The sequence below is a fragment of the Megalobrama amblycephala genome, linkage group LG21 (assembly GCF_018812025.1).
Source record: "Megalobrama amblycephala isolate DHTTF-2021 linkage group LG21, ASM1881202v1, whole genome shotgun sequence".
NCBI lineage: Eukaryota > Metazoa > Chordata > Actinopteri > Cypriniformes > Xenocyprididae > Megalobrama > Megalobrama amblycephala.
Genome location: NC_063064.1, coordinates 18,627,038 through 18,771,216, shown reverse-complemented (window position 1 = coordinate 18,771,216; position 144,179 = coordinate 18,627,038). Strand labels below are relative to the sequence as shown.

Here is a 144,179-nt window from a genome sequence, read left to right as displayed (position 1 = left end):
AAATTCTTAAGAAGATCTCAAATATTTTCTTAAGAACATCTTTTTTTTTTCTTACGAATAAAATTAAAATAGCTATGGCTACAAAAAATGTATTATCACCACATTTTAATTGTATCACTTTATTATAACCTACTTCTTTAAAGTAGCAATCGCATCCTGACATTAACCGTCAAAAGAGAATACTCTCAGGAAAGCTAACATGGATGAAAAGAAACAATCAGGAAACGATTGATTAGAAATGATCCGGAAGCAAAGAATCGTAGCACAACCATTATCTGCAGTATCACAGGAAGTGGAGAGGACCTTTTTGTTTTCCACTGCAAATTATCTCAGAATATGTGCCAGATAAATTACTGAGTTTCCTGGTAGCCTATAAAGTCTAAGCAGAGCATGATCAGGAAGGGTGAGAGGATCTGCTCGATCTCTAAGAGGCCTTTCTGGCTCTCTCTCCCCATTGACAACCCACAGCACTTCCATCTGGAACACAGACATCTAATTAGCCAAGTACACTGGTTTATATAAGTAAAATATTTAAGTAGTTACACAGTTTAATATAAGTTTTATAATTTTGTAAGGTTTAATATTTGAAAAAAGCATAAATTTCATTAAATATCGTACCTTTTGGGGATTTACGAATAGTATTCAGTTATCCTAACTTTAAGAAGTTATTTAAGATGATTTTTAAGAACATTCTTTTCGAGAATTTGAAGTTTTCTTAAGTTTTGTCTTAAGAACAATCTTAAGAAAAAAGATAAGAACATTCTTAAGAAGATTTTTTTGGGAATACAAAATATTCTTATCTTTTTTCTTAAGTTAAAAAATAAGAAGAAATTGGCAGTTAAGAAGAATTTTATTCTTAAGAATGTTTTGTGAATCCGGCCCCTGGACTCTTTCACCTTTGCTGTAAACAAGGATGCTTATAAAAGCACAAGCACATGGATGACAATGCAATCTCTATTTGAAACCTTTGAAGAGTAGATAACAGTCTTCTCATGATCACTTTAAGAGGTGTAAAGATCAGAAAGAAGCAATAAGGTGTGGCTTAATGGAGGATATTTTCTGCTCAGACTGAATAGTCACTCTTTGTCAATAAGTCGGGCTGTGTCTTTCTGTGGCACACAAATTACTGTAGGTCACTTCTCTTAGATAACACATTTAGCATCGGCACTGACCAAAAATCGATCAGTGTTGGCTTGCCTCACTTTAGAATACGGCCCAGTGCCGTGTCAATAATCCTACAAATTACAGAGTAATCCTCCTGTAGCTGCTGTTCACTTCATTTGAGCGAATCACATATAGATTATGTCCCATTGTGACCAGAATGGGCTTTGTGTCATATAACAGACATCTATCCTTTCAAAGCTATAAATAGCATTTTTAAAGTCTATGCAAATTGCCATATATATATATAGCCATAATTTGATATATTTCTTAGGGAAACGGTATTCAATGAGGGGAAAAATGTAGACTTTGGATCAGGAAAGGTGGGTGTTAAACAACACAATAGACAATGAGTTTGCTAGAACAATATCTAAATAGCTATTTGGCTATTGGTCAACATTTTCCTACAAGCCTGCAGTAAGTGAGCTCAGTGAAAATGGAAAGATACTAACAAAAAGAAGCTAACTACTAGGGGTGGGAATCTCTGGCCACCTCACGATTTGATTACGATTCAGAGGGCTGCGATGCGATTATAGAGCGATTATCGATGCATTTTTTTTTTCTATACAGATTTTCTTTTTTGCCACTGTGTAACTACTTGGTATACTTTTAAAGCAAAGTATTTGTTATGATCCATAATGAGTTACTTCCAATATCTTTTATTAATAAAACAAATGGAAGTGATCTGGCAACTCAACAGGAAGGTTACATTTGCCAGCATATGTCCCAGCATGGCAAAGAACCAACAGGAAAACAAATGTGTGCCTATAGCAGCATACTCTGCATCACTATAATAAAACAATAGACTTCTAACCAACATCCTCCTGTTATGTGCAATAAGCAATAAAACAATATTATATAATATTAACATAGCAATAACATAACTTGCATATAGTGTGGCTTGTCCAGGGTAGTGTTTCCCAAAAGCATGAAGTTGAGCTTCATTCTTGTGCGTGAGCGTAAAGCTCGACTTCCATAAATGAATTAAAAATGCTCGCTCTGTTCCACTCGCTCCATGCCAGTGGACAGGAACAGTTATGTGCACGCCACAGATTTCCAGGCACTGCCCTTTCGCACTTCAGAGTTCCGCCTTTTACCTTTCGTCAACATTATGTTATCAATTAACATTCAAAAAATTTATTTTTGACATTTGTGAATCGATTCAGAATCGTCTGCGTATGCATCGCGATGCATCTAAGAATCTAATTTTTCCCCTACCCCTACTAAATACACATAAGTTATTTCCATTTTTAAGCACATAAAGTTATCATTTTTGCACGACCTGCCCAAGACATCCAAGATCTGTTTTGTGATCCACGTGAAACAGGACAGTGCTACATTTTTATGGAGGAAACTAATGCGGCAAAGTCTGAAATTTTTCCAGCTACACTGGAAAACTCTTTGCTTTTTCTATCAAAGCTAAGAGCACAAGGCATTCCTCAGACAAGCTCTGCCAATCAGCACTAAAGTGAGGTCAAGGTGTCACTTCCCCTCCCATTCCTCATCGGCGGGTGTTTGTGTCACAGCTTTGAATGTAATTCTGTTGGGACAGAATATGTAATTGGGTTTGACTGAGTGTGAGTATTATGTATCTGTCTCCAAATCACTGATGATTAGCCGTTTGTTTGATGTGTGAACATAAGGTTTCACTTAACGCCGAGAAGTCCTTGAAAAACTTCACGTCTAGCCTAGTACGAAAACACAGACCATTCCTGGTGTGATTTTGCGGACGAAGGTTCAATCACTGGGAATGAATGATGGGGACAGGGTTAATCAAGGCTGGTACTATTTGTGAGGTGTGCTGAATTTAAAGGTGGGTTTGGACTTCTTGTACCTCAAAGCTCTGTTCCTTTGAAGTACAAAACAAAAAAAAGAGACTTTCAAATATACTTCCAAGGAAATGGCGAGGGAAAACTCGGCATCTAAAAGAAAAAATGATGATAAAAAAAGAAGAAAAGATCAAACAATCACACTGATTTCTAACCCTAGAGTGTACCGGGCATTTTGTCAAATTCACACTAAATGGACAAAAATATGAATATTATTATAATAGATGTATTAATGTGAATTATATTCACAATAATCTTTACTTCAAACAAATAATCTAGCAGGACATTTTTATTTATTTATTTATTTTTTTGAACCTCCCTTCTCAGCCAACTGAGCACGCCTGGACCATGCGTGCTAACCGCTCAGCCAAAGCTCAGACATGAGGTTGCATCTTCATTAATCACTGCCGTGCATCATAAACTATACTGAGGTGAGAGAGTTGCATCTTCCAGACAACTACAGCTTTCCTCTTCTAGCAGTCTGACAGCACTGACAGCCTCTGAGGCCAGTCCAGGGCAGATGGACCACACTGACAGGGTACAGATGAGCCACGGCAAGACATCAGAGAGGAAGCTAGTCAAGCAGAGAGTCCAATCTCTGAAGCAGGCAGAAATCCAGCAGTAGCTTGACTTACACTGCCCAACAACATCCAATCCATTTAGTGCATGGAACCATCAGTGTCCAAAACAGCTATAATGACTTGAAAAGAGCAGATTAAAAATCTAATTTTCTTTCCAGAGAGCGTCTTACCGTCTGAATCCATGTTTGTACATAAAATGGGGCTGAAATGATCCAGCAGCTCCCCAGCCAATCAATTTAGGACGCTGACATGTGAGTCTCACCATTTTTGAAAATGGGGTCATCGTTCACCTTAATCATCACTTTATAAAAAAAAAAAAACCACTAAGTAAATAATCTGGAAGGACAGACAAAAGATAAAATCCCTGCCTTGGTTATTACATCTATTTCTGTCAATACTTCAAACACTTACTATAAATAGCAACCTAAGCTCTCGCTCCCTCCTCTCAATCAATGGGAAAACAGATCATTGCAACAACAAGGCTGACATATATAATCCTTGTAGGCTAGTATGCCATAGAGCGCTAGTGCTGGATTAGATCCAGCAGAAACATTACCAGCGCTTCAGGCGAAGAGTCAAGTAAGTATAACTCTCCGTCCTGACTGAACTCACTTCTTGGTATCCATTCCACTTTTCCTCTGTAGTATTTTTTTGTGCCAGCTAAGATGTTGAGTGCCAACTAGAGTAAGTTGCCAGAGGTCTAAAATGCACAAAACACTACAACAATGGCCACAACATTCCTTCATACCAGATTTAAAGATTAATGCTCAACCAAGAGAGGATCAAGTGAAGGTGCATGATTAGAAAGTGTGCATGACTGACCTGCATTTATCAGTGAGATGTTGTTAATTCAAACAAATAGCATGATCCTTTGTGAATAAAAAAAAAAAAACAACACATCTGGTTCCAGTTGTCTTGGCTTAGCTAATGTGGAGGTAATATAAAGGTTGGCTACATCTTTGAAGAGTCCATCACTGCTTTTGCCATCCGTCATCAGGCACCGTGGGGGAAGGTTCAGAGAGTATCAGATGCATTCCAACTCCAGTCTTAATTAGAAGACTAGAAATGATTTTCCTGCACACAGCTAATGCTCTGAACATACTCGATCAGTGTAATGCATCGCCCTGCTCCAGTATGCCAAGACAGACCTGAGTAATGAGCATATTAAATGCACTGCTGACAGAGAAAGCAGTTTTGTACGCTTGTGTAGAACTTGTCGCTTTCCAACAAAAATATTTGATTATTGTTTGCAGAGAGTCCCCCCGATTTCCCAGACCAGAGTCCTGCATATACAATCTATCTCGATTCGAACAGCTGCCTCTGAGCCCACAAAATGAGAAAGGCAGGGGTCGAGGTGAACTCGTCATGGACTGGGAGTCTGAGCGACTGAGATGTCCCGTATATAATACGAATACAAAATAAGTTTGTTGTGTTCTGTTTTTCTGCAAAGCATCAAAAAAAAAAAAAAAAAAAAAAATCAAAAGTCAATCTTACATTGATCAACACTGATGCATAACTACTTTGCTCTATACAGCTGTCAATTCATTTAAATTAATTTTTAAATATAGCTGGAGCCTATGTATTACTGTAAAGTCATCTATTAATCACTTATTCTGTTCTGTTAATGCTATATTTATTAAACTAAAGAAAGGCTAATGTGAAAAAAAGTTTGAGTTTTGGCTCAGTGGCTGCAAAATTTGATTGCCAAGAATTTTAATTTTGGTATCACTTAATTTTGCAAACATGCATTAGGAAACACTGTCAGAAAAATGGATAAAACAGATTTAAAAAAATTTTTTGGCTTGCACTCGTACATTGCAAAAAACCTTTTGAGGATAGTTTTAACCTGCCATTAAGGTTCATTTTGTGCAAATGTGTAAAAATTGTGCAATGCACCAGACAAAACATTGTTTTGTACTTCAATAATATGAAACATGAGGACATACTTTCACCCTCACCATGTTAGCACACACTCAAAACACCTGAACAATAACTCAAGCTGCCTCACCTGAGCAAACGCAACTTTCCTTGCAACATGCAAGCAAGCAACAACATAACGAAATTTGTCATGTTAACAAAATGCTGTCATCAAGATCTTACGTTAAAATGCTGTCGTCAAGGTCTTAGGCTAAACACGAGAGGAATTCATTTATAAATATTTTCAAAGGCTTCAAAAGGTTTTTCAAAATGAAGTGGACGAAGAGTGACAAGGACAAATTTTAAGCCCTCAAAAGGTGAAATAAATGGGAAAACTGTATTCTGTTGCCAAAACACATTAGTTGTATGTTTTAAAATGCTTACTGTCTCACTGAAAAATACCAAAGAGCTTTTAGAGTAGATCTCACAAATGAAAACCACCGCCACACATGGAGAAAGTTCTCAATTACTCTTTACAAAAGGAGGTGTGTTTTTCTTTTTCCTTTTTCTTTTTTTTTTTTTTGGACAAGAACCAAAAAGCTGTGAGCATTGTGTTCTAAGAAATTAATCGAGATGCCAATATCCTTTCTGTGCTGAGCTGTATGAATGAGTCAGGGGCTCTCATGCAGTATTCATATCCTCCACAAAAGATTTCCTTGGCTGATAAATCTATTGCTATCTGGACATGGACAGGGTAATGTCTGAGTCTCATTTTCAATGGACAGCAGGGCAAAAGGGAGTTGAGGGTGAGAGAGGAACCTGTTGATTCTGTTTTATGTTATTTTCCTTCTCTGTGTCAAAGGCAGCGAGCCTGAAACAGAAACCAGATGCTGTCTGTGTGTGCCCATCAAAGCCAGACTGACAAAAACTAGACTGCTATTGACTTTTGTCACACACCTGCCATTAGGGTTCATTTTGTGCAAATATATAAAAATTGTGCAATGCACAAGAGAGAGTGCAAAACGCATCGTTTTGTCCTTCAATGATGTGAAATATAAGGACATACTTTCACCGTCACCATGTTCTCATTTCGCCTGACCAATAACTCAAGCTGTACACACAAGAAAGGATTAATCAACAGTATATTTAATTTGGAATTTACTATATATAACATTTTAATTTTATTTTTTTGTGGCAGGGCCAGAGAATATCTGCTATTAAATGCTAAATGAGACATTTATTATAATGGGTTTATGTGAAGATTGTTTTAAGTTAACAAAATAAAAGTTGTTGTATATTTTAAAGCCTATTAATAATGTTAAAAGCGATGGCTTTCAATTACATTGTAATGTTGAATGGCTATAATTAATGCCTAAAATTAAAAAATTAATTTTCATTCATAGGCATTAGCAGTATATCGGTGATACTGGCTTTACATTCATGGAGATTATATATGTATATATTATACTCACACAAATGCACACATGTACATATTTAAATTACGGACAATAATGCAATAGCAGCAATTTACTTCTGATAGAACACTGCCCAGAACTAATGACTTTGCTTTTGAGGTAATGGTTCATTTTCATCTTTCCCATTCATCATAACTTAAAAAAAAGAAAAAGAAAATTTGGTGATAAAGTGCTAGAGTCCTCCAACTCTTCATAAACACGAGGACTGCACTTCACAGACGGATAAATCCTTTGGGCAGTTTCCTCTGGAGACCACGGATGCCTCTGCATTATCTGACATAATGTGGGTTCTTTTGTTCCCCAGAGGAGCGGAGAAACACTATTATGAGTATAGCAGTTGAAAACGTGTTGAATAATGCATGGCGAGTTAATTAATTCACGGAGGTGCTTTGATCGAACAGTGCATGTTCTTACCACCCTTCCCTAGAGCAGGATTTCAACCCTGCGTCTAAACCTTCCCGGCAGGGAGGCCCTCCGCTGTTTTCCCTGACACACACACACAAGGGAGAGCAGACAGGTTTGCCGCGGAGCCTGGATGATTGTCATTCCCCACCTGTAATCCTTCAAGACACACGCGCAAACACAATTCTCTACAGTTACGACTGAGAATGTGGCAACCCCATAGGAAGGACGAGGCCTGCCTTTTTTCCTTTATTTCTTTGGTCCCCTCCTTTTTCCCCTCTCTCTCTCCTTTGTTTTGTGCAATTGCCTCTCTGGTTCATTCGCCTGTCTGGCTGCTTTGACACATGGAAGGTGAGAGGAAACCCGAAGCGCTAAGACTCCCACATCTGGCCCTGGTCCCTCAAAGAGAACACGTGTTCTGTGATGGCCCTGGGCGAAATTGTGTCTAACCGATGTCTTGAGCCAAAGCTCTTAAATCTTTTGGCACTGATGAGGTCTTAATACAAAGCAGAGTGACAAGTAATGTTTCCTGCACATTGATCCAGCCACATTGGCCTATTCCTGTTAATATTTCACTCTTTACATAAGCAGAACGAGAACAAGAAAAAAAAAAAACAGAAGCAAAGAAGCAGTTTCACTTAGATGTGTCTCCTGTTTCTCCTCCCTGGAAGATTGTATGTGAAAGAAACAGAAAGAGAGGGCGGAAGAGAGCTCGATTTCCAAAGAACAGAGAGTGGATAGAGACCCAACAATGGAGAATGAGGTGGCAGCTGAGTGCCCATCTTTGAGTGTAGTGGATTGTGTTGTCTAAGAGGTCACTGAGCATTGCCCTCCAGCTACACAACTCAAGTGAGGCAGCTTAAGACTCTTCTCTTCTCTCGGTTTCAAGGATTTGAAGATGCCGTCTAGAGGGTGCCAGCAACAAACCAAAATAGTCCAGAAAAAAATCTTATGAGTACATGCTTTGTGTCCACACCTGAAGCTGTTTTCACCTCTCGAGTGGAGTGTAAACCAGACGATTAAACAATAGTTTGCTCCCTGAATTTAAAAAAGACCAACCTTATGCTAGCTTCCCTCGGCTGCCAGCTTCCCATCGGAATGTTCTGTTAAAGTGTTTTTAACTTGCCAAAGGATAAAAAGGTTAAACGTGGATCCATTATGAAAAGCAGGGGTGCTGCCAACCAAGGTCTTCATCCATTATTCAAAAAACATGGCCTTCCTGAAAGCAGACATTATTTATGATGTGCAGCAGATCTATGCCAACGACATGTGCTTATCATCAAGCTCTGTAACAACCAGTGGGTGATCTGAACCATGTGATGCTGCAAGAGTTTGAAAAAAAAAATCAATTTGTATTTTGTGTATGTACATGCAAGAGTTTCTGACCAAGGCTAAATTCCTGAGAAACGATTCCAGAAGTTGTATCGAAAAAACAAACTGCTTTTGAGGATGTCCTCAAAGGAAAAACTGTTCATAAAGAGGTTAAATAACATCTTTATTTACTTCTTAAAATGCCTATTGTAATTGTGATTAGCTTAAACAAAACAATAGCAGATGTGTTAGAGTATCATGAAACTTTCACACAACACACATAGCAATTGGCGACTAAAGTGCTAAATACTTCTCTTCCTTAATTCGGCCCCTGATGTGTAAATAATGATCATATCATTCTGGAATCTGTGGCTCATTTAAACAACAGAATCGTTAAATAGGAAAAACTATAACTTTATAGAAATGATGTAAGTTTCTAAAAACATTACCATTTTGCTTCAGAAATTAACTGCTTTTTCTCAACCAATCAACACAATGTGAATTCAATTGATTTGATCTGTACAAAGAGTATTGAGAACAAACATTAGTCTGAAAACGTCTTTATTTAATAGTCTGTTGACTTAGATTGAACAACCTAAATGCAATTTACTCTTGCCAAGAAACAAGTGGCTGATAACAATCGAAAATGACCCAATAAGTGACTCTCCCACTAAAAAGCTTTTTATAGAGCATTGCATTTTGGAAACAGTCTCCAAACTAAGAACATATTTGCTTTTAAAATGTGTACGAGAAGGGCTCATTAGCTTCTAATGATTTTAGAGAGCGGTGTCTGATGCTGTATACTACACATGTTGAGCACATGCAAAATAGTATCTGAATAATAAATCTGACTGATGGGACATGTGTCCAAAGGGCTGCAAACACTACATGACGAGTGATATTTAATTACTTAATTAAAAATGATGGGCAGCTACCATAAGGCATGTTGGCAGGTGAAGTATGCCTGTCAGCTTATCAACGTCAATAAATTTATAGATTCAGCTAATGCTAATATTATAATGGCTGCTCTTAGTCAAAAAAAGCTAGAGTGTAGCTGAAGAGCACTATTATTATTACTACTATTGTTATTTGCAGACCTATATGGTATGTGTTGTGGCTTTCTCATTTCCAGTGTTGCTCCAACAATGATTTTTTTAAAAAGGCAAATGTGGCCTAAAAATTCAGAGCTTTCTCAAGGGAAAAAGTCTGAACATCTAGTTTTAAAGCCAGTTCAAACTGCACCAACAAACACCAAAACATTTTCCAACTTTCTCTCTTTTTGAGAGTAAAAATACACAGTATTTAAATGATCTTCAAAAAGAAAATACTGTGCCAACTTTAATTCAATAATGAGGCATAAAAGCTGCCAACATGTTAGTCAGTTTGCCATTATTATATGTAATTAAAACGCAAATCATTATTTCTGATCTCCAACTGTAACTGCCATTTAACTTTAATGAATTAGCACCAAAAAACAATGAACATTTATGATACTGATAATATCCAAAACCACACATTCTCAAATAAAAAAAAAATTTAAAAAAAATTATTCTAATTAAAGTTACAAAAGTGATTCAGTCAAGAGCTGTAAGAGATTTTTTTTTTCTTTTTTGTTTGATTAACACTGACATAGACGGCAACAGGTATATTAGGCTGCTGTCACTTAAAGACTGAATGCACAGATCCAATACACATGGGTTTTATTCTCAACTGTTTACATTCACTTAAGACATAAATGACTGTGTTTACGAGGATACTTGCAAAGATGGGCATTTTGACATTTATGTATGCTTATTTAACTCTTCAATTTTAGGCAGCAAAAAGAACTCAGTTCAGTACTCACATGCTCTATGAGCAACGGTTTCATGTGCACAAAGAAGTTCTCTCAACCGCAATGCTTAAAAATGCATGCAAATGATAAGCTTTCATGAGACGATAGTCCAAAATCTCTACTCTGACAAATTTCTACAGTTTAATCATGTCTACCATTATATCGCCCACCTCTATTCTCAAACTACATGAACTTGCCTCCACAAGCTCTTACTTTTCAGTCAGCTTCTTTTAAGTTGAACAGTAACACACCAGTGGAGTGTAACAAACATTTATCATTTAGTAGTTGTTTGTTGGGGCAGTGTGAACTCATCTACAGGCTCTAAAAGATAGCAGTTACACTTTAGATTTCATTACTGTAGTTTAAAATCTTTGTAAGCATAAAGTTAATAGAGCAAGACAAGTCTGTGGCTGTACATTAAATATTAAACCAAAAAGAAAGCCTTCTTTTGTCATTTACCTTTCAAAAAGAGGTATTTTACTTAATTGAAAAATTCCTGTGCTAAGTCTTTCAGATTGCTTTGTAAAGCAATAGGTTTAGACCACTGTATCAAATGAGCAGTCTGTATGAGGCAGCAACAAATTGGCAGACCAAAATGACAGATGCACAATCTGTTTGCTACCATTTTAAAAGCTTTGAAAAGCATGGCGGCCATCAGTACGCTAGCCATCTTGGCAAAGCCCTGAGGATACAAATCCAAAAAAAATTAAAGGTGTTAAACGATATCAAAATATAAATGCAATGTCAAAAATATGACATGCCTGGTGCTTGCTATTCAACAATTTTCATATATTAAAATGACCACATCAGGCATTTACTTGACATGTACAGGGAAGCATAATGAGCAATAATGGGTACAATAATTTGAGTCACCTGACCCCATGTTACATACAGTCGAGGTGTGGCCTTGTAGTTCAAAGGTTAGCCATGCCCTTGACCCGGTGTTCACACCTCATGCACTAATCCAACTTCAGGCCTCTCGTTTCCACGCGCTCAGGCAAGACACGGTCTCCCAGCCCGATCCTGCAGGTGCTCCGGCAGCCATATATCACCACGCAACAGCCTGAGCCATATGGTCCCCACAAAGAGCGGACTCGCACGGTATGTATCAGAAGAAGCGTGGGCCCATTCTTCATCTCCGACAGAGGGGTGGGAGTGGGGGGTTGTTGGAATAAGTGGCCTTTCCAACCCCATCACTCAAAAGACCCAAGCAGCATACAGAGAAGTGGTACATTTAGGTAAAACCCCAACATGTTCTGCGCCCAAAATGTGTAATCAAGAACATGTTTTTCCAATCACTCTATGAGCCAGGCCCCTCTGACGAGAGAGAGCCTGTCGAGGGACTCGTACAGTTACCACATGCATGCAATGTGTCTGCCACATATCACCGCAGGCCGCAGAGAGAAAGCGAATGTATCAAGAGGCAGGCCTGCAGGGGGAAGACGCCTTCATGTCACCAACTCCACACACTGTGTTGAGTTTTGGGGGCGGCTCTTAATAATTCACTCTAAGCCCACCAAAAACATCAAATGCAGATTTATGTTCTCTCTTAATCAACAGCTACTGTTTAATTTAGCTAATAATAAAAAATACCCCCAGACTGATTGATATAATACATAGGCGATTTGCCAAAAGGGAGCACAGAGAAAAGCGGCTTCATATAAATGACTAACTTGGACCAGTAAAACGGCACATGGCGAGAAATCAAAGGAATGAGTTTTAAAGGGTGAGAATGATCTTAATGAGAGCCAAAGCTTAAAAGATTTAAACATATGACAGTTGAGCCAGAGTAAGCCTCGTTCATCAAACACAGAGCTGTGTTTTCTCAATGTGTGACCTCAATCAGGTCGCTCAATGTTGTAATTGATATGCCGGGCCACTCCTATGGGGACAGTGTATCTTAAACAGGGGAAATTGGCTGGGTGGTATTGTTTATTTCCCTAGACTGATTAGGCTCACTTGACTCATGATGAACAGCACAGGTGGCAGAGATGTCTACTATGAAAACACAGACAAAATCCACATCCAATTTCAATCCAATTGACACAAAATCTATCCAATTTACAGATTATTCTATATGACCTGATCCTGAGCATTAAATTCATCTCCCTGCAGTGTATTCACACAGTCACTGCGGTTGAGTGTGATGCTGATGGATTGTGGGTAATGCTTGGAACTGACAGCCTAGCTAAACCCATGCACGTGACATCTTGTGTTAGTGTCAGATAAAAACGGCATTCAGCATATGCGGAGTGAAAAATAACATTCTGCGCATTAACTCCATCACTTATTATTCATTTTCATAGAACCACCTCAGTCACATCCTCCGCTTCACATTTATTCCCTCGGGAGGCTGTATAGATTTTCCAGCTGCCTGCCTGGATGATCCATGATGATTATTATCTGAAAGGTAGAGCTGGTGGAAGGTATGGAAAATAGTCATCACTCTTTGATTTACCATATCTTGTGCTCCTGTTTTAGCAAGCAATGTTACTTCATGGCTACAGTTATTCCAGACATTGTTTAACCAATCCCAAAGGACGCATATCTCAGTAACTTTGCTAAAATGAAAAATATTTATTGGAGGGACACATTTTAATATAAAAAATAGCCATGTATTCTGTTTGTCCTTCTTTTTAGTTATGAAGAGCTGATTCCAATTGCTATGAACAAAATGACCTCTCATTAGTGAGACATCACATTTTTCAATGATAATTGCAGTTGCATGAGTTCAAATAATGAGTTGCTTATCATTCCTAATCTTTTATCCATATTTGCTTGAAATGTCAAGTGAACGTCTCTGAATAAATGAATGCCGATGAGGATTCAAAATGATCTTTTTGCTACACCATCCATAGTAAAAGGGTGAACTGAGAAAATGTATGGCCATAAATATTTCTTAAATTCACGCCAAAAAAAATGTTTAGCATAATTTTACAACACTTATAGAATTACAAACGAAATGAGCCACTCTCTCGGTCATGAAACTACATCTGTCACAAAAAAAACACAAAAAACATAATCCTGTGATGACAAAGCTGAATTTTCATTACACTTTAAAGGGTCACATCCTTCAGAAATCATTCTGATGTGCTGATATGGTGCACACGAAAGAATTTCTTATTATCATTATTCCAAAAATTGTGTTACTTAATATTTCTGTGGAAAATGGGTTTTTTTTTTTAGGATTCTTTGATAAATAAAAAATCTTTTGTAACATTATAAATGTCTATACCAGGGATGGGCAACTTCAGTCCTGGAGGGCCAGTGCCCAGCAGAGTTTAGCTCCAACCCTAATCAAACACACCTGAACCAGCTAATCAAGGTCTTTAGGATTAGTAGAAAGTTATAGGCAAGTGAGTTTTTATCAGGGATGGAGATAAACTCTGCAGGACACTGGCCCTCCAGGACCGGAGTTGCCCATCCCTGGTCTACACTGTCACTTTTGATCAATTTAACATGTCAAACTTTAGAACGGTAGAGTATATGTTCTAATTCTAACAATCTGTATGATGAAATGAATGACAATGACATTCCTAATGAGGTTAGTAGCCAAGAGGTAAGTTTTATTTACAATTTTCACTTGCACTCAGTGCTTGGTAAACATTACATTTGGACCTTGACTGCAAGTATTTTTTGACTGTACATAAGACAACTGAAAGCCTACCAAAAGAGAGTTTCAATGTCTAGACACATTTATTAAGAAAAAAAAAGTCTTAATGCCTCACTAATTCTATTGACCATTACACCCAACTGCTGCCCCTTGCTAAGCACAACTCACCCACGGTACTTAACAGAGATAATTCAGAGAATAAGGCAGTCCACCATGTACTAATTGGACTGCAGTTGCTTAACCCATATTACAACATATCTTAACATACCCTTCTGTTTTCTGTTACCCCTGGCTTAAAAAAAATAAAAATAAATATAGCTGCGAGCAGCGATGGCGGGCCCAAGCCCGGTGGCACCGCCACCCCGGTGGCTTCAGGGCAACTGTGCACAGCGGGCAATAGGCATTTAAAACGGTTAAACATCAAAGGACTATGTCAAATTCGCTCCACATTTACTGCACTACAAGGTGCTGCTATAGAGCCCCTCCTCCCTGCCCATTTTCAAAGTATTACATGTGCCAAGTTTTAACATTATTCTGATGAATTTTGAAGCAAATCAGGTAAAAATAAGAGGGTGATCTCAATGTATGCTAAAAGTGACACATTTTCTGCTTCCAGTTGGTGGCGCTATTACTTTGAATCACAATAGTCACATCCATGTGATCAGCCTTGTACAACGAAGACTAAGCCGAAGTTTCATCAAAATCAATTAATGTATGCAGAAGTTATAACACTTTGTTTCCCTTTTCTTGCCATAAATTCGTTGCCTCGCCACGGCCAAACCGTTTGAGATATCCAAAATCCGTTTGCAATTAAACAACTTCAATGTGTTAGCAACAAGTTAAAAAAAGTTTGGTGTAAATTGGATAAACCCTGTAGGAGCAGTAGTATAAAATTCATAGCCTGTTTTTTCAAAAAATTAACATTCAAACCAAAATAGCTGACTTCCTGTTGGTCGGAGCTAATGAATGTAAATTAGAAAATTGTCCGGCTTGATGAGAACAATATGTGTACCGAGTTTGGTGATTGTAGGAAAAACTAACCCCCCCACTTTTGTCAAAAGGTGGCGCTACTGAGCCCCTCCACCACGCCCATTTCTATGGCTTTGTCCATGTCTACTGGTTGACAATATTGATGTGTGTGTCGAGTTTCATGCAATTTGAAGCATGTTAAGAGCCTCAAAAACACTCAAGAATATTATTACAGTTTGACCTGTTGCCATGGCAACAATATTTCAAATATCAAAAATCCTGTCATAGGTCTACATCTGCTGTGTATTGACATTACACTGATGAAGTTTGAAGCAAATCAGGTAAAAATAAGAGGGTGATCTCAAAACATTTCAAAAAGTGATACACTTCCTGCTGCCAGTTGGTGGCGCTATAACTTTGACTCACAATAGTCACATCCATGTGATCAGACTCCTATAACGAACACACTCGTGAAGTTTCATAAAGATCAATATATGTATGCAGACGTTATAACACATTTCCTGTTTCCTTTTTCTCGCCATAAATTCGTTGCCTCGCCACGGCCAAACCGTTCGAGATATCAAAAATCCCCTGGCAATTTTTAATCATCAGTGTCTTGACTTCATGCTGACCGAGTTTGGTGGCGATCGGATTAATCGTCTAGGAGGAGTATATCAAATTCCAGAGCATGCGTTTTTCAAACAACCCTTAATAGCTGACTTCCTGTTGGCGTGGTGTTTAACTTAGAGCACGAAAGTTGTTCGGCCCGATGAGGTCTATATGTGTACTGAGTTTCATACTAATACGTGCAAGCGTGTTTAATATATGGACCAAATTTTCAGACTTTTTTCAAGGGGGCGCTGTCGAGCCCCCCTGCCACGCCCGGGTACCAGCCTCTCCGGCGTCCTAATGGCCGCGGATTCCAATGTGTGTGCCAATTTTCAAGAGTTTTTGAGCATGTTAAGGCCCCCAAAAAGCCCCGGAAGACGGAAAAAAAAAAAAAAAAAAAAAAAAAAAAAATAATAAATATAGCTGCGAGCAGCGATGGCGGGCCCAAGCCCGGTGGCACCGCCACCCCGGTGGCTTCAGGGCAACTGTGCACAGCGGGCAATAGGCACTTAAAACGGTTAAACATCAAAGGACTATGTCAAATTCACTCCACATTTACTGCACTACAAGGTGCCACTATAGAGCCCCTCCTCCCTGCCCATTTTCAAAGGATTACATGTGCCAAGTTTTAACATTATTCTGATGAATTTTGAAGCAAATCAGGTAAAAATAAGAGGGTGATCTCAATGTATGCTGAAAGTGACACATTTTCTGCTTCCAGTTGGTGGCGCTATTACTTTGAATCACAATAGTCACATCCATGTGATCAGCCTTGTACAACGAAGACTAAGCCGAAGTTTCATCAAAATCAATTAATGTATGCAGAAGTTATAACACTTTGTTTCCCTTTTCTTGCCATAAATTCGTTGCCTCGCCACGGCCAAACCGTTTGAGATATCCAAAATCCGTTTGCAATTAAACAACTTCAATGTGTTAGCAACAAGTTAAAAAAAGTTTGGTGTAAATTGGATAAACCCTGTAGGAGCAGTAGTATAAAATTCATAGCCTGTTTTTTCAAAAAATTAACATTCAAACCAAAATAGCTGACTTCCTGTTGGTCGGAGCTAATGAATGTAAATTAGAAAATTGTCCGGCTTGATGAGAACAATATGTGTACCGAGTTTGGTGATTGTAGGAAAAACTAACCCCCCCACTTTTGTCAAAAGGTGGCGCTACTGAGCCCCTCCACCACGCCCATTTCTATGGCTTTGTCCATGTCTACTGGTTGACAATATTGATGTGTGTGTCGAGTTTCATGCAATTTGAAGCATGTTAAGAGCCTCAAAAACACTCAAGAATATTATTACAGTTTGACCTGTTGCCATGGCAACAATATTTCAAATATCAAAAATCCTGTCATAGGTCTACATCTGCTGTGTATTGACATTACACTGATGAAGTTTGAAGCAAATCAGGTAAAAATAAGAGGGTGATCTCAAAACATTTCAAAAAGTGATACACTTCCTGCTGCCAGTTGGTGGCGCTATAACTTTGACTCACAATAGTCACATCCATGTGATCAGACTCCTATAACGAACACACTCGTGAAGTTTCATAAAGATCAATATATGTATGCAGACGTTATAACACATTTCCTGTTTCCTTTTTCTCGCCATAAATTCGTTGCCTCGCCACGGCCAAACCGTTCGAGATATCAAAAATCCCCTGGCAATTTTTAATCATCAGTGTCTTGACTTCATGCTGACCGAGTTTGGTGGCGATCGGATTAATCGTCTAGGAGGAGTATATCAAATTCCAGAGCATGCGTTTTTCAAACAACCCTTAATAGCTGACTTCCTGTTGGCGTGGTGTTTAACTTAGAGCACGAAAGTTGTTCGGCCCGATGAGGTCTATATGTGTACTGAGTTTCATACTAATACGTGCAAGCGTGTTTAATATATGGACCAAATTTTCAGACTTTTTTCAAGGGGGCGCTGTCGAGCCCCCCTGCCACGCCCGGGTACCAGCCTCTCCGGCGTCCTAATGGCCGCGGATTCCAATGTGTGTGCCAATTTTCAAGAGTTTTTGAGCATGTTAAGGCCCCAAAAAGCCCCGGAAGACGGAAAAAAAATAAAAAAAAAAAATAAAAAAAAAATAATAAATATAGCTGCGAGCAGCGATGGCGGGCCCAAGCCCGGTGGCACCGCCACCCCGGTGGCTTCAGGGCAACTGTGCACAGCGGGCAATAGGCACTTAAAACGGTTAAACATCAAAGGACTATGTCAAATTCACTCCACATTTACTGCACTACAAGGTGCCACTATAGAGCCCCTCCTCCCTGCCCATTTTCAAAGGATTACATGTGCCAAGTTTTAACATTATTCTGATGAATTTTGAAGCAAATCAGGTAAAAATAAGAGGGTGATCTCAATGTATGCTGAAAGTGACACATTTTCTGCTTCCAGTTGGTGGCGCTATTACTTTGAATCACAATAGTCACATCCATGTGATCAGCCTTGTACAACGAAGACTAAGCCGAAGTTTCATCAAAATCAATTAATGTATGCAGAAGTTATAACACTTTGTTTCCCTTTTCTTGCCATAAATTCGTTGCCTCGCCACGGCCAAACCGTTTGAGATATCCAAAATCCGTTTGCAATTAAACAACTTCAATGTGTTAGCAACAAGTTAAAAAAAGTTTGGTGTAAATTGGATAAACCCTGTAGGAGCAGTAGTATAAAATTCATAGCCTGTTTTTTCAAAAAATTAACATTCAAACCAAAATAGCTGACTTCCTGTTGGTCGGAGCTAATGAATGTAAATTAGAAAATTGTCCGGCTTGATGAGAACAATATGTGTACCGAGTTTGGTGATTGTAGGAAAAACTAACCCCCCCACTTTTGTCAAAAGGTGGCGCTACTGAGCCCCTCCACCACGCCCATTTCTATGGCTTTGTCCATGTCTACTGGTTGACAATATTGATGTGTGTGTCGAGTTTCATGCAATTTGAAGCATGTTAAGAGCCTCAAAAACACTCAAGAATATTATTACAGTTTGACCTGTTGCCATGGCAACAATATTTCAAATATCAAAAATCCTGTCATAGGTCTACATCTGCTGTGTATTGACATTACACTGATGAAGTTTGAAGCAAATCAGGTAAAAATAAGAGGGTGATCTCAAAACATTTCAAAAAGTGATACACTTCCTGCTGCCAGTTGGTGGCGCTATAACTTTGACTCACAATAGTCACATCCATGTGATCAGACTCCTATAACGAACACACTCGTGAAGTTTCATAAAGATCAATATATGTATGCAGACGTTATAACACATTTCCTGTTTCCTTTTTCTCGCCATAAATTCGTTGCCTCGCCACGGCCAAACCGTTCGAGATATCAAAAATCCCCTGGCAATTTTTAATCATCAGTGTCTTGACTTCATGCTGACCGAGTTTGGTGGCGATCGGATTAATCGTCTAGGAGGAGTATATCAAATTCCAGAGCATGCGTTTTTCAAACAACCCTTAATAGCTGACTTCCTGTTGGCGTGGTGTTTAACTTAGAGCACGAAAGTTGTTCGGCCCGATGAGGTCTATATGTGTACTGAGTTTCATACTAATACGTGCAAGCGTGTTTAATATATGGACCAAATTTTCAGACTTTTTTCAAGGGGGCGCTGTCGAGCCCCCCTGCCACGCCCGGGTACCAGCCTCTCCGGCGTCCTAATGGCCGCGGATTCCAATGTGTGTGCCAATTTTCAAGAGTTTTTGAGCATGTTAAGGCCCCCAAAAAGCCCCGGAAGACGGAAAAAAAATAAAAAAAAAAAAAAAAAAAAAAATAATAATAATCCTTAGAAGAACAAGAGGGCCCTGCGCGAATTTTCGCTTGGGCCCTAATAATCCTTAGAAGAACAAGAGGGCCCTGCGCGAATTTTCGCTTGGGCCCTAATAATCCTTAGAAGAACAAGAGGGCCCTGCGCGAATTTTCGCTTGGGCCCTAATAATTATCTCCCTACCTTCAATTCTTGTTTTGAATTCATTCTGCTTTTATTCTACTCTATTGAAATGGCTGATGTGAAGCTTACTAATGTAAACATACAATTATACATAATTAATTAAATCACCAACAAATCATAAACATTTAATTATGCCTTCTAATATGATGCTGGGATCTCAACTTCGAGTCAGAACAACAAAGACAGACTTTCTGAAGGGTTCAAATTACTTATGAATTAATAGGAATACAACAGAGTATTACCCTGTTCCCGCCCGCCCTTTCTGAGTGCAGTCAAGTCACAGCTATGGGCCAAATCGCTCAATTATCTCTGCTAATTCCCTCGGTGCCAAGCTAATGCAATTATATGCAAACAAATAGCTCCATGGTAACACTTTTTCTCTGTGGCGCACTTCGCCTTTCAGCGACAGGTAATTTTGATTAGCTTGGCCTGTCAAAAACAGCCTGGGCATCCAATAGTGGAGAATTTCTAAACACAAGTGGAAGGAAGTCAAATAGCTGTATTTAATTTCAAATCGCCCTTTATTAAGCAAAGCAGGAAAGTGGCAATTGGACCCCCTACATATTATTTCAACATAATTCTGTCACCAGAGGGACCATAGCATGCAAACTTAGATTAGCCATGAAAAAGTCACAGGTGGCCTGGGAATGGAGTCCGGGTGTTAATCCTGTAAGGAGAAGGCTGACACATAGCCTAAAACTGCGTTTGTTCCAGTTCACATCGCACTGCCAAACCAGTCTGATTCTTGCGGAAAACAACCAAGTGAGAACTGTAATTCAGCACTAGTGTGGAAGGAAAAGGCTTTAACGCAAAAATACTGCGGTAGCAATCAATGAATGTTTATACTTAAGCAAATTAACCCAAGTTGGCTGCTTATTCCCGTGCCCACAGTTCGATTGACCGGAATGCAGAGAATTCACAGTTTGTTTAATTACGAAAATAGCAGGAATTCACCTCTTAACAAGTAGAGTCCACTGAGGGACAAAGACTGCAAGGCATCTGTCACAGTATTCAGGAGTCTAAAGGCAATGAAACAACAAAAAGGCATCCTGTGGCTAACAAAGACCCTTGCACTCCTTTCTGGGAAGAGGAAGCTTTCTGGTTGCGAGTGCATGTTGTGACCCAGCCCTGAGCAAAGGGAGAGTCGGCGTCATAGTGGTCCAAGACCATTGCTGCGTTTGCCATTGACAGGGATGAAAGCAATAACATCAGGCTGAGTTATAACAGGACCATGGGTCACATCCCCAAAGAGATGGTATAAGTCAAGCCGTCAGCCCTCCAGCCTGAGAGAGAGGATGTATGCAGTCAAAGCCTGGCAGACATCATGCGGCGGCGGAAATGCCAGGAGACGTCAAGTGTGCGTGCAGGGTAACAGCAGTTCAGGTGAATGCGGCTTCCCTTTGTGATGCAGATGAGGATGCAATCAGCCTGCCTTTATCTCTGAAGACAGACTGTACTCTGGGAGACACAGAGCAGCGCTGCACCAGTTCAGAGGAATTGTGTTTGTCGAATGCTTTGATGGAAGGCAGATGTTTAATAGTGTGTGCAAACAAGGTCTGACCTCCTGCAAGAACACAACTGTCACTGAGGAAGGATTGATCTTAGAAGGATAATTGAACCAAGAATGAAAATTCTCCTCATGTCATTCCGAACATATAGGACGTTTTCTTCTGTGAAACACAAAAAAAGACATGCCCATTCAATGAGAGTGAAAAACACATTAAATCATATAGACTTAGTTTCACTTTATAAACAAAAAAAATCCAATATATTTCTAAAATATCTGCCTTCGTGTTCCACAGCATAAAGTAATATTTTGTGACCCGTGCTGGCAAAATGAGTCGGAATGTGCACAGGTTAATTTCGAGCTGCAGGCAAAACAAGTGAAAAATATCAATTTTGGTCGAAATTGAGGTTTTTACAAAAATGAGCTCATTAAGCCATCGTTTAGTGATCTCAATGTTCAAAATAGCAATTAAACATCTAAAAGTTTCTTTATTTGTACATTTTCTGAGAGAAGTACCTTTCCTTTGACCATGAAAATTTAAGATTTCTCTGCTCACTTCTCAACTACTGGCGCTTCCCTCAGAACAACCTTGGTATCGTTGTAAAGCGCAGCATTCCAACTTTGTGAATATTCATAGTGAATTCTCAGTGGCATGAGTCTGGACCAATGAAATGTGATTTTCAAACTCATGCTGGTGTAAACGAAACAATCCTACGTTGACTGACAGATCCGAAGCGCATGCACAAAGATGCCTCAAACAGCGCGAAATCCCGATATACACACACAGAATTACAGTATTTCAAAAAAATCTGTCTTGACAAGTATTCAAGCAAACATTATCTGTTATGTCTTGTGAGTGTTTGGTTAACTGTTGGGGAAAAACATCTGATGTGTAACATTATATTAGATCAAACAGGGGTAGCTCAGGCATTTTTTGTCGTATTCTAACAAATCATACATCATTTTGAAGGTTTCTTAATAGAAAATGACAATCTTTTGACAATTTGACAATTGTGACTCATTTTGCCAGCATGTGTCACATATGTTTAAAACGACATGAGGGTAAGTCATGACAAAACTAATTTTTAAATGAACTATTCCTTTAAGATTGACAGAGAAACTGATTTGTTCTTTCAGAAATTACCAACCGCATGATCTAAGTATCATTTGCATTTCTTCACAGATGCGAACAGGATGATTCATTCATTTGTTTGTTTGTTCTGTCAACCTAATTTTATAATTGGCCTCTTGCATTTCCATGTGACACTGATCCAATATTTCAGTATCAACTGTATCAAGTGCATGTGATTAAAACTATCACAAATGTTATTAAAAAGTGGTTAATGTGGATACTAAAAGTGTCACAAAGCTTTCTGATTCCCGAAAATACCAATGGTCTTGTAACAGTGGTTAAGTGGTCTTGCTTGCACAAGGCGAGGGCTGGTTTTATGCAATTAGGCTCCTTTAATTAGGCCCTTAAGACAACCAGCCAACTTAAACTTAATTAGCTAAACTGCTCCCAGTGACACAAGCTCAATGTACAGTAAAAATCATAATCAGGGGTCCATAGATGAACTGAGCAAAAATCAATACTCCAACATCATAAATGTGACATCCAACACACTCCAGGTGATGTTACAGCATGTCTGAGGTCTAGGATCACTTGCAGTATGACGTGCATGACAGATGTTCATCCCCTAAGACCACCTTTTAACTGGGCGTATTATTATGGCTACATAAACATAGAATGAACAATGGGAGCTTACATATGCATGAGTAATCGCATTGCTCACAGCTCTAAGGAGTAAAGGATTGCCTGCATATTTCATTTTCAATGTGTTTTGCAGAATGCTTAGTAAATTGCAGGAGACAGTTTGCTCTGCATCTGGTTACAGTAAAGATAAACGTTCTCGTAAACTAGGCCGATGGGAATGAGAGAGAGCCATTCTGATCCACCAGTAAGCACTTAGACGTGATTAAATAGATTGATTAGGATGCATTAATCTATGCACGAACATAGATTAAATGATCTAATCATGCCATGATTTAAATGTTCTATGTAAAGTCTCTCTAGCTCTGTCCTGAACCATGGCCTGAGCCTTGTCTTGTACTGCAGATTGAAACAATTATCACCTCAAGGTAGAAAAACACAACTATCATTTAGCTGTTTCAAGAAAAACCCACATGACCTTCAACCACACACTCAACCAATCCTCTGTAAGTAGCACAGTATTCTGTAGCATACAGACCCTCATTTGTCCTTTCGCTACACTAATACTAGAGTCAGCGAAGCTCAGGTAATGGCCAAACTGCCACGTTATTGTTATGAGTAAAGAATACGGTCCTTCAGCTTTGAGACCCTGTGTAAATAAGCACAGAATTAGCTAAGTATATGTACAGAACATAATATGAAACAAAGATACAAGCAATTTTAATTGATTGTCAACAGCTGCATTCATGTTTTTGTGCATCTTACAATTGTAATTAAGATTTTGTTTAGGACAAAAAAAAAAGTTAACTTCAATTTGAGAAAAAAGAAAATGTAAAATTGCCAGGAAGGAGAAAACAATTTTTTTTAATCAGCTTTTTTTTAAACAAAAGCAGTTGCCAGATCCAATATAACAACCAACCAGCACACAAGACAGTCAAATTAAAGTCATTAAACAAAGTTAAACAGAGTCATGCTGTACTACACAGAAGCCAAAAACATTCAACTTGTGCAAAGTAGAAAGAAAATTACACTATCAACTAATTCAGATTATTTTTCCCTTTTTTGATATATGACACATATTAGTTACTCTATGTTTTTCTATATATATATAGAGAGAAATTTTACACTAAGGCCATGCGTTTACCAAAGTTTTTTTTCCAAGGCTAGCATATTTTTCCAATTGTTTTTAATGGGAGCACCGTGTTTTTAAAATGCCAGGAGCGTAACTAGGCGCAGAGCATCTATTTCACGCTGAAGTGATGAACTCTCTGCATTTTTCACCGGTCGCTGAGAGCTGAAGAATGTTCATCTATGGGTAAAACACAGTTCTCATCACCATCTCTTTGTACCCAGCCATCCAATCACAGTGGAGGAGGGGCGGGACAAATACAACACCGACTAACTGCCATATTTGGCTTGTACAACGTCAACAGATGACAACAAGCATAATAACGGAAAAACAAAATCATTTAAAACAAGAGCCAGAGCAAATACTTTACATTGTATCAACATTTTTATATAGAAACGGTACAAAAACAAACTATCTGTGAAATGAGATACTAGTAACACTTCCGCAGATATTCCATATCATAGCAGGCAAAGCGTCTCAACTGAGTTTTCAGCAGAGCGCCTAGCATTTTCAGCTGGCTAAAACCGCTTTGGTGGACACACAGCCTAGGAAAAAAAGGGTACTTTTAAGTACAGTTCACTGAAACATTTTTGGGGGAACCTAAAATGGTTCTTGTATGGCATTGCTGCAAATAGCAAATAGAATTTTTTTATTTTAAGAGTGTAATGTCACAGAGCAAACACAAAATGATGTCATATTCAGTAGCCTTCATGTAAAACATTAGTACGTTTCTTCATTGGTAGTCTTTACTAATTACGATTCAGCCTAGTGTGTCTTGGTGGAATATTAATGGAAGAAAAGAAAAAACTTGGTTGTGTCAAAATATCAGATCATTAACATTTCATTGTAAATGCAGACTAAGATGCAAGGTCCAGTCTGAGCTTTGAAGAGAGATATATTTCTATTCCACTGGGTGTGTGAGAGTCTCTCTTTGGAGTGACATCACTCTTCGGACTGATCTAGAGGGGAGGAATGTGGTAGAGAGCGCCTCTGATCCACCTCTGATGCTCACTGGAAACTCCCTTTATACTCCCTTCAGTCATTCTCAAAACACTTGCAGGAAACTGCCTGGACCTGACCAAAGAAACCCTATGTAACAGTCAAATAATTACAGATAGTGTGAGAGCCAGTGCTTGCGGATCACACGGACATGATCAAATGCTCAAGAGAGGAGGAATGAGCATAATAAGTTTGGCAGTCATCACTAAAATTACTTTTCAATTTCTGCTAAATTGCCAGTCATAATTACATAGCACGAAGAGTTAACTCAGACTAGCGTGTTTTGTTTAAGAGATTGCCTTGCGATCGCAAAAACTTCCATGATGATTGTTGACAGATTATGAATTCCTTAAATTGCTGAGTGCACAGCCACTCGTCAAACACAAGAACTGGCTTAAAACACACAGCAAGTGCAGAACTGACACACTTGTGAAACAAAAACTTCCAAGTCCGACACTGTCAAAGATAGCATGCTGTGCTGAAAGCAGCTGTATTTCTACAAAAAAAAGCCCATTTCCCATGAGTCTCTCTGCTATTCCAGACTTTCTGCATGGTCAAGGTAGCCCTCGGCCGTTCCCTCGAAATGTGACACTCGTCTCACTAGAGAAACAACTGGTACCAGCACTAATTGAAATTTTGCATGCAAAGTGACAATAGCCAGGCCCTGGGTAGCATGGATTAGGCTCTGAATGGAGGCGGATTCTTTGTGAACGCCACTGTGGAGGCTGGCGTGCAGACGAGCTCCCTGCATCTGCTCATTCAGCGGACTGAGAAAACACAGGATTGCGAGCAGCCGCTCACTTTACCTTTATCTAATCCCGCTTCTGAACCCCTATCACCACCTCTCTACCCCACACTATGCTTTTTGTTACCTTCCCGAAAAACTGTAATGCTATGAGTCTGCTTACGCTGCAGTGGCTCACACTCTGCGTATAGTTGGAAACGGACGAGACACATTTACATTTGAAAGCAGATTATTCAAACTTGGCAGGCATTTCAAAGTGGAAGTGTTGATATGAGGGCTAAAACGGCTATGTTAACAAACAATAGCTTTAATTATCCCCTCTCTCTGTTGTTTAAGAGTGTTATGGAAATAGATTGTGAAAAGCTTAGCTGAAACAAACTTTGCACTTGTACAAAATGTTAAGCAAAAAATTTTTCGGTAGTATTTATAACTTCTGTAATACTGTATAAATGGAATATTTTGATAGCTTTACAACGATAAGCTGACCAATAAATTCTCGGATGAAACATCTGACATGTTATTAAAAATAATCATCTCTTCAAGCTTATACCACTGTGTATTGCTTGGAAGCAAAAAGTACACAAAGCAGAAACTGAAAGAAATATGGAAAATATTCTTATAGTCATGAAAATAATATTGTGGTAACATTATCACCAAGGCCCTTATTAAAACCAGCTGTACGCTATTTTTACCCTTTACCCAAAAGACAAGCGTCCATCATGTACACGAGCACATCAATATATAATCAGCGATGAGATATTTGTATACAGTATGGGAACAGATGCAGCTGCTTATGGGACGTCTCAAGATGAGAGAGAATTCACATTGTATCATGACATTATGACAGCAAAATAGAATGCATGCTGGGAATACTGAAATAGCGAGGAATCTTTTGTACGACTGGTGTCCTATTTACAATAGATGCCAACTCTGATGTGGTAAAAACAAAATGGCTGTAGCCTTATTCATGGAATATCCTGCTTAATAACATTTTAAAACCATGAAACATGTAATATTTGTGATATGTACAGCACATATAGTGAAAAAAAAATTCTAAATGTAAAATCTGATACGGAATATTGTGTGATTACACTGTAAACCAATTGAGCTAAAAAAGGAAAAGAAAAAAGGCAAAATCAGACAACTTTGAAATAGAATAATGACACAAATTACATTTTTAACTAATCGCTGAAGACGCACAGGTACAAGGACTAACGCTAAATTACACTGCTGCATAATGCAAGGTGACACACACAAAAACTTGTCGCTGAGGAAAAACTTCAAAGTCCCTTAGACTGGCAGCATCATTTTAAAATAAAAACACAATGTAGAGCAGAACCATATTTTATGGTCACCTACTGGGAAAAATCTGTCTAAATCCTACATGGGCTTAAAAAAGGCACTTGAAGTACTTTATTGTTACACTAAAGGAGTCTCAGACTCCAGAGAAACAGAATCTTATATCCTGAATGTCACTACAGCGGCCACACAACCTAATTCAGTTATACTGATAATATTTCACACAAATGAAACACAGGAGAACTATTCCATCCTCGCAGCAAAGTGCATTTCAGTTGCCACATCACAACAAATAAAACATCTAAAATTCCATGAGATAATTTACGGTTAGCGAGGAGGATAAACACTGTTGTATAAGGCTTTAAGATGACGTCAAATCTCACCAACCCATCTCCTCTACTGCCCGCCATCACTTTGTTTTTAAGGTCGAGGCAGCGTTGACCTCTTTTTCAACTCTCTAATTTTTTATGTGTAAGCGTCACGCTTTAACACCATTGGCTGAAAAACTAGAGTGACAGACTGAGGAAAAACGTAAATCGACCAATCATTCCAGGGTTCGTGATTAAGCGATCCGCAAGAAAAAAAATATCTTGATTAGGAGAGAAATAAAATTAAATAATTGAAAAGCATTTTAAAACATTATGACTAATATTTTGTGTGTGTGCGTGTGTGTGTGTGTGTGTGTGTGTGTGTGTGTGTGTGTGTGTGTGTGTGTGTGTGTGTGTGTATGTACACACACACACACACACACACACACACACACAGCCACAATACACAAGTATAGAATCTCAATGTTGGAATCATCATTTATATTTTTCTGAACAGCAAAGATGATACTAAAAATAACATATATATTATAAAAAAGAAAAAGGTCAAACAACTTTTGAGGACCATAAGGCCTCTAAAAGTAATCAGAAAAAGAATTTTAATTCCTTGATTAAACACTCAGTCTTTTTCTAATTTTTGAATTATAATTACTGTACGTATTAGTTATTATTAAATGTGTGCGCACATTTACATTTAAATTAAATTAATTTGGCCCTAGAAAATTTGCTACATTTTAGGCAAGTGTATGGGGGGAAAAATACCCCCAAAATATTAGCCCGTTTGCTCAAGTGACATGATTGGTATAATTAATGGTCAGAACTATCTGAAATTGAAATCCCAGTACAACATAAATTTAAAAAGTTCTAATAATGTTGAAGTAGTTATGGTTTATACTGCTCTCTGAAAATGTTTTAAGAAAGATTTATTAGCAACAGAAAAAAGGCAGTCGTGCAGTACTGTTGAATTAACTCTTATTTAATTAAAATAGAGTTGTGCCTGAGTATGCAAATGTGTTCATTTTATTATGCATATTTAATTATTTTTAACTACACCACTGTTGTTAGCCGTACTGTGTTCTGAGCATACTAAATACTTGATAAACCCTTGCATTAAAAAAAAAAAAAAAAAACTCCTTTTAAAATATCCAGCCTTAAAGTACAAAATTGAGTAGGCCTATATTAATCCATTACATGACAATAAACTCAAGTATCATTAAACTTGGGAAGTAAAGCCACAAGAGGTTCCTGTAATACCAGCAATGCCTACTTAAAATTCATTGAGTATAATTCACTGGACACAGACACTTCAAACTGCCTGGGATTGAATGTGTGGTCAGTAAGTGAGAAAAGGGACTGTATTTGATTGTTTTGTAATTGTAGGCTCACTGAAAACCTGTTTCATTGTCCAACATGCTGAGTCCAGCATCACCGTTTCAGCTCTGAATGCCCGCTGAACACAAGCTTAAAACAACACGTGAATGTGTTACAAGAGAAATAAATATTAATAAAGAAAAATAAATAACATTAATACAGCTATAGAAGCGGTTTGTGTTTTATATTTCACCTCTGAAATGATTGTAAAAATAGGGGCGCGAATCTCGTGCATGGCTCGCGCACGCACACATATCAGCGCGTGGGGATAAAAATAACCGGTTTTATGCTCCTATTGCACATAAAAAGATGATAAATATAATTTTTTCTCAAACCCATTCTGATGCTGGCCAAATAAACGCGTTTCTAAGCCACCTGTGATGTTTTTACTATATTGTTCGCCTGACAGAACAAGCCTTATCAAAGGAATACGTTCTTGTCAGGAGGAATGCAACCGTTAAAAAAAAATGTCACATTTCTCCCAGTATCATTCTACATTCGTTAATTAGCGAAAAATGGTTTCGTATCTTATTTCTTGGATGGCATTCAAAACTAACGTGCCGTGACCGTAAACTCTCAGTCTGTCGGCAAGATGCTGGACTCGCAAAACACGGGGAGAAACATCTTACCTTCAACAGCCAGGACCGAGGGTAGTGTCCATAAAATCCATAGGATATCCATCATTGGTTTCTTAGGGGTGAAATTATATAAAGTCCAGACATTCAAATAAAATGTGCCCTGAAAGCCATTGATATCAGACGCTGGCGCAGACCGGCAGACTTCCACCTTCCGTTGAATGAATACGATGCCATAAACACACAACTAAAATCCTAAGCGAGTATGGACGAGACCAAATGAGTCAGACGAGGGGGGACGGTGGTTAGAAGCACCGCGTGAGATCGACCAGAGGATGAACGCGCATAGGAAACGTTGCTTTGCGAATACGAAAAACAAGTATTAAAGATTAGATCACTGATAAGAATCGATCCGAGCGGTTCCCATCGATTAGACTACAAAAGCGTGACGCCATCCAACCCAAAAGCGCTCAGTTCCTCTGTCCCACCTGTCAATCAAGGCAAGAGCGTAACTATTCAGCCTTATCAGCGGATGCTCGGTTAAAAAATTGTGACAATAGGGAATACAGGGATGTGTGAATTTAGACAGACACTGAGATTATTTTTGAGGATTCATCGAAAGATATGTTTGTTATAGTTGCTCTAATGGTAATGGGATAGTCTGTCGACTTCGTTTTGTTTCTGTTACCCACATTCTTCATAAAAAAAAGTAAAGGTAAGAAGTCTTTTAAAATTACTGTGAAACGAGGGGACACATAAATATAGGAAAGCGTATAAAATAGATATATGCTTACTGTATAATTGTTTCTAAGGTATACAGGGCCTACTTTATTACATTACTTAAAACAATTATGTCAAAATATATAAAAGTAATATGTATGTATGCATTTTAAATGCTCAAAAATTTAATTTTTTCATGCATTGTAGACAATTGTAACTTAGTTTTAGAGACACAGATGTTGTATGTGTACACACTGAAGCTAAATCAATGAGAGCAGAATGAGATACAATGTGTCTGTGTCTGGCAGCTGTGACAAACTCACTAGGCCTCATTTGCAATTTTAACAATGTGTGTCCAGGCCTAACAATATTTTCAATGTGTTTGTGTAGGTGCCTATAACAAAAAAAAGTGCAGTAAAAAGTGCAAAAAAAAAAAAAATCTAATATTCCTCCAAATATTAGTCTAAATTTTTTATTATTTCTAATATTTTGTAATCTGGTTTATGCAACAACAATAAAAAGATAATCTGTCCCTCGGATTACGATAAAAACAAATATTTGAGACACTGTAGTAGCTTTGCTCCATTGTTCAAACAAGACATTTTTAGCATGAATTCAAATTGTCACTATAATTTACACCGTTTCCTTTCAGCTCCCGGGTGATAAAAAAATAACGAACCTTGAAACCTTGTGATGAATGAATCACGTTATTTTCCAATCACTTATTTCAGGGAAAAGTCTCTTGGCAAGAGATGGAGGTTATATATTTTGTTATGTGAATATAACAGGGTCATATAAATTATGCACCTGCTCATTCTTTTCTACTCCTCGCATATAAATTAAAATAATTTGCAATTTAATAATATAAAAGTAGCAGACTTTGTGAAGAAAGAAAGAAAGAAAGAAAGAAAGAAAGAAAGACCATGCGCTCTCGTATGCGAGGCATTTTTTATTCTTGCCTACAGCTCAGTTTGAACTCTTGCTTGAAAATCTCTCGAAAACCTGGACCTAGAATTACCTGATCCCAGCTGGTTGTACTACACATAGCTGTGTGCAACTACACATCTTCAAATCACTATACAGCATGTCCAGCTTTACTAAATAGTTTGTGGAGTCTGTTAAATAAAGTTCCGGGGGAAAAAACTAGGTCACTAGGTACGGTGCAGGTTGTGTTGAATATTTACTATTGGCAAGAGCAATTTTGGATAAATGCATTTGACAAAAGCTTGAAAGAGAAATAAAATGTCTAATTTATTTATGAACTATACTAGATGGTCATCAAGCAAATAATTTCTTTCTCTTGACAAACCATATGTTCTATTATTTCCCACAAATATTTGTTTTTTAGATAAATCACTGAAATAACAAATCTTTGTGGGTTAGAAGACAACAGTAAAATCCAATGCCCACTAGTGTTTCGGTAAATTGATTTTTCAAAAAAGCAACTGTGCAGAAATTGCAACGGCAATTTTGCTTTGTTGTTAAATCTATTTCATGAGTGGATTTACCCTAAAGTAAGAATGTGGCCTGAAAACAAGCTTTGATTAATCACCTCCACTTACTTTAAAGCAACTCTTTAAGTTTCCAACAAGTAGCTTATCGGTGCATTAAGAAATGACAGTCACTGGCGACAGTGGTACCGTTTTTAAAAATTTACATCTCAGACAGCCAGAGAGAAAAAAAAAAATTAGGACAATAAATTCCCTCAAACAGATTGTTAATGGATAAGCTTTTTGACCTGTCATTTGTAGTTTGTAAGAAGTGACAGCTGAATTTATGTACCATTGTGTGCCAAACCACAAACAGAATTTTGAATTTGAAATATTCCTTCAAGCAATATATGACTGATTTCCTGTCTGAGCAGCTGGTAGTGTAATCCAAATAATACTAAAGCATAATAACCAAAAAATGAAGCACTGGCCCACGGGCGGAGGTGGACATGGGCAGAAGGTAAAGTTCGGAGAAGCCCACAAGCTGATTCTCAATACAGATGGAATAAAATGAATGGTTATGAGCGACGGTAGCAGGGTACGGGGGCACGGACCTCAGATTAATGGCAGCTGAGACTGCTTTTACCATTCCCTGCGAGGTCACAGAATTTGACCAAGTAAATCACGGCCGACTTAGAGGATCACAATATATCAGAACGCAGATATAGACCTATAAGGTGTCCGTCTAAATAACCTGAGACTTGCGGGCAATGACGGGATTAAGTTATTCTATTCCCTGTTATTGAATTTGGAATCTGCGTTTTGTTAGTCTATGCTCTCATGGAACAAAGCTGTTATTGTAATATAAAGAACTGGCAGTATTTTACTTGAAAATACCAGTCAGTCTGAGGAGAAATATCAAAGGATATAAAACTAGACTAACCATGGGAGACTGGACTTTAATACTTTGACTTATGTCTGCTGGAATATCAAGTAAGAAATGTTTTAAATTATTTTTATCATTTCCCGTATGGAAAAGAATGTGTATTGTGACTTGATACCATTCTCTAATATCACAGTACATCAAAGGGAAAACTACTGTGTGTGTGAATAGTTTCTGGTGGAGTCATTTGGCCTAAACCAAAACCTTCATATTATAACATTAAAATCAATGACTGATTTTACATTTAAAAAAAAGAGAAAGGGTTTAATTATTATAGTTTCAGCATTGAGTTTTTGGACTGTGTCATGCATAAATATTTTTAACTGCATAATGTTAATGTTAATAGCACCAAACAGATTTTGTGTTGGCTCTACACATTCTTGTTAATTTTTTATGCCACGTATAAAAAAATAAAAGGAACGCACAGGATAAGAGAGCCGTTTGAAAGGTCAACATATGGATTACATTTTGAAGGGATACTATCATTTATACTTTTAGAAATAAAAAATAAAAGAGAGTTATATGTGTTCAACACTAGAGCTAGTACAAAAACTTACACACTAGCAATATTTACTTTGTTTTGCTTTGCAAAATTAGAAGTTCAATCAATAAGCGTAATTCACGTAACTGTCAAAAAAAATTTAACTTTAACTGTAAAACAATCAGTATAGAAACATAATATATACACAATATATAATAATTGAAATTAACACAAAGCAAAACTTACTGATGCTTCCAAACTAAATTCAAACAGTTTTTTTTTTTTTATGTTATGTAATATTTCCGCTAATTACATATCTAAAATTAAATAAATAAAATAATGCTGAAGGTTAGGCCTAAAAGTTAAACACATCACACAAATAAATCTGATTAAATATATGATGTGTGTAACTTCAATTTGACTCTACTGAAGAAATGAAGTACCAAATTGCTTCAACAGTGCCACCTAGAGGTAGGGAGTTGCACTTCTCTCTTCATTCTCATTCATGCCTTTTTGATACATGTAGTATAAAAATCTGTTTCTGTAGTCTTAAAGTATTAATACTTGAACTTTGAACAGAATACTTGAATACTTGAACAGATACTACATAACATTGGTGTCTATTCAAATTGCATTTGATTGAAAAAAATCAATTCATGGGGGAAAAAAATGCATCTCAAGTACTCATGCATCATATCTCATAAATCATCTGTAAATCAGCCCATGAGAGAAACTACATAAGCTACACAAAATCCCACATTTTACAGCATGTCACTCTTCAAAATCAATGTTTTCCCTGTATCCATTCACAAGCAGAGCCATTAAACAACCATTTAGACTGTGTTCAAGTCACCCTTATCTGTATTTTGTTATTGGCAAGGCAGTCTGCAGAACTTAATGAAGGTAGACTTTATAAAGTGCTCTGCTATCTGTTAAGTATGTGTGCTTGATCTCTGACCTTTGTGTCAGATTCTGGCTGCTCTATATAATCTGAGAAGACTCTTCAGATGTGAATTAACCCTCGAGGGACACTGCCTCACGGGTCAGAGAGAAAAGATAAGGCTTTTATAACGGCACTTCACATTCAAGGCTTAAAATTAAACTTGGGCTTGACTCGAGGACGGTATTCCACTTGGGGTTTCTTTTGCTGTTACAATTTTTTTAAGGTGATAAATGAGCCTTTCCGGCGATAAGGGTTGAATATAATGTGAGGATTTGAAAGTTAATGAATTCTATTCTTGAAAGTGAACACAATAATCAAATCCATTGATATACAACGCCAGCTCTCTGTACTTCCACTGCGGTCAGGTTTAGTTACTGCTTATCCTATTCACTTAAGTCATCCTATTAGTGTTTCAGTGACTCGCTGCCAAAACGTGAATTTAACCTCAATTAGGCTGTGCAGATTTAATCAAGAGGCCAGAAGTCCTGTCCCTCTTTAATTAACTTATGGAGGATTATTACCATGCAAAGTGTAACTTATGCGATCGAAGACAAAGGAAAAAATGCAGTAAAGCTGTTCGTATGAGATCAGAGCTTTTAATCGGTAGAAAGTCATCCTCATAAAGTAGTTTTAGCCATTTCTCATACCGCATTACCTCACTTTTGGATTGTTTCGTCGCAAGAACGCTTTGCTGAAGTGCTTGTTCAGTGTGTCACTGTGTAGCATTGCATCTTTATCCGTTTATGAAGGAGACAAGCCTGTGTTAAACAGTCCCGGAGACCTAAACCTCACAAATCAGCCACTGCAATCCAGGACATGGGTTTTATCACTAAAATAAATCCATGTCTGTTACGGGAAAAATACAGCCTCTGCTGAAATGATTCAAATGACGGTTGTAGAAAGGCAAAGTGCATCTTTCAACGTTTGTAGTCAATCATATGTCCTATGGTCTGAGCCACATGACCCCCAAATAAACCTTATCCTAATTGATAGAGCTCTCTTCATATAAAGCGATGATTGCTTCAGCAGCCATGCTAAAGTACTTTGGAGGGGGCGGGGGTGACTTTAGAGCCAGACCTCCTGTAATGTTCCTCAGGTGGACGTATGCAGCCCTAAAGAAGAGTGGCTTTCATTAACGACATGAAACACAAGCTCCCTGTCCACAGCTTTGTTCACTTTCCAAATGCAGATTAGCCAGAATTCCCTTGCAAAGCTCCTGTGCGTCCTGTCAGATTTCTTGTAGCCAAAAAATATAATCCCAAGAAGGGGATTTTCTCGTGTGCACCTGTGTGCGCATGTCAAATTCCATATGTAATTCTAGACAAAACATGTGCGTTTGTTTCTGTGAAAAGCCAAAGCATATGTTGATTTTGTGGAGGATGCTTCAAGCTCCCTATATACATTTGCTGCAGACTGTTTGGTTAAAAGCCAAAAGATTGGAAAAATTACACAGATAATTCCCATTAACTCTCATTCTCAACAATCCCTCATGACCAGACAAAAAAATTCAACAAACATTTATCATGTTGTTCTTTAAAAGCATCAAAAGGTTGCAGAATTTAAACTCTTGTGATAAATTGTAGCCCAACAGGCCTTGTAGAAAACACAAGCATGTTTTTTTTATTTTGTTTTGTTTAGTTTTTTTTTATGTCTGAGATATTATAGGAAAAGTGAGCAAATCTAACCAGATTTGTGTATAGGCGCAGGACACAATGCATCAAACTTAGGACGAAAACAGTAAATATCCACAAACTAACATTAAAGGGGCTATGTGTAATAATGTTCATGTATAAATTGCCTTTTATTGCCAATCTGTGAACAGCTTATAATGAAACTTAAACTGAAAAACTTAAAATGAAACTTATGTCAAGGACACTGGATGTTTTTGCCTAGACAATCAAAAGGATGTGATGTTTATGCGTGCTCCCGAAGGCCTTTCTTCTGTTCAATGGCACATGAAATTAATGCTTATAGAATGTTCAGGATAATGCCAGTACTGTAATGTCAATGTGTCATGCAAAAATTCATTTAAACTAGTCTTGCATAGCCAGATGACCTATATAGTCTATAGTCTCAAATACAGGCCTACCAGTTTTAATTACCTCATCTGTCGACATTATGACGATGAACCGCAGAGTTTGTGTACATATATCCACATTGCTATGATCAGATGCTTTCTTAACTGCTGCTTTCTCACCATTGTCCTTTTAGTTGTGAGTTTATTTTGTTATTGCAGCACATATTTATTCTATTTATCTAAACATCTCAGCAGCACGGAAGGCGTCCGAATGTTCGTTATATCGTTGCAAAGGTATTTCCGACTTTTTATTTTTAAAAGAAGAACAAAAAAGACTGAAACATAAAATCGGGGCATCGAATCGTGTTCAGTCTTTTGTACGTTGTGTGCGCAAATTGTTGCTGGCTGCAGTTCACTTAACAGCCACCAGTGTCGCTAATAACAAGGGTTTCTGAATTCTACATAAAGCCCCTTTAAAGCTCCACAAATTTATTGAGAAACTGCAGTGCTTTTACTGTCTTAAGACTTACCAGGCTAGATAAAGTAAAATAAACTAAAATAAATCAATTAAAATAAAGTTAAAACACAATTATTATTACAACAATTATTATTGTAATGATTATTATTATTATATAACTGCAATGTTTTACTTATGGAATTTTATCTAGATAAATAAGTACCTTAATACAAACATACATACATACTTTAGCATTAATCAGTTTGCTGATTTTTACTATTTTTCTCCCTATATTATTCTGTCCACACACCTAAAACACCAGATGGAACTGGTAAACATGGATTCAGTGACTAATAGGATTTGCCGTTGTGATTGTGGACTTTTTAATTGTACTGGGATGCAGTATTTAACCCTACCCAACTGCATTTACCATTCCTGACATAATCTCCACCCCGCAAAGTGAAAATCCTTTATTTACAACAAGTACTGTACAGCAGCTCAGTGAACTAAAATATTAAAATCTGTGTGTCAGTCAAAGCATTCACTTCCAGTACATTTCCATAAACTTCCCATGACTGACACCAACAGCCCATGATGTGCAACCCTTAACTGCTGCCTATATGCGTAAAAAGTGTGTTATGAAAATGTGTTTAATCCTTAATTACATTTAGCAGATACACAATTTGGCTGATCAGTATGCCGACTGTCTTGGTGTAATTTGCTAATGCAAAGAGCTCACCACTTTCAAACAGATTCCTGACTCTTAGTATACCAAGTCTCTGCAAATTCAGTAACTATTCATTCTGTGTTGTTCTTCTTCAGCAGATTAATACTGCACTACATCTGGAAGATATTTTCCCGATTTACCATCAGGCCTGTGGAACACACTCATTTTTAATCACTGTTTCATGGTCTGAGAGTGGCTGGGTGCACCCATTTCTTACTGGGCTCCTCAGTTCCACACTGACTGTAAAGAAATACAGCGTTGTGCTAGGGAGCTTTCAGGGGATGTTTTATTAATGGATGGGGATGACAGTGTTATGGCCAGGGCAGAGATCGGCTCCTTTAAAACCTCAGCAATTGCTTTTTCAGAATAATTTCAAGGTGTTTAGGTGGTGCCTAGACATGAATTACTGTCCAGATTTTCTCTTGTTGAGGATGCAATTACCCTTCACCCTAGCTGTCATACTTCAAATGAATTTATAATAGTTTTTATTATTAAAGTGACTCAGTTATTTTACAAAACAAGTTAGATGAATTGCTAATTTGTTAGATGAATTTGAAAAAAAAAATAAAAAATATGATGCATTTTTGACATTTATTTTCTGTATGTAATAATTAAAAATCATAATTAATTAATTACATCACATTTGAAACTTATGGCTAAATAAATGATTTATATGAACATAAATAACCAAACCTTATATTATCATTGTTTTGATCCATAACATGATTTCTAAAAATCACAATATTTATGTGTAAATGAGTAACTTTAATAATAAAAATTGCATATGTAATTTCCAAAAAGAATACTCATTGGATTGTACTACAGAAAATAGAAAATTCCTATTTCAGTATTTAACTGCTTTTATTTTTAAAATTATGTAATTTTTCCTGTAATACATAACATATAGAATTATTTCTTTCTTGTATTTTGTTCCTGTCCTTTGATGTTCTGACACTTTGCCAGTATTGTCAATTGTGCTAATAAAGTACTTTGAAATATAAATTGTATATATATTAAAAAAAAACTTTATGCACCTACACCATTTTTTTTTTTTTGCAACTATTAAAACCATTTTTTGACTTTTAAAAACACATTCAAATAAAATACAAATCTTAATGCAATTAATGAATCAGAATCCTTTAAAAAATTGACTGTTTGTCAAGCTATTAGAGCTTTACACAAACTGAATAAATTGCCAATTAATCGTAACAATTAATTTGTTTGTTTACATAATACATATACTTAATGGTTTTGTGTGCGTGTGTGTAAATGTGTATATAAGCCACTGTGTGTGTATTACTTTGTGCAGTGCAGCAGAGTTGGGAAATAGAGCAGAAGAATATAAGAGTGACATACAAGAAACTGGATCATTCTGCCTCAAGATGAGTGGGGGCAGCGAAATAGCAGACTGAATGATCCAGGGGTCGTTCCCATGACAACATTTGCCCAGGGAGTATGCTGACCCCTTCAGCCTGCCAATACAAGCATAGTACAGATTGTAGGTCACATATGGCAAAGACGATCCAATCAAGACTAATCTGGCTTGACTCTGGGTCATAAATTACACTGCAAAGCTGGCTTCTACCCAGACTTATCTCTCTGGACAGGTCAGGGCCACATTAATGTGAGTGTTTATGAAAACAATATGCACAAAGGAATCTTGCATCAGAGTAAACACTTGTTAGCATGATTTCTGTGGCCCTGTCTTTGTTAAAAACCATCTTCGGGAAGAGAATAGTAGAGAAACAAAATCATTAAAAAAATTTTTTTTCAAAATACATTTCCCATGGGAGGAAAAAAAGATACATATTCATAAAAATTGTAAATCAATTTTTCCACTAAGAAGAACCTTCAAAGCTGATCAATAACATGTTGAATAGTGATAATCGGTGTGTTGCCATGGTGACGTAACCATCAAAAGGCACAATCAATCAATCAATTAATTAATCAATCAGATTTTGCCTGCATCCCATCTGTGGAGGCATGAGGGGTGCTGTTAATCACTCATTTCTTGTGTAAATATGTGAACACAAGGTGCAGTCAGTGACTGGTACTTGAGCAGATATATGCACATCTTTTGGACTCTAATTTCTCAGTTTGGCCCATCTGTATCCTCCGGTTCTGACATGCTTGTAGTCTATGTGCAGTAAAGACAAACTGCTGAACAAGAGGTTCATGTCTACAGTAAAATAAGATGTTCAGCATGCAAGAAACTGGCACAATGCAAGATCCCAGAGATTGCTGACAGATGGGCAGCCATATTCCGTGCTTCATAGCATTTGCCAAGTTCTCATTTTTAATGATAGAGATGTTCAGTGTGGCAGAACCTTACACTACTGTCAAAAGTTTGAGGTCAGTAAGAACTTTTATTTATTTTATATTTTTTTTAAGAAATTAATACTTTTATTAAGCAAGGACATTAATAATATTCCCAATGTTACAAAAGATTTGTTTTTCAAATAAATGCAGTTCTGTTTAACTTTCTATTCAAGGAGTCCTGAAAAAAAAAAAGTTTATTACGGTTTCTACAAAGTATTAAGCCACACAACTGTTTTTAAAAGGTTAGTTCACCCAAAAATGAAATGTCTGTCATTAATTACTCAACCTCATTTTGTTCCAAACCCGTAAGACCTTCGTTCATCTTTGGAAAACAAATTAGGATATTTTTGATGAAATCCAAGAGGTTTTTTTTGTATCCCCCATATAAAGCAACGTAATTACCACATTCAAGGTCCAGAAAAGTAGTAAAGACATAATTAAAATAGTCAACGCAAATGACAGGGTAGAGAAGAAATTGTTGAATAAAGTCATTATTTTTGTTTAGTTTTTGTGCACAAAAAGTATTCTCGTCACTTCATAACATTAAGGTTGAAACACTGTAATCACGTTGACTATTTTACTACTGTTCTGGACCTTGAATGTGGTAATTATGTTGCTTTATATGGGGGATAAGAAAAAAACTCTTGGATTTCATCAAAAATATCTTAATTTGTGTTCCGAAGATGAACAGGTCTTTACGGGTGTGGAACGACAAGACTGGAGTAATGGCTAATTCAGTTTTGCTATCACATGAATAGATTACATTTTACAATATATTAAAATAGAAAATTATTTTATATTGTAATAATATTTCACAATAATAATATCTTGCTGTATTATTTGATCAAATAAATGCTGAACTGGTGACCAAAAGATGCTTTTAGAAGAAAATAATAAAAAATATTTAAGTAGTAGGTAGTAGTTTATGGATTCCACAAACAAAACTCTCGTTAAAAACATTAAAGTACATAAATAATAATAATAATAATAAAGGAGAAATATCTAAACATCTTGATAAATGTACTTGAGAACACTTATACAGTACATGAATTAACTTTATTTTTAGGTTTTGTCTTACACAAAATAAATCTTATAAGTACAATTAAATATATTTGCAGGAAAACTAGATAATACATACATTTTTTTGTGTCTGCTTCGCATTTATGTGGAATCCATCTTGAAAAAAAAAATTAAGTAATAGTCCAAAAAAACGTGCATTATAAATACTTTGCATACTTGTGTCCACTCTGTGCCTTTCTCCAGAGAGACCGTGTATAGATTTCCTATACCATAATTCTTTTTCACTAAAGGTTTCTTATTTGTTCTGGTTACTGGTCGACTGCTCTCAGAGTCACAGAGGACGACCAAATCAGCAGGGGAACAGATAAGTATGATTTATTTGTCATGCCTTTGGAACGGCACAACAGAGAAGATACAACCGCCGAAGGGGCCTGATTTTATTTGAAGATGGTAGAGAAATTTAAGGATGAAGCCATTATATCTGTTTTTAATATATATACGTTGAAACATTAGCTCTTGGTTTATGGTTTACGGTCTGCATCTGAGAATGTCTGTGATTTGTTTATAAAAAGAGAATTATTTTTCCAAGGGGGTCAAACACACTGGTGGAAACACTTAGTTGTCACCACACCATGCACACACACACACTTAACTAAACATCCACTAAACACAACGACTTACACGGTTATATAAATAGGCGTCCACTAATCCAAAATAATCACTAGGAAAAAAAGGCCAAGAAAGAAATGGAGCTCTTAGAAATGAGCAGATGTTAAATTATAAAGCAAATGAAAGTGACACACATATAAGCTGCAAAGATCAACGATTAGAATAGGGTTCATGTAAAGAAGCTGTGTTTTCCATTTCAGAGCAATGAAATATACATCTGTTGAGTCCACTCGCCCTGCACTCGAAGTTCAAATGAAGAGGGCAGTCTGAGCTCAAAACACCAGCTTAAAGAAATGTCCAGCTACGCTTCCTATCTCTGCCCTCTGGTTGGAGATTTCATGAATGAGCTGGTAATAATCACGGGTGAATGGAATGTCACCTTTTCCAGTGAACGTGGGTCAAAAGGAAATACAGAAACATAGAGAGAGAGAGGGCAGCCACACAGCAGTTTTTAATGGACAGATGCGAATGTCTCGACGAGACTTGGAAGTTGGCAAGCACGAGCGGATGAGGTCTGCAGAGAACGCTGAGCACCGAGACCCCATTTAGCCTCTCTGCCGTGCTGACAGGGAGGAAGCAATCAGAAATAATATTCCAGAACCAGACATGGGATAACTCATATTTTTCAGATGGGTGGTAAAGGCTTGCAGCTGCAGAACTAAACTAATCTGATTTTGTCATTAGCAGTAATTTGATTTTTCACACAGGATCAAAGTAGTCGCCTCCGGAGACCATCGATCAACTCTCAAAATTTAGAGAGATGTCAATTCAGAAATATTTAACATTTTGGCATCCCATCTGCACAAATTAGTTTTCTTCTCTAAGTATGCCTTGAAATCTGTTAAACAGCTGTTTAAACTACACTTAGGGTCCAGTTTAAAATTTGCTGGCCAAGGACATATGTTACAGTGTATTTTCCTACAATTTTCTAATTTTTGTTAGAGAAATAGAGTATCATTTCTTGTTTAACATCCTGTATGCATTCCACAGGCACCACAATAGTGCTGTAGGACAAAGTTTTCTTCATATTTGACCGTGTTAAGATCTAATTACATTTCATTTATACATCTGGAAAAGTGTCTGCAAAATGTAACTTATACTGCATTCAAGTTATATTTTAATCATAATGTTTTCCTTGGGAAATGAACCTACAACCTTGGTGTCAGTAGCACCATGTCAAGTCAGAATACAGCGATGCTTTTATTACTTCAAGTGTCCAGATATATTTTCACTAACGACATTAAAATTAAAGGAAAAAATACAAAAATGTTATGTAAGTTTTGATTGCTTACATGTATGCATTAATAGCAATAAAAGCATTTCAGACTTTGCATTTATTACTGACTTTGTATCAAGATTACATTTAGGCATTTAGCAGATGAAGTATTCAAGTTACTGTAAAATTAGCAATATGCAATAGTTACCTCGAGTATCTATTTCTACTTGATCCAACCATAAAAATTACTTTCATTTAGGGTTGTAACAATATTAAAATTATTTTTTATACTGATAAACTGATAAATATTTCCATGTTATGCCCATTAATCGTTAAATAGCTTATATTAATATAAAAAAAAGAATGAAAATCAATGCTTGTAAATGCTACAAGTGAATTTTGGCATCACATCATCATAATGATTATATTTGAAAAGGAATATTCAATTTGAGATTTGCTAGAAATGACCTTTAACAGTTAAATTATTAGCATTTTTAAAGACTCAGAAAAGTGATTGTTAGATGACAGCAAAGGCAAACGTAATCTAAAATGTAAAATTAGAGCAAATGAGAATGCACAATTAAATCAAATATTGATTGATATGGTTAAAGAAATTAATTTCATTCAGCAATGATGCATTTAATTGATTAAAAGTGACAGTAAAGGCTTTTAAATTTTTACAAAACATTTGTCAAATAAATGCTGCTCTCTTGAATTTTCTATTCATCAAAGAATTTGTTACATGTGCACTCTGTTTTGGGCTTGTTTTGGACTTGTTGTTGTTCCATTTCCTGCCACTAGTTTATCACCATGGTTACTTATCACTCCAATCACCCCCTTGTGTTCCTGTGTATATAAGCCCTGTGTTTCCTGTCTATTATTGTCCGTTCATGTGGTGTTTGGTTGTCTCCTCGTTGTACCTGTTTATGGATTACTCTCCTTGTGGATTTATTAAAGAAAGTTATACTTCTATACTCCTCGTCGTGCGTGTTTATGCTCCTAACCAGCAATTGTAACAGAATTCTGTGGTGGGGAAAAAAAAAAAAATAATCAGTTTCCACAAAAATATTAAACAGCACAACTTTTTTAATATTGATAATAATAAGAAATGTTTCTTGAGCAGCACAGCAGCATATTAGAATGATTTCTGAAGGATCATGTGACACTGAAGACTGGCGTAATGATGCAGAAAATTTAGCTTTGCCATCTCAGGAATAAAGTACATTTTTAAAATATATTAAAACAATTTTTAATTGTAAATTTTAATTCCAGACTTGGTGAGCATGAGAGACAAAACATCCAAAAATCCTACTGACTCCAAACTTTTGAACTGTATATATATTATTATATATGTATTATATATGTATATTATATATATTATTTATTTTATATATTACAAGATATTGCCAAAAAGACATTCATATTAATCAGAAATGTTCTGATTTATTTACGGTCCTGCAAGTTACTCAGAAAGACCTTTTAATGCTTATAGCTTTTCTCGCCTCTTCATCCACCACTGGGGCATATACAATCTGACAGAAATGCAGAGTTTGGGTTTGAGGGCACTAATGAAATTAAGGCGGTAGAAACCGAATGTGTTCCCTCTCACAGCTCTCATGCGCTGGGTCTTTAAAGAATTGTTCAGGTTCACCGAGCAGAGATGGAACTCTCTGGTGCTTTCATGTGCACGGGAGCATGAAGGATTTCATTTCAGAATCACGCAGAGGTCACCTCCCGAGTGTCTTGTTTTAGGGAAGCATCTTATCTGAAGTGTGAAGGTGTCAGTGATTAGAATTTGAGAACAGGAAAGAAAAAGAAAAAAAAAATGAGGGTGTAGAGGACGAGGTGGCAAGATTTTGAGGTTTGATGTTAATGTGAGCCGAAGCGCTCCTCTAATGCCACTGCTCCAAATGGGAAAAATTGACTTTCTGAGGAGAGGTGCCACACGCCAGCACTCTGAGAAGCCGGAAAAGGGCTAAGTGGAGTTTTCTGAGGGGGCAGCAGCAAAGCCTGGAGCACAAGCAAATATTTCATGAGTAATTTAATATCTGGAACATGAACACATCCCCCGTATCATGGGTTGCAAGAGGACAGACAGCCAGCGATCTTGGAGAGAGAGTCAGGCGGGGGGAACACGATGGAGACTGAAAGGAGGGGACAACAACTGCAGGAACGTTTCTAAGGGCCAGTTCAGGGTTGAGAACACCCGCCATACTATGCTACCCTCCTGCTCTGGGTCATTGCCTGGACTCAAACTGTCTTGGCCTAATGCGCCTTGAATGGCTTGCCTGCTTATGGTGGGGCCAACGGCAGACGCACGCAACCTATCAGCGGGAGTTTTGCCTTGTCATCCTGCAGGGTCCTCCCTGTGTAACTTCAGAGACTGATGATGTGTAATGAGTTGCCATTAAAATAAAACCACGGATCTAGTATTTTGCCCTTTGGATACATGGACTTTTATCTGCTTTAGCTTGATTGTATGGCTGAATCGAACGAATTGCAGGGTAAACAACGTATGCTATTCCATGGGTAAACTAGAGACAACAAAACATTTTTGTTGAGGTTGAGTCACTAAAATGACAAGCAGCTCCACAACTGCCGCAGGATGCGTCTTAATCAATTCCAAGTTTGGTAATGATTTGCACTTCATAGGAAGGCCATATTGTAGGGCTGTCCTATAGTCAAAAGTTTCAACTTCATTTCAAATGCACCGAAATGTTCACTCCCACGAAAAGTCCAAAATGCAAGTGTAAATGTATGTAAATGAAGCTTTATTTTTCTGTCTTTAAGGGCCGTATTTTAACGATCTAAGCGCATGGTCTAAAGTGCACAGCGCAAGTGCACTTAGGTAGTGTCCGAATCCACTTTTGCTAGTTTAAGGACGGGAAAAATGGTCGGCACGCCCGGCCCATGGTCTAAAAGGGTTTTATATTTTAAAGGGGTTTCATTTTATAGGCTTTATAGACAGATTGAGAGAGTGACTCTTGAAGGACCAGCACCACATCTTCTTGTACCACTGTTTGAAGAATTCATCTTCCAGAATCTGGCAGTAAGTTTTGGAAGATCATTTTTATTCCATACCTGCAAGACAGACATTTCAGGATAGGAAATTGACTAAAAATGAACTCCCACACCTTACTGCCAGATTCTGGAAGATATTCTTCAAACAGTGGTACAGGAGGATGTGCTGCTGGTCCTCTCAATCAGTCTGTCTATAAAGCCTATAAAAAAACAGTATTCATGTATTTTACAACACTTCAGCTTGTGATTCTTATTAAGTGCAGGTCATTTTTTAGGATTCTTTACCTAACCTAAAGGGTTTCTGATGGTTTCACACTTAATTATTCACATTAATTCTTAATTCTTTTGCAGTTAACATGTGTCTTTCTTTTCCACCTGTTTTTGTCTGACCCTGCCGACCCAATGAGCGTTTTGCTGTCCATTGGTCATGCTTTAAAGGTGCCCTAGATTCAAAAATTTAATTTACCTCGGCATAGTTAAATAATAAGAGTTCAGTACATGGAAAAGACATACAGTGAGTCTCAAACTCCATTGTTTCCTCCTTCTTATATAAATTTCATTTGTTTAAAAGACCTCAGAAGAACAGGCGAATCTCAACATAACACCGACTGTTACGTAACAGTCGGGGTGTACGCCCCCAATATTTGCATATGCCAGCCCATGTTCCCAACATTATGAAAGGCATTAGACAAGGGCAGGACGTCTGGATGTGCACAGCTGAATCATCAGACTAGGTAAGCAAGCAAGGATAATAGCAAAAAATGGCAGATGGAGCAATAATAACTGACATGATTCATGATAACATGATATTTTTTGTGATATTTGTAAATTGTCTTTCTAAATGTTTCGTTAGCATGTTGCTAATGTACTGTTAAATGTGGTTAAAGTTACCATCGATTCTTACTGTATTCACAGAGACAAGAGCCGTCGCTATTTTCATTTTTAAACACTTGCAGTCTGTATAATGAATAAACACAACTTCATTCTTTATAAATCTCTCCAACAGTGTAGCATTAGCCGTTAGCCACGGAGTATAGCTTCAAACTCATTCAGAATCAAATGTAAACATCAAAATAAACACTGTACTTACGCGATTAGACATGCTGCATGATGAACACTTTGTAAAGATCCATTTTGAGGGCTATATTAGCTGTGTGAACTTTTTTTATGTTGTTTAAGGCAAGCACGAGCTCTTGGGGTGTGGAGCACGAGATTTAAAGGGCCACACACCCTGAATCGGCTTATTTCTAATTATGCCCCAAAACAGGCAGTTAAAAAAATGAATAAAAAAAAATCTATGGGGTATTTTGAGCTGAAACTTCACAGACACATTCAGGGGACACCTTAGACTTATATTACATCTTTTTAAAAAAAAGTTCTAGGGCACCTTTAACTTTGCAATTTCTAATATTGCATTAGTATTGCATCCTTCTCATGGGCATTTAATAATTTTTGACTTTTCAGTCTGAGTAAGTTAAATCAATTTTTTGGCTCATTTTTTTTTTTTGGCTAATTATGCACACCTGAATAAGAGGCGTTTTCATTTCCAGCCTTCATGAACAATTATATATCACTTATAAATGATTAAATTCCAAATTAATAGTAGTTATTAAGATTGATGTGGCTTGGAAAAAAAAAAAAAGATCAACTTGCCTAATAATTCTGCACACAGTGTATAATGATTTCTGAAGGATCATGTGATTGTTACTGAAAATTCAGCTTTGCCATCACATAAATAAATTACATTTTAAAATATATTAAAATTGAAAACTCATTTTAATATTTCACAGTATTATTGTTTTATTATATTGATCAAATAAATGCAACCTTGGTGAGCTTCTTAAAAATAACTTACTCACCCTAAAGTTTTGAACGGTGTATGTATGTCTTACTAAAAAGTGCATTTCTCATAACTCAGCTAAACAATTGATTTTATTAAATTTAAGGTTACACCAACAAACAATACTAAATTTAAGAGTTAAATGAGGTAGAAATGGCTCTGAGTAAAAACTGCAGGTTCCCCTTATTTCCATTGTACTTTACTATTGTATCACAGCTAATTGAATCATCAGCGGATATCATCTTTAGTGGATCAAGGCCATTGCTAATCTCCAAATTCATGTACAATACATACCGATTCACATCATCATGAAATAGGGAGCAGAATGACACAACAACAACAGATTCCCCAAGCATAATGCATCAGTATATCATTAGGAGGAAACAGAGGACAACATGCAAATTAGCAACACTTGCTGAAGGTCAACCACAGGAGTGATCTAAATTCAAAGCATGGCTACACATCACTACATTATCTGTAATTATTCTCAGTGTGGCCAGTGAATACATGACTTTGAGGATGGCATTATTTGTCGTTATCCTTGTCTAATTTCCTAATTGGAGTCAAGAGTTCTCTAACAGGCAAAGATCCCTTGTGATGCTGTTAAAGAAGTGAATTATTCATTCACACATCCTTTTTCCCCTCTCTTTCTTCCATTTTTTATCTATCTGTCTATCTATTTAGGGAAAGCTAGCTCGAGATAAGCTTGTAAGGGCAACTCTGACATGCAAAATCTGTTATGGAAGCTCATGAATGTTTGAGAAATTTTAGGGAAACACTGCCACCACACTCTGTGAATTGATGTTAGAGCTTGTAAGCACACGGAGCATGTATTAAGCGAGACTTAAAACTATAAGACATAGCACAGCAAGAACATTAGCTGTATAGGTATAAGTGTTGTTTTTGCCAGAGAATGAATTTGCATTTTTATTCGGCCTGTCTGCGGTTTATGTTTTGTGCAGGTATGTCTTATGTAGCATAATTTCACAAATCTAAAGTCAGACCAAAAAAAAAAAAAAAACTGCTCATGCTACATGTGTATAGCATCTTTGTTTGGATCATGATTAAATTCAGTCTCTAATGCCTCTAATTTCAAATGGCCACAGATATTTTGTATGTTTGTTTGTTTGTTTGTTTGTTTAAGATCAGTTTGCTTAAAGAAGAAAAAAAAAATTGGCAACCAGTATCAGTATCAGCCAATTTATTTGTAAAAAAAATAAATAAAAAATGGAATAGACCATGAAAAATCATGATCGGTGAATCCCTAACACACACAACTCCCTTGATACTGCAACTCACAATCATATTAATGTATGTTTATTTATCATATATTCAAATCAACCAGCAAGTACACATAAACACACAGAGACATATACACAGATGTTCTTCAAAATTAATTCACATACTGCATATATTTAAACACTAGTTCATAAGTATGGCTAAAATATGAACACTTTTACATTGCTTCATTCGTGGCATCCAGTATAGCGGACATAAAAAATCATTTACACTTTATTTTAAGGTGACGTAATTACATTGTACTTACTCAAAAGGTACTGAGTAATATTAATTAATTACATGTACTTACTATAGAGTTATGGTTAGGGTTGGTGTTTGGTTTAGGGTTAGTTACCTGTAATTATGCATAATTTACTGTTATTACATAGTAAGTACATGTAGTAATGTGTAACTATGTCACCAAAAATAAAGTGTCACCAAAAAAAATCTAACATAAAATGAGTTGGCACAAATCTTGTTTTTTAGACTCATTTTTACATTGGAGAAGAGCAAATATCAAGTGGATAAAATTTTTCTCAGTGGAAATAATTCAGTTCTGAATGGAAAAAATATATAGCTTGTGAATATTTTTCCACAACTATATATACTGTATTATTCTATATGATAAAAAATTTGAATCTCCACATCATTATTATATACTTTAATCCAAATCATTATTATACATTATATTACATCTTTTGAAACACTTTTGCTATAGATTGTTTGAAAAGTGCTATACAAGTATAACAAAATTGAAAATTGAAAGCTCATGAATATTTGAAGTTCATAAATTATATAATAAAAAAGTAATTGTATAGCACTGTATAGAAATTTGCTTACACTTGCCTTTCCAAAATAGTTGTATAGTTTTCAGTTATTGATTCAGGAACAATAACAAAAAAAGAAAATAGTGGAATTTTTGTTCAGAGGGTAAAATTCAATATTCAACATGGTGTAGTAAGGATGCAATGAGGGCCTGAAATATTCAAAACCACTGCTAAAAAAAAACCTATGTGAACCTTATCTTAACATTGTTCAGTCTGTTGCCTCCATTGCCCTACGGACAAATGTACAGGTCAGCAGATAACAGCATAACACACAAGTAGTTCTCTTGGACGCACAATTGGTCAATCCCGGCTCCTGGAAGCAGCCGTTGCCCTTTTTATTCAGAGCACTGATCAAAGCCCATCCTTAAACCTCAGCCTTAATCACTCTAATAGTTCCTGTCAAACTAATCACAGGTCAGTTCAAACGGGACACACCCACATAGTTGCTCTTAGAGGTGTTGGTGAGTGTTTTGCATGTCTACAAATAATAATAATAGTAATAAACTTAATATTAAAATATTATCATCATTATTACTACTAGTACTTTTTTTTCATTATTAAATATTTTCCTGGACAATGATACAATATGAAACTACTGAATAAAGATTATATTGGATGAAAAAAATAAAGTATTGGTATATTAAAAAATATTTATAAATTGCTAATAGGGGTTACACCAGGGGTTCTTGGTTCAAAAAATGTTATATAACCCTAGGACAGTGTGAGCTGGCATTATAAAGAGTTTTATAAATAAGAAACAGAGATGAACCAGTTCACCCCGACCATGTTTTGATTCACACTCACTTAGCTTTGAAAAGCTATCAGAACAGCCTAACTCCCTTTGAATCTGTACTGAAATTCTTAATGTCTATAATTTTCTGTCTACTTCAATTAGGTATGCTGGCCATTGCTAAGAAAAGGCTGCTCCATATGTGTTTAATCAACATGTGTGCACTGATGCAAATGTCCACGGAAAAAAACAAGACAAGTGCAAGAGTGTATGAATGCGTTAAGGAATATCCACGCTTCCGCAACAGTGTGCATGCTTGCACGCCTGTATGTGAGTGCATGTATGTAACTGTAATGTTTGCTGTAGGCATTGTTCTCTGCAAAAGAGGAGGCCGCCCTTATGATGCTCTCCCGCTGGCTCAATGCCAGACTGGATAATGGGTGCGATTCAGGGGTCACTGACTGGTGAGAGCTGGCCTTATGAACTCTGGGATATTAGTTGGCCCCTGTTGATACTCTTACTCCCTCTAGCTGCTCTGCCCGGTTACACTATCTGAAAAGAGCGAGCAGAAAGAGCTGCCACTCTGGTGGTGCGGCCAGCATTACGTAGAATAAAACAGCTTTTCCATGCCACTGACTCTTTATTTCATGTGAGCGTTATTTTAAACATTTGTTAAATGTATTATTCATTCCTTGGGTGTAATTTTTTTCTCCCCAGGTCAGAAAAGAAGATGTGCACTTTGGGCTTAAGATTTATGTGTTAAAGAAGCCATTCCTACTGTGCAATACATTTCCATGACTCAAATGTTAATATTATAAATATATACAATTTAAAAAATTAAGTTACATTAATTAGTTTTAGCACAATTGTGAATTTTAAATGATTTTACTACTTGGATTTTGCCATGTTTCAAGGAGCTATGCACTAACATATAAAAAAAGACAATTGTTTAAGGAATATTTCAAGCATTCAATTTTTCTAACCTAAAAATTATACACATAGCAATGATAATATTAAGACTATCAAATATTTCAAAATTAAACATATGTTTCACTTATGTTTTCAAAACATTAATTGTAATTAATTGTGCCAATTTTTTTTGGCACTTAATGTTTTTCATAAAAACAACGTCCTTAAATGAATAAGTATTAATTAATATTTGAAAGTAAAATAGATCAAAAAGAACTGCATGACAGGAATAACCCCCAAAAAAGTGTAAAAAAAAAAAAAATTAATGTACATTGTATTGAAAAGATGAAACATTAAATGCTTTTTATGTCAATGATGATGATTAGTAATAATAATAATAATAATACTGGTATAAGCAATGTCTCGTGCAAAAATAAATTATACAAAAATATGAAACATGAAAATATTATATTTTGATATGCTAATGCCTGAGACATTGTAAATGCTAGTAGTTTTATTACTTTTTATATTTATATAATCATAATGGTAATACTTTACAATAATGTCTCATTTGTAAATATTAGTTAATGCATTAACATGAACTTAAAATGAACAGATATATTTTTATAGCATTTATTAACCTTAATGTTACTTAATGAAAATGTTCATATTCATGTTAGTGCATTAACTAATGTTAACAGATACAACTTTTGATCTTAAAAATGTATAAGATTAATAAAAGCTGTAGAATTATTGTTCATTGTTAGTTTGTTAACTAATGTTAAAAGAAATCTTATTGTAAAGTTTTAACAACTAATATTATTATTAATACCATTGTTGTGGTTAAAAATATATTACTTGCATTAACAATGTCTCAAGCATTAGTAAATAAAACAAAATAAATATACAAATATATTTTTTCTAATGCATGACACAATGTAAATGTCAGTAGTTATTACTTTATATTACATTTTATAATAATAATAATAATAATAATCTCTACCTAACCACCATCATATTCATTCTCACACAGTTGTAAATGAGAACAATGTTCAAGACATTCCCAAAGTTTAAACTGTCAGTAGGTTAGCTTTCTTCAGTCTTGCTTTGCTTCAGCGTGCTACACAGCGTGTATAAAAGGGTTTAAGGACACTCTGAGTAAAATCAGTAAATGGATCTGCACAACCATCAGCAGCGAAATAGGCATGAAGCCTGAAGAGGCACTCACAACAGATGGAATTTCCACCCTTTTGTATGCCATACAAATAGTACGATGGACGTTACACGAAAACAGACACACAGAGCCTGTTCTCTGCTACTTCTCTCTTGCTCTCAAACACACGCACACACATTCAGAGGAGGCATGGTGGCCGTCATCTGACCTAGACGTATTGGGTCATGCTGCTTTGTGGGTTCCTACAGGGCACACTGTGTCAAAATGACACACTCTTGACGGAGGGCTGAAAACGGGTTGGAGGTCAAGGCGACCGGATGAAAACAGGAGGCGCGGGCAATCAGCGTGAGGAACACTCAAAAGCAAAGGTGGTCTGTTCTGTTTGCCCCAAGAACGAAAAAGCGAGAGGCAGAGGCCCTCTCATTATTTTAGAATCCGTGGCAGCAGACAGCAGACACTGCGGGCGACAAACCCGGCATTCACAACAACCTACTGAGGCATGAGGCGGGAGGCCAACATGGGTGAAAACATTGTGCACTATTGAGAGACAAGTGGCAATGGTGTTTTGAGTGTTTTCTTCTGCTTCAGTAGTTCTAAAAAGGATTACGGCAAATATTTAGGCATTCTCACACAACACTAAACCACTCACACGAAACTACAACAAGCCCAGTGATTAAAGAATTGTGATGGAATATCTAAAAATGCAAAAATGCAATAGAAATAATAATTTCACAAAATGTTTCATTCGCTCACCCTCGCCCTAAAGTTACATCTTGATTGTAAATAATTGATTAGTGACGGAAAAATTGTGTGCATCACGGCAGATGACAACTCCTGCCAAGTCCTGGTGCATTAAAGCCAAATAAAACATTTGGAACATGGCTGCAAGGAGGTGCAAAGCAGCCAGCTCTGTTTTCATCCGAACGGCAAGTTCTTTTGGACCAAAGGGGAAAATGTCAGGCATGCATTTTGTTGACTGGAGAAGTGACATTGGTGAAAAACCACAAGGCGCTCATTTGAGAAGAGGCTGACTCTGCATGCATTCTCTGGTGGATAGGTCACCCTCAGGGATGTTCAAACATGGCACATCGACCCAAAAATGCTCTCCAAAAACACTCGAAAATAAATACTATGAGACATTCTGCTATAACCCCAATGGCTGAGAACCTTCACAGACAGAATGCTTGTTACTTAAAACGACAAAACTCGTCGCGATTATATGCTCTGCATACCATAACATACTTCCCCCAGATAAATTTATGTTCACTTCATACTTTATATACACTGATACTGTAGTATATATTCTGTTTAGATTCTAAACAACATATGATATCGTGAGAATCTTGAAATATTTAGCATAGCTTTTGTAATTATCGTATATGGCATCAATGAGTCACATGTTTTTCTGTTTTCATTGCGCCAAAATGGTTTTGGGCATTTTCTTAAATCAAACATGCTACAATGGATTATTGTCTAGACTTTCCCTGGTCACTTCAGGGCATGAATTGTCCTAGTCAGTCTCTGACCCTTGGCTTTGTTTTACTTGTTACACAAGGGCTATTCATTAATTATGTATTTTCAATAATACTATGACATCTGCTTTATAATGCGAACTAAACCGCAGCATTCCCTAAAGAGAATGGTGCAAAAACAACAATAACCTACAACTTTTTCTCTGGGTTTCAGCTGCAGTACACTACCATTCACAAGTTTGAGGTCGGTAAGATATTTAAATGTTTTTGAAAGAAAGAGAAAAAGAAAGGTACAGTAAAAACAGTAATACTATGGTAGATTATTATAACTATAAATAACTTTATTTTAATATATTTTAGAATGTAATTTATTCTTTTGATGGCAAAATACATCATTACTCCAGTTTTCGGTGTCACATGATCCTTCAGAAATCATTCTAATATGCTGATTTGGTGCTTAAAAACATTTCTTATTATTATCAATGTTGGAATTGTGCTGTTTTTTTGTTTTTATACTTTTGAACGGTAGTGTAATGTATGTATGATAGAAATAGAAATGTGCAACGGCGTACAACCCTGTGAAGAGAAAAAGAAAAAAACCTTTTGGAACCTGTCACATATGTAAGAAAAAGGATACTACATGGGGTAAAAAGCAGTTAAAAAGCAACTGTATATGGGAAGATAAAAGCAAATACATTAGGAAAACACAAAGTCATCGGTCAATCTTCTCTGCTTCGTGGCCACCCTAAAAAAATAGATTTATGAAACATGATACCGATCATACATGCATGATACCGTTGTCTCCTGTCTATTTCCTCCCACCTCTAGAGTGCAGTTCTTTCAGGGTTCCCATAGGCTTGTGTTGGCCTCCTTTAGTATGTTTCTTTAAGCCTGTTTTGGAGAAAAGCCATGTTTAGCACTCAATGCAAATATTCTCAAATTCATTAATCTTAGCCTAGACCCATATTTTTTAAACAACCTTGACTTTTTTTTTTTTTTTTTGCTTGCAATTTTCTGTGGCTGTTTCCTTGAATTTTCACACATTAAGTAGAGATACTCCCAAACACAGGTGTATTTTCTCTTAGATCATGTGAAACCACAATTGCACACAGGTGAAGTCCAATTATTTAAAGCAATTTTGTGAAAAATGAAAAAGGAGGGTTACATTAGAGGTAATTTGGGTGTGTCAAAACCAAGTTCAAAATGGCTATGAGAACAATCATTTGGTGTAATACGTGTAATACTGAAGGGTGATGGAGAATGCTCCCTCTAAGGGGCAGCACATAACCAGCTTTTCCATTTAGAGCCCACTTTGTATTACAATATCTATATTACGTACGCCATCTGCTGGTGATTCATTTGATCACAACGTTTTGCAAAAAGCCACACACTAATGTATGGCTACTTGTTCATTTATATAGGCCCTAAACCATTATTTTTTCAGTCCTGGTTCTGATTTCAGTTAAATGCTTACTTCTTTATGCCTTGTACTCTACCTCAATATACTCTGCTTGGTGACTTTAATATAGCCTACTGCCAATTATTTCTATAGTCTGCAGCCCTTGATTAAAGGGTTAGTTCACCCAAAAATGAAAATTCTGTTATGTATTACTTACCCTCATGCCGTTCCACACCCGTAAGACCTTCGTTTATCTTTGGAACACAAATTGAAGATATTTTAGTTGAAATCCGGTGGCTCCGTGAGGCCTGCATAGGGTGACACTTCCTCTCTCAAGATCCATAAAGGTACTAAAAACATATTTAAATCGGTTCATGTGAGTACAGTGGCTCAATATTAATATTATAAAGCGACGAGAATATTTTTGGTGCGCGAAAAAAACAAAATAACGACTTATTTAGTGATCGCCGATTTCAAAACACTGCTTCAGGAAGATTCGGAGCGTAAATGAATCAGTGTATCGAATCTGCTGTTCGGAGCGCCGAAGTCACGTGATTTCAGCCGTTGGCAGTTTGACACGAGATCTGAATCATGATTCGATACACTGATTCATTTATGCTTTATGAAGCAGTGTTTTGAAATCGGCCATTTAAAAAAAAAAACATTTCTTATTAACATATTTTGGCGCACCAAAAATATTCTCGTCGCTTTATAATATTAATATTGAACCACTGTACTCACATGAACTGATTTAAATATGTTTTTAGTACCTTTATGGATCTTGAGAGAGGAAATGTCATTGCTGTCTATGAAGGCCTCACGGAGCCATTTCAACTAAAATATCTTAATTTGTGTTCCGAAGATGAACGAAGGTCTTATGGGTGTGGAACGGCATGAGGGTGAGTATTAATAAATGACAGAATTTTCATTTTTTTTTTTTTTTTTTTTCTTCTTTTATTTCGAGTTTACTACGACAAAATGTGTTGTTTTTGTTTTTACGAGAGAAATCACAGGAATTGTGCAACAGACTTATTTTAGGCCCTATTTGATTTGGTTGAACATAGACTGCCTAAACGAACTTAAATAATGAATGTTGCAATATAACGTTAATTATTTAATATCTCTCTTTAATGCAAGTCAAATGTATTGTTTAATTAATATATCTGTGTCTCTCTTCCCTCCTTTTTTTTTTTTTTTTTTTTTTTTTTGTGCGTGATCCGCGTTCGTGAATTAGGGGCCATTTACACAACGCCGTTTTCAACTAAAATGGAAAACTAACTACTAAAGTTGCCAACTAACTACTGACCTGACATGCATAATACAGCGTTTTAGGCGTTTTTGCAGATCTGTGTCAAAGGGGATCGTTTTGATAACGTTGTCATCTGCACAAAGAAAAAAATCCTTTCCGTGTTTTGTACATCGTTGTCGTGTAAACATACCCCAGTCTATTAACAAAATAATGGCTTTAATGGAACTCACTCACTTAAATATCACCACTTTATGTAACGTCAAAATTAAACTTGATGATGATCCGAAAATAAGTTGAATATTAAAAAGAACAGTTGATCATCAGTTCGCAAATTAAATATATTGCTTATAACTGCCTTCAGTTATTATTTAGGAATAAATGTAATAATGCTTAAAAATACTAACTTGATGAGATTTATACTTGTTTTAATAACTAGAATAATGAATAAATTGTAAATGTAAAAATACAATATATATATATATATATATATATATATATATATATATATATATATATATATATATATATATATATATATATATTGTTGTTTTTTTCCGTGTGTATGTACTGTAATTTTTACTATTTAACCAGGGAAATGTGACAACATTAAGTATAACTGGGACATGAATTTACTTTTGATTTATAAAAATAAAAAATAAAAAACTGTGAGGACTTTCATTTCAGAATTTAAGAATGCCACTGACACACACACACACACACACACACACACACACACACACACACACACACACACACACACACACATTATATAGCCTACACACACACACACACACACACACACACAAATAGCCTACACACACACACACAAATTGTACTGTGTTAAACAGTTTATTAAATTTGCATATTTTAAGATTATTTAATTTATAATATGCAAAATTGTCTGCTATTTATGCCAACAAAAAACTGCTAGAAAAGACTTTTGATGCTTGTCGCAGAAATCTGTCAATTCACATTCATGACTTTATAGCAGCCTAATCAGTTAGCAGTAAAAAAAAAAAAAAACAGAACAAGCCATTTTTTCATCATTTGTATGGCGCTTTTAACAATCAGTCGTTTCAAAGTAGCTTTACTTAAAATCATAATGTCTTAAGCCGTAAAGCTCACAGTGAGCAAGCAAAGGGTGAAGGTGGCAAATAAAAAACTCCATAAGATGTTAAAGGTGCAGTATGTCATAATTTTGTCCGCTAGAGGTCGCTAGAAGCCTATTCAATACAAAGGCGTAGCTTGATGACGCCAAGTTTGAGCGCGTAATCTTGGGACATGTGGTCTCCACCTCAACGGACGATGCAAAAGAATAGGGATAGGACTCGGGAAGAAATCATGTTCATGATGCGATTATTAACGTTACTGTAGTATGAAGCAGAGCAGGACCGTGTGTTGTGGGAGCTGAACGAGGCCGCAGGAGCGATTGCGCAACACATGCCTCACGAGCAGCGAAACTTTTATTATGACACAGTCGCCGCTTCCGCTTTTCCGGTCATGAGTATGAGGTAATGCAGCTCTGTTTATCATATTAGATACATTCGAGTGTTGAAAATGATGTTATTACGTTATTCTGATGTTAGCTACTTGACAAAATTGTGTTTTTCTCTGAGGCATGGTAAAGCATGGTACTCAAAAAAAAATAAAGAAAATTGATTTAAACAATAAGACTAAACTTGTTGAGCTATATAACAACAATTAGATTTCTGTCTATAAATATATCAAAACAGTTGTTCTCTTGTCTATTAAAACATGTAATATATTAAAGCGTCTTTGGTGTTTCCATGGTTTCTACAAAATAAAACCGGAAACCGAGAGTAATGCAGGTATGACGCAATTGACAGGCGACTCCTCACACGTCCCGGAGCCTTGGTTAAAATTGCGATTTTCTCACGATTTCCAACAATTTTCTCACGATTTACAAATAGTTGGAAACATTTGGGATATTGTAAGTACTCAAGTGAACAAAATATATAACACTGGCCTAATGGTTTTTGGATATTTTACTGCAAAAATATTACATATTGCACCTTTAAGGAAGTAGTGGAGAGAAATAAATAAATAAATAACTTGCAATGAACAAACCAAGGCTAGGCCAAGGCTAAGCTATGGGAACCATTTTTATAAGAATCAGATGGTCATTGAAAGGGCTGTGGTGGTCAAGTGGTCTCTCTGAGGCTGACACAGCCCATAATTTCTGTATAAATTTGAGACTGTAAAATGTGCATCAATGACATGGAATGTTTAGCCTTCACCTGAGATAACCTGATTCTTCTTCCCTACTGCATCATGTGGACACATCCAAACTATACTTAATTTGAATATTGAGATTTGAATATTGCATTTTTATTCTCATTTACATAGGTGCTTTTGTTCAATTCCCTTTTTTCCTCCTCATTGCTGCTCTAAATCTGACAGCCCCCCAGTTGCCTCTTTAATTCCAATCGTTAAAGGACCATGTTTTTATGCTACAGTATAAAGCCTTTTCACCAATCTCTTGAGCTTTTAGAATCCAGAAGCCTGTGAACTTTTGTGCTTACATTTTAATTGCATCTTATAATTACTTGCAGAAAACATCATTTGGTTTGAAAAGTTTTTCTCTTACAAATAGATGTAAAAAATGCCACAACCACACATGAATCTGCTTTTAACAATACCAGACCATTAGTCCAGCTTCTCTTTTAGTCCATATCTGGCTGCAAATAATGCATTTGCTCATCATTACATGTCAATACTTTGGAACAAAGAGCCCAGCTGACCACCTTTGTGTAACTGTGTCCAAAGATTGATTGCCATTTTCACACGAGCATGCAGTGTTCATTATTGTTTGTTTTCATCTCTGTCCACCTGTAAAATGAACCAGGAGAGGAAAATAAAGCCCAGAGCGGATGGCAGACGGTCAAATCATTCACTAGCACTCTTAATATTTTCAGCATTGATTCCCTAGCAACATGATTAAATCAATGAGGACAGTCATAGGAATGCATAAACCCATCCATGTGACTTGGGGATGAAAATCATGATTGAATTGAACAGTCATAACATGAGGGATACAGGAGAACTATGTGACACCCCTTGGATAATGTGCCTGGTTATTGTCTTGATAGCTTTTCCCAGTTTGTATATGTGGAAATTCATTTTCACAAAGCCTTCGAATCAAGTTATGCATCAAACTCTCTGTTTAGGTGATCTTTCTGTCTATAACAGCAGGTTAAAGTGATTGTGTGAACTTGAATATCTTGTTTTATGTGTTGTCATGGTTCAAGTGTGTAGAAAGAGGGAGCTTAAATGCTTTTTGAAGGTCTCTTGTGCTATAAAAAAAATCTCATCATAGCAAGCTGGGATGCACTTACAGGTTCTCAGTAGTCCTTATTTTTCTTGTCTTTACTATTTTCTGTTTACAAAGGAAAGAAAGCATTTCCTTTTACACAGTGTGCTCAAACTGAGAAGAAGACTACATTGTTGCTCTAGATATTGTGTGTGTGTATGTTAGACAATCAATAAATCCACTTACATTACAACTGAAATCTATTTCTAATGGAAAACAAAGTCAAGTGAATGAACTGTACCCAATATTTTTCAGTGACTTGGATATATGAGAACCTTGTTAATATAGTGTAATTGCTTTAGATACAAATAGATTGTGTCTTGGTTTGAAATTTCGTCATCTAATGCAGTGCATTTAATACACTTTTAATTGTGGCTTAAGTGTCCAAATACTAATGAAGCAGCATTGCTGTTAGGCCATATAGTGACATCTTTTGCTGTGTAACACCACAGCTCAATCTTTATGCTGCCTCTTCTCCATTGTTGGCAGATGTTGCAGATGGCAGATAATCCAGAATCTTGGGTCTGATGCAAGCTGGATTTATCCATGGCCATGATACCAACATCTGTCGTGACTACACAGTAAGCTAGCTGAACACGGGAGAGCGTGGAGTGTGAATATTCCTTCGTCGTCAAAGAAGAAGAGTGTTCCTAAACCTCACTTAGGGGTAAGTTCATGTTAAAATAAATGTATTTATTGCAGTTTGTTTTTATGCAGCTACAATAGAAGAAAATTTAAGGACGTCAGTTGTGCTTTACACTATTATGCTAATGCAATGGACATAAGTACCATTTTCAATAGCAGTTCATTTCCAAGAGAGGAAAAAATAACAGATATTGATGTTGTGATGTATTTATAAAATAAGGACAGATCATACTTATTTTAATGCTTATTCAGAGATTTTTACATTTAAATTGTAGCAATAGTATATATTCTTCACTGAATATTCTATATTATAACTTTTAAGTATTTGTTTTGCATACGCTTTACTTATTTCTCAGTTCAAAATTGTAAATGACAGGACAAAATGTGATACAGATAGAAGAAGTGGACCAGATAGTGGACCAGCATTACTGAAGCCAGTAGGAAACAGCAAATCATATTTAATCTCACTAATACCCTGGGTTTATGCTTTCTAACTGGATGAATTTTGCATTGAAGTATTGCATTTGTCATTGAAAAGGGTTCATTTGCATTCACTTTCGCAAATCTTCATCCTTTCTATAAAGTATATGTTTTTTGCTCATAAAAGTATTGCATGGTTTATGCATTTGAATCCCAGAATTGTCAAAATTCTACCTGTGGGCCATGAGGGAATATGTCTAAAGTGAGAAGCTGGCAGATGGCCTCTTATATGAGCCACTGCTGTATATATTAAGCTGGTTGCTCTGTGACTGCATTAATACGATATTGTGAGTCAGCCTGCAGGAACAGTGCCAAAATAATGGCCGTTTATTAAAAAAATTATATGAAGAGGCGAGTTTGTATTCATATTTCACATGCACAGGCTTCCCTGGTGCTCAAATTATCAGTCACATTGAGATTTGATTCATCAGATTTATCTGTATGGAAAGAAAGAACAGGGAACACAAATCACATCATCACTGAAACTCTGCTCTACATAGAGAATTGCATAAAGGCATTTACAAATGCATAATTCGAAATGGCCAAGCAAGGAGGGAAATAGTGTGTGTCAGTATTACTTCATTTAAATGAAGTAATAATGTTTGGAATAGAATACAAGCTTACAGCATATTTTTTGTGGATTGATTACAGTGCTCAGCGTAAATGAGTACACCCCCTTTGAAAAGTATAAACAATATCTCAGTGAACACAAAAACAATTTCCAAAATGTTGACAAGACTAAGTTTAATATAACATATGTTTAACTTATAACTTGAAAGTAAGGTTAATAATAATATAACTTAGATTACACATTTTTCAGTTTTACTCAAATTAGGGTGATGCAAAAATGAGTACACCCCACAACAAAAACTACTACATATAGGACTTTGTATGGCCTCCATGATTTTTAATGACGGCACCAAGTCTTCTAGGCATGGAGTGAACAAGTTGGCGACATTTTGCAGCACCTATCTTTTTCCATTCTTCGAGAATGACCTATTTTAGAGACTGAATGCTGGATGGAGAGTGATGCTCAACTTGTCTCTTCAGAATTCCCCATAGGTGTTCGATTGGGTTCAGATCAGGAGCCACTGAATCACTTTCACCCCGTTCTTCTTCAGAAATCCAACAGTGGCCTTAGATGTGTGTTTAGGATCATTGTCATGCTGGAAAAGTGCACGACAACCAAGGGCATGGTAGCATCTTCTCTTTCAGTATAGAGCAGTACATCTGTGAATTCATGATGCCTACAATGAAATGCAGCTGCAGCTGTCACCCTAGTTTGGCTTTCTACTTCTTTAGATAACTGCAGTGAATTTGCATGCAGATTTTCTTCAGCCCTTCTCATCAGAAGGCGCTCCTGTTGAGGTGTTAACTTCCGTGGACGACCTGGGGTGAGTTTCCCGAAAGCATCGTTGGTAAACCATGGTCGTAAGTCCCATTGAACTCTATTGGTAACGACGGAACTTGCGACCATAGTTCGCTTTGGGAAACGCACCCCTGGACGTCTCTGTGAGATGGTTGCAGTTCCATCTTTTTTTTTATTTTTGTACCACTTTTGCTACAGTTTTCTGACTGATAAGTAAAGCTTTGCTGATCTTCTTGTAGCCTTCATCTTTCTGGTTGTAAAGAAATTATTTTCTTTCTCAGATCTTGTGACATTTCTCTTCCATGTGGTGCCATTGCTGACAGCATGAAATGGGAAGGGGTTTTATAGTCAACTGTCTGCAGGACACCTGTGTAATGAATAATTAGACTCACCTGTGATGGAATTCTTGTTAAATTAAACAATTGTAGTCTAAAATTTAGCTTTGCTTCAGAGACTTTCAGTGGGGTGTCCTCATTTTTGCATCACCCTAATTTGAGTAAAACTGACAATTTTGTTCTCTAAGTTATATTATTAACCTTACTTTCATGTTATAAGTTAAACAGATGTTATATAAAACGTAGTCTTGTCAACATTTTGGAAATTGTTTTTGTGTTCATTGAGATATTGTTTAAAATGTTATTTTTCAAAGGGGGTGTACTCATTTATGCTGAGCACTGTAAATATGTCAAGGAAGAGGTTAAAAATTGGTTGAAATTACTTTATTGCCACAATGGTTTAACTAAGAAATATTAAGTGCAGAATATGAAATATGCAGTATGCTCTGTTGTATACTGCTCATTTTGGCAAGTAATAGCTCATTTGGTTATTTTACACAAAAATTTAAGCAATACTGCAGCAATATAGTATGATATTCTGAACATATGGTCATTAATATTGCATTTAATTACGTTTAAACAACTGTACATGCACTGTTAGTTTCAGCCAAACAAAGGATGCATATGAATTCCCATTTCCCAGTGCAGATTTACATAAGAGGAGCATCCATGTGAAAGACACTTGTATTTTATTATTAGCATGTCATCAAACACTTCCAGTTGTGTCTATTTCCACGAAACACATTTGTAATGATCTTAAATTTAGACCACTCTTGTTGTGACCACCATGTTATAGTAAGGCTATTGTCCAGCCTCATGTCATATTGAATTCATCCTCTTTGAAAAAGGACAAAAATGTCCATACATCAGTGACAAGGCATTTTGTGAGCCATACAGACAGATAATGAGCTCTTGGGGACTAAAATAACACTGGTCCATTTACTATGCAGTATCAGTTTTTGAAATCGTGTCATTCTAATGCCAGTGTCATTAGCATTGGGTTTTAATTGGAAATGGAGGTGCGATGAAGCACATCCTTTTTAATTGCTGTATGTCTTTGAAAATAGCATGTTTACCATTAAATGTTAAGTAATACTTCGGTGCATGTTGTGTTGCGTGATTCAGCTTGTGAAAAACAGTGATTCACTGAAAAATGTCCTTTTTTTATGTGCTAGACCAAACACTATCCTCTCAGGACAATGACTCATCTGCAGAACAACAGGTTTTGTTCAGATTTCACCCTGAATTTATATGAATGTGAGAAAAGAACAGGCCTTCGCTGGGCATGTTGAGCCCTCAGGACCATGAGTGTGAGACTTTTTAATAGATACGTTCACATATAACTCTCATGATGTGAAGGCTCATCAGATATGTGCTATTGTTCCCTGAGCACAATAGACTGAGTAGACAGTCAGAGCCCATATAAGAGCGATGTGGTGAATCCTTGTGGGCTAAAAGCCACGTTTGACTGCCCAGGTTCAAAAGATGTGAGCCACGTATAGACGAGATGATATACTGCATGTCTTTCTTGTGTTGCGTTAACAGAGTAGAACACAGTAGAAGACCCACTAGAGAAGCATTTATTCACAGGTGGCAGCTGCAGATAATAGAAAGAATGGTGAAAAAAATGACAAGCTTTCAGCTGAATAACACCTAGACGTGAGTGAGGAGCACGTGCAAACCATAGGAAAGTGCACTATTAATGTAAATGTGTGTCTTCCCCATCCTTTGTGATTTATTTTATTTTATTTTATTTTATTTTATTTTATTTTATTTTATTTTATTTTATTTTATTTTATTTTATTTTATTTTATTTTATTATTTTATTTTATTTTATTTTATTTTATTTTATTTTATTTTATTTTATTTTAGAGAAATTGCCCATAGGACAAAGGTAGTAATGTTTTTTGTAAATGTCTTGTGTTTATTTTTGAGTCTATATTCATTCTAAAGTTGCACTGCATGACATTTTTACAAACTTTGTTTGTTGGTTGATTGATTGGTTGTTTATTTCTATTTATTTTGCTTAAAGGTGCCATCGAACGTTTTTTTACAAGATGTAATATAAGTCTAAGGTGTCCCCTGAATGTGTCTGTGAAGTTTCAGCTCAAAATACCCCATAGATTTTTTTTTAATTAATTTTTTTAACTGCCTATTTTGAGGCATAATTAGAAATGCGCCTATTTTATTTTATTTTATTTTATTTTATTTTATTTTATTTTATTTTATTTTATTTTATTTTATTTTATTTTATTTTATTTTATTTTATTTTATTTTATTTTATTTTATTTTATTTTATTTTATTTTATTTTATTTTATTTTATTTTATTTTATTTTATTTTATTTTATTTTATTTTATTTTAGAGAAATTGCCCATAGGACAAAGGTAGTAATGTTTTTTGTAAATGTCTTGTGTTTATTTTTGAGTCTATATTCATTCTAAAGTTGCACTGCATGACATTTTTACAAACTTTGTTTGTTGGTTGATTGATTGGTTGTTTATTTCTATTTATTTTGCTTAAAGGTGCCATCGAACGTTTTTTTACAAGATGTAATATAAGTCTAAGGTGTCCCCTGAATGTGTCTGTGAAGTTTCAGCTCAAAATACCCCATAGATTTTTTTTTAATTAATTTTTTTAACTGCCTATTTTGAGGCATAATTAGAAATGCGCCAATTATTGCTGCAGCCCCTTTAAATTCTCGTGCTCTCCGCCCACGGAGCTTGTGCTTGCCTTGAACAGCATAAACAGTTCACACAGCTAATATAACCCTCAAAATGGATCTTTACAAAGTGTTCGTCATGCATGCTGCATGCATACGTCGGATTATGTGAGTATTGTATTTATTTGGATGTTTACGTTTGATTCTGAATGAGTTTGATAGTGCTCCGTGGCTAATGGCTAATGCTACACTGTTGGAGAGATTTATAAAGAATGAAGTTGTGTTTATGCATTATACAGACTGCAAGTGTTTAAAAATGAAAATAGCGACGGCTCTTGTCTCTGTGAATACAGTAAGAAACGATGGTAACTTTAACCACATTTAACAGTACATTAGCAACATGCTAACGAAACATTTAGAAAGACAATTTACAAATATCACTAAAAATATCATGCTATCATGGATCATGTCAGTTATTATTGCTCCATCTGCCATTTTTCACTGTTGTCCGTGCTTGCTTACCTAGTCTGATGATTCAGCTGTGCACAGATCCAGACGTTAATACTGGCTGCCCTTGTCTAATGCCTTGAATATGGGCTGGCATATGCAAATATTGGGGGCGTACACCCCAACTGTTACGTAACAGTCGGTGTTATGTTGAGATTCGCCTGTTCTTCGGAGGTCTTTTAAACAAATGAGATTTATACAAGAAGGAGGAAACAATGGAGTTTGAGACTCACTGTATGTCATTTCCATGTACTGAACTCTTGTTATTCAACTATGCCAAGGTAAATTCAATTTTTAATTCTAGGACACCTTTAAATGTTTCTACATATTAGTTAAACCACATGACCCCCCCCAAAAAATATCAAAATTATTTTTAATTTAGAAATTAACATGCTCATCATAGAAGAGGTGTATTCATGTCATTGTATGAATAAACTGTATTTTTATGTATTTTCGAATAAAATAATAGATAGGACAAAAAAATGAGCATCAAATCATTGGCCTATACAGAAATCCTCCTGTTTGTTCTCCCACCCTAAGCTGAAATGAGATCTATGCCTCTTTTTCCATGTAATTTGACAGAACCAGTGAATTGTCTTGTATTTTCCGCTTTGGTAGAGTAAACATGGGAGAGACGGGGAGCAAGGTGGTCCTGAGGGAGACATCTGTGGACGGAGTCCAGCCCCAGGTAATCTCCATACAGATTTCAGTTTCACAGCCCACACATATTTTACTCTGCAGAGAAATTGTGCATGGCTGAATACAAACACAAATCCTTCTCTAAAAAGTAAACAGCAAAGACTAAACAATTAGATTATGGCTTCTCTTGTTGAGTCACAAGCTATGTACTAATCCTTTGATGCATCATTGTTTAGTTCATGACCATCTGTGCTTATATTTTCATGCGAGTGTGCGTGTGAGGCTCATAGTATTTCACTGTCATCCCATTAGCAATCCCTTTTGGTTCACTCAAACTCACTAGCTGTGATGCTGGTTAGGCTACACAAGTGGGATCAAGTTGCACAGTCTCTCTAATTATTCCTCAGAATATGAATTTTCATGCTTTACGTTATTACTTGAGAGTGCCAAAACAGACACTGAAAGGTTTACATGGGAAACCTCATAGGACTATCCTCTTTTTACCCTCTGCCGCATTTAAGCGCATTGTTCAGGTGCTGTTTTTCCCCTGTAATTTCTCTAATAAAATAATGAGTTCTTTATTTTATTTTCTCAAAGGTTGATAATTTTTTGTAACTTTGGATAAAAACATTTTATTTTATTTATTATTTTATTGTTAAGAGAAATTTCTCATAGGACAAATGTCATATTTTTGTACCTTTAGGTGAAAGCATTTATTTTTTTATTTTATTTTATTTTAAAAAAACAAACAAAAAAAAAACCATAATTTTGTTTTATTGAGAAATTGCCCATAGGAAAAAGGTTGTAATTTTTAATAATTTGAATTTGAATTTGAAAAAATATTTGTGAAGTGACCTTGGGTTCTTGAAAGGCGCTTAAAAAATTAGCATTATTATTATTATTATTATTAATTTTTGTAATGTTTGATTAAAAAAACAAAACAATCTTATTTTAGTTTATTTTATTTTATTTTTAAGAGACAAATGCAGTGGAGTCAATTCACCAAAAACCAAGGTATGGCAGACAGTGATGGTGTCATCCAATCACCCTCAGAAAGGTGACTTTCTGACTTCATGAGTCAGAAAGTCTCATGAAAAACAAAAACTTTTCTTCAGATTGCAAATGAAATTAGACATTGAGTAAAGAGTGCTTCCGTTATAATTACTGAAGCTGTCAGTTCAGCCAACACAATCTCACACCAATTCGTGAGTATTTTACAAGGTGGCTAAATTATACAAATTATATGACCTCACTCGTACGTTGTAAATAGACACGTTGGCAGTGCTGTTAAACATGACACGAATATAACAACCAGATCACTTTAATTTACTTACTTTTCTGTTTTATTTAACAATGCAAATGATATGATACAACATTTTTGTAACTTTGGATTAAAGAATTTATTTTATTTTATTTTATTTTATCTCATTTTGTTGTTAAAGGTCCCGTTTTTCGTGTTTTTTTTTTTTAAGCTTTGATTGTGTATATAGTGTGCAATATAACATGTGTTCATGTTTCGCGTGTAAAAAAACACAGTATTTTTCACTTTTTTCATTAATTTACTTATCTGTATACCGCTGTTTCCACTGTCATAAAAACGGGCTGATGACTTCCTTGTTCTATGAAGTCCCTCCTTCAGAAATACGTAACGAGTTCTGATTGTGCCAGCGGTTCCTGTGTTGTGATTCGACAGCAGTTTAGCGCACCTTGCCCGGAAAGGTCACGCCTCTTACCATAACGTGTGCTGCACATAGTTTTACATGTGGATTATAATTTTTGGGAACCGAGTTAAACATAAATTGTAACCATTGATCTCTAAGTACAGCGTCCCTGGGAAGGCCAAACAAATGTGATTAGACTGCGGGATGAAAATAACAGCGTTTCGACGACATGGCGACAAACACACTCTACAAACACAACTCTTGCTCTTCTCCGTGGGAGCGCAACAAGACCACGCCCCCTTTTTTGGTGTATTCCTGTGGGCGGAGGTTAGTCAAAAAACTGTTTTAGTGACATCATTAAAGAAGGAAGTAGAGGGATGTAGTCCAAACTGGCTGTTCGATGTAGGCGACTTCTGTTAAATAAAATATCTCGCATGGCATTGAACTTTGAGCTTTAAAATTTTACAGATTTTATTTATACTCTAACAACAACATTACACACTAACTAAAGTTTGAAACATGGGATCACGAAGAACGGGACCTTTAAGATAAATTTTTGTTTATGTATTTATATATTTGTAATTGTCAGTGCTATACTCGCAGTTGAGGATTTATAAGTGATGGTAGTTTCTTTCATTCTGCTGGCAAGCCCTGCTGTTCCTGTGAATCCCAATGTTTAGCTCTACCTCCAGGTCTTGGTCCAATCACATGCTGCTATAAGTGTCACATGTCAGGGTCTCTAGATGAGTGGAGTGCATTACTGTAGATTTAGCACCTGCTAATGGCCTTATAAAATTTGTGTTTGAGAATATCTGCCACAAGATGACTCTGAGTCACTTGACTAGTCTTAAATGTAGATGATATGTGACCCGAATGTTCTGCATTCAAAAACAGTATATCCTTGTGTCCCTTATATAACCTATCCTGCCTTCCCCTCGGGCATGTCTCCTTGACGACGGTTAACTTTATGGCACTAAATGCTCTTGCAAGATGAAGTCTTCATGTCTTGTCATCTGTAGTCTTGAGACAACAAAAAAAAAATCTCACGATATTTGAAGTTTGACTCTCCCTGGTAGTTTGGAACAGGGAACACCACACAATTGCTAAAAGCGGGGAACAGCAGCCAAGTGAATTGCTTTGCAGGGATTAAGATAAAGAACCGCCCTGGTCTGATGGGGTTTAGAGGGGTAAATCTTGGGATTACAATGTCAGGTCAGGCGCTGTGGTGGGAGAGGAAATTGAATTGTCAAAGGGAATCTGGCAGCTAGGATTATGCTACAGTCAGTGTGGAGATGGCAGAAGTCAGGTCTGTGTTTACCCATTGCTACCTGGGTTGTAATTACCATGGAATGGGGTTTTCCACTTTAGAAGAGCAGGAATTCTATACAAAATCTTCACACTTTCTGATAGGGACAACTAGTTGAAACAGAACTATATATATAAGCACAATGGAACAAATGGAGCTTTACGTGTGGTGAGTGTCCTTATATTATTTATTCTTGTTGTACAGAGACTTGGTCAGCAACTACTTGGAGGATTTACATCATAATTTGTTCTCCTTGGCTAACTTTGTCAATTTAATTTTGATTGTTTGGCTTTTTTATCTTGCAGTCATAAATTATAACATTTTGAATGGCTCACAGCATGAAGAATGGAGGAGCCCCAGATGCACACTGTGCTGCATTTTCTCATTTATTGTGAAATTTTGATTGATTGCATTGGGAAAATGCATCTTCCATTTTAAGCATTTTAAAATAACTTTAAAATAACTGTGTTCTATTTGAATATATTTTAAAATGTAATTTATTCCTGTGATGGCAAAGCTGAATTTTCAGCATCATTACTCCAGTATTCAGTGTCACATGATCCTTCAGAAAACATTGTAATATGCTGATTTAGTGCTCAGATATTATATTCTTCTTATTATTATCATCAATGTTGACAATTTTTTTGCTGCTTTATATTTTTGTGGAAACTCTGATAGATGTTTTTCTGAGTTCTTTGATTGATAGAAAGTTCAAAAGAACAGCATTTATTTTAAATAGAAATCTTTTGTAAAATTATAATCTTTAGCTTGATTCAATTTAATGCATCCTTGTTGGTTCTTACTTAACTTAAATAATAAATAATAGTTAAATAATAGTGTATCATGGTTTCCACAAAAACATAAGCAGCAAAACTGTTTTCAACATTGATAATAAGAAGAGCCCCAAATCAGCATATTAGAATGATTTCTGAAGGAGCATGTGACAGTGAAGATGCTGAAAATTCAGCTTTGCCATCACAGGAACAAATTACACTTTTAAATATATTAAAATAGAATTGTAATAAAATATAATTATTATCATTTTACAATATAACTGTTTACTGTATTTTTAATCAAATAGATGCAGCCTTGGAGGAGACAAAAAATATATAAAATGTTACATACATAAAAAAAATATCTCCTAGCTTTAATTAATTAATTTTTCTATTCATTTTTAAAGCCAACGCCAGCACTTGCCATAGACGGTTTAACCAAAACCAGCAAGATGAAGGTGAAATGGACCCAACTAGGCCTGGTCTTTTTCTTACTGCTGTCCATCATCATGACTGGTTGCTTTATTTGGCAGTACCAGTTGCCCAAATTAGTGACAGGTGAGTGAGCTGTGCACGGGTCATGATCACGACTTCTTCTGTGTGAAAGCCTTTTCAATTTTTCAACTAAATAAGATAGAATGAAATCTCTTTCACATTTATACTTCCTACTAAATATTTATAACTATAAAAAATGTCTGGTTTGGTGTCAGATGTGGTGTCTTAAAGGTTACTCAAGGTGTGATTAGTAGATCCTATTACCTGCTGTCTCTGTGAGTGAGGATTGATTTAGAATGCTAAAGATGGAAGGCTGTCTTCTTTTCTAGGTGAAAGTGCAGTGGAGCTACATATTTAAAGCAGTTTTGTGCTGCTTAATCTACAGACCACAGGCCATTACGTAATGAGGGAAATTCACTAAACCACACTCCAGTTTAACCAGGCGTTATGTGCGCTGGGTTATCAATAGTCCAGTGTGCATCAAACATGGTTATTATTGTTAACTAAAACTAAAGCTATTAAAAACATTTTGTTGATTTGAAATAACGCTGAAATAAAATAAATATTAATATTACAGTACTGTGCAAAAGTCTTAGGCACGTCAGTATTTTCACCCCCCAAAAAAGGTTTTAAGGCAGTTATTTATATCTTTTGCTGTAGTGTGTCAGTAGGAAATATCCGTTCACATTTCTAAACATTCATTTTGCCATTAATTGTAATAATACAGTGAGATTTCTGAATACACAAGGAGTCTGACAACAGCCAGTGCTCCACACAGTGGTCTGATCTCACCATCATCGAATCCATCTGTGATTACATGAAGAAACAGAAGAAACTGAGACAAACTAAATCCAGGAGAACTGTGGCCGTGTCTCTAAGATGCTTGAAGAAACCTGCCTGCCAAGATCCAGTACTGTGAAGAGTTTTAGGCACTTGTGTAAAAATGCTGTAAAGTGAGGATGTTTTTAAAAAATACTGTTATAAATAGATTTTATTTATCAATTAACTTATATTAACTAAATTAAAACAATATTTTGTGTGAGCACCCTTTGCATTTAAAACAGCTCTTGTCCAGGTACACTTGGGCCAGTGGCGGCTGGCCAATAGAGGGCGCTAGGGCGCCGCCCTCCCTGAACCACACACGCAAAATAATAATCATATAAATTATTTAAATGTATATTTGTATGATGTAATATATTAGAAAATCATCTGTGGAAAATATTTTTTTTCATAATCACCATATGTCCTCTCTGTGTGCACCACTCAATTTCAGCTGAGGGGCAATCGAGAAATGCCCAAAGGAGGCGGGTCTTTGTAGAATTTAGTCAAATACCTATACATGGGTTTCATGTGACGTCACTGTATTCTATCGCCGCCATATTTGGGACCGGTCACAGCTGCGCGCCCTGTTTAAGTCTATGGTGACAGCAGCTACAACTACCAGAGGAAGGCCAACGAAACGCTTTCAGAAGGTTCACAACAAGTTTATAATATATCTTGGATATGTGGTGCTGTTAGCCGTTTTAACAGTCGTCAGAACTACAAATTTATTTGATCCCAAAGTAGTTAGATCGGCAGAATTATTGGCTTCATTCAGAAGGGACCACACCACTGGCAGCCAAACAGCAATGCACAACATTAATAACTGCTGGGACTGTAATTTACATAACTTTATAACGAGGACACTATTGTAATAAAATGTTGTGAATTCTCTGTGTTGTTGTTTCAGCGTGTTGTTGTGGTAAGAGCGCGTCGACTGAGTTAAACATTGATTACATAACTTGTTCAAACTTCACTTGTGCATTCGCGTCATTTTGTACAGATAAAACTTATTAATTTTATTAAGTATAAATATCTGATTATTCTCATAAAGGATGTGTTTCGTTGAGGTAAATAACCCACAGAGCTGATGATCATCTATAGCTTCAGTGCGAGCGCTCAAAAAGTAAGACAAAACATTAATATGATTGGGACTGTCTTCTTATACATGATATTATAATCGTATATACTTGTAAAATAACGTTGTGAATTATTTGGGCTTATTTGCTGTGTTTCGGAGTTTAAATGAGGTTACTTCAAGTTCATCTGTGCGTGGTTTTGTGCAAATACTAGTTGTAATATTATTTTTATTTTGTATTAATATCTGGATTATTTTATATAGGATGTGTTCCGTTGATTAATTAAAAAGTTGAAAGTTAATTAACTTTCAGTTTATGGGTTTTTTTATTCTCTTCAGCTTCAGCGTGCGCAGCTCAAACAGCAATGATTAAGTCATTAAAATGTTTAACGTTACTACACAGTATTATTAAAACTTTAATATTTCTTTTAGAAAACGAATGCATTATTTTTAATAACTAGCTCTTATATTCTAGTATTATTTTCATCAACACATAGTTTGATTAATAATAAGGATCATGAACAATAACAGATTTTTTTTTTGTATACAATAACATCAATAACAGATTCATTTTGATAACAGTATTATTTGAGCTGCGCGCGCTGAATGAACACCCGTAAACTGAAGCGCTTTGCTAGAAGGTTAATTAACTCAACAGGACACATCCTATGGTAATTCATATATATTTATACAAGCTATACATAAAATTACAACTTATATTTGCACAAAATCATGCACGCATGTACTTGAACTAAGTAATGTAGTCAGCTGGTGTCGTGAATTTGTTCATCCTGTAACACGCCGAAACACAGCTACTAGAATTCATAATATTTTCAAATAAATCAAATAAATTTGAAGTTCTGACGACTGTTGAAACGGCTAACAGCACCACATATCCAAGATATATTATAAACTTGTTGTGAACCTTCTGAGAGCGTTTTGTTGGCCTTCCTCTGGTAGTTGTAGCTGCTGTCACCATCGACTTAAACAGGGCGCGCAGCTGTGACCGGTCCCAAATATGGCGGCGGGCATAGCGGAAGTGACGTCTTTGAAACCCATGTGACATAAAATTTAGCCAATCAGCGTCCTCAATTCTTATCTGCAATGGGCGATTTTTTTGTCGCCCCCAAACTGCTCAAATGAGGGCTTGGCCAGTAGTGGCCATAGTGGCGCGATTCAATGCATTCTCTTTGGGTTCCGGGAGGGCTCGCACTAACGTGCTTTCGTCATCATACGTAACCTTAACTTGTGCTGCGATTGGTGGACACAAACATACTTCTATTAATATTTTTTTTTTATGCTGAAGTGACATCCAGTAATTTCCTCAGTGCATTATTTACACTTCACAGATATATTCTCCATCTGCAAATGTTAGAAAGTCGAGAAAATATTTCCATTTTGGAAAATAGTCAGTCGTGGACGAGCCTTCAGCAAGCACAAACTTTCGTGAACGAGCGCCGCCGCGCGCATGCGCGCAAAACAGACGGAGTTCAATATGAGTAAAACACATTTTGCTAAAAATATTTGTAGTTGAAAATTCGTTTTTGTTGGCGAACATAATTATGCCATATGTAGAATTTCGAAAATACAACTAAGTGTATTTGTACGATAGCAGTAACTGTGTAAAGTGACTGTTGTAGGGTATTTAAATAGACTGTTTAGTGTATTTAACTTCTGCTTTAAAAACGTTTTGTTTTTAGATTGTAAAGTTACAATTTTAGAATATAGCCTAGGCCTAATGTGATTTGATCCCTTTTTTGCACATAATATAGCATGTACTACACAGTTACATTCATGTTTGTTTTTATAGCCTTCAATATGAACATTGTTTCTAGGACAATATTGGGCAGGATGTAATTTTTTTTTTTAATTAAATACAGAATTTTTTTTTTAGATCCCAGCCCTATGGCATGCTTTAAGTAATGAATTTTCCATGTTTTAGATAAGCGGTAATGATACATTATTATATCACTTGTTAAATGATTATTTAACAATTAGCCTATTCATTCCTGCATTTCTAAAACAAAAAATGTTTGCGCCCCACCAAAAATTTTTTGCACCAGCCGCCACTGACTTGGGCATCATTTTTCAGGTAGCTTTGCAGGCAGGTTTCTTAAAATCTCTTGGAGACATGGCCACAGTCCTACTGGATTTGGTTTGTCTCAGTTTCATCTGTTTCTTCATGTAATCACAGACGGATTTGATGATGGTGAGCTCTGATCTCCATGTGGAGCACTGGCTGTTATCAGTCTTATTGTGTATTCAAAAATCTCACTGGATTATTACAATTAATGGCAAAATGAATGTTTGGAAATGTGAACGGATATTTCCTATTGACACACTACAGCAAAAGATATAAATAACTAGCTTAAAACCTTTTTTGGGGTCTGAAAATAAGACTTTTGCACAGTACTGTATGTGAAAAACGTAAACAAAACAGAAATTACAAATTTGAAAGTTTAAGTTGAAACACTAAAATTACTAACTGGAAAACTAAAGCTGAGCTAAAACTAAAACTGAAATAAAAATAAATTAAACCTGAATAGTAATGTAAAAAAAAATGCTAAAAATTAAAATAAAAGCTGAATATATAAAACTGAATAGCTAATTCAAAGTATTAATAAAAACTATATTAATATTTAAAAAAAAAAATAATAATAATAATATTGTATCGAAATAAAGTCATTGTCATTATTTTCAGTGTAAACAGCTCCTTTCTATGAAGGGCTAATGTTAAAATTCTTTGTATTTTGTCTAAATAAAAATAAAATACTACAAAAATGAAATTTGTCAGCATTGATGCCCCTTGTTTTCACGGTGCTTTGTGGGATTTTTAGGGAGCGAATGTTTCAGTGGCCTGGAAGGATTTTGCGATTGATACAGCCCTCAAAATGGCCGACTCCCTGATCAGTGCCATGACTACTGAACTAGGGAGCTGATTGAGACACAGCCAGTGTGTCTTCAGAAAAGATGGAGAGTAGGATCCAAGTGCAACATAGAAGTTTATTAACAAAATAACAAAATCCATGCAAAGTAAATACAGACACAGGGCAAGACAGGTAAAACAGAACTGAAATAACGTACGCTATACACACAGTGGACAACACCTGACACTGAACAAAGGAAACACTGAGGTATTTATACACAGGGAAATAAGAAACACCTGGACATTCAATCAAGGAAACCAATAACACAAAAGGTCTACAAAGTGACTACAAACTATTACGGAAAACTGGAAATACAACATAAAAATAACAGAGAACATTTAACAGTTCACTTTCTCTCTTTTTATATATTTGTATAACTGTGTGTCCATTTTTAAGATGAAAATGGCGGGCAAAGATCCAAATCTGTGAGAATGTGCCCTCGCTTCCCAGAGCCCACACCTCTGGAGCACCCCATCCCCACTTTGAAGGAGGCACTTGAGAAAGTAAGCATGTGAAGATTGAACACTAAACCCTACACTGCTCAAACATCATTATTTTTGTCTTTTTGTGCAATGATTTTGTCCTGTGTAGGATTAAGATACATGCCTGATCTGCTAATTTACTTTCTCCCTATTCAAAAACTCAAGTCCACTTACTATATATTTATTATGTCATGATTTCAAAATGTCCTTTTAAACGCCATTAGAGCAAAACACTTGGCAGGAGCGAGCCCAGTTTATAAATGCTGTTCCTCAGTCTGTACCGGTGACCATTAACAGCATGGAACGCTTTCATTACTCTTGAGAGTGGGGGTAAAAATAATTTACTGGCACCTTAAAAATCTGTTGCATGAAATGAAATTATAATGCAAGCTGTGGCAATCAATGTATGCATTAAACAGAGAGAGACACACAATTATCCTTGCTTAGTTACACACAATACTTATAAAATATTCATTTTATTCAAGATTACAAAATATTCAGCAATTTAGCTGGCATTAAGAGTGATGATTTATAGAATACGTGCTTTGAATAAAAAAAACAATGCTCTCAATATTTTAAAACTTTATTTAAAGTTGACGTACGCAATTTCTGTGCCACTAACGCCACCAAATGGAATGGCAAAAATAGTGACTGTTTACAAACAGGTTTCCTGACAGACTTCCCCCATCTGTCATTGGTCAGTCAAACAGATAGTCCCGCCCCAATCTCATGCCATTGGTTGAGCTGAATCTGTTGTGTCGGTCTGGGCTGCGTTCAGCCCCGACAAAACGTTGCAAAGCGGTTTTTAAACGGAAACGGTGGTGCATTGAACACCCTGTTCTGATGACGCAAGAGTTGCAACTATGGCAGCTGAGACGGCAATTCTTTGTGTTCTTTTTGAAGAATTTTCACCATTTCCAGGAAACATGTCGTTCTACCTGGAAACCATAGCAAAACGTTGCGCACCGGTTTAAGCTTGAACGTGGTCAGCATGCTAACAGAGCATTATTTTAATAGCCACAGTGAGATTTCAGGGAATTGCTTATACTTGTCAATACTGAGAATATATACTACCGTTCAAAAGTTTGGGTTCAGTAAGATTTTTGTTTTGGTTTTTTAAAAGAAATGAATACTTTTATAAGAAATATGTATATATATATATTTTTTTTTACTATTTCTTCTGAACTTTCAATTCATTAAAGGATCTTGGGAAAAAAAAAATGTAGGCCTATCACAAAAATATTAAGAAGCACAACTGTTTTCAACATTGATAATAATAAGAAATGTTTATTCGGCAGCAAATTAGCATATTAAATAAGATTTCCAAAAGACCATGTGACTGAAGACTGGAGTAATGGCTATTGAAAATTCGCTTTGACATTGCAAGAATAAATTACATTTAAAAAAATATTAAAACAGAAAACAGTTATTTTAAATTGAAATAATATTTCACAATATCACTGTGTATTTTGATCAAATAAATGCAGCATTGGTGAGCTTAAGCATTAAAAAACCTTACTGACCCCAAACTTTTGAACGGTTGTGTATTTCAAAAAACCATTTCTGCCGTATAAATTAATTTAATAATGTATTGTCATTCGTCTAGGTTGACGCACTGCTGCGCAATAGCATCAACCCCATCAGTCTGCCCTCATTGTCAGCTATTGTTACTTACAATGACACAGTGCTGTGGACAGGGAACTTTGGCAAGAGAAATGGTAGTGATCCCAACTCTGCACCACCAAATGAATACACCATTTACAGGTACATCTTATGTTATTATATAATATATTTCATGGAATGTATATTTATGTGTTATATATTTTTAAAAATACATGTTTATGTATTACTTATTTTAGACATTGCATTCAAAATTCTTGCTCATGGTTGACAGGAGATATGATAAACTTTCCTCTGCAGCACACGGATCATCCTCATATGAAGGAGTCTGGCATGGAGAGGGGTGACATTATCATAATTACCAATTAAGTGTCTGTGTGCTTTTTTCCCCTGCTCTTGAGGGCCCTTGATTCGGACCCATATAGCTGCAATCATTCAAGCATCATTGCCTAAGAACTACGCTGTTCTTTTTCACTGAAGAAGCACGCATTTAGAGGCCAATTATATGCATAGATTGATTTAATCAGTCTGAAACTAATTCCAAGTTGCTCACATCTAATTTGTGAGTGAAACTGTCATTGCAAGCACAGCAGCTTAATGTTGTTGCACTTTCAAAGTGGACAAAAGCAAGCTTGTTTCCTCTGTTGAAAGTCATGAACTCAATCAATGTTTGTGTCAGTAATACAAATGAATTGATTTTGTGTTGTGTTTTACTAATACTAATGATACTAATGACGTAGGCACGTATCCACTTTTGCGTTATATTCATTTTTACTGCTTTATCTCTTTGTACGTCTGTACAGGTGCTGGTCATATAATTATAAGGTAACGTTTTTTCCCTACAAGTTTTTTTTTTTTTTTTTTTTTTTTTAATTTGTTGATTAGAGCGTACAGCTAATGAAAGTCCAAAATCCAGTATCTCAAAATATTAGAATATTTACATTTGAGTTTCATTAAATGACCATCCCTACAGTATAAATTCCGGGTATCTCTTGTTCTTTGAAACCACACTAATGGGGAAGACTGCTGACTTGGCAATGGTCCAGGAGACAATCATTGACACCCTCCACAAAGAGAATAAGTCACAGAAGGTCATTACTGAATGTTTGGCTGTTTACAGAGTGATGTATCAAAGCATATTAAATGCAAAGTTGACTAGAAGGAAGAAATTGGGTAGGCAAAGGTGCACAAGCAACAGGGATGACCACAAGCTTGAGAATACTGTCAAGTAAACCTGATTCACACACTTTGGAGAGCTTCACAATGAGTCAAATGAAGCCGGAGTCAGCGCATCAAGAGTCACCATACTCGGACATCTTCAGGAAAAGGACTACCAAGCCACTTCTGAAACAGAAACAACGTCAGAAGCATCTTACCTGGGCTAAGGAGAAAAAGAACTGGACAGTGAACAGTGGTCGAAAGTCCTCTTTTCAGATAAAAGTAAATTTTGCACATCATGTTGAAATCATGGTCCCAGAGTCTGAAGGAAGACTGGTGAGGCACAGAATCCAAGCTGCTTGAAGTCTAGTGTGAAGTTTCTGAAGTTAGTAATGATTTGGGGGGCCGTGACATCTGCTGGTGTTGGTCCATTGTGTTTTATCAAGTGCAAAGTCAATGCATCCATCTTCCAGGAGATTTTGGAGCACTTTAAGCTTCCATCTGCTGACAAGCTTTATGGAGATGCTGATTTCCTTTTCCAGCAGGACTTTAGCACCTGCCCAGAGTGCAAAAACCACTTCCAAGTGGTTTGCTGACCATGATATTACTGTGCTTTATTGGCCAGCCAACATGCCTGACCCCTGAATCTATGGGATATTTTCAAGAGAAAGATGAGAAACAGTCGATCCAACAATATACAGATGATCTGAAGGCTCAATAGTGCCTCAGCAGTGCCACAGGCTGATCACTTCCATGCCACACTTCACTGATGCTGTAATTTGTGCTAGGAGCGAGTCATTTGCTGTAATATGTGCTGCCGACCAAGTATTGAGTGTACAAATGAACATACTTTAAAGAACTTGAACTTTTCTGTTTTGAAAATCCATTTTTTGATTGATCTTAGGAAATATTCTAATATCTTGAGATACTGGATTTTGGACTTTCATGAGCTGTACGCTCTAATCATCAAAATTTAAAAAAAAAAAAAAACTTTTGAAATGTTTTACTTTACATGTAGGGAATCTAGAATATATGAAAGTTTCATTTTTAAAAATAATTTACAATAAAAAAAAATGAACTTTTTCACGATATTCTAATTATATGACCAGCACCTGTACTTTTTTTCTGCACTGGAAGCTCCTTTCACCAAGACAAATTCCTTGCATGTGAAAACACACTTGGCATTAAATCTCATTCTCATTTTGATTTTGAAAAAGAATCAGCACTACTTTTTCCTTTTTGCAGAATAAAGCAAGGAATGTAACATTTTGATCCTTTTGAATATTTCATACCCTTGATTTTCTTCTGAATGCATGTTTTTTCAAAGCGCTATAGACCTGGTAAAGGAGAAGGAGAGTAATCCATGAGAAAACCCAATGAATTCTTTGTGCACAATTAGTGAAATACTTGCATAATTAATAATGCATGCGTTAATTATGATCTGCATGCCTATTTCCAGGATTATGACTAAAGACTGAGCGTGTTCTGCCAATCAGTATCATGCTATTACAGTATGAATTATATATTCAAAAGGAACTTCTGTCTACTCCATGGTTCATAATAATAGACCTTTTTTTCTATTTGAACCTCCAAGACCACATTTATATAGTTTATGTGCAAAGGCATGTATCTATATTTGCTGTCACATCATATTTCTTTTTTGATTATAAAACCTATCCATAGACTGTATTGCTGAGCTGTGTTTAGGCCAAAGATTATTTCTAAAGGTCCTGAGGCTTGGCAATTGCATGGTATGGTCTTGAATACTAATGATGAGGCTGCTGGTTTCATCAAATCTTAAAAATATATTGGCACTTCCTCTGATTTCTAATGCTACTGAGCTGTTTCTCTCCAGTTCTAGCAAAACTCAATCTATTGTAATGGATTGTAGAACGGTTTTATGACATTTTCAGAGTCAAAGGTGTTCACAAATACTATATAATCCATCTGTGAGTTGCGAGGTGTTTTGAACTGTGTTTCACTCACATGGATGAGAAGTATGTAGGATTTATGAGGGCATACTGTTAAGAGATTTAAGTTTCATAGTTCAAAAGGCTGAGATTGAGCTCATAAACTACTCAAGGCCAGTCTCAGTATCAAGGTCTGACGCACTCTGGGTTGGCCAGTCAATCAATGGCACACAATGCAAACAACTAAACAAGTCAGGAATTGTGAGTAAAGCTAACAAGGCATAAAACTCCTTTGTTTTTTATGATGACATCCTTCAATGTACATCTAACCATTTGATTGCATTTTCGTGATTAATAATTACATGTCATTGCTTCTCTCACCAATGCAAAAGCCGATGTTGTTTTCTCATAGCTTGACTATTTTCATAAATAATAATAAGTCTTGTTTTGGTCACATTTGAATAAAGAATCTGCTGTGCGATCACCCCTTCTGTAGGATTGCCAGTATATCCAAGATCTTTCCCACCCTGATGCTGTATCGATTGTGGGAAGATGGCAAGGTGGGCTCCTTGGATGACCCCCTGGAGAAGTATGTGGACAACTTCACCATTAAAAACCCCCTGGGAAAAAGCAGAGACTCTGAGCTGAAATACGTCACTGATGGGCTGATCTTCCTTGACAGTGGTGAGGTTCAAATCAGATCGTCCTCGGTAACATTAAGGAGAATGGCCAGCCAGCTTTCTGGTAAGTTTCCAGCTTCCAATCTTGTGTCAAGAAGCAATTCCATGATTGCACAATCACTGAGAGGTGGAATAACAACAGTTTCTGATCACAGCATTTAATACCCATAGCAGAAGGTCAAAATGAATGTTTCTTTGAACTCAGCGGTGGGCTCACTGTTTGGCCTCAATTGCTGGTGGTAAACATGGACAATTGAGTTGAACAAACTCAAGAGCTCAGATTTGAAAACGAATCTCATTTATTGCAGTTTCACAGAAATGAAAGTAATTTACCTGTAGCAACCAGCCAAATACGCCTTCGCCTACTTGATGTGTGTGATTAGATGAAAACTGCAGGGACTGCATCTACAGGGACTGCGGATGAAAATTAGCAAGAATGGCTAAATCTTACATTTACATTTTTTACATTTACATAGGAGACTTGTTTCATGTGTTAATGTGCATTGTCCTCTTTTAAAAAAGCAAATAAAAAAAAATAAGCTGATATAAATTTAAATTATTTTCAGCACAGGAACTTTACAGTATTTACTGCAGAAATGTGACAAGAATACACAACAGAAATAAATGCAGGCAATTAAAAAGGTTAATTAAATTTTGTAATTAATTTTTAATTTAGACAAAGCATTTTTAATGATCAACTAAAAAGGTCAACAACATTTTTTTATGTCAAAGATTTTATGACCTTTTCCTTTTTTTTTTCTCTCTTTTTTTTTTGTGTGTGTGCCAAACAGCATGTGCACGATTTTTCCAAGTAAGACGTTCCTGGATCAGCATCTTTTGTTGATCCTGGGACAACATTCCCATCTAAAACATAGTCCGACTTCTATGCCTAAACCTAACCCTACCCATAACCTCTAAAATCAGAGGGAAATGGACATTAATTGTAAACCTATCCCTCAAATCTGATTGGTTGATTGGAATGTTCTTAACAAGGATGTTGATCCTCGAACATGTTCTACTTGGTGAAATAATGTTTACCAACCAAACGCATAACCTTTCAATGTATACTCAAATAGTGTCTATGAACACAGTTGGTCGACATATGCACTAGAAAGTTTCATCTTTGTTAGTTGGCTGCACTATTTCTCTCCAAAAGTTCTGACTGATTAGCATGTCACATAAAAAAAAAATAAGTATACTTTGGGCTTTAAAATGAAAGAGGCCAATGCCAAGTTTCTCTGAATATTCTGAATTATTATTCATTCAAATTTGCATTAGTTAATGTACACTGCCTGCATAATTATTATGCAAGTTGATTTTCTGATCATATTTTTTTTTCCAGGCACGTTTGACCAATTCCAAACCCAATGAGCATTTTGCTGTACACTGGTCACGCTTTAACTTTGCAATTTCTAGTATTGCATTAGTATTGCATTCTTTTCATGGGTATTTAATAATTTTTGACTTTTCAGTCTGAGTTAAAGGGTTAGTTCACCCAAAAATGAAAATTATCTCATTAATGACTCACCCTCATGTCGTTCCAAACCCGTAAGACCTCCATTCATCTTCGGAACACAGTTTAAGATATTTTAGATTTAGTCCGAGAGCTTTCTGTCCATCCATTGAAAATGTATGTGCAGTATACTGTCCATGTCCATAAAGGTAATAAAAACATCATCAAAGTAGTCCATGTGACATCAGTGTGTTAGTTAGAAGTTTTTGAAGCATCTTATATAGATTTTGGTCCAAAAATAATAAAAAATGCGACTTTATTCAGCATTGTATTCTCTTCCGGAATCCTTTCTATTGAATTGATTCCATTGAATCCTTTCATCTGTCGGCGTTGGTAATGCACTTTTACGTAGTTGTTTTTGGCGATTAGGACATCCGCGACATGCACACTTACGCACCATTTTAAAAAATAGCTTGAATACAGCGTGCGTCTCCCTCAGACTGTAAACGAAACTCTGGCGCACCGCCTAACACATCAGCAGTGTCTTACGTCAGCAGTGTGCTGCGGTTCACTGAACCCGAGTCGTGAACCCAGATGAACAACAGACCCGGAAGAGAATACAATGCTGAATAAAGTCGTAGTTTTTGTTATTTTTGGACCAAAATGTATTTTAGATGCTTCAAAAACTTCTAACTAACCCACTGATGTCACATGGACTACTTTGATGATGTTTTTATTACCTTTCTGGACATGGACAGTGCACCGTACATACATTTTCAATGGAGGGACAGAAAGCTCTGCTGAGACTAAATCTAAAATATCTTAAACTGTGTTCCGAAGATGAAAGGAGGTGTTGCGGGTTTGGAACGACATGAGGGTGAGTCATTAATGAGATAATTTTCATTTTTGGGTGAACTAACCCTTTAAATCTCATTTTGGTTCATTTCATCTGTAAAAATTATTTTTCACTTATAAATTATTAAATACAAAAACAATAGTAGTTATTAAGATTGATGTAGTTTGGAATTCGTAAAATGTGCCTGGAAAAAAAAATATGATCAGAAAATCAACTTGCATAATAATTATGCACGCAGTGTACATGACAAATAGTTTCAATACATGATCTTTTTCAAATTTCTGTGGAGAAAGTTTTTAATGTTCTAAAAATGTTTTGACCCCTTTAAGAAAAGATTAATTTCCCTTCCCTGAAAATGTTCAGATGATTGAAGCAAATTGCTTTTATTACAAGTAATTACATTACATACAAGACATTAAAAAAAACAACACAATTAAGCATTATTCTCCATACTGTATTTTTTGCAGGTCTACCCCGAAGACTCCGTGGAACTAACTTGCTGTGGAAAGGGAAGACCAAGGCTGCAATCAGCCTCCTGCAAGATGATGTGCTTGTCGCAGATCCAGGGACCAAGTAAGTTCCGCCACATTAATTTAGCTTGTTTATGTAACCATATTTGTTTTGTCAGCTACTTTAAATGGACCTCATTTTGTGTACCTCTTAATTGCTTTTTTTTTTTGGAAAGGTTATGGACCGTGACAACAAAGATAATAACTTTTCTGTTGTCTCCTAATAACTTGCCTTTGAGGTAAGAAAGAAGACATAACATACTCTTCTCTTCACTTTTCTCTGTTAGATGTCACTACAGCAATTTGGCCTTCTCTTTGCTCGCCCATGTCCTCTCTGAGAGAGTTGTGGGAATCAATTACCAGCGATGGGTCACGGATAACATTCTGGGCAGGTTGGGAATGGAGGATACAGGGTTTGACATCAGCCCTGGTATCCAAAGTCAAATGGCTGTCGGTGTGTACGGCAGTGGCCAAATGGCGCCTCTTTATGACTTGGGGTGGTACCGCCCCTCGGGCCAGATGTATTCAACGGCTGCTGACATGGCTAAATTATCCATGATGTTGCTGGGAGCCTATCACCGCAAGCTATTGGAGCCCGACACCTTAAAAATTATGCTAACCCCTCTGTTCCGCTGCGACAAAGACTACTTCGCCAATCGTACCGGAACGCCATGGGAAGTGAATGAACAGATCGGATATGAGGTGCTACGCAAGGATGGCGATCTGGACGGCTATTCCGCTACATTCTCTCTGGTGCCTCGGCTTAAGCTAGGCTTGGTGGTGCTGATGGCGGGCACGCGGCCGCAGAACCAGGATATAGTGTCAAAGGCCTACTCGTATATCATTCCCGCCATGGAAAGGGCCTTCAGGGAGGCTAAGAGGATTCTTATTCCTCCCCCGAATCCTGCCCCCTACGTGGGCTTTTACACTTACGGCAACATCACGTTTTACGAGATTAAAGCGGGGCCAGATGGTGTCTTGATCATGCAGCAGTTTGGACCTCAAATTGAGGATCTCATCCCTGAGCGGTACCGGACCATAAAATTGAATTACTTAGTGGACCGAGTCTTCAGGGTTGTGTTCGAGAAAGAATATCCCTGTGTGCTGCGTGTCAACACCGCATCCGTGTCCCTGGAAGCACAAGATGGGCAGCTTTTTAACTTTTATGTTTTTGATAAGAAGGGTGTGTCTCCTGGATTCGACGCTCCAGGGCTCAACACATATAATGTGATTCGGATATCCCGCAGACCCACGTTCTCTAACTAAGGATGAAACTTTTTCCCGAAAAACTGTGATCTGAGACATTGGGGCTTTATATACGCGTGACTGGGTCAAATGATAACAGAGGATGGTTACCACTGTCATTGTTTTTCTTGTAATAGCTTGTTTAACCTATGAGGAAATTTCAGCATAACCTATTTTTGCACATATGATCATGTCCTTGTACATAAAGATGTCCTTATATTTTCATGTTCTTCCTTATTATATAACTTGCCATTGTACAGTACCTATCAAAAGTTTGGAAACATTACCATTTTTTTCATCTTTTTGAAAGGTTTTGTCTCACCAAGGCTACATTTATTTAATCAAAAATACAGTAAAAGCAGTAATATTGTGAAATATTATTACAAATAAAAAAAACAGTTTTCTATTTGAATATATTTTAAAATATAATTTATTCCTGTGATGGAAAAGCTGAGTTTTTGAAACTTATTTCAAATTTAAAAAAAAAAGAAAAAAAAAAAGTTTGTCTCCAAACTTTTGACAGGTATATAAAAACCTTTTTGTACAGTTAGCTTTGTACATAAATTATTAATGCTATTTTCTGGATCTAATATTATAAATCATCTACTTTGAAGCAAAATAACATATACAAATAATAGGCTCTTATGGAGACCTTGCTAAATTAGTCTCACTAAATCACTGTCAATTTAATTTTCTATGCAATTGCAACTGAATATGCAGAAATAAATTCTGTTTCCAATGCTTAAATAGTCTTTTATGTAAAATAAGCCTTGTCCCGTTCTATGCAGGAATATTAATGCATAGATTAGTAAATCATCAAAAGGTTTGATTGAGCATGATGAGGTGATGATTGAAAAAATGACTGAGCATAATAATCATTCTGTGGTAAAGCCAACAATTTTAAGATCATTATAAATTCTTATAATGCTCTAACTTTTAGACTTTGTACTTATGACTGCACTTTAAATGTGTTTCTGAATAATATTATAATAATACTACACATTATATTCACTTTATGAGAGATAAGAATGGAATTAGGAGAATGCAAATGAGTTTGTTTTTTGTCAATTTGTGCTTGATCTATATAGAGGCAATTGAATACAATTTATTTTCAAACAAAAAACAAGAAAAAAATCTGATTAATACATAATGCTTAACATACCAAAATAAACCCTGGGTTTCTGCAATTAAAACCTAATTTTGTTTTGTGGGTAAAACAGACAGTTTTGAATAACTTATCCTCTGAAACTGAATTTATAACAGATAACCTATTCAAAACCTTTTTTAAAGAGTGTGCAAAACTCGTTTATGTCTATACTTGCAAATGATTTTTGTATCATATATGAATTTGGTGTTAAGCCTAGTCGTATTTCTTCTCTCTCTCTCTCTCTCTCGTTCCATAAATTACAGGTAGCAAAATCTCCCCCTGAGACAGTTACACATTCATCTCTCACAGCAAGATGAAACTGCTAGATTAAACTGTCAACAGTAAAAGTTCACTAAAATAGAAAAGAAACACGTAATAATGAGCGATATTTGCTTCATTTGAAAGTAAAGCCACAGTTCTCCAATGTATTTAAGAGTTACAATCCACAGATACAAAAAATATTCTATTTCTCATGATATCATGATATAATTCTAATGAAGCACTTTTGGCACAAACATTTCTAAACGACAATAAAACTGCATAATTGCACTATTTAAGCCAGAATCCCTGCACACAACATTCTGATAAGCACCTGCAGTTAATTGAAACATAAAATACACACTTTTCCATATTAGTCTGAAATGGTTAATGTGCCATGCAGCTCTTATTGTTCTTCTTTCATTGTGTATTTTTGATGACTCCCCTCTGGCACAAGTATGCTACTACTTCTTTTCTGCTGGAGGAAAATGGATCCAGGGAATGTTGTGCATGTTTCCTTTTGTTCGTGTCCCAATGACACACACACACACACACACACACACAAAATCCCTCATTCCCAACAAGACTGACACCACTCGTTTGGAACGGACATTGTCCAGTCCATCCACATGCACACAGACAGACAGATAGATAGATAGATAGATAGATAGATAGATAGATAGATAGATAGATAGATAGATAGATAGATAGACCCGCCCCTTTTAAGCACCGAACTCGTTGTGTTCTGTCTTCTTTTAAAATCTTCCTGGTCTACCTACATTTGTTATGACATCCGCTTCAAACATTACAATGCTAATGATAACTTTTGTTACCTCTACAATAAGTAAATCCACTTCACCAGCTAAACTCTTCGACAGAGATGTAAATATACAGAGCTACCACAAAAACAGAAGTTCAAACACAAATTTCAAAAGATGGCTGCACACTTGTTTCTCTGAAGCATAACGTCTATACAATCTACATAAATAGATCATCTAAATGCATAAAGCCTAATTTGAATGAAAAAGCTATAAATAAAGAAACAGGAATATTTATGCTTTCACACAATCTGAATTATAAAGTACATTTGATACAGAGATGTCCCTTTTCATGTCTAAACAGATGCATAGCAGCGATTTTGTCATTTAGGAATCAATTAACTTGTCTCCCATTTTTTTACTAATGTTCACAAGAACTGTAATATTGACCATGAATGACCTGATAAATGGCATTTCTGCAAAATTGTACAGCGTTTTTTTTTTTTTTTTTTTCCAGATTTTTCATTTTTAGTCCATATCAGTCCAAACCCAGTATGTCCATTTACATGTGGTTTTAAAGAATTGCTTATTATTTACAGTATTGTAATTGACATGTTTCACATCATCATCTTTTTCTATTTTTAGTGAGGGGAACCAAAGATGCCTATATGTGATTACAGAACATGTTTTCTCAGATGAAAGCATTCATTCTTCTGTCCCCACCCGCTGGTGATAATGACAAAAGGAAGTGGGCCGCCTGCGCTCCTGCTCTTGGAGATCAGTGGGGGGGTCTTTGGGAATTACATAGAAAGGTGTGGAGTCATTACGAGAACAGTTTGTGGACAGGCGACTGCATATCAGCACTTGAAACCGTTCTCGGAAACGGCTGGAGAGCAGGTTGTAGATGATGGGGTTAACGGCGGAGCTGAGGTAGAAGAGCACACCCGAGATTATGTGCACGTATTCGAAAATGTTATGCATGTGATCCGTCCAACTCGTGATGAAGCTCCACAAGAGTCGGTCAATGTGGAATGGAGCCCAGCAGATGGCAAACACTAATACCACCACAACTATAGGAGGAGAGAGAAGAAATCAAGTAAATCAATGTCACAATCAACTGTGAAAGTAAGCCCTCAGACCCAAAGACTACTCTCTAGGCATCATTCCCAGACCTCCACTGGCATCTCAGTCCCTCTCTAGAATACTTCATTCTGATTGGTCAGTTGCAGTCAGATATTTATTTAGCCTAGAAACATACTTTACGCAAGCTTTTTAGTTTAGCAACCTAAGGTGACTTTGCGTGCTGTTGCGTTTCAGAATAGGTATGTTTACATGCACTATTTTTTTGTCAGTCGGAATTAATCCAATCCGATTTCAGAAAAATCTTATTTTTGAAAATTCACTAAACTTTTGAAGAATGTCAGTAACCAAGCAGTTGATGGGCTCCATTGACTTCCATAGTAATCTTTCCATTTCCATTCCATATTCTTCAAAATACATTCTATTGTGTTCAGCAGAAGAAATAAATTCATACAGGTTTGGAACAACTTGAGGGAGAGTAAATGATGACAGTATTTTCAGTTCCCACTCAGTCGGTCTGTCCGACGTACGTCTCCATTCCCTCCTTCAGGGAACGAGGGTTACCTTTGTAACTGAGATGTTTTGGGTGAAGCATCTTTCAAACACACAATAAACCCTAGAATGAGCTTTTAGCTTATATGAGTCTATAAGTGAATAGCATTAATGGTGAGTAATTAGTGCCATTACAGTGTAATTGTATAGACACATGCTCTATAATTGCAAATAAAAGTGTCTTGCGTCTAGAACCCTTATGTCAGTTCACTTTACTTTGTGAGTCAATATATGATGATAACATCTGCTAAGAAGAAGCTCTGAGAATAGCATCATGGAGATTAAAGAAAGGCATACAGAAGATATGAAACATTGTGTGGCCATTTGATTTTTATTTTTATTTTTTATTTTTTTTGGCTTTACACAATTGTTTGGCTAGAGATTTTACCGCTCCAAAAATTAAGACCGTCCAGATGAATGTTTTCAGGCATCTAAATGAGGCTTTACAGTGGGATTTGGATTTGCCATGCCAGTGGATTAGGGATGCTACTAATTTGGATTTGTGCAAAAGTAAACAAAAGAAAATAAGACTTTAATTGGAAATGACAAAGTATGTGCATACAGTATCTCACAGAAGTGAGTACACCCCTCACATTTTTGTAAATATTTTATTATATCTTTTCATGTGACAACACTGAAGAAATGACACTTTGCTACAATGTAAAGTAGTGAATGCACAGCTTGTATAACAGTGTAAATTTGTTGTCCCCTCAAAATAACTCAACACACAGCCATTAATGTCTAAACCTTAAACCTCTTGCAGCTCAGTTTCAGGGTCTTGGCAATCTTCTTATAGCCTACGCCATCTTTATGTAGAGCAGTGTTTCTCAACCCTGGTCCTGAAGGACCCCCAACACTGCAGGTTTTGTCTTTCTCCCTAATTAAACACACCTGATTCAACTCATCAGCTCATTAGAAGAAACTCCACTACCTGAAATGAGTGTGTCAGACAGAAGAGACTTTCAAAATGTGCAGTGTTGGGGGTCCTCCAGGACCAGGGTTGAGAAACACTGATGTAGAGCAACAATTCTTTTTTTCAGATCCTCAGAGAGTTCTTTGCCATGAGGTGCCATGTTGAACTTCCAGTGACCAGTATGAGAGAGTGAGAGAGATAACACCAAATTTAACACACCTGCTCCCCATTCACACCTGAGACCTTGTAACACTTAACGAGTCACATGGCACCGGGGAGAAAAAATGGCTAATTGGGCCCAATTTGGTCATTTTCACTTAGGGGTGTACTCACTTTTGTGGCCAGCGGCTTAGACATTAATGGCTGTGTGTTGAGTTATTTTGAAGGGACAGCAAATTTACACTGTTATACAAGCTGTACACTCACTATTTTACATTGTAGCAAAGTGTCATTTCTTCAGTGTTGTCACATGAAAAGATATAATAAAATATTTACAAAAATGTGAGGGGTGTACTCACTTCTGTGAGATACTGTATATAAAAGAAAACTGCATTGTACAGTGTAATTTGATGTTTTTACTGTAAATATCAGGCAAACACTCACAGTGCATCTTGATGACCTGCCTTTTCAGTCTACTGTCCAGATGGATTTTCCAGCTGCCACTGCTGTGGTTGCCCTGCTTGTCCTTCCTCTGCTTCTGTCCCCTGCCCAGTGTCAGACCAATCATCAGATACAGCACACTGATCATCATCATGGGGACAAAGTAAAAGAGCACAGTGGTGACCTGAATCACCAAGTTGTACATCCATTTGGGCTTGAGCAGGTTGCAAGTAGCTGACTCCAGCACCCTCTCTGGCAGGTACTGGTACTGCAGGCCGTGAAGTGAGGTGTTTGGGATGGCACAGAGCAGGGACAGTGCCCAAACACTGGCGATGACCCTTTGAGCGTGCTTGTTGGTTATGGCGTAGCGGGTTTTGAGCGGGTGAATAACAGCTATGTAGCGCTCCACGCTCAGCACTGTAACGTTGAGCACAGAAGCAAAACAAACCGTCTCAAATAAGAAGATCTTGAAGCAGCAGATGCCTTCGCCAAAGGGGAAAGGGTAGTTCTGCCACAGCTCGTAGATTTCCAGCGGCATCCCAAAGAGCAGCACCAGCAGGTCTGAGATGGCCAGGCTAAAGAGATATAGGTTGCTGGGTGTCCGCATCTTCCTGTCTTTAGTGATCACAGTGCAAGTGAGGAGGTTTCCCAAGACCCCTGTGATGAAGATGAGGATGTACGTAAAGGTTACGGGGAAGAAGAAAGGAGATCGTCTAGGGCCCAGAAGACTGAACAGAACTTCATCTACGGTCTGAAGGTGACAGCGCCCACTCTCGTCGCCGGTAAAGTTGAATGTAGAGCTGTTGCAGAACACATAAGCCTGGTCTGATCCATTCATAGACTCGCAAAGGCAGGTCAGAGCCATCATGGGAATCTAAGGGTGAAATTATTAAATGTGGTTAAAAGAGCCCTTCTTGAAGTCAAGTGTAAACTGCTACCTCTTAGATTGCACCTTCAGCATGATTGATAGTCAAACAGATTTGCACAATAAATGCAGACTGGAAATATATAGGTTGTGGTAGCAAGCAGTATGTTCAACAGAAATACTTTTTTTTAAATTATAATAGTTATTGTTATTTCCTCAATTCCAAACTTATTTGAATAATCCCGAACAATTAAACACAGTGTGCCTTTTCCTGGCACCAAATGACAGATTATTCTTTTATTTTTTGCTCTTCCGGATGTTAGCTTTACCATGAAATTTTTTTTTTCATTAAATGAAACTGTATAGTTTAATACATTGTTTACATTGCTTCATAGCAACAGTGTATAGGATACTATATTTAAATAAAAAGGTTAATTTCTTTAACGTCTGACATGTTTTCATTTAAATTAGATTTTTTTTACCAGGCTCCTATGTTTAGGTTCAGTAATTTCACATTAATGGCAATTAAAAGATTAGTCAGTCAGCCTATTGAGATGCCTTTTTTTCAAAAATGTTACTTTAGTCAATTAATTGGTATTTAATAAATTATGCTGCAATACCAGTCCACGTGTGCTTTTTTTTTGTTTTGTTTTTTTGTGCAAAAATCTCTGACATTGTCCATTTCTGTCAGTTTTACAGCAGCAAAAGAAACAGTTATGTTTACTTGCTACTTGTGAAAGACATTGCCACTGTAAAGATGGACAAAACTTGCAGCTCGGCAACTGAAAGCCGGCTCATCCGCACATCATCACTCATCTTGAAATCACAATCTTCCGATTTGTTCTTCTGTGGATTTAGAGGCTTTTGCTGACAAAGGGAAGTGGCATTTAGCGGTTTCTGCCAATCAACTGGTATTTCTGAATGGGCTGACACTGGGATTTAGCAGATTTAGTATGTTTATAATTAAGACAATACATTAAAATAATATTGTAAGAAATACCAGTTTGCAATATCAAGCAGCATAACGAGCTGTTCTGTACAGCTAAAAATAACTGGAAGCGAATGACACCAGAAGCCAGACACATTTAAAGGTGCTAAAGAGGATCTTTTCGTCGACTGAGAAACCAAAGACTGTTAGTGAGTTTTTGAAATGAGCGCATGCATAAGAACAACCCCCCTCCTTCACAGCTCATTTCGAGGGAACGCCTCCCAAAACTCGTGCACGAGTATTGGAACACGAGTGTTTACCACCGGCATTCGCTGTGTCGTGTTAGTGGATTCATTATGTCGGACTCACCGCAGGTAACTCATAATCTGCAGTTGTTACTCCTGTCTCCTGACAAAAACATTGCATGCGGCGCCTGTAGAGTGTGGAAAGTTACTGGAGTGCAGAGCCGCGCACGTCTCGCACAAAGAACATCATGGCAGTGATTGACAAGCCAGAGGGCCAATCCGCGCACGTCTTTCACAAGGAACGTAATGGCAGTGATTGACAAGCCAGAGGGCCAATCGTTTACGCGATGATCGCGTAAACGATTGGCTGATGTTTTTAAGGCCCTACCTCGTGCACAGATGATGTATATTAACATTATTCCTTTCAGTGCATCTAATAAATAGTCTTTTATCGGTTAGTAAAGACAGTTTCAAGTAATATTGCAAAAATGTATAAAACAAAACATCCTCTTTAGCACCTTTAATTTACAAATGGCTGAGCCCGCTTTTACCTGAAAAATAAGGTGGATATAAGAATGTCACTACCACCGACCTTCACTGTGGGCACCAGGCACTTCTCACTGTACTCCTCCCCTTTGCATTGCAATATGCTGTTAGATTCAAAATGATTGATTTGGTCTCAGGAGTCCAGAGTATGGATTACCAGAAGACTATATTTTGTTAATATTGGCCTTGCAAAAGACTTAAATGAGTTTTTTGTGCTTTGGCTGCAGTTCCTGTGTGGACAAGGACAACAACGCATTTCACTATTGCACATTGCGTCTCACTGTGTGAGATGAAACAGGCACTCTTCTCACAGCTTTTACCAGCTCTAAAACTTGCTTGGCATTTCTCCTGTTCTTTTCTTAGCAAAAAATCACTCATCACGAAATTAAATCTTAAATTGGAGGCCTGATTGTTTCAGGGACATTGTCATAAGTCTATAGTTTCTATGTTACTTTTGCTATATGTTTGAATATATATTTGTATATATTTATATATTATATTTATATGTTTGTATATATATTTTGTATATTTATATATATATATATATATATATATATATATATATATATATATATACACACACACACACTGGATATGAAATGTCTACACACCCCTGTTAAAACATAATGTAAAAAAAAATGAAACAAAGGTAAATCATAACATAACTTCACCTTTTATATAAAAATTATGCAATGCACTAAATCTAAAGTGACACATTTCAGAGAGAAAAAAAAAACTTGGAATAACTAACTGCATAAGTGTGCACATCCCTGAACTAATACTTAGTTTAAGCACTTAAGGGGTTAAGCACAATTTGATTTTATCACACCACTGCATATGTTCGGGTCAACCCAATCACACGCCAATTCGTACGTATTTTATGAGATGGCTAATTTGTATGAATTCGTACAAATGACCTGCCCCAAAAATTACCCGTCACTGGGGTTAAGACAAATCGTTTGAATCCGTACGAGTGAGGTCATATGAATTCTTACGAATTAGCCACCTCGTAAAATACATACAAATTGGTCATTGGTCAGCTTGGCACATCTTGATTTGGGAATACATTGCCATTCTTCTTTGCAAAAATGTTCCAGATCTGTTAAATTGCAAGGACATCTCCTGTGCACAGCCCTCTTCACGTCCCCTCACAGATTTTTATATAGAATTCAGGTCTGGGCTCTGGCTAGGCCATTCATCCTTCTTTGCTGAAGACATTCTTTTGTTGACTTTTGTTGATTTAGAAGCTGAAAGTTGAAAGTTCTCTTAATTTTCAGCAGATGCCAGAATGTTCTTTTCCAAAATTGACTGATAATTGGAGCTATTCATGATTCCCTCCACCTTCACTAAAGCCACCACCGTGCTTCACTGTGGGCATGGTGTTCTTTTGCTGATGTGCTCTTTTGTGCCAAACACACCTTTTACAATTTTGTCCAAAATGTTCAATCTTGGTCTAATCAGACTATATTAATCAGACTGATTAATCCTGGGCTGCATCCGAAAACGTGCAGCTGACTTGTTGCCTCGCCGCCTTATCAGGCAATGACTTTGTAGGCAGCGTTTGCGCACGAAGGAACTTCGCAAATAAGTATACTTTGCATACTTTTGAAGCAGCATAACGGTTAATGAACTACAGCAAAATAGAGCGAGCTTTGGTGATACTACAGGTACTATAGTAATGTTGGTCAAAAACATACATTTACACACAAACTGACCAACACCAACTACAAATTTCAGACACCATCTTTATTATTTAGCTCATCTGTCACAGAATGGAAAGCACAGGATTGTGGGATATCAAAGGCAGTGAAAGATCTATGCTGCTTTCAAAAATGTATCAGATGAAGGTATCTCAGGAGACAGAAAGTGAAGCTGGCATTGGATTCGGACATGACTTTTTATATCCATTGTGTGTATTTTCCCTTTCCCTACTAAAAACAATCAATGCCATCTCATTTCAGCAACTGATTTGTAGAACATACTAGCTGTTTGATTACCAGTCCAAGGTTTTCTTCTACCCTCTAACCAGCTTGGTCAAGATAAACCAGGTCATCTAGATCTTCTATCTTGGATTAGCTATTGACCAGAATGACTAGCTTGGTCCAGTTAGAAAAAACATGTAAAACCAGCAATCAGAAGGGTAACAGTAACATACAGTAGGTTACAATAACTCAAACCTTGTTCATATTAGCCCATAATAATATAATGATTAATTATCATAATATCTAAACAGTTTTAAAGGTGTCATAACACTTATTTGTCCCGTTCTACCTGATGTCCCAATTTTGCTGAACTCACTTCAAATGTAAATTAAATGTAAAATCCATGGAAACGCATAGCCTATTATGTGGAAACACAGGGGTAGTGAATACATTCTTATAGCCCTTTCATTATTTTATCTGAGATGTCTCAGAATGTCATTATTAATGATTAAACTTAAAAAAAGATAAGTCCACACACTCCCCTTAAATTATACACGACGCGTAAAAAAGCAGCAACATGAAATCAAAACGATCGACTGTATGATCATAATACTGAGCCGATAATACTAGCAATGTAAAACATGTAATTTATATAAATGTTACTTCAAGAAATACTTCATTTAAGCAATCAGTGTTGTCAAGTGAAGAAATGCAGAAAGACACGCACCTTTCCAGCGTCCTCAGTGCACGCGCACCGCATCCAGACTGATCTTTAACTTCATGATGAACAGAAATCCCTGGTAAAACAATCGCTGTAAATAATCACTTTTTTGTAAAAATCGTTTAGCCGTAACAGGTGTCTTTTACAGCCATTACTGCCTGTGCCTTGATTGAGTTGCTCGGATGATGGATCTTTGCGGTGAGGACGCTACCAAACATCCAATGAGATGACCGGGCTGCCGGCTGCCGGGCTTTCATCCTTCTCAGTGGTTATTTCTGTCAGGGGTTTGATCGACAAACAGATTTTACCTTTGATTGTTTATGCCTGGATCGTTTTAAAGTGGATTCAGTGGAAAAGAAGGGAAGGAGGCAACTGATAATGTATAGTTGTGTGCGCATCCGTGTATTCAATATCAACTCAATATTTTAATTAAGTCAGTAGGAGAGTGTAAGATTTTGTTTAAACGTCAGTAACTGTTTTCTTGGCTTTCTTAGTTATGTGTCTTAAACGTTTATATAATATTCTCTTCCCTGTTGAAAAAAACAGCATATGCTGGTTAGGTATGTTTTGAAGCATGGAAGCTGGTTTGAGCTGGTTTATGCTGGTCCTTAGCTGGTCATGAACTGGTTTAAGCTGGTCAAGTGCTGGTCCTAAGCAACTAGCTCCAGCTCAGGACCACCAGCACTTGACCAGCTTAAACCAGCTCATTACCAGCTAAGGACCAGCATAAACCAGCTCAAACCAGCTTCCATGCTTCAAAACATACCTAACCAGCATATGCTGGTTTTTCAACAGGGTTATGTGTGTTCTATGTCATTTAGAAGGTATCTCTAAACTGTGTAAATTAATGTTGAGGAAAAAGAGTGCTGTTGTTTAAACCGATGTGGGCTGAAACGGTGTAAATGTGTGTGTGTGTGTGTGTGTGTGTTCTTGTATAGGCTACATGGTTTATGAGGACACAAATGTGCATAATGACATGGGTATTACAACATAAACATGGTTTATGAGGACACTTCCTGTATTCTCGTAAACCAAATGGCTTAAAAAACACACCAAACGTTGTTGTTGTTTTTTTAATTCAAAAAATGCAGACAGTTTTCTGTGATGGGTAGGTTTAGGGGTAGGGTTATTGTAGGGTGAGAGAATAAAGCAAAAAGCCCCAAGAAGCTATGGTTTACAGTGAATTTATAACAGTTGGGGGTTTTAGGTACTCCGCTTCATGGGGCTTATTGCTTTTATAAAACTGTTACCACACAATACAAATATTAAAGTTAAAAAAAAAAATGTATCAATGCAACTTTCATGAAATAAAATCATTAAAAGCCTTCCTTCCGCTGGAAAAAATAGTCCCTGACCATGAACAGCAACAGAAGTTACATTTATTTTGCCAGAGGTGACGGCAAATATTGTCTTTATGAGTGAGTCGCTCAGTCGCAAACACTTTTATAGTGAAAGTTGTTGTGAACAAGATGCAAATGACAAATGCTTTGACTAGCGCTGTCAGTGTCAGCAGGGCACAAGAAAATCCTTTAAATGTTGATCGCAGCAGACATTCAACAGATTTTTTATTATGAACATAGGACTGGCCTAAAGGAAAATGCCAAATCTTAATGCAGGTAACACATTCAGTCACTTGATATCTCTCTCACAACACTCTTCATAATGCAGTACATAATGACAAAATCAATAAAGAACAAACATATGTTTATGTTGCTAAGAGTGATTTTTAAGACAGATGCAGCAACATACACATTCAGTGTCGCAGCGATACTTATGTAATGCAGTCAGCTGTATGTTTTCGGGCATTTTACAACAGCTTCGAACGCGGCTCAATCAATCAGAATCAAGGGCCAGAACTATCCATTTTATAATATACAGTTTGTACAGTATAAAAACCATTACTTCTATGGAGAGTCCCCGTACAAGCTGTGTGTGTGTTTGTCCACAACAAGGATGCAATACCAGAAATATTTTACCTTGTGGGGACATTCTTTTGGTCCCCATGAGGATAGCAGCTTATAAATCATTCGAAATGCTTTTTTTAAAATGACATCCTCACTAATATAGTGAAACAAACGTGTGTGTGTGTGTGTGTGTTTAAAATGGATTCCAAGATTCTTCTGTTACCTTCAGAACATGCCCCAATTTTTTCTAATGGAAAATCCATCATTTTAGACTGCTATGAAAAAACGTAATTTGCCGTGATGATTTTAAGTGCTTTCTTTTGCTCAAAAATGCTTTTGATAAATCTAACGGATGTACTAGCCACCTTTTTTCTCTTTGATATGCCTCTAGGCTCCGAACAGGATGGGCTATGCGGTATTCAGTCAACCATACTCACACCTTTGGGTCAAACTAATTCAGAACCTTCTTGAATTCACTTCAGCTGCATTCAAGCAGTCATGCTCTTTTTGAGATCTTAAATGACAGTTCTACCAGAAAGACTCGGGAGGCAAGATAATGAAACACTGATATTTATTACCAAACAGCAAGCAGAATATATATATAAAGTTAATGATCTTTGGCGTAGGCCCCGTCCGTAGCTCACGTCCTGAGGGTTGCAGACTTTGCATTTCCTGCCTGAAGCTGAAGGCAGGGGCGTAGCCAACCCCCGGGGAGTAAGGACAGGGACCATCCTGGTGGTGGTAGGGAGGATGGAGGTGAAGTTCGCGTCAGCATCTGCGAACTCAGACAAGTGTAAGTACCAATCTTTTATACTCCAAGTGTTAGATAATGATTGGTTAGATCTGAATTAATAGTGACGTAACATTTGAGTCTTCCCGGCAGAACTTGCGCTAGAGCTTCATTTCTGTTGTTTTTTTACATGGTGTGTTTACTATATGTGGGTGAGTGTATTTAAATCTATGTAGGCCTATATGTTTAGGGACATTATTTGCTATTTTGATCATACTTCGATAGTAAGAATGTGTATGTGCACAATGGCAATAAAAGATATAATAGATATATACAAGATTAAAGGACATCTTCAGAAAGCCCTTTATGATTAGTAAGTCAGTAGAAAATATCTCTTTGAACTGCAGGAATAGAGTGCTCTCGATTTGGTTAACAACACTGTTTGTATTCAATGTACAAACAGGATATCAGACACACATTTGTGTTGCTCTGCACACTGAAAACCACACAGATTGAATATGTTGAGCTCTTTGGACTATTATGAGGTTGGTAGTTCATGTAACACAAATAATATGTATGCAATTAATATAAACAATAATGCAGCAACAGAACCAACACTAAAATTCAGAGGGCTTGTCAAATGACATTTAGATGTAGTAAGTCAAAGATCAATTAATGAGTAGGTACACTATAAAAAAAAAAATGGTTCTAAACAGTACCCCTCTGTCTCTTACATTTTATGTAAAGATAGTTGTGTTTATGAAGGCCAAAAGTAACAAAAATCGACAGTATGTGAGCCCTTTACAAATGAAAAGTGCTATAAGGTTATGGGATACCTTTAATGCTTTTTTGTTTGTTTGTTTGTTTTTTGTGACTGGGTATGTTCATGCATAAACCCAAGTAATAATAGGCCTAATAAAAAAATCTAATATGGATCATAAATTCAATATCTCTGTTACTTAGTGGAGAAGAGGAGAGGAGTATCCTTAACTGAACAGAGCTGGTCACACTTAACTAAAAAAAAGACATAATTGGTAGGAAACCAGTAACAATTTGAAAGCTATTTACAGACATTTTTAAAAAGAAATAATTTACCTGTTGAGAGTGTGAGGACAGTCTGTGTATATGAATAAGCTCCAGAAAATCAGTAATGAGGTGGCTTTGACAGTTACAGATTTGAAAAACAAAAAGGCGGGAAAAAAGAACCCAAAATACAAAGAATCATTTCAGCATATAAAGGGTTCAGGACCATACAGTTCTAAATAGAACTGTTACTGCGTGTAAAGAACCTTTAAAGAACTATCTGTACCGCGTCTACACCAGACGCGACTGTCTACACTGAACGTGACAGAACGACCGTTGCAAAGCACTTGGACTACGTCAGAAATAGAACGGGGAATCCGTTTACTATCGGGAATTTGTCGCGTCGCGCCGCACCCAGTGTAGACAATAACACTGATTATAATGGGTTCTATTATCTTTTGATGCGTCGCGTGTATAGAATCTACCAAAAGAAGGCAGAGTATATGTCTAAGCTAAGAATGAAATGCAATGAGCGCTGAGAGAAAGAGATTGAATTGTATGTCTCTATCCATGTTAATTTGTTTATCATTGCTATTCTATGCACAGAAATGCACACGTAGCCTAACATGTATCTGTCAAGTCACATTTATTTGATAGATTAATACCCACCAAATGAACAGAAGCAATCTGAGCATCAAAATTGGATCGCCACCACTAAATTCTCAATTTACCACCATTAAAATTTTATAATAGAAATAGCATATGCAGAAAACATGTCAGACTTTTTTTCCTGTTCAAAGCTGAATTTAACACTTACAGAACATAAGGTTATCATAGGATAAGATTAGATAAGATAGCACTTTATTGATTCAGGGGGAGCCCATGAACAGCATGGTACAATGATATGGATTTACAACCATTTCATTGCCCACCGATACATTTAAAAGCACACACTTAAATGACATGCTATCTTCTTTGACCAGCATCTTTAAGACAAAGTTATTGTCTAGCAGATAGTCTTGTCAAAAATGTTATTGAATTTTATGTCACAAGGGCAATACCTGGTTATAATCTTTTGAAGAAGCACAATATTATATTGAGAATGTTTCCAGGACAACCAAACTAACACACAATAAATACACAACAAAATCATAAATGAGAACCATTCAGAAAGCTGTATGCCTTACCAGAATCTATACCGCACAGATAAGCGGTCTGACATTGCTGTGATGGAAAAGTGGTTTCTTTTGTCAAACTGGCTGCATCCTTATAATCTAAGATTTATATTTTAAACATTTAAAAAAAAGTGTGTGTGTGGGGGGGGGGGGGGGGGGGTGGCTAAATCAAGGTGGCTAATGTCTTATAATTTTACCTGAATAATATCTTTAAGTATTAATTAAGAGAAAAGGTCATTTTCAATGTACAACACAATCAGCTCAACATGAAATATTAATATAATATATTAATTAATATACAAGTGCCAGTGCTGCAAGTATCCAAACAGAATCAGGTAAGAATAGTTTGTTGTTTTTATTAATGTATTTTATTAAAAGTTGTTTTTATGGTAGTTTCTTAAAACTACACTATGTAACTTTTTTGATATAAGTAAAATGTGTTAATCAGAGAGTCTAAAAACAATCCATCTTCCAAGAAGAGTCTTTATTTTACCCAGATACACTTTGATAAACCAATAATGATTTATATTTGAAAAGGTTTGACTGAGCTGCGCCCAGCCCAGACTAGATGTGAAAAGTATTGCAAAAGTAACATGACGCAATAGTGTATATGTTGAATGTCACATGACCAAACCGGAAAACTGGTCTCATTGCATCCGCTTGTGAGATAACAGCAGTATGAACTGACGGCATATCTATGGGCTTTTATGGTAATCAGTGAACCTACCTAATTCACATTGTTATAGGTGTTTTATTCTATTAAAGGGATAGTTCACCCAAAAATGAAAATGTTATGTTTATCTGCTTACCCCCAGGACATCCAAGATGTGACTTTGTTTCTACACAAAAATTATGATATTTAACCTGAACCGTTGCAGTCTGTTAGTCATATAATGCATGTCAATGGTAACATAATCTATGAGAGTTTTTTTTTTTTACCTCTAATACACCACTATATCCAACTGCCTTGAGCGCGCGCACGGCATCCAGTGTGTGAGGTGTGTACGCGACTGGCGTAGTTTACGCAAGTGCCGGAAGTGATCTCTCGCGAGTATACGTCACTCATTGTTTACGCAGTGCACAAACATTGTATGTACGACCATAGACATCATATAGGTAGACGCCCTATTGGCCGCTGGGCGCTGAGATTTGCGGCCGCCATCTTAGACCGGTCGTACTCCCAAGCTGCGTCCCAATTCGCCTACTTATACTACGTCCTGAAAGCATTTACTGTTTTTGTAAAGAAAAAGTACATACTTTTGAGTGTGTAGTAGAAGAGTATGAAAGCTTTGGGACATACTACCTCGTCATAACTGCGTCTTTAACGGACGTTCTGTCGCTTATTTACGCAACCTGTAACTGTTTAAACTACCCTTTCAATCATCTCGTCACAGTTAAAATCCTCCACATTGAATTAAATTTATTTTCCTACCGTTTCGGAGAGAAATGTAGTCACACGTTGATCTGACTTGGGTAAAGTTGGTTTTATATTCGCACATTCGGACTTCTGATAAATTCAGACTTTCCAATAAACGTGCAATACATTAATGTTTGCGAATTTTAAGCAGCGACATGATATTGACAACCAACGATTGTCAACTTGCAACATTTTTCACAGTCGATCAAAATAGGCAAGTATTGTTTTAATGGCATATTTACTTGTGAATGTCCACTGAATGTCCAATGTAGTGTGATTAACAAGGCTATTGAATACGGATGTCCGAATGTGCGAATATAAAACCAAGTGTTGATCTCCCAAGTGTTGATCTGCCAGTCATGGGTCTTTCATGCAGAGAACACTCCTCATCTTTGCATAATGATGCATTTAAAAGTTAATGACCAAACGCATCGTTATAAAGTTCACAATGCTGTTGCAGATGAAATATAATGTGGTTAATAAATATCTTTTCGTCAGGTTATATTGATTATTAATTATTCAAGCCCCTTTATCTTAACCGCTCTGCTTAATCGTCGGACCTCGCAAGTGTTTTCCACATAACTTACTATTCAGATCAGAAAGAAGTTCGAAAGCACTTGCGCTCAATGCACGAAACTTACTTTTAGCGTTAGGTAACGTTAAGTGCCTATTACCAACACAATCCAATCTGAAGTTAATACATACATTGTTCGACCGGACATAACTGTTATTTGTGTTTGCGCACGTGATATCAGGAAGCAATGTACACACATGACGGCAAAGCGCAAATCGAGTTACCCCTCCCACTTCTGCTAGTATTAGTGAGATATCTTATTTTACTGCAACTATCTGTTTCTGCTTCTTTATCATATTTATAGTGTGTGGTTTATAAATTACCTTATATCCTACATCACATATTTTAATTTTGGACGTCTGGTCACTTTAGGCTATATCTTATATCAGAATATTATATAACTGTTAAGCCTACTATGAATATTAAAATTTTCAGTGAGATATGATTAATTAATGCGCTGACAGCTCATTGCACCTGGCAAACAAGCTACACTGAGTGGAACTGGCGACCGATCCAAGATGGCGGCTCCACGGCTCGTCCGTGCCAATAGGCAGTAGCGTTCGATAGGGCGTCTACCTATATGATGTCTATGTGTACGACAGCTAATCAAAATGGTATTTATTGCGCTTATCCGGATTGTCCAAACCGACTTAAAACTAAAAGATTATATTCTCTCGCGGGAACTCATTCAGTAGTGGTGACTTTCCACGTATTCCCAACTTCTGCCCAGACAGCAACATAGTGTCGGCCCACATCTGAGGGCTGTTTCATAAAAGATGCTAAGAAAAGCGAGGATTAAACTCCAAAACCTGACTTGAATTAACCTAACAAATGAGTTTGGGCTAAAACGGTTTCATAAAAGGTAATTGAAGTTCACGCAGTCCCGCTAATTCGATCCAGGTTTACCTAGTCAAGATAATTTCGCGTGCACACTTTTCTTAAGCAGCCCTAGAGGTCGATCATGGATCAAATCGATCCACCATAGGAAACGGCATACATTTTGTGCTATTTTATGCGTTTGAGACATGGTGTTTTCCTTAGTGCATAACTTACTTTTCACACGTTTATTCTCCATCTGTAAATGTTAGAAAGAAATGCAAATATTTCCATTTTGAGGCTAAACTTCACATTGAACGAGCGCTGCTGCGCGCATGCGCGCTAAACAGCCGGGACGCATTAGAAGCGCAATAATTCTAAAATATACATTTCGCTAAAATATTTTATGTTGGACATTAAATGTGCCTTATGTACACTTTCAAACCTACAAGTAAGTGTATTTTTATGATAGTAACTGTAAATGGACTATTGTAATGGGGTAAATCAATATACTTTGGGACAATTACTGAGTTTAGATTCATCTTACCAATTAAAATTTAGTCTGTGCATATTAATTTTAATTTTTAATTTTGTGATTTTAATTTCTGCTCTTCTAATAACCATAAAGAGTACTACTGCCAAACAAAACCAGAGAGAAATGTATTCATATATTTTAAAACAATCTAATTAAATATTGGGCACAAAACATTTAGCCAGTAAGAAAGGAAAACCTATATATATATATATATATATATATATATATATATATATATATATATATATATATATATATATATATGAGACCACCAGAGTATAGATTAAATATGGGCCTTGGAAAAGGCTAGCTGACTTTATTGTGCTTTGACTACAGTGGGTAGTTTCAGTGTGGACAACAACCATGCATGTCACTTCAGCAGGCTGCATCTTACTCTGTCACTCTTTTCATAGCTTTTGCTGGCTCTGAAACACTCACTTGGTATTTCTCCTGCTCTTTGTCTAGCAAAAAATCACTCATCACTTAATGAAAGCTTACAAATGAAGGCCTGATTGTTTCAGGGGCCTTGTCACAGGTTTATTGATTTTGAATTTCTGTTACTTTTGCTATTTTCACACTTAAAACAATGATTTGGTAATCCTCTTGTATTCTTCTGTGCTAAGAAATAAGTCTCCTGACAGTTCTCTCCCAAGTGCTTCCATTGTTGTCAGTATTAAGTCTGAGAATGATTCAGTGGGCTATATAACACTTAATTTTTAAGAAATTACTTCTCTTTAAATGTTTTGTTTCTCATCATACTTACCTTTTAATAAAATATTAAAATAATAAAAATGTCTTAAACTTACACCAATATATATTTTTATTTAGCACAATTTAGTAAATGTGTGTATTATATATATATATATAGAGTCAGTTGTAATATCATTGCGTTCCTATTGGTCAGTGTTAGAGGAGCTCAGCTTAGCCTGACAGTTAGCCTGCTCCAGACCAGGCTAGTTTCCCAGCATAAGTTGCCAGAGTAACTGAGTTTGAACTAATTTAAGTTTGTTTTATGAAACAGCCCTCTGGTCCATGTGTAATGAGCCTGCTCGCCTGAAGTTATGGTTGACCCTTCAGCTGGATATCAACACACCCATTAACGTAACGTACTAAAGTTGTTGAGGGTCTGCAGCGATCATTTTTCCCCCTGATGATTTTACATACCCAGGAGAGGATCACGTATGACTTAAACCATCAGCTGTGCCTATGTTTTTTCCACATCCATGTGAACAAGATCTTTGTATGTGTCCTTTTTATTTGTAAAGCTGCCCTTATGAAAAGTAACAAAATAAAATGAAGTTTTGATGTAATAAAACCATGTTTTTAGTGGTTTACTTCCATTTGTATAATAACTGTTGTACTACAGGCACCATGTTTAAACTACGCCAGTCACGTACACACCTCACGCACCGGATGCCGTGCGCGCGCTCAAGGCAGTTGGACATAGTGGTGTATTAGAGGTAAAAAATTATATAAATACTGTTCGGTTTCTTGCACAAACCAATCGTTTCGTGCCTTAGGACATCAATGTGTCGTCACGAGCCGCATCATTTGTGTTCTACTGAAGAAACAAAGTCACCTGCATCTTGGATGCCCTGGGGGTAAGCAGATAAACATCAAGGGCTGTATTCACAAAACATTTTATCTTACCACTAAGAGTTCTCCTAAATAGCAGTAAAAGTTCTTAGCTAAGAGTTTTCTCTTAAAACCTATTCACAAAGCTGCTGAGACAAACTTTTACTAAGGAACAGACTGAAGTCTTAAGCTAAGAGTAAGGGCGGGGTTGACCTCGTTGCTATGGAGTAAAACACACAGTGATTGGCTGATGAGGGAGGAGTCAGCGATTTAATCATAGAAATATTGTAGAATGAGGTGTCATGTTTCCAAATTAAAATAAAGGTTTTAAAATACAAATGTTGCATTATTCAAATAAATATTTTTTTAATAAAAATGTTGCCATATTGTTGCCATAAAGGTTTTAAAATGTAGGCTAAGTGTCACTAATTAAACTAGTATATACAGTTAATTGTCCACCTCTTGAATGTCTTCATCTCAAGGGAATGCAGAATTCAAGCGACAAATTATATTATATTATTATATATATATATTTTTTACTCTATTCAATCATTTGTAAGTGTGAACTCATGAAAACCATTGCCACAGATAATCAGACAATTATTTATTTGTTAAATGTTTTTTTTTTGTTTTTTTTTTGGCGTCTCATCGTAGATTCAAATCTATAAATCAAAATGTATTGCATTTATGAAGAAAAGGTTCAGCACCCAAGGCTCTATCGCTATTGCTTCAATGGTGTACAGTGTCTTTGGGTGGATTAGGACTGTTTGTGATTTGGTCTTAGTGACTTAGGAGTCCTCTTGACTACTCCTAATGTTTCACAGATTTAGGAGCTAGTTTTAGTGCTAAAATGCTTTGTGAAATACTCTTACAGCAAAAATTTAGGACTCCTAAAATTAGGACTGACGCGCCCATTATTTTTAAGAGTTTCTCCTAAATCTGCAAGTTAGGAGCTACTTTTAGCCTTAAGATGTTTTGTGAATACGGTCCCTGATTTTCATTTCTGGGTGAACTATCCCTTTAAATGTCTAAACGTTAGTGTGAAGAAGAAAAATGAAAAACGTTTTTTAGATAATTCTGCATATGCGAGGGTCATCAGTTATGATCATCTTTGCTCACTCCTTTTAAGTTATCTTGAATAAAACAGCAAATTTTTTTCATGAAGCACATACAAAAAATCTAAACCGGAAGCGTTCCTATCTGTTTTATAGAATACAGAAGTTAAATTGCGCATAACCCCTAATAAAAATTAGTTACATTTTTAGGGAGTAACGCAATATTGTAATGTATTACTTTTAACAGTAACTTTCCCCAACACTGATTATATAATGTTTGACTTTTTCAGAGTAGCAACTGTTAATGGTCTAAGGTTAAAGGATTAGTTCACTTTCAAATAAAAATTACCTCAAGATTTGTTCACCCTCAAGCCATCCAAGGTGTATATGACTTTCTTCATTCTGATGAACACAATCGGAGAAATATTAATAAAGATCCTGACGCATCTGAGCTTTATAATGAGTGGGATCAATGAGTATGAGCTGAAGAAAGTGCATCCATCCACATCCATCCATCATAAACGTGTACTCCACATGGCTCCGGGGGGTTAATAAAGGCCTTCTGAAGCAAAGCGATGTGTTTGTGTAAAAAAAAAAAAAAAAAAAACATATTTAACAAGTTATGAAATAAAATATCTAGCTTCTGCCAGACCGCCTTCCATATTCAAATTACGAAAAAGAAAAAAAAACGGAACTGCCGTCGCATCAGTTATGCATATCAGACATAGCGTAAGCTTTTTGAACTGCAAGAGTTTTACACGTTATTCGTAAGTAGAATATGATTGGGATCATTTTCATTTGAAAGTGGACTAATCCTTTAACTACTTGTAATGTAAACCTTTGTTATGTCATTTATTTAAAAACATCAATGTTTCCCTTAAAGGAGCAATGTGTACATTTTAGGATCGACTGACAGAAATGCAATATAACATACATAACTAGTTTTCAGTGGTGTATAAAGACCTTACATAATGAACCGTTATGTTTTCATTACCTTAGAATGAGCCATTTCTATCCACATACGTGGGTCCCCTTACATGTTAAGTCACCATTTTGTGCCGCCATGTTTCTACAGTAGCCCTAAATGGACAAACTGCTCTACAGAGCGTGTTTGCTTTCCTATCTACTCTCTGCTGTCTCAGACGACAACATATTTGTCCTGTGTTGGCCACCGTAGCTTCTCTATATTGCAATTCGCAATCTCACCGCAAGATGCCGCTAAAATTTACACACTGCATCTGCTCACATGACATCTTTTTTTAGATTTCCATGAGAACATCGGTGCCATAAACCATTCATCCACAAAGAAAAGCGGAGCTGAAGCACATGCACAGTTAAAACTGTTCTTTCACAAGACGCATAGTTTTATTTTTAATCGCTAGAGGGCCAAAAGTTACATAGCACAACAATACCCCTTCACCGTGGTGCAGTCACTCTAACATAAATACTCTCATGACTTATTGCTTTGCATATAAGCTTTCAGAGTAAAATATATTGCCTAGGTAAACAGTACAGTATCATATGAGTAGTCACAAGTGTCTTCATTCTTTCCCCTAGAGATATTCACAACACGTATATTACCTGACAACTACTAACACTGCAGTGCTCTTGTTATTCATATCCCGGTAAAAGCTTACTTGGTCACGCTTGGCCTTTGTGAGTGCCGTTAAACGCTTCAGTCATTGGAAGAAAGTCATCCATGAGTAAGCTCTGTGTTCGTTTATATTGACTCTCGCACTGTCGTCATAGCAGAGATCAGTCCCAAATCCAAAACCTTGAGTCAGTGTTCAACACATTTGCTTAAATGGTAAATAATTTATTATGACTCAGGCTGGTCTTCTGTTTCGAGACACATGTCCAATGAGGCAGTCAGAATAAATCCCCTGTTCATTAAGTTTCGAATGAATCTATCAGCAGGACTAGAGAAGGATTTGATGATGGTGCAAGGCAGGGATCCAAAAGTCTGAAAACACACTGAAAATCTGGGAATGAACAATAAGTTTAAACAATCAAATTCAAAGAGATCTTATAGCTCACTCATGAAAATAAGCCTTATCATCAGGTATTTGAGTTTCTTGAGTGCTGCTGTCATTAAACCAAAAAGTCCACATACTTTTCACTCGAATTATGCTGATTACTGTATAAACTGGTCTCAGACTTATGGATGCCTGTATATGGGGGGCATTTTCTGCTAGACAAAGACAAATCAAACCCTTTTCAATGCAAAATCAATGACTCTGCTTCATGAGGCACTCAATATAGTGAGAGATAAAATGTGAGCATTCTCACAGAAATGTTAAACTATTATAAACCTCTGGCCCAAAGGAGTTAATGTCTCACAGATAAAGATTATGCAGGTTTATGAAAGAAAAAAAGGAGGGCCATATATATATATATATATATATATATATATATATATATATATATATATATATATATATATATATATATAACCTTTTGTTAATGTGTGTGGACATTTGAGAATATAGAAAATATAGAGTATATTTAAAATAAATAAGCTGTGACCTGAAATAAATCCTTTTCAGTGTTTATTGCAAGAGGTTTACAGGTGCAAATCTGTTTTGTAGCTCCCGCTGTTAATCATAATTTGGCATATGTATGTGACCACCAGCTTTAATGTGTGATCTACTGTAACCCTACTCACAGGTGATTGTCTCTTTTATGGCTTCAGTTTGACAACACAGTGAGGACATGATGAATGATAAGAAAAGTTCCCCCACATGTAGAGAATTAGCAATTCATCAACTTGACAGTCTACAAAGAGCATGCAACATATTAGCATCTAACAGCATTTAGATTACTTTTAAATCTCATGACGTGCATCTGTGCTTGTAAAAACACCAATATGTTTGAAAAGTTTTTATAGATCAACTAAAGTGCAGTCATGACTGATATAAAAAATGGGTATATTTTTTATACTGTAGTATCGGTCATTTTCCATAAACTATTTCATAGATGCATTTCAAATATTTTAAATCTTGACGTTTATCCGATAAACAGAAAAACTGATTTTTTTTAGACCTTTTCTCTACAAAATTAATTAGCGTTGCAATCATGGTCAACATGGGCATGTTTACAGAATTAAATTATACAGAGATGTGGCTGTAATATTAGTCATGGAAACGTGCCAGTTTGTGCCTTGATTAAAAAAACAAAGGTTCTTATTCATTGGTGTTTCCCTCTTGAGCTAAAAGAAAACAATGCAATTACACAGTCACTGACATTGATGTGACTGATACATTATCTCTCACGTTTCAAATTATGTTAATGCATTTTTTCACCAAAGTCATAAAGTACTACAGAATTGCTTGTGTTTGGTGTTGTTTATGGCTGATTACAGACAGGAAAAAAGATCCCGAAACAAAAGCTGTCAACAGGTTTAGCTGCCAAATCAGTGTTACACATTAATATAATGTTGAAGATAAACCACATAACATCCTCTTACATTAAAATGACAATGTTAGCATGAAAGTTTGGCATGTAGCCTATGTTAAATAAATCCCAGTGCAAGTTTTGTGTAACAAATAGAAAGCTAAAGTAAAATGTAAATATTAAACTATATACCCTAATGAAAAATAAATATACAAAAATGTATTGAAAATACATTTATTCATGCCAAGTATACTACAAATACATTTACATGTGTATGTACTTAATATAAATACCCTGCAACTGTACTTAGTGAACTTTAGTTATCTTTTAGTAAGTCTCAAGCGATATGTCAGTACATATGTTCATGGGTTTGTAATATACTTAGTATGAAATAACGTATTTTAAATACATTTTGGTATATTTTTTTTTCCACTAGGGTATATACTGTATATGATGTCACGGTTATGCTCACAGCTGCCTGTCATTGAGTTCATTATCACTGTATATTTAAAGGTGCTCTAAGCGATGTCACGTGTTTTTAGGCCAAAACATTTTTTGTCACATACAGCAAACATCTCCTCACTATCCGCTAGCTGCCTGTCCCCTGAACACACTGTAAAAAAATGCGGTCTCTGTAGTCGCCACAAGCTCCAAAAACGGCAACAAAAACTACCTGGTGCAGCCTGGACCACGAAACATAATAAACACGCTCCAGCCAATAACCGACAAGAATGATTTTAAATGCGCGTTCATGACTGTTTCAGGAAGCACGGAGGGGAGGGGGAGGAGGAGGAGGAGGGAGGGCCTAGCTAGCCTCTGTTTTGTTTGACAACACTTTGAATGTCAACAGGAAGTTACTCCACCCAGGATCACTTAGAGCACCTTTAAGTTCCTCCTTGTTTACTTTTCAGTTGTCCAGTATTGCTTGTGCGTAGCACACTGTTTCACATTGTTTGGATTGTTATTTGCCTGTCTATTCTGAGTTCTTTAATAAATCCTGTTTTATCTTCGTCATCTTCAGATCAGCGTTACAGAATGCCAGACCAAGAAATGGATTATTCCGCAAAGTTTGTTGCTGTGGCTCAGAAGAGCCACAACTTCTTAAATCTTATGGAGAGTTTTGCTGTCTCACAGTCACCTGCCCCTTTTTTGACGATGAGACCCTGAAGTGACTGCTCTGGATCAGTGCAAATTGCCATCATCCGGTGGACCTCCCAGACATCTCTGGACTGAACTGAAAGGAAGCCATCATCTAGTGTCTGGAGAGTGTCCTTCCCCGATCCAGGACACAGCCAGACCTAGAGCCCGAATCTTGCAGGAGGGGGGTGTGATGTCACGGTTATGCTCTGTTAGTTTGCTTTCATGGATTTTTAGTTTGTTTCTTTGTCTTTGTTTCCCGCAACTCATTAGTTTCTATGGACACTGATTATTCTCACAGCTGCCTGTCATTGAGTTCATTATCACTGTGTATTTAAGTTCCTCCTTGTTCACTTTTCAGTCGTCCGGTATTGTTTGTGTGTAGCACACTGTCTTGCATTGTTTGGATTGTTATTTGCCTGCCTATTCTGAGTTCTTTAATAAATCCTGTTTTATTTTTGAATCATCTTCAGATCAATGTTACACACACACACACACACACACACACACACACACACATATATATATATATATATATATATATATATATATACTAAGATATATCATATATATATATAATATATATATCTTGGTAAAAAAATATGTCTTCTTTTTATTTCCTTACATGTTGCGCTTTGATTTCTAGGGAGCATTGACTTTCTTTATCAATCAGACTCATGCACTAATTGAAGTTCCATGTTTCCTTTTCAGGTGCAAAGATCAAGAGGACAAGAGCTCAATTAATGGTCCATGATGTGAGTCACCATCCTGGGCATGTTGTATCACTTCCCGTCTCTGATAGGTGAAAGATTTCACAAGCTCTGTGACTGTGTAGATCTGATTATCTGTCTGTAGAAAAATAAATTGTTAACAAAACATAAAAAGACAACATGTTTAATCAAATGCAAAATGTCTTGTTAAAACAATTCTTGTCAGGTCAGCTAAGATTTCTTTTAATCTATTGTGAAAATCAAGAAACATATTTAAATAAAAAAGATGAGCTCTTAACATGATAACAATGCAAATATACCGTAATGGTCAAAAGTGATGTCCGGCCTAGGAAAATTGACATCTTCACCCTTTATTCAAATATTTTTAAAAATTTGTTAAAGATTTTGTATGCATATTGCTGTGATTGGAGTCAATAGTTTTATTTGTGATAATGCAATGAAACAGGCAAAGAAATTATGAACAAATGCGAAAACAAGAGAGAACCAAAGAAATATTAATTGTACTGTAGTTGGTGTATTCTTTTTCCTGTGAGCTTTATATTTTTATATGCATTTTTTTCTTTTGCATCGTAAAATAAAACCTTTTTGCCACATAATTTTGTCAGATAAATACCTTAAAGTTTAGTGTTTTGTTATAAAATATTATTATATTTATATAATAATATAAAATAATATTGTATAATAATATAAAAAATAATATTGTGATGGTTTAATCAAACTTGTATCCCCTCCAGACAACACTTTTGGCCACAACAAAATTAAAAATGTATTATTATTATTAATCTTTATTATTAATAAGAAAATAATAATCTTATAAAAGTAACTGCATAGCATAACATATTTATGCTAAGAGCTCTAAAAACAGCAACAATCTCCACTATGAAGTTGCATGTTTAAACAAATAGGCTAGTTGGGACAATACTGCTGATCTAATATGCATTTTTATGTAGATTCTAAATAATTTATATTTCACAGTATCTGTGACTCAAAAAAGCCTTTTTTTTCACAGTAGCTATTTGAGTGATTGAAGGGGATTTTTTTCTCTCATCTGTCCTGTTTTACAATCTCCATTATAGCCTATTACCTACAATTGGCTCCATTATCTATTGGAACCATATTGTAACAACAAAGAGCAGGGTAAAGTTCTTGGTTAATTGTACCTCTTTACTGTACTTAATGTATACTTAATACATAGTTATATTTTAATTTGTACTACTGAAATTGTACTACTGAAATTAAAGAAATGTATTATTAAAATATGAAAAAATATACTACTAAGTTGTACCCTTTATGATTTCATTTACACATCTAAAGGACAAAGTACATATTTATTTATTGCTATTATTTTATTTCATATTTCATCAAATATTAATCTAACTTTTCCTATTATAAAATTATATTTTGTAGGCTAACAAACCATTAAAATAATTTTTCCAGTCATTTTAACTAAACTTGTTTTCTTTAAATATTCAGTCGAATACATTTAATTTGGCTACACATATTTGTATTATATTATATTACAAGTAAAATGTAATTTCTTTGTAATTTTCCCCTGTTAAAGATAATCTATTCTGTTCTGACTTTGTGTTGTTTTCAGAGGTGGAATTTGTTCCCAAGCTGTTGATTTACAGTTTATGTGAGCTATCCCTCACCTCCTCCACGTAAAGGCCATTTGACACATTTGGCACAAGATCTGCCCCATAGAAGCCTGAAGTCAAGCATCATGAAGACAGGTGAGAGTTTAATCATATGAATTTTATAGCAAACAAATTTTATCCCTTATTTGGACTTCCATTCCCCAAAGGGCATCTCACATGATCAATAAAATTAGATTAGAAATGAACTTCACTGAAAATCATTGTAAATGGTCTTCATGCTCATCCCTTTTATCTGCATCATCTTATATGGACCATTTGCAATTTGTTTAACATTAGTTTATGTAAAAAAAACATTTACATTTGCAATGAATGATGCACGTAAAAACAGAAATACACAATTGGAGTGTGGGCGGGGTCTTCCTCCATTCCCTCGTACCACGTAATTCCACGGCGACACATGATGTTGTCTGCTCACACACCTGGTCAGACAATTTGTGGGGCTCGGGCTCCAGGGCCATGATGGGCTCAGTCCTCTTGTCTGACATATCCATCGTGGCAGGCTCTGGCTCTCTGTCTGTGGTGGGCTCTGGCATCATGTCCGTGCTGCGAGGTGATGGCTGGCTGGGCTCTGGGTCTGGAGTGGGCCTGGTGATGTCCTCTGCTGGGCAGATGGTGAACCCTAATCTGTCATGCACCACCACCCACTGCACAATTATCTGAAAATATATAGCAGTTGAATATAATAGCTCTTTTGTTCATTTTAACTTCTAATATTATAGTAGTGTGCCAAATGAGGGGTTTCCCTGTATAGTTTACAGCAATACTTGGGAGAGTTTAATAAGAAAATCAAACTGTCAGTATTGGTATTGGCAGATATCATTCTGAATAATCAGTTATCGGCGGATACATAGTATTGGTGCATCTCTATAAATAAGGCAATAAATGTATAAGTTGAGATTTATAATTTTTTTTTTAATTTGTATTATTCGTAATAATATTAAATTGAACATAATTTTTTTTAGATTTTATAGAGCTCTATAAACTTTCTCTAAGTCTGTTATTTTCTGTCCACTGTATTTTTTATATTTGTTCAAGAGACTTACAATTTAGAGCACATTTATGTTTCCCACTGTCCTGATTTCTTCTCACTGCTCACGGCGCATCTGATGCAAAGGTCAAAGCAGTTACGGGGCCATTAAGTCATAAAGCAGTTTTAAAACAGAACGCGCCTTCACAAGGAGGAGAATATTGATAATATTAAGTAAACACAATACATAATGATCATTGTCTCTGTGCCCTGATAAGCAATAGCAAATTGAAGCATGGGAAGATTCCTCTGTACAAACACGGATTCTACCTCTTTATGCCTCACGTCAATATGTTCCTGATAAACGTGAGATTCGTGTGTTGTGTTACGAGCATGTTGGAGTGTCTGTTGTCACCTGTGAGCGTGTCTGCAATGCCAATCATCCTGTATAATGACAACAAAAGAGGCTTGGTCAATAAGCAGTTGCAATGTTGAAATGAAATTACATCATCATGTGTGGGCGCCATCACAGTCTCAAATTGAAGCCTTTGGACGAATGATTTTTATAAATATACACCAATTATAAAAAACAGATTTTGCAGGTTTGACACTCTAAATGTTTGTCTAAACATTTCATGTAGTTGAACTGAAAGTTCTTGTTCATTAATTTGAGAGGATATCGGCTTGAACAGACATCATGAAACTTTTAAGAAGAAACTTTCTGATTAATGATTGAAGGGTTTATCAAGACCAGACAGACATCAGTCTGTACATCCATTTAAATGTTCATTGAGTCAGCATAGTTAACTGAACAAAGTGTCTTTATACCTGTATATATCTAAACAAAAATGACTATTTTCATTATGATAATTATTACCGGTAACTCTTTCCAGACCGATGATGAGATTTTCTGTTAGCTTTCATGCCATTAAGCAAATGTGATCACCAAACGTTCAACACCATATAAATCAAAACTGACTAATGTTACTGAGAAAAATGTCGAACTCACGAAGAGTAATATGACCGTGCATACTTTGGAGGTGTGGATGGACTCAATCTACTCTATGTTCACTCTTGGCGAAGTATTTGACAAGCCTTTCTTGTTCGAAAACTTACCCACATTCAACTGTAGATTAAAAAAATAAGAACATTTATTGACTGTTTACATATTCAAACAACAAAATATTCTGGGGGCCATAAAAAATGTGAATATGATCAAAAATGCTGGTGCAGGCTGGCAACTTTTTTAGTAAATGCTGGCGGGAAAAGAGTTCATAGAACTTTTGTATACTGCTCTTTTGGTCTTCCCTCTCCTTCCCTGAAAGCATATTGATTTCATTACACAACTGTGATTTGTGATAACTGTACAATGAAATTATCTTTAGTTCTGTTTTTAGTTCAAACATTATCCAGAGGACAGGCAGCAAAAATATTCTTGTTCAAAAACCAGATCTGCTTTATTGTACAAGAGTCGTTAACACCTGGTTTTGTGTCAAGGCTTAGGTTTAACATTAGACAACAAATTGCGCTACATTCAACAGAAATAAGAAGTCTCTTATAATCACCAAGGCTGCATTTATTTAATCAAAAATACAGTAAAAATAGTGTAATATTATCAACAGTTAAAATAACTTTACATTTTAAAACATATTAAAACAGAAATTTATTCCTGTGATGGCAAAGCTGAATTTTCAGAATCATTACTTCTTCAGTGTCACATGATCATTCAGAAATCATTCTGATATGCTGATTTGGTGCTCAAGAAACATTTCTTATCATCAATGTTGAAAACAGTGGAATTTTTGTGGAAACTGATTCATTTTTAGGATTCTTTGATAAAGTTCAAAAGAACAGCATTTATTTGAAATCATTTTTTGTCTTTACCGTCACTTTGAATCAATTTAATGCATTTTTACTGAATAAAAATATTTCTTTCAAAATTTCATATTTGATACATACTTTATATATAGATTGGTGCCCAGAGAAAGTCTCTCTTCACTTTTTAAACTTCCTTAAAAGAATACAAGCCACCATTGTTCTTGCAAAGAAGTAAGGGTACTCAATGACTAAACATTAGTCTCAGTCTGTGATTGGGCAAAAGTACCTAATAACAAAAAGAAAGGTGTAGCTTTGTTTTGATATTTGCTTGCATTGGTATTCTCATTGGATTTAACTTGCTCATAACACAAAGGCACTATTGTGTGCTTATTGTGTGGTTATTAATTAACCCTAACTAGAGAATGAAGAACAGACCACTAGGCAAACCCAAACCTAAAGGCCCATAAAAGTGTATGTCACAACTACAGATGAGGTCACGTAGCATTTATGAATTCTGTTTTACGACATTGTAAAACTTATCCTCTTTATTCATTAACAGCAAAGAAACAATGACAGGTTCTGATAGGTTGACGTTTCCTTTATAAGAGGAGACAGAACGTGGAGAAAGGCAGAGATTTCCGTGACACCAACTGAAAAACATACTAAACTCAACCATCCTCGAGAAGAACCAGCCAGCATGAAGACCGTCCTGTGTGTCGCTTTCCTCGTTGTGGCTCTTTGCCTGGTCTGTGAGGCTGTGCAAGTCCAGGTAAGCTCAAGCTTTTATTGCCATCATTCATTACTGCTTCTCTATTATTAAAAACTTCTTACTAATCACAATTATCCTCTATACTTATTTCCATATGATTTATAGACTATTTACATCTGACCTCATTTTGTTACGTGTATACTGTTGCACATGACTCCTTTGAGCCATATGAGTCATTTATAAAGAATCATTTATATAAATTTCATTAAGTTTAACAGCAGCTGCCAGTCCTGATGCACTGAACTCATTAGTTTATTTCTACACTCACCCTCCTGCAGGAAGGTGATTTTTCCTTTTCACTGGACTCTGTGAAAGTTCTCCAGCAGTTGACCGATCAACAAAAACCACAAACACAAAACCCCCGGTTGGCCAAGACGAGCTACTTTTCTGTATGTTCCAATCCAACACTGCCACAGGAGTTTGTGCCCCTGTGCATGCAGAAAGGAGCAACAATGTCCCTTGCTAGACTAGGTAGGAGTCCTGGTTTACTTTTTCATTTGTGCGTAATAAATATGTTAAATGACATTGACTAACTTGAGTTATTGCTTTGTCTGTTTCAGCATCTGTGAATGTGGACATCTGTGAAATATGTGCTTTTGCGGCTTGTACCGGCTGCTAATTCTTCCCAATGCTTGATCATCCTCACCTCCAACTTAATAAAATATGCATATTTTCAATCAATGCCATAAGTTCTCATAGTTGACTATACGAACATTGCCAATGTTGCCTAAATGGCAAAACTGAAAATGACAGCACGCTGTTTATGAACTGTTACTTAAACTTCCTTCCCCTCTTTTCTTTCCCATATTTTGTTTTGTTACAGCACATATTTCATTTATTTAAGAAAGAATTGTCTTTTTTATTTTTTCTATTTCTCAGTTTTGCTGGGTTTTATACTCCTTTGTGTGTGGTATTACCTCAGTGTTCAATAAAATGCTTTGAAAATCGGTTCTCTTTGCTTTGTGTGTATTTTTTTTTTCTTTTTATTGTTGAAAAAATATGATTGACATTAGAAAAATGTTATTTGATATTTATAGCTGAATATCTGTTCTCAATAACACTTAAGTGAAAAACTTTTTTTTACCACTGTAAAATAATGGGCCAGATCAGAGTGACTAGGTAGACAATTACTCATAGTGATGCATTTTATGACCATGTTCAGAGTACCATTATTCTAAAGTGTTACCCTGTTGTCTTTGCATTGTGTATTTTTATTGTAGAAAGAATATGATTGACATTACAAAAATGTTATTTGGTTTTTACAGCCAAATGTAGGCAATTAGTTCACTTTGATGGAAGAAAAATATTCAAAATGCTTTATTCAAGTGTAATTTGTGCTCAGGATGTCTGATGTCAACCATTTCATGCCAAGCGTATCTCACTTTTTGATTGACATGAGGGGAGCAGACACCCTCATGTTTATATTCTGTATTCTGTCAATTTGAAAGCAACATATGCCACGAGTTCTTGATGAGGTTTGGTGGGCCGTTGCTCATAAAAGATTTATTAAATGCTGAGTGACAGGAACATTAAGAGTGTATTTACTGATAGATGTCTGCAGGAAACTACTTCACTGCTCATTTAAATATTCTATTTTTTTTCATTAACTACTTGAAATGAAATCTTTCAGGCATGAATCTGTGCCTGTGTGAGTTTGAGCAGCATGGATGTGTCTGTGATGAAACCTTTCTGCCGAGTACATGTAGGCAGTACATCAGTTACCCTAACATAACACACATTCTTGATCATTTGTAGGCCACATAAGAGCCCAAACCTGTTTGTTGTGCAACATTTTCTGCATAAAAGCAGCCGGTGCTTTGAATAAAAATTGATTAAATACAATGTTCTTTCTGTGTTCTGTTCTGTGTTTACTCGTAATCTCAGGGAAGAAGAAGCAGGCTGCTGATGGAACTATAATTTGCCTGTTTTGAAAGTTGCAGTGAAATAGTGAACAACGGAATGGGGAGTACACCATTTCCTTCACTTTGAAGGTTTTGGCCATTAGGGAGGTACTTTTTCCAAGTCCAACCACAACCAGCCCAAAATGAATAGTAATGAAGTCGTCAAGTAGATACAGATATATGTGATCAAGTAGATGTCAAGTAGATATAGATATATGTGATATATGTGACATACACCGATCAGGCATAACATTATGACCACTGACAGGTGAAGTGAATAACACTGATTATCTCTACATCACACCACCTGTTAGTGGGTGGGATATATTAGGCAGCCAGTGAACATTTTGTCCTCAATGTTGATGTGTTAGAAGCAGGAAAAATGGGCAAGGTTTTGAGCGAGACTGACAAGGGTCAAATTGTGATGGCTAGACGACTGGGTCAGAGCATCTCCAAAACTGCAGCTCTTGTGGGGTGTTCCCAGTCTGCAGTGGTCAGTATCTATCAAAAGTGGTTCAAGGAAGGAACAGTGGTGAACCGGTGACAGGGTCATGGGCAGCCAAGGCTCATTGATGCATGTAGGGAGCGAAGGCTGGCCCGTGTGGGCCGATCCAACAGACGAGCTACTGTAGCTCAAATTACTCAAGAAGTTAATGCTGGTTCTGTCAGAATACACAGTGCATCACAGTTTGTTGTGTATTGGGCTGCATAGCTGCAGACCAGTCAGGGTGCCCATGCTAACCCCTGTACACCGCCGAAAGCGCCTACATTAGGGCATGTGAGCGTCAGAACTGGACCACGGAGCAATGGAAGAAGGTGGCCTGGTCTGATGAGTCACGTTTTCTTTTACATCACGTGGATGGCCGGGTGTGTGTGCGTTGCTTACCTGGGGAACACATGGCACCAGGATGCACTATGGGAAAATGGCAAGCTGGCGGAGGCAGTTTGGGCAATGTTCTGCTGGGAAACTTTGGATCCATGTGGATGTTACTTTGAAACATACCACCTACCTAAGCATTGTTGCAGACCATGTACCTGTTTCATGGAAATGGTATTCCCTGGTGGCTGTGGGCTCTTTCAGCAGGATAATGCCAGGCATGAAAATCCCTCACCTTTCCGCGAAATTCGCCGTTTTGAAACCAAAATAGGTGACTCGGCGATTTACCTGACTGAATTTGGTGAGTGAAGGCAGGGCTCGACAATAAGGACTGCCCGAAGGACCCTGGCCCAGTGTGAACGACGCTCGGGACAGTAGACACACCGGTCACTTGCCCGATCGGGCCGCTGTAGGGTGTGCGTTATATATCATCTATAATATCGTAATTGTTGATTTAACAATCTGAAATTATCGAGTATGTCCCTCAATTTACAAAAACATAGTCTACATAGTGTACTAGACATAGTCTAGTAGGTTAGAGTAGTGTGTGAACATATTAAAGTGTACGCTTTCACTGCGTGATTTAGTCTATTAAAATGCCCCCAAAATTCAAGATAAGGGGCAAAAATGCCCCTGTATATATTTCATATATAATTTAATAAAGTTAATCAATATTACACAAAGAGCGCTGTTTTTCTCCAAATATTAGCATGATTACAAATGTGATATTGATTTTATTCAGCGTACAGTTTAATGAACAAGAACTTAATATCAAGTGACTTACATTTTAGACACCAAATCGTCTGTTTCGCTGTATTTCGCCAACGAAAATAGTTCCAAAGTCCACAGAATTGTTTTGCGTCTTAAAGCAACACTTCCTGCATGAATCAGCCGTTTGAATCAGTTGAATCTCAATGATTCGCTCATTAACAGTGATTCGCTGCCACCTACTGGCGGGTTTAATTTCACATTTAAAGTGTCTTCATTTTTTTAAAATTTCAAATAACAGTATTTAACGTTTTATATTTTGAACATTAAAAACATTTTTAATGCATCTGTAACTGCTCTTGATTAACTTTAATAAAGTTATCTATTCTATAGTTATACATTAGATTACAATTTCCGTACCTGAAAATCTTCTGTTTAAACCTACATGAAAAACTTGAAAAGCTCCATTTATTTAATTTATGTTTGTTCTGTTGTATTTATTTGTGCTATTACTCGTAATTTGATTGTTTGTTACTATTTTACTACTTACTGTTTATTTGTCTAACAATATTTAAAATATTTAATCTAGTAGCTTTTGGTGTCATAACCTTATTTATTGAGGTTAAATGTATCAAAAACAATGAAAACAATAACTATGCTTATTTTATAGGCCCATTTTCTTGTCTTTTACTTTTATTAATTTTTTTGTTGTGGGGCCCCGGAAAATTTTGGCGGGGCAAGTAAAAATTTGAACCACTGGCCCAACTGGGCCAGCAGAAAAAATCCTTAGCGTTGAGCCCTGGATGGTTTCAATAATTTTAATATTTTCTGGTATAGAGAATACGAATCTGACGTCACACCGCGTTGAGTTCTGGGTAACTTCTTTGTTTATACGCCATATTGACAGGATCGCGCAGCCTTTCCGTCATTGAGTTTAGTGCAGTAATTTGTTATCTGTCATGATTGTGAAAAATGTCACCATTGTATGTCATTAATGCTGCATCGATAATGGCGATAGTAACTCTGATAATCGTTCTGAGAGAAAACTGGACAATGAACAACGTTTTTTGCCTTTTCTACGTGTAAAAACACCAAGGGAAGCAGGTCGAGGAGATGAGGAGAAGACGCCGGATGGCAAATCTTTTAGTAATGTCACTGATTAAACCCACTGCTTATCACTCAATAAAAGAATCACATTTCTAAGTGGTTTTTTTTTTTTTTTTTTGACATTTTTGGTTTAATAATTAACATTACCTTTTGCGAGTCTGACTGTCACTCCGCTCGTGAATTAGTAGAACTTGAACGGGGACATTCAAACGCTTAATGCACCGAGACAAACACAAAATTCTGTACATATCTGTTAAAGCATACTGTGTGGAGAACGCGCTGCGTTCATATTCAGGGCTCGTCTGCACATCTTTTAATATAATGTCATCATAATACACTAAGCCAGCGTTTTTAAAATGTGCCCTTGCAAGGACTCACTACTAAACTGTTGACAAGCTCCTGCGGTTTTGATTTTGTCATTTGTTGAAATAAATATAAAAATACAGTGTGTTCGTGTCCGTCTGTCCGCTGACTGACCCATAATCTCTGATTCTCTGGGATCGTGGAAAGGAATATTTACAAAGACAACAGTTGTAGGCCTACTCAATATGCTCGTTTAAGCATCATTTAAATGTTTCCAACAAATAAATGAATCGACTTTTCTCAGAACACATACTTTTATTTGGATATTCATACGATGGCTGAAGCAGCAGCTAGAGTCCAGCGTGCGACACGGTAAACAGATGAACATTGTAAACGAAATTCTACAAAACTTCAGTGAAAAAATAAATAAAATTATCATGCGATGCTATAAAATAGCTTCTGTTCCCTGCAAACGATACCATTAAAAATGTGAATGTTCCACTTATTGGCAGAAACAAAACAAAAGGTAAGCAAGTATCTGTATTAATTTCAGTGCAAGTAGTAGGGGGCGATCCTGTCAAAATGGCGGCGCCGCCCCGGCATGCAACGCGGCATGACGTCGGTTCGTATTCTCTATATCTAAGTTAAGTTACCCAGGAGCTCTGTTGACATAGACTTAGCTAACGTTAGCTACAGCTTGATGAATGGAGTCATTGAACACAGCAGGAGAGAACGCAACATTAGCCAGCTAGCTAAGGCTCCGGTGGAAAATTATTAGCTAACGCTACCGTTTTTGAGGAGGTAGATTTTGAGGTGAGGGGACTGACAAGGCAGAAGGTAAAGTGGTCCACCGTTCTATCAATAAGCAGACCTGCCAACCTGTACGCAATTTGCGTAGCGGATACGCATTTTGACTTCAAAGTACGCTGGTGTGATTTGTCACTCTAAACTACGCAAAAACCTGGTGACGCCTCTGTGCACGCGCAGTCCTCAAATCAAGCAACGGCAAAAGAAGAAGAGTTCGACCAATCATAGCGCTAGGCTCTTCCCCCAAATATACTGTAAATGTTAGACCCAGTGACAGGCTGGCATGAAATGGCTTGCATAATACTTAGTAAGGAGGCCATAATAATTTTTGACTCATGGCTGAAGTTAAGTGTCTCCAGCTCTCCCCAGGTTGGCAAAAAAAGCATCTCAAAATGCATCAGATTGATGCTTTAAAATATGGAATATTTAAATTTTTCTTACGGGGGAGCATGCCCCCGGGCCCCCCTAGAGGGGTAATATCCTTCTCACCTTTTTCACCCCTGACCCATTTTCATGCCTGTAATGCGCCCTGCCACAAAGCAAAAATGGCTTAGGAATGCTTTGAGGAGCACAACAATGAGTTTGAGGTGTTGCCTTGGCCTCCAAATTCCCCAGATCTCAATCCAATTGAGCATCTGTGGGATGTTCTGAACAAACAAGTGCGATCCATGGAGGCCCCACCTCGCAACTTACAGGACTTAAAGGATCTGCTGCTAACATCTTGGTGCCAGATACCACAATGCCTCCAATGTCCATGCCTCCACGGGTCAGGGCTGTTTTGGCAGCAAAAGGGGACCAACACAATATTAGGAAGGTGGTCATGTTGTGCCTGATTGGTATATATATATATATATATATATATATATATATATATATATATATATTTTTTTTTTTTTTTTTTTACATATATATATATATATATATATATATATGCATTTTTACATTTTTAATAAAACATTGTTTAGTATGTTTTTTAAGCCATTTTAACTAATAAATCATAAACCACATTTACATTGTAATAACAGTGTAATACCCAAATCATTGTACAAATTTGTGTCAAACACACACACACACACACACACACACAATGTGCTCAAGACTGTTTGCTTTGCCAGCAACACTTCATTTGCTGATAGTGATTGTAGGATGGTTTGTTTGCATCATTGAGAATTCCAAGGCCATCACAGGTGCAGATTGATAGTGGTTCCCAAAAGAGCATTAGAACAAAGGCTGAGAACTAAAATATAGAACTTAACTAAAAACTAGAACTAAAATATAGAACTAAACTAAAAACTAGAAGTAAAATATAGAGTCAGATTCTGTTTTGTCTGAAGCAATGACTGTCTGAAGTTCAATACTGATCAAATGCCATCTTGTCTCCAAGGCTAACAATGAGTGGCAATATGCACTGATGCAATTTTTTCCAACCTCTCTGTGTTTTATTGCAGAGCTGCTATAGTCCAGTGGACTGACGCAAACACAATATCCTGTCAGGATAACACTGATGCATTTTAGTTTTATCCCCATGCATTATTAAATCACACACAGGCTCACTTCTCAAACATACATATGACCACAAACACATTTTGATTACAATAATTATCATCATAAACACTATGTATAGGCTCCCAGAGACTCCATGTAACTAAAATGAGCAGCAGACTGATTCAGCATTGAATCTATGTATTGGTGTTTAACGCTGTTACTCTAAATGAGATCATTATTGTTTTTGTGCCAGATAAATACTGTCCTGATATTAAAATGTAATTCAAGACCACCAAAGTTATATTTGTTAGCAGTTTGTAGAGTAGATCATTACTTTTTCAAAAGAGCTTGACTGTAGTTTAACTATTTTATATTATGAGAAGCATGTACCTTGAGAAGCTACTACTAAATACTGGATCACTGGTTTCTGAAGGCTTCTGAACTGATATTAGTTTGTCCGTAGCACTATAATGTATCATCCCCTGACAACCCTATAAGTTTATAGGGAAATGGCCTTGTGTACAATCTAATTCCTAAACCCCAGTTTGCAAGCCAGCCAGCTGACACCTATGTCCTGTATGTGCTCATAACAGATGGATTTATGAGATTTACTAGCACTATTCGTCACTTATACTGACAGGGCTGCATATGATTCATCTATAGAGAAAACACTTACATCCTCCTTTGTTATCAAAGTGCTCAGAATGTAAACGACAGGTTGTATATGACCACCAGGTCTTAATGGTTTACTTAGAAGCCTATTAACACAATAAGCACACTTTATATTGACCCGATGTAAATCTGAATTCACTCAATGCAATCTCTCTCTGCGAAGAGCAACACTTCTGAGACTGTCCATCTGAAGCTGAAAATGAGAATGCCAATTATTTTCCTCTTCCTGACCACAAGCTTCTTTCAAATCTCACAATGTGTGCAGGTTACGGTAAGTCAAAATTGGTCCGTTTGTACAAACCGCTGCCTCTTTGTGAGGCTGGATCGAATTGACAGTATGTTTGGGAAAGATATTACTAGCTTCATTGTCAAGCCAGTGTGAATTTGGCACTGCAATTTCAAAGTGTTTCTGTATTTGATCAATATAAGCTATCTTGTAGGAGTAGATATTTAATATATTTGAAATCTGAGTTTTCCTTCAATGTAACAAATAACATTAGGGCACTGACAGAATACTGCTTTGTCATCCTTATATCATATATTTTTGTCAGATAGGACACGTTAAAGTTATTTAATAAGAAAGAAAGCATAGTTTGCACAAAGGAAATTTATTTTTTAGATTATTATGATTGGAATTACTATTTTCATTGGAAATATAAATATTTGTATTTATTTTTTTAAATATTTCAGCTCATTTTTTCCCCCTTCTGGGTGTATTTGGAAGATTTCTCTGTAGATATCAACTGAACTTGACATTTATGGAAAATCATTTGATGTTTTCAGCTCTTTTATGAATGGCTAGATGTGGTCTGGTGTATAATTCAGATTCAGACTTTCAATATCAATCTATGTAAATGGTGGATAATGATAGGCTAATGGTAGCTCTTCACATCCCTTTAAACGAAAGCCTGGCTTTCTAATCTTAATCTCTCTAATCTTAGGAGGTCTGCATCCAAATGTCTGTCAGTTTAATGGTATAGTAAAAAAAAGTCATTTTTTTTGACTAGTTTATGACAGACCTATGTGGGGGGAAAAATTCCTTTGCAGTGAGAGACAATAATTCACATCTTGGCTTCTTATTGGATGTCTGTCTTATAGGACAGTGGGTACAATTTCTCCCTGGAGGCAGTAAAGACCCTGAAAAAGCTTATGGAGTTTGACACAAGTACAAACCCTCGACAGACCTACGGCGATGCAGCGTCCCTATGTGCCGACCCTGACCTGCCAGGAGAGTTCAGAGTGCTGTGCGAAAAAGATGATGCTGACGAAGTCTTCCAACGACTGGGTTGGTGTGCTGTAAAATCACTGATGAGATATTATATTTTAATGTAATACAATAATATACATACTACGTTCAAAAGTTGTTGTTTTTTAAAGAAATTAATACTTTTATTCAGCAAAGGTGCATTAAATTGATCAAGAGTGACAGTACAGTGTTCTCATGCCATGTTTGGCATGGTAATGGTATGACAATGTTGATATGTTTGGTCTTGTCGTTGTCGATATGGTGGGTCTTTTGCTGCAGAGCGAGTACGGGACTTGCTACTGCCAATACATACACAACACGCTGCTGTGAGCAAGTAAGACATGCTGCTGCTGTACAATATAGCGTACATGAATTACCCATAGCAGATCTATACAGGTGGAGCTGGGGAAGGTGGAGGGTTTCTGAAAGCGCGTTGCACTGCTAAGGCAAATGCTACTTATGTATTTACAGATTGAGCATGCAGCTCATTGGCTACTAATACAGCAGGAACCAATCATCTGTGTCCTATAGAGAATGATGTCATTACGAGCAGGTTGAGTAAAGGACCTATTAGCCTACGCCATCTAGAGTTTCATGACAGAACTTTCTATCCTATAACCTAAAAAAATTGGTTATAGCACAACTGTTTTCAACATCGATTATAATAAGAAATGTCTCTTAAGCAGCAAATCAGCATATTAGAATGATTTCTGAAGGATCATGTGACACAAGACTGGAGTAATGATGCTGAAAATTCAGCTTTGCAAAGTAGTTATACTTTTTTCAACTGCATGTCAACTAACTCTCATTAGAGTATCAGTATACTGTTATTAGACTGTTAGGTTAGGGTTAGGTGTTGGGTTCAGGTTAGCAGAATAAGTTGACGTACAGTAGTTGCAAAGCTGCTTATAGTTAGTAATCTAAAATGGACCATCAAAATAAAGTGTTACCTAAATTAAATGTTAAATATTAAAAATAGAAAAACCTGTTTTTCCCCACATAATAGTGCAGTTACAGCATCTGCCTACCTGGCCCATGCTATGTTTTCAAATGTATTAGATTCTGAATCAAGCCCCAGAATGCTTGTTTTGCGGTTTCACAAGCTCAAAAGGAGAGCATGAAAGCGTGAAGGTGTGTTTCTCTGGTCAGTGCAACAGTTAACATGTGATTTGTCATAGGCAAGTATGACGCACACAGAAATCTTTTGAGCGAGCACAGTTTGCACTTTTATTTTCCCCCCTCTGTGTCATACAGCTGCATAAATGGCCAGCCTGATTTCCCTGCCAGTCTCCCAGGCACGCATTACCTTTCCCCAGCGGTGGCAGGCAGACATCAGCGGTGACCTTAACTGTGATGCTGCAGCCGCCATTATAGTTCTGGCAGAGGCCTGATCAAAAGAGCTGACAGCTGATTATATTTCTCTAGTCTTGGTGCATCACGCACTTCCTCAGCCTCCTCTGTTTTTTCATTCTGATCATTTTGTTCGATTTTTTTTATTTATCAAAAATACATTAAAATCTGTTTTCTATTGCAATATATTTTAAAATAATTTATTCCTGTGATGGCAAAGCTGAATTTAAAGCAAGATCAGGAAGCTCAGGAAGCATGTTGAAAACAGTTTTGCTGCTTAATATTTTTCTTTTTTTAAGATTATTAGATAAATAGAAAGCATTTATTTGAAAGAATTTTTTTTTTACATTATAAATGTCTTTATTGTCAGTTTTGATCTATTTAAAGCCACAATATGTACATTTTCACCACTAGAGGTTGCTTATTCGAAACAAAGGTGTAGCTTGATGACGCCTTGATTTCGTGGAATCATGGGATGTGTTGTCTTCACATCTACACTTGGTTGAAAAGAATTGGTATGAGACTCGGGCAGAAATCATGTTCATGGATGAGATTATTAATGTTATTGTAGTATGAAGCAGAGCAGCTCCCCGAGTGCTGTGGGAGCTGGAGACGAGCGCGACACACGACTCGAGAGCAGTGGAACTTTTATTATGCCGCAGTCGCCTCTTCTGCTTCTTCCAGTCAAGCGTATGTGGGGTAAAGCAGTGCTGTTTTATCATATTAGATACATTTGTGTGTTGAAAGTTGTTATAGTGCTACTCTACATTCGCTCGGCAGCTGCTATGAGACACTTGTTAATCACTGCAGTAAGCTAGATCAATATTAGAGATAGTAAAACATGGTCGCTGTAAATCAAGACAACAAGATTTAAACAATAAGACTTACTGTGTTGAGCTATATAACATGATTCGTTTTCTGTCGATGAATGTATCCATCCAAACAGTTGCTCACCTGTCTAATAAAACACATAATATACTAAAGCATGTTTCCATGGTTTCTACAAAATAAAACCCGGAAACTGAGGGTAACTCGGATATGAAATTATTGATAGGTGACGCATGGACACGCTCCGTGTCCTTATTTCTCTGGATTTAAACATTCCTGGAAACATTTGGGATAATGTAAGTACACAAGTCAACAAAATATATAACATTGTTCTAGTGGTTTTTGGATATCAAAATACAAAAATCAATACAAAAATCCTACATATTGTGCCTTTAATGCATCTTTGCTTTATAAAAGTATTTATTTCTTTCAAATAAACGTTGTCTTTTGAACAGTATTATCGATTAAAAGTCAGTGATGTCAACATCAACTCATTTTTCATCAAAGAGGTTCTTAATTAAATTACCTGAGCTAGTTTGCGAATCACGCTGGCTATTTACTCTTACTATATGGCAGCAAATTGTCTCTTTTGTGTGCATTTTTATGTTTCCTTAGGAATATAAGGAGAAACTTAATGAAATATAACTCTAGTAAGTGTCATGCGAGCAACCTCTGAGCAATAAAATGGTGCTTTAGGGAGGCAGATAAAGATCTTTTTGAATGCGTAATCGTCTCTTTGTAAACACGGCTTCTCTCTGTAATGGGCCATATCTTTTATTGCCATCTTAAAGGCTAGACTGTTTTATTGGCTGAATGTGAGAGCACTCCAGAAGTTTTTCAGAGTGGATAAGTCACATTATTATCAGCAAACATAATACAGGGTCATTAGACAGAGGAGGCTGACCTTTTTAATGCTTTGTCAACAGTGAAAATCATCAGTCCTATAGACCCCTGTGAGATCTGTGCCAACGCGGCCTGCACCGGCTGTTCCTGAGCACGCACACTCCCAGCATCCTGCACATGGAGCCCACAAGTTCATATCTACATCAGTATCATCAAACATACATGATCACTCTACAGAACTGCGAGTAAAATATAGGAGGGTAAAACATGTTACTAATTTTATTTTACACAACAAAGAGAAAAATATGTAATTAAGTGTGTTTCATAAAATGTTTGGACCACAAATCTTTTTTTAAAGAAACAAAATGAATGGAGATACTGCCTCCTAGTGAATCTAAACATACATAGCCTATTTTAGACCAGTGGTATCCTGGAGAGCTACCTTCCTGCGAAGTTCAGATCCAATCCTAATCAAACACAACTGAGCCAGCTAATTAAGATCTTCAGGTGCACTTGATAATTGAGTTGAATGAGTAGGTACATTTTGATTAAGTATACTTAATTTGCGTGCTAAAACAGTTTCTATATAGAATAAAAATGAATGTGTGTTGTATGAAGGTAATCTGGATATAAAATATAATTAATTAATTAATTAAACTTTCTGGAAAGTATTCTGGATCATGAAATAATTGTTTATAGCATATTTTAAAATCACAATCATCTTTCAAAACCAACTTTCTTTAATTTTATCTACTTTGTAAGCCTTTTCACATCTGTAACAATTTGTCAATAAATGGTTTATTGAACATTACATTTAAATGTCCATTTCATTTAAACAAGAATTATTATCACGTTTACCTCACTACTTCTACTATCATTAAAGGGTTAGTTCGCCCAGAAATGAAAATAATGTAATTTATTACTCACCCTCATGCCGTTCCACACCCGTAAGATCTTCGTTAATCTTCGGAACACAGTTGAAATCCGATGGCTCCATGAGGCCTGCATAGCCAGCAATGACATGTCCTCTCTCAAGATCCATTAAATTAATTTACTAAGAAACATATTTAAATCGGTTCATGTGAGTACAGTGGTTCAATATTAATATTATAAAGCGACGAGAATATTTTTGGTGCGCCAAAAAAAATAAATAAAATAACGACTTATTTAGTGATGGCCGATTTCAAAACAATGCTTCATGAAGCATCGGAGCATAAATGAATCAGTGTGTCGATTCATGATTCAGATCGCGTGTCAAATAGAGGATATGCATCGACGTCACTTTCCCGCCGAAAACGCGCTCCCTCAGCTGGACTGAGTGGCAAAAGAACCTGCTGCGTAACTGGATTAATAGGAGAAACGGCGAAAACGCGAGTAAAACTAACGAATTACCCTAAAGGTTGGACTCGAAAGTGTTTCTTACAACTTGTCAAATAAACCTAATCCATGGATATTGACATGCAGCCAGCCCAGGAGTCGTGTTTCTTGACATTTATATGTGCCTGATTTGACGCCGGGGAAATACATAAAGCAAATCTGGCTGTGAATATTTTATATAACTACAATATCGGTAGGTTTAAATCTGCTTAATCACTTATATCAATGTTATATCGTCATATTGTCCAGCCCTAAAACATATATAGTTTTATAGTATAGTTTTTGACAGTGTTGTTTATTTAAAAACACCCAGTTATGCATAATATAAGATGGAAAATATTTAATTGATGAGTCATCAACATAATATATAACAATACAATATATAAGGTATGATTTTACCTCAAAATCCAACAATTCGACACAAAATGATAACTGCAAATCCATGTTTCTTTGCCTGGAGTCCAGCTGTTTCTGTGACTTGCAGTGATCCATTTGCTTCTTTTTCTGTTGCTTTCTCTAGTTTTTAAATATATACCTCAGGGTTTGTGTCAAATCTATTTGCACAGTCAGCCGCAAAGCTCTTTCCCGTTTTGAATGTGTTTTGTGTGTTTTTCGCGACATTCACGCTGAAAAACAATGCTGCTGCTCAGTCTTTTGCCACTCAGCGTGCGTAACCGCAGTGCTAACGGTCGACGGTGACGTTACGTGCATACCCTCTATTGCCAACGGCTGAAATCACGTGACTTTGGTGCTCCGAACAGTAGATTCGATACACTGATTAATAACACTCCAAAGCTTCCTGAAGCAGTGTTTTGAAATCGGCCATCACTCTATAGACCAATTTGGTGTTTGCAAACAGCGATGACGTTTTTTATGGGCGGAGCCTAGCTGGTTGCAGAAAATGACAGTTGAGCAGTAGCAGTCTATGGAAGCCACGAAATAAAAGAATAAAAAAAAGTTAATTTCGAGTTTATATCTCACAATTCTGACTTTTATTTCTCGCAAACCTGAGTTTATATCTCACATTTCTTACAAAGAAAAACAGAATTGTGAGATATGCTCCTTATCCTGTAACTCGTTATACTCGTTCTCTGAATTGCAATTTATCCCGCAATTCTGACTTTTTTCCCCTCAGAATTGTGAAATAAACTCACAATTGCGAGTTATAATGGCCGAACTGGGAGTCATAAACACGCAAATGCAAGAAAAAAAGTCAGAATTGTGAAATAAAAATTTTATAGACTATGTTTAAAAGTTATCTATGTAAAATGTTATAGGTTTAAATATTATTTCATGCTGTAACTGCTATGTATGTATGTCCTCTGAACTGCATATGTGAATATTGTAATAATATGTAGACTTACTGTTTACATCAAATTCCTGCTTTAATAGTAGACTAATCCTTGCAGTCTGTGAAATGTCTCCATTTAGCTTCAAAGGACGTTTTCAACGATGGTTTTCTTTAAAAATGAAGACTATATTTTTTTGCATTCCGATTCCAACATCCAGAGGCACAACAAAACGTTTTTCTCTTATTCTGTGGATTTTGCACATTTTCCTCCAATTGCTACCGCTATTTTTCTGCAACCACTATGCGCGCGCAGCTGCAAGTGACGTAATTGTGACGTCTGCTCTAAAGAGGTCTATAAGTCGTTATTTTGGTTTTTTTGGCGCTCCAAAAATATTCTTGTCGCTTTATAATATTAATATTGAACCACTGTAGGCTACTCACATGAACTGATTTAAATATGTTTTTAGTACATTAATGGATCTTGAGAGAGGAAGTGTCATTGCTCCATATGAAGGCCTCACGGAGCCATCTGATTTCAACTAAAATATCTTAATTTGTGTTCTGAAGATGAACGAAGGTCTTACGGGTGTGGAACGGCATGAGGGTAAGTAATAAATAACAAAATTAAATTTTCATTTTTGGGTGAACTAACCCTTTAAAAGCTAGACAAAATGCATTTACCCATCTCTTACACTAGAGGACAGCATTATCCCAAGAAATGTGTAGGTCTTTCATTGATGTCATATTAGAAACAGGTGTTCCATGGTGTAAATTATAAGTATATTTCCTTCAGGCAAGCACTTTTCTTTGCTTAGCAACTGCATATCTGTAAGCCTAACCTAAGCTGTTGGTTATGAACACATAATACTTGGCTGGACAGAGATGCCCCAGCTCTTTGGGAAAGTCTCTTTGTATTTTTGTGTACTTGAGAAACAGATGTACTATATTTGTTTTCACATCTCATGGTCTCAGTGTTTATTGAAACACATTTACATAAACAACCTGCACCGCACAATTCATAATGCACTAATGTGCACAAAAAGACATTTCACTTGTGAAGAAATGAACATGTGTGTGCTCAAAACTCTGAATGTATTGTCTATGAGCTGACAAGCCATTAGTCTGTGCGGGTTACAGCTCACATCAGATCAAAACAATCAAGCGGAAATGGTTCCTGTCCAAAAGCATCAAAACCTTTTTTTTTCTTCACAAGCACCAAATGACTGTGAATCAGGCAATCCCACATAGAATACTAACAGCTAATGTTTTGTTTTGATAGCCAGTTATGTAAGGATATCAAAGTGGTGTCTGCGTAGGGAGCAGAGACCAGCCTATTTGTATTTTATTGTAACTTTTTTTTTTTTTGATGTTGTTTCCATATTCAACAAATCTCTTCCTCTATGATAATAAAGGAGAGTATGTGGATTGTACAATAATCAAAAGCTTTTTCAGGATTTCTACACTGAAAAAAACAAAGATGTATAGGATTTATTTTGATACAGTTTTCACAAGAAATAGCAATTAACGTATTGAATTAAATGTGAAATTTTGACGTAAAAAGACTGAAATACTATTTTCTTGTAAAATGTTAAGCAATTAGTTATTCAGTTTCACAACTTAAGACTTTAAAAAAAAAAAAAAAAAAAATGTATACAGTGTAGAGATGCCCAGCTAACAAAAATATATTCTAGGCTATATCATTCCCATTAACCCTAATCAGAGATGTATAAAGTACTAGAGACCCAGACTTGAGTAAAAGTACAAGTGCTCTATCAAAAAAGTGACTTGAGTAGAAGTTGAAGTGCTCTTTAAGCACCACACTTAAGTAGAAGTACTAAAGTATTCAACATTTTTTGTACTTAAGTATTGCAAGTAGTTTATTTTAAAATTTACTACTCAAGTACTGAAAGTAAAAGTACAAGTATTGTGTTATGTAGTTATTAAAGAAAGTAGTCAAAAATTTGAACATCATATTGTTTTTATTGTTTCAAATGATTAACATAAAGGACAATCACAATTCCTTTGGCTGTAACTTTTTGTAAACAAAAACAGATTAAGTATGTTCCTTCCCCCTTTAAAGCATCCCTCCCTTCTCTTCCCTGCTTTTTTTTCTCCACAGCTTATTACCTTCTTAAACTAGTGTGTATAAAGCAGTCATTTTTGGAAGTTACACATTTTCTTTTCATCCTCAACTTGTTAGGGCAACTAAAAGATCTCAAAGGCCAGTCGGCCACATTCAAGTATTTCTTATGTAAAAACAAAAGTGATTAGAGCACCTAAAAACACTGAGCTTAAATAAACAAAAACAGATCAAGTTTATTTTGACTAATAGTCTAATTGTCTACCATATACAATTGAATAAACAGCTAGCTAACAACAACTTGCTTTGCACTTTTTTTTCTGTTTTCACCTCACTCCAGTCTAAACTAGGCTAAATTATTTTTTTAGGTAATTTTTCTACACATTGTCAAATAAATAACCTGAAAATACTGTAGTTCATTAAGATTAAATCTTACTAATCACTCTTACTAAAAAAATGGGGTAAGCACACTTATATTCTCATTTCAAGAGGTGTTCTGAGTAAATGATTTGTTTGAAACATTTTATAATATGGTTTGATTTGTTAACATTACATTAGTTAATGTATTAGACTAATAACCAACATGAACTAACCATGATCAATACATTTGTTACTGTATTTATTAATCTTTGTTAATCTTAGTTAATAAAAATACAGCTGTTCATTGTTTGTATATGTTACTTCACAGTGCACATTAACTATGTAAACAAATAGAGAGCAATTTGAGAGCAAGACAGCGCTCGTGTTGTTTTAAGACGGTGAAGGCTCTCTCTCTCTCTCTCTCTCTCTCTCTCTCTCTCTCTCTCTCTCTCTCTCTCACTGCTCGTTCTTATATGCGCCCTGACAAGCGCAGCAGTCATTCTATTCTACATCCAGGGTTCGAATTACGGGGGAGCTAAGGGGAGCTCGGCTCCCCTGAAAAGGACCTGGGCTCCCCTGAAAGCCTACTTTGAGACATTTAGGGGGAGCTCTAAAACACTGTCCATTTTTTGTGTCGCATATAGATTTTGATTTTCTGTACATTAAGGTTCCGGAAATGATGATATTAAAAATGTGTCAATGTTGTGTGTTTATTCTCTCATTACATTACTATTTCCGAACACTATTTTCCGCTGTGTCTCCTGCTGTGACCATCCATGTGTGGCGGCGCTGCACTGAAATTACTACGTTTACGTCACCACTTGAACTTCTCACTGAGTTGGTATTTGAATGTTAGCTTAACTTCAAGTTCAAAACATACTTTATTCGTTTTTTGGAACACTCTGTAGATACTAATAAGAATGTCAAAAAGAAAGCAGCCAAACCTCAGTCAATTTGGATTTACAAAACAAACGAAGAGGAGTGATGACAGCGCACCAGCTACAACTAGCTTGCCGGTGATACCGCCGCCGCCGCTAAAAGTTGCTGCTAGTGACAGCAAGAAAGCCGGTCACCGACCCTCAACATCCTGGGCCCTATAATACACCCAGCGCAATGCGACGCAAGGCGCAGCGCAAGTGTGTTTGCTAGTTTGCGTCCGGCGCCATTCGCGTTCCATATTCCCGTTCAGCGCCACGTCCTTAAATTAGTAAATGCATTTGCGCCAGTTAGTGCGCCCATGGGCGTGCTGGTCTAAAAAAGAGGTGTGTTCAGGTGCATTGCCGGCGCATTGCTATTTTAAGGAGCTGAAAATAGACTGCGCAATAGACCAACTCAAACCTGGTCTAAAGTCTAAAGTCAATGGCGCAATATTTTTTTGTTAGAGCGCGTTGGTAGAAACTGCGCCTCTGGGCGCGTCCACAGTGCGCGTTGACTTTGCTTATTACACACAGGGATGCGCATCACACAAACATGCCAAATATTAAAAACAAAAGGATTACAGTGTAAAATAATATTATTGTGCAGGCTACATAAGTATAAAAATATAATGATGAATAGTCATTGCGTGTATTAGAATTAGGCTACCTATTTTCAATTCAGCCTATTACTACTTATAATGATGAACGAAATTGGCTAATTAATTGAACAATCGTGCCAATACACCAGGCCTGGACTGGTAATCTGGCATACCGGGCAAATGCCCGGTGGGCCGACGCACTTGAGGGCGGGCCGCTATATGATATGATTTTTTTAATAAACATAAAAATTGGCCAACGACCGGCCCATAAAGCAGGGACAGCGGCCCATTGGTTCATTTTCCATACTGACACTGGGCTGGCCCAATCACATCTCTTAACAGACTCCAGTCCGTCCCCTCTGTTTCGCCAGAACATCTTTGGATTAGGAGGATGGAGAAACAAAAGCGCAAGTGCAAGGGGGGTGCGGAGAAGTTGCGGGCAAAAAAATCAAAAAATTTAGAGGTTGATGCCTCAACGTGCAAAAATTACTGGCATGTTTAGTGCGGTTACTGTAGCTTCAGTTTCCAAACCTACAGTACCTGACGTGCAAAAACAGGTGAACATAGAAGAACATGGAGGAGACACCTGTAAGGCAGAGGAGCAGCAGGTGTCTGACAGTGAAGCCAATGAGGGACAGAGTAAGCAGGAGAGTATAATAGAAGCGGTAAGCAGGGTAGTTACATGATTAACAGCGAGGGACTCATGATGCGACGACGACGACGATGATGCTTAAATGAATGAATATTATAAGACAACATAATCGTCGTCGTTATTATAAAGTCAGACTGTCACCTACTGCACTGGTCACTCAGTCAGCTAATGTCAAATAGCACAGCAAAAGTTATTTTGCACTGTTTTTTGTAGTTAGCAGTGCCCTTGTAGCTATCAGAGTTCACTTATGCAGTAACGGCCTTTCTCATAGAAAAACCTGAAATGATGCAATTTGATTTTTAAAAAAAAAAAAATTCAGGTTATTATTATAATGTAATATTACTGACGATGTGTTTATTTCACAACGAGACTATAGGTGTCTATTTATAGCTGTTAGTCGTGATAATGGTCTACTAGATCTCACTTTTCAGCTATAAAAAGTTATGTTTTGTAGCTCTTGTACCCTATTACTCTGGTATGAACACTTGGTTGTTTATGGCAAGTGAATAACATGAATATCATTTTATTAGGACGTTTTTTGTGAGTAATTTGGTAGTATAGTTTTCTTTTTCATTGTTTTTAATGGGGAGTATCTAAACAATGAGAGGTAAATGTTTGACACTTAAACAGGGGTTTGTGCTCTTTAAAACAAAGTATATTTGTAATTGTAAATTATAGTTTTTCTGCTGTCTGTTTCATTGGAAATTTAAAAAAAAAAAATTCTTTATAGAGTTATCAGTATTCTACATCCACGTTCTAAGGGTTAACTAGCTTTTATATCATGGAGCACATTGTCTATCTAGAAATCCTACTCTTACTAAGTGTACTTTTAATAACTCTACCAATTAATTGTAATACTCTGGTGGGTGGTGTCCGACCGATTGTGGTGGGCCGGTCTGAGCAAAAATGCCAGGGCCATTTTTTTGTCCCAGTCCAGCCCTGCAATACACACATATATATTAACTGACTCATCGCGTGTACGCCATGTAAATAGCAATCCGCCATGGCGCGAGCGCATCTCGCTCTTAAAGGGAATGGGAGATGACTCTCTGATTGGTTTATTGAACGTTACACCCATTACTCATTAAGAGAATAGGGACAACCCATTTCAAAAATGCGCCCCGGCGCACGGACCGTTTTTCCGTCGTTAAAATAGCAAAAGTGGATTTGGACACGCCCTGAGTGCACCTGCGCCGTGCGCTTTACACTTTGCGTTTAGATCGTTTAAATAGGGCCCCCTGGGTTACAGGACGGAAAGCAAAGACAGAAGACCCCAGGCCTCTGTGGTCACTTCTGATTTAAACTTCTGTGCGTTTGTGAGGATTGGCCCTAATCCTATTTAATATATTGATGTATTTTTTTTATGATTGTTATGTGAGTTATTCTGTTTTTTTTATCATGATTTGCATGATGTAGGCCTAAGCGCGGTTGATTCAGAACCGTGGACAGAGCTGTTTGCCCTAACACTGACAACACTGACTGACGCTTGCGTTTTAAAGTAAACGGTTTACTAAGTAAACAATAGGTTTACTGTAAACCTATTGTTTTAAATGCCCTAACATGCACCAAAAGCGTTAAAGTCAGTCAGGGAGGATCGGAAAATAGGGCTCCCCCGAAAGCCACTTTGTAATTCGAACCCTGTCTACATCACTCACCGAACAAATAAGGCTTTGGCGGCCGCCAAAAACATTTCAATGCAGGAAAATTCCTGCATTAGTTATGTCAGTGTAAATCTATACTACCATTAACCTATAAAACACGCTCTGATCAAAAGGCAGAACGGGAGCACGCGCAGTCTTCTTAATCGCTTGATTCGCTCAATGATGTGGTAATGTGGGTTTGGAATGGAATGATTCGTAACATTTTTATAATTGTAACGAGTAACGATGCAGCACATAAAAAAATATCGGAGTAAAAGTATTAAACTCATCAAAAATATGTACTTAAGTAAAAGTGGAAGTAGGAGAAAAAAATAATACTCTAGTAAAGTACAGATACCGCCTTTTAGTACTTAAGTACAGTAGTGAAGTAGTTACTATACTACTTCGTTACTATACATCTCTGACCCTAATTGGGTGTTTGGGGTCAATATGACGCTATTTGAACTATCCTTAGTTAAAAAAACACGGTTCCCTTCATCTGAGTGGCATAAGATTTTGTGACTTTTTTTTTTTTTTTTTTTTGCATTATCTATCTATACCTACACAAAAAAAGCTGGGCTTGATTTGGTTGTTCTGAAGGTATGTTTAAAAAAAAAAGTGTCAATCTGACCCTAATTATAAATGAATGGGAAAAGAGGGGAAAAAAGTTTTTTATTTTTTAATTTGTAAAAAAAAAAAAAATCAATAAATCTAACATAAACCTGAAAATCCACACATAAATGAAGGCCTGGTACTACAGCACAGATGTAATGTGGAACGAACATGATCACTCACATTTGGATTATTGAAATAATAATATGTGATTCCAATCCAGTCTTTTAGTGGCAATTTATTTGGCATTATTGCAAATTTATGTGGCATATTTTTAAAAACAAGACGCTTTCAAAAAGCTCAAACAAAAAAAAAATAATTAAACTTTGACAAAAATACGGATTTAATGTATTTTATAATGTTTAAATATATAAATGCACAAAATATACATCACAAAAGCTGTCATAAGCGCAGTTAGCCACATCCAGAAAAATGAATGGATCTCTATGGGCCTCTGCTGGATGTATATGGTAATTACACCTTTTTTCTAAAACTGTATTTCCTACAGATTTTTCTCTAACCAGCAGATGCTAGAATTCTACCCCGAACACCTAGATTTTGATCATCATAAGTGTTTTTTTTTTTTTCTTTCATAAAAATGTAATATTTCATTTGCATGCTAATGGTGGAATGGAGGAATTTTGAGATAAATAGGTAAAAAAAAAAAAAAAGTACTTCATATCCCCCAAAGCGCAGCATAAATGTATAGATGAGAAGTAAATGAAAAAAATTATATATAATTTGTTTTATTTAAAATGTATATTTTTTTATACAATCGCTCTCTAAATGTTTGGGGTCTTAATGAACCCAAACACCCTGAGTGTAAACTGGAAATGAACAACATATGAGGGTTATGAAAACAATATTTCTGAATTTTCCCTTAACATTCAAAGCATCTATTTTTTTTTCTCAGTTCTGCGAACCTTAAGGGAACATTCCATTTTATCATTTTGCAAAGATTATGGGAATGTTACTTTTGAATGTTCTCTGAATGTTATTGAAACAAGTAGTAACATTTAAAAAACCATTAGATGAAAAAAAATGTTTCAGAAAAAAACCTTCCATATATATCGTTTTTTGTGTTAACATTTTGAGAACATTATTAAAGACTTTTGAATGAACATTCTATTAACATTACTGGAAGAACGTTTACTCATAACTTTGAGAGAACCTTGCCAGAACGTTAGCCATAGTTCTGAGAACGCTCACAGATAGCTGGCTGTTATCTTCAATAAATTTACAGAGGGGGTTCCTGGAAGAACATCCCTTTGCTCGGATATGTTCACCATGTCCAAATACACAATGATGTCTTAACCCAACCTTACTGTGTCCATCTCAATGGGTGGCATTTTCAGAAAAGGGTCTTTTGAAATCTTACTTAGCTTGACCTGCTGTGATCTTGGCTCCTTGCAATAATCTAACTCAGAACAATATACAAATACAAACAAGCCAGGCAACTGAACTTTTAACAGCAAAAATAATACAGAAAACTAAACAAAAACCCATGACAAAAGTCAGCGGGTAAGCTGTGATAACATGCAGTTCCTGAAATCTGACAGAATCCCAAGAAATCACATTCTCATGCTCTTCCTGATCCATACACTTCTGTTTGTTATTTTTTGACAATGGCATTGGACTTGGGCATGCTGATAGTAACAGCTGAGTAGGGAAAATGTCCTGGGCATTACTGAAACCCCGGGGGGTGTTGACAGATGGAGTCTTGTTTAGCTTCTGTTATTTCTGTTGCTGTTACTCTTTTATTATCATCTGCCTTTGCTGTGCTTTCCTGCATTGTATTTGCTAAGCCCTTTATATTGTGCTAGGTGTTATTTTACTGCAGTTTGGTAGATTGATGTATTCATCCCCTCCCACACAGATCTTTTAATATATTTTTTCCCACTGAGCCTTTCAGTGACTCAGTTGGAAAACTATTATGTGTTTGAAAAAAGGTGCATGCGTTGTTGTTGTTTTTTTTTCTTGTTTGTGTTGTGCAGTTTGCATGTAATGTAGTTACACGGTTAAGCAATAAAATTCTGAATTCACATTTGAGTGATGGCATTTCATTTACGGTGTAGAACAAAACAGTCTTTTCCAGTAATATTATCCACTGTTATTCAATTTATTATCATAAATCCAAAGGCGGTATTCTAAAAAGCCATGAAAAATTCAGAGGGAACTATGACTCGAAAACGCTTAATTCACTTACAGATTGTAGGACTACAAACAGAACCGCTCTGCAGTGTTCTGCTGGGTAGCCCCGCCCACTGTGAAATCTCATCGGTCCAAAATTTCGCTCCACGCAGAGCTGTTTCTTTCAATGGCTCTGGCTCCACATAGCAGTACATCACAGATCAAATGTGTTTTGATTAGCTGTGACTGAATCACGTCATACAGCAGTTTGGCATCCAGTATGAACAGATGTGGATGTTAAATTTAAAAATGAAAGTTCACCTGCTGCCATAAAAAGTGAGTGAACTCAACTAAACGTGAGTTAGCTCAACTTGAATATAACCTTTCAACTCAAAAATAGTCAAGACAATGGATTAGTTTAAGTTTAATTTTTATTTTACTTATGAACTTATGAACTCTTTGTCTCATTGTCTTGACTATTTGTGAGTTGTCATTACATTACTCACCCTGTCATTACTCACCCTCATGTCATTTCACACCCATAAGACCTTCGTTCATCTTCGGAACACAAATTAAGATATTTTTGATAAAATCTGATGGCTCGGTGAGGCCTTCATTGACAGCAACTTCATTTACACTTTCAATGTCCAGAAATACTAAAAACATGTTTAAAACAGTTTACAAGTGGCCTTAATGTTATGAAGCGACGAGAATACTTTTGTGTGCCAAAAAAAACAAAATAACGACTTTATTCAACAATATCTAGTGATGGGAAATTTCAAAACACCGCTTCATGATGCTTCGAAGCTTTACGAAGCTTTTGTTTTGAATCAGTGGTTTGGAGCATGAAAGTCACATGATTTCAGTAAACGAGCCTTCGTTACGTCAAAAGTGTTTTGAAATTTCAATAGTTCACGTGACTTTCCCTATTCAACTTACGGAACTGACGCAACTCCATTTCCGTTTTATCCGTAATTTGAATACGGAAGGCAGTTTGGCGGAAGCTGGATATATTACTTCACAACTTGAATAACAAAATATCCATATTTAACAAGTTATGATATGAAGTAATATTGGATGTGGATGGATGCACTTTCTTCATCTCATACTCGTTTGGTAGCGCATTACTGCCATTATAAAGCTCAGTTGTGTCAGGATATTTATTCATATTTCTCTGATCGTTTTCGTCAGAAACAAGAAAGTCATATACACCTAGAATGGCTTGAGGGTGAGTAAAGCTTGGGCTAATTTTCATTTTAAAGTGAACTAATCCTTTAAGGCTGTCAAAATTTAACTTAAAGGTGCCCTAGAACTTTTTTTAAAAAGATGTAATATAAGTCTAAGGTGTCCCCTGAATGTGTCTGTGAAGTTTCAGCTCAAAATACCCCATAGATTTTTTTTTAATTAATTTTTTTAACTGCCAATTTTGGGGCATAATTAGAAACGAGACGATTTCAGGTTGCGGCCCCTTTAAATTGCGCGCTCTCCGCCCCCTCCCGAGCTCTCGACTCTATCACAGCATAAACAAAGTTTACACAGCTAATATAACCCTCAAAATGGATCTTTACAAAGTGTTCGTCATGCATACTGAATGCATGCGTCGGATTATGTGAGTATTGTATTTATTTGGGTGTTTACATTTGATATTGAATGAGTTTGAGGCTATGCTCTGTGGCTAACGGCTAATGCTACACTGTTGGAGAGATTTATAAAGAATGAAGTTGTGTTTATGAATTATACAGACTGCAAGTGTTTAAAAATGAAAATAGCGATGGCTCTTGTCTCCGTGAATACAGTAAGAAACGATGGTAACTTTAACCACATTTAACAGTACATTAGCAACATGCTAATGAAACATTTAGAAAGACAATTCACAAATATCACTAAAAATATCATGTTATCATGGATCATGTCAGTTATTATTGCTCCATCTGCCATTTTTTGCTGTTTTCCTTGCTTGCTTACCTAGTCTGATGATTCAGCTGTGCAGGGGCGCCGTTTGCACGGGGGACAGGGGGGTCAGGACCCCTGCAGTTTTGAAAAGATAAAAGTCGACCCCCGCACTTTTGATAAGGGCTGCTTCAGTTAGTCACACTATATCATCTTTTAGCTTAGGATATTTTCTTTCAAATGAGACCATTTTCACGTTTCTGTGAGCTTTTGTTCGTAAATACTCAACTGTTTTGTCGCGGATGTGAACAGGAAATGCGCTCTCGAACGTAAAAAGGTAAAAAAGTAACTTTTTTTGTCATACTGTCTAAACTGTTTAAGTATTGTTTTTTATAGTTTTATAGTTTGAATGTGCAGTTTCTTAGCTCTTAACAGACTTGGGTACAATGTGTTCAAGCTAATGTTAGGCTAGCATCACTAGTTTTAAGATGGCTGCCAGGGGGTGGGACAGTTGCAACGCATTGTTGCAACTGTCCCCACATGGTGTTGCAACTGTCCCTCATGACAATAATAATGACAATTAGATAAAATTTATATAAATGTGCAGAATGGCTTTAGCAGCACTGGAATTTGGCCTTATAACCGTGATAAATTCAAAGACAGTGACTTTGCACCATCTTTGGTGACAGACCGGCCGCCACCACCAGTTCTTCCAGAGCAAGCTGGGACATCTGCTCCTTTGGAAGTTCCTCCAGTGTACGCTGGGAGTTCTGCTTCTTGTGCAGTTACTCCAGTGCACGCTGGGACATCTGCTCCTTTGGAAGTTCCTCCAGTGCACGCTGGGAGTTCTGCTTCTTCTGCAGTTCCTCCAGTGCAAGCTGAGTTCTCACCTGAGACTGTTAGACCTCACCCCAGAGCAGGACCATGGAAGATAACGAAAGGAAACGATAGGAAAAAATGCAAATCGGCCATCTTGACAGACACCCCCGAAAAGGAGGCTTTGGAGAGGGAGAAAGCAAAGGTTAAGAGAGAGCCAACAAAAGTTAAGAGAAAACTGACAAAAAACACACTGGAAACAAGCCAACAAACCAAAACTAAGGAGAAAAAGCATACAGAGAAGGACAGTGACTCTGAGAAAGAAGAAGATTTTTGCATTGTCTGTTTGGAGTGCTACTCCAGACCGGGAGAGGTGTGGCTTCAATGTTGCCAGTGCAAGGCATGGGCTCATGAAGCCTGCACTGATGGTGGTTCCATTTACATTTGCCACAACTGTGAGTCAGATGGGGAATTGTGAATACTCGATGCTATGAAATAATCCGTTTGTGTGCTTTTGGTGTTGTTATGAAATTGTTACTGCTTGTTACTACAGTTGGGCCTACATAAATCAGTAATCAGTTTTTTTACTTTAAAAAGTTAACTCAATGAACTCTGGTCTCAAATAAACTAAAAAAAAGATTTGAAAAATGATGCAGAAGTATGAGTTTTATTACATCTTAATGACTGTTGCAACTGCCCCTCGGTACTGTTGCAACAGTTGCAACATTTTTCAGGGTCCATTTAAGTACAAATTACTTTCATATTATCATATGTACACATGTTGCAATAGTATGGGCAGGTAGGTGACATATATGGGTTTAATATATATATATATTTTT

The 144,179-nt window shown here is 36.6% G+C and overlaps 4 protein-coding genes and 1 long non-coding RNA gene across 5 annotated transcripts; 3 read left to right on the top strand and 2 right to left on the bottom strand.

Moving 5' to 3' along the window:
• Positions 1-57,548: 57,548 nt before the first annotated feature.
• Positions 57,549-85,260, top strand: lactbl1b (lactamase, beta-like 1b). Its single transcript, XM_048173592.1, has 9 exons — positions 57,549-57,609; positions 59,919-60,096; positions 66,045-66,114; positions 70,213-70,363; positions 75,521-75,627; positions 77,213-77,370; positions 80,791-81,038; positions 83,751-83,856; positions 84,080-85,260. Exons 3-9 carry the CDS (start codon positions 66,052-66,054, stop codon positions 85,056-85,058), a joined length of 1,812 nt encoding a protein of 603 aa, XP_048029549.1. The 5' UTR covers positions 57,549-57,609; positions 59,919-60,096; positions 66,045-66,051; the 3' UTR covers positions 85,059-85,260.
• A 226-nt stretch (positions 85,261-85,486) lies between these two features.
• nmur3 (neuromedin U receptor 3) lies at positions 85,487-96,011 on the bottom strand. The gene is made up of 3 exons (XM_048173692.1): positions 95,579-96,011; positions 90,349-91,219; positions 85,487-88,270 (listed from the first exon to the last, which is right to left on the bottom strand). The coding sequence occupies exons 1-3, from the start codon at positions 95,609-95,611 to the stop codon at positions 87,906-87,908; spliced, it is 1,269 nt and encodes a 422-aa protein (XP_048029649.1). The 5' UTR covers positions 95,612-96,011; the 3' UTR covers positions 85,487-87,905.
• A 17,313-nt stretch (positions 96,012-113,324) lies between these two features.
• Positions 113,325-129,143, bottom strand: LOC125257136. The gene is made up of 4 exons (XR_007182251.1): positions 129,038-129,143; positions 114,593-114,706; positions 114,339-114,398; positions 113,325-113,951 (listed from the first exon to the last, which is right to left on the bottom strand). It is a non-coding gene; the product is annotated as an uncharacterized LOC125257136 (long non-coding RNA).
• si:ch211-220m17.5 (guanylin family protein) lies at positions 116,697-117,799 on the top strand. The gene is made up of 3 exons (XM_048173590.1): positions 116,697-116,849; positions 117,128-117,320; positions 117,410-117,799. Exons 1-3 carry the CDS (start codon positions 116,778-116,780, stop codon positions 117,466-117,468), a joined length of 324 nt encoding a protein of 107 aa, XP_048029547.1. The 5' UTR covers positions 116,697-116,777; the 3' UTR covers positions 117,469-117,799.
• LOC125257132 (guanylin) lies at positions 124,384-129,716 on the top strand. The gene is made up of 3 exons (XM_048173589.1): positions 124,384-124,980; positions 125,808-125,994; positions 129,060-129,716. Exons 1-3 carry the CDS (start codon positions 124,852-124,854, stop codon positions 129,125-129,127), a joined length of 384 nt encoding a protein of 127 aa, XP_048029546.1. The 5' UTR covers positions 124,384-124,851; the 3' UTR covers positions 129,128-129,716.
• The last annotated feature ends 14,463 nt before the right edge of the window (positions 129,717-144,179 follow it).

Bases quoted from the DNA above. Each gene is read 5' to 3' on its own strand.
- lactbl1b (XM_048173592.1), top strand. From the start codon at position 66,052: ATGGGAGAGACGGGGAGCAAGGTGGTCCTGAGGGAGACATCTGTGGAC. The intron at 66,115-70,212 runs GTAATCTCCATA...TCATTTTTAAAG, and splicing joins TGGACGGAGTCCAGCCCCAG to CCAACGCCAGCACTTGCCAT. The intron at 75,628-77,212 runs GTAAGCATGTGA...TCATTCGTCTAG, and splicing joins TGAAGGAGGCACTTGAGAAA to GTTGACGCACTGCTGCGCAA.
- nmur3 (XM_048173692.1), bottom strand. From the start codon at position 95,611: ATGCGGTGCGCGTGCACTGAGGACGCTGGAAAG. The intron at 91,220-95,578 runs GTGCGTGTCTTT...TTTCACCCTTAG, and splicing joins GCACTGAGGACGCTGGAAAG to ATTCCCATGATGGCTCTGAC. The intron at 88,271-90,348 runs GTGAGTGTTTGC...CTCCTCCTATAG, and splicing joins GCAGGTCATCAAGATGCACT to TTGTGGTGGTATTAGTGTTT.
- si:ch211-220m17.5 (XM_048173590.1), top strand. From the start codon at position 116,778: ATGAAGACCGTCCTGTGTGTCGCTTTCCTCGTTGTGGCTCTTTGCCTG. The intron at 116,850-117,127 runs GTAAGCTCAAGC...ACCCTCCTGCAG, and splicing joins GTGAGGCTGTGCAAGTCCAG to GAAGGTGATTTTTCCTTTTC. The intron at 117,321-117,409 runs GTAGGAGTCCTG...TGTCTGTTTCAG, and splicing joins AATGTCCCTTGCTAGACTAG to CATCTGTGAATGTGGACATC.
- LOC125257132 (XM_048173589.1), top strand. From the start codon at position 124,852: ATGCAATCTCTCTCTGCGAAGAGCAACACTTCTGAGACTGTCCATCTG. The intron at 124,981-125,807 runs GTAAGTCAAAAT...TCTGTCTTATAG, and splicing joins CACAATGTGTGCAGGTTACG to GACAGTGGGTACAATTTCTC. The intron at 125,995-129,059 runs GTTGGTGTGCTG...CTTTGTCAACAG, and splicing joins CGAAGTCTTCCAACGACTGG to TGAAAATCATCAGTCCTATA.